The sequence below is a fragment of the Puma concolor genome, chromosome D1, assembly GCF_028749965.1.
Source record: "Puma concolor isolate L17-30 chromosome D1, mPumCon1.1.hap2, whole genome shotgun sequence".
NCBI lineage: Eukaryota > Metazoa > Chordata > Mammalia > Carnivora > Felidae > Puma > Puma concolor.
This window is the reverse complement of record NC_141676.1, coordinates 77,695,269-77,839,447: the sequence shown is the minus strand read 5'-3', so window position 1 is coordinate 77,839,447 and position 144,179 is coordinate 77,695,269. Positions and strand designations below refer to the sequence as shown.

The 144,179-nt window shown below is 41.6% G+C and overlaps 1 protein-coding gene and 2 long non-coding RNA genes across 6 annotated transcripts; 2 read left to right on the top strand and 1 right to left on the bottom strand.

The window, feature by feature from the left end:
- Positions 1–35,962: 35,962 nt before the first annotated feature.
- On the bottom strand, positions 35,963–54,001 carry LOC147576830 (uncharacterized). 4 transcript variants are annotated; one of them, XR_015241191.1, is made up of 3 exons: positions 53,402–54,001; positions 51,477–51,618; positions 35,963–36,160 (listed from the first exon to the last, which is right to left on the bottom strand). It is a non-coding gene; the product is annotated as an uncharacterized LOC147576830 (long non-coding RNA). The 4 variants fall into 4 exon arrangements; XR_015241188.1 differs by having other exon boundaries at positions 51,477–51,614; positions 53,402–53,999; XR_015241190.1 differs by having other exon boundaries at positions 51,477–51,614; positions 52,906–53,408.
- LOC147576831 (uncharacterized) lies at positions 53,093–53,604 on the top strand. Its single transcript, XR_015241192.1, has 2 exons — positions 53,093–53,187; positions 53,375–53,604. It is a non-coding gene; the product is annotated as an uncharacterized LOC147576831 (long non-coding RNA).
- A 458-nt stretch (positions 54,002–54,459) lies between the features above and the next one.
- SESN3 (sestrin 3) lies at positions 54,460–123,303 on the top strand. The gene is made up of 10 exons (XM_086678609.1): positions 54,460–54,824; positions 98,870–98,935; positions 102,012–102,209; positions 103,666–103,848; positions 107,770–108,006; positions 108,498–108,672; positions 114,656–114,774; positions 115,603–115,793; positions 118,429–118,573; positions 120,141–123,303. The coding sequence occupies exons 1-10, from the start codon at positions 54,747–54,749 to the stop codon at positions 120,225–120,227; spliced, it is 1,479 nt and encodes a 492-aa protein (XP_086534735.1). The 5' UTR covers positions 54,460–54,746; the 3' UTR covers positions 120,228–123,303.
- Positions 123,304–144,179: the final 20,876 nt, after the last annotated feature.

Genomic DNA, 144,179 nt, shown 5'->3' with positions numbered 1-144,179 from the left:
GCTCACACGAACGTGCATGTATGTAACTAATAATACATATTATTCCCACTCTACTGATGAGAGAACAGAGATGGGATTTTTTGAGTAAGTAACTCACCACAGGTCATACAACCAGTAAGTGGCACACTGGAATTCAAACCCAAATCGGCTGACTCCGAAGCCCTAAAAACTTCCTAGAGCCTGTTCCATTTTTTTTGGTTGTTGTTTTCTCAGGAAAAGAGCCCACGAGGAGCATAGCTGGTTGACGATTTTCCAGTTATCACCATGAGAGTGTCAGCACCTCATTTCTAATATACAGATTCATGCATCCAACACACAGGATAAGCAAATGTGGAAAGATACATGTTTCAGAAATGAGAAACAAGCATTTACTGAACTTGTGCCAGATGTCAGGCAAAATGTTGGGCTCTAGGAATACTAGCATTCAAAGGAACCCATGGTATCACAGAGAGAGAGAGACTCTGAGACAAACCCTTTCAACAGAATGGAGGGAGCGTAGCGCGGGGCTGTAGAACACAGTCCCAGACCAGAGGGGCCTGTACTGCCACTGAGGCTCTGGGAGTCCTTGGGATCACATGCTCATTGTTTTCAAATGCTCGAGTTCGCTCAGTTAACACAATTTTAGAGGACAACGTTGTTAGCAGGTCATGAAACTGAGGAACAGAGCAACGATAGCAAAAAAATAAAAAAAATAAAAAATCAGTGAACTGTAACTTCCTACTCAGAAAGTTTCTCAGGCTCCCCCACTGCCTCCTGCAGAACGGAGCTCGCTCCTCAACCAGGCCATCTGCACCACAAACCGTCACCCTGCCTGCCCCTGGATTCCCTTCCATGGACACCGGCACAGTTTGCTGCACAGGCAGCCATGTTGTGAGGCCTCTCTTCCTGCCCCCGGTGACTTGACTAGGGTGGACGCATAGCCTACAGACAGCCGTTAAGAGTCTCTCCCTCAAAACTTTGTACGATGAGACCCGGGGATGACTGTCCTCGCTCATGAGCAGATTTGAGAGGCGAGTGGCCAGGCTGGGCTGGGCCATGAGAAAAATGAGCAAATAGAGGAAACCAGGAAGGGAAACAGAAGAGCTTAGTGGCCCAACAACGAAAACTAGAGCCGGGACCTCACGGCTCCTGCGAGATAGAAGTCGAGCCCTTGAAATCCAGTGGGACCCAGAGAAACTTTCCTTCTTGAATTCTGTGCAGTGTCCCTATTTTAGGCTAATAAATCCTCCCATGTGTTTTAGCTGGAGTGGGTTTCTGTTTTTTCCTACCACAAGACCCTTGGGTAGGAAGGATACCTCCAAATCCTTCTTTAATGAGTCATAAACTTACCTTTTTAATTTATCATTTTGCCTCAGGAACCAGACCCAACCAGAGCTATTCATTATCCCACAAATGCATTTAGCCTTTTGCTGCCTCTACGCCTTGGTTGATAGGTTCTCTCCACTCAGAACTCTCAACACCTGCATGCCCAAGTGTCCACATCCCAGCCAGCTTTTGAGCCCCAGCTGGAAATTTCCTCCATACGGCTCCTTGGAACCCTCCTGGTTACAAGTGATCGCTCACTCCTTCAGCGGGCCTTGTATGTAGTTTCCTGGCCCCAGTGCTCTCTTCCTTGGGGTAGAGCTGTTAGTGCACCCATCTTATCTTTCCTAAGGGATTGTAAGCTTCTGGGGGTAGAGTCTTATCCTTCCCACACTTCATCAGGGTGTAGCACACAGTTGGCACTCAAATGCTGTTTATAGAATTAGCGAATAAATGAATGAAGTCAAATTTACCAAGGCATAGTCAGCTAAAAAAAGTGTCAATGCTCTAATTTTGGAGGGAAAAAAAAGACGAATAGGTAAGTTAGATTATAGCAAACATATAGTATTTCAGGGAGCACTGCAAATTCACTCAAATCTTGAACGTAATCTCTAAGGTTTCTTACTACAAAATAATCTATGCCTATGTGATTCTATACTATATGCACCTATAATACTCCACAGGGAGACCTGAGGTGAGGAATCCAGCGCTGAGATGCCATACATTTTTAGTGACTAAAATACAATCCAGTTAAGAAATACTGGGATCAAAGAATTAAATTTTACTTGGCAAGAAAGAGAGACAGAGAGACCATCTTCTTATCCATTCAGCATAGTATTTATCACCATATGACATGATATGTAATTAATTATTTCTTATATCTGTTTGCTCATTATCTCTCTCCCACTGCAATCGGGAATCCCACTGCATTAGGGAATGATCTTTATTTCACTCACTAGTATAGCCCATGTGCCTATAATACTGTTTGGCCACACAGTAAGTAATTCTTGAATGGATGATTGAATGATGAATGAATAGGATATATAAAAACAGATAAGATGGAACCTCTGCTTGTCTTTAGTGTAGAAGACATCTTCATGCCCCGCCCAGATCTCCTTTGTCAACCAGTGCCCCCTACCCCCAGCCATTTAAGTGAGGTAAACAGCTGGCAGCCGCCCCCTTCTCCTAAGAGTTTCCCTTAGCGGATGAGGACATCTCTCCAGAAAGCCCTAGGAGGCTGAACACTAACTCCAGAGGTGGCCTATAGCCAATGGCTGACTAATAAAGGGATCCAAAAACTATCTCCCTTGCTTCGGTGTGGGGAAAGCTCTGTGGTGTCATTCACCATCTAGAGTTCCTCCTGGGAACTCTAGCGAAAGCCAGCCTGCAGCTGAATACATGTCTTAATCCATTCTTGCTCATCCTGCTTCTCTCACTCACTCCTCACAGCCTTTACCTGAGAGCATTCCGTCAATAAATCACTGCCACAAAAAATCCCCGTCTCAGACTCTGCATCTCAAGAACAAATGCAGAACAGCCACAGTATGGAAAGAGCCCAATGTTCATCAACTGATGAATGGATAAAGAAGATGTGGTTTGTTTGTATGTATATATATACATATACATATATATACATATATACATATGCATATACATATACATATACATACAATGGAATATTACTCAGCAATCAAAAAGAATGAAATCTTGCTATCTGCAACAACGTGGATGGAACTAGTATTATGCTAAACGAAATAAATCAGTCAGAGAAAGACAAGTATCATGATTTCACTCATATGTGGAATGTAAGAAACAAAACAGATGAACACAGGGGAAGGGAAGCAAAAATAAGATAAAAACAGAGAGGGAGACGAACCATTAAGAGACTCTAAAATACAGAGAACAAACTGAGGGTTGCTGGAGGGGAGGTGGGTAGGAAATGAGCTAAGTGGGTGATGGGCATTAAGGAGGGTGCTTGTTGGGATGAGCACTGGGTGTTATATGGAAGTGATGAATCACTAATTTGTATTCCAGAAATCACGATTACACTATATGTAAACTAACTTGGATTTAAATTTTAAAAATTAATTAATTAATGAAAGGAACTACTGCAGACCCTGAGACAGGCATTTTTTTTATTATCTACTACGTATCGTACACTATTTTTGAGACATTGTGCCCGTCTTGAAATTTAATTTGATTTCATTGTACCCTCACAACCAATTTTCATGACAGTTATTATCATCCGTAAATTAGTCAAGCTAATTAATAGAGGCTAGATAATTTGCTTACATACATTCCATGTGGTTAAGGTGGGATTTAAACCCTCGTCTACCTAGGTCCAGAATCTCTGTGCCTCATATTACACTACATTAGTGCAGGAGTTCATTCATATGTTTCAGAAACATTTTTGATGACAAAAAAAGAAATAAGTGAGAGTTTGTGGCTGACCCTCAGTTAACCAAAATATGCAATTAATATGTTGCCCAATCTTGAAGTTCAAGATAACCAGGTAGTCTCTCCTTTTCCAAGCTGGCTATTCCTTCACATTCTGATGAGAGCCAGACTTCGGAGTTGACACATTAAAAAAATCTTTCAGTGTATTTTATTGCACCAGACTTTCAAGTAAATTCTTAACACCTTGGGAAAGCAGATTTCTGTTGATGAAGGCCACATAATACATTTTCATCAGAACCAAGCATTTCAAATTCCTTACCCATGCCTCAGACTTTCAGATTGCTATCTTGCATGGATCCACAGTTTTCATCATTACTGGGAGAGATGAACCCCTGATAGAAACCTTATTTTGACTCTTGTCTGATTCTACTGGTCAAGAATGGGACAAAAATATGTATATGTAGGGAATGATCATCTTTGTTTGCAGCCTTATAGACCAGATTAAAATGGAATTTGGAGTGGATAATATGCATAATTACAATCTTTAAAGTATTTAAAATTAGGAGAAATGGACCATTTGGGCATTTATTTTTACCTGAGATACTTGGACTACTTTGCTTCTGGAGCACATCTCCTTTGGAGGTGTATTGTATTTTCATAAAGGAGACTTTGAACTTCTAAACACTTTTAACAATGTTTTGCTAGTCTGAGCAAGAAAGGGTTAATAGTAGGTAGATATATTACAGACTAATTGTGGGTTAGAATGATAAAACATAAAGAAAATACCCACAGAATGGGAAATTATATTGAAATTGTGGCTCATAGATGTTTCTGATCCTTTCAATGGAATTAATAAAAAGAAATACAAGCTGAATCATGGATGTCTGTATTCTCTCTATCACTGGTATTTTTTGTGTCTATCAAACCAATGCTATAGATTTTCAGACCCTATCTAGATTTGATTTGCATTTGGGGCACCTGGGTGGCTCAATTGGTTCAGCATCCGACTCTCGATTTTGGCTCATCATGATTTCACGGTTCATGAGATCAAGTCTCACAGTGGGCTCTGTGCTGACCGTGTAGAGACTGCTTGAGATTCTCTCTCCCTCTCCCTCTGCCCTTACCCCACTCATGTGCATGCACGCACATGTGTGAGTGCTCTCTCTCTCTCTCTCTCTCTCAGAATAAATAAATAAATGAAACATTAAGCAAATAGATTTGATTTGCAGTAGGCAACAATAGACAGGGAATATAATAGAGAAGATACAGGGGTGCCTGGCTGGTTTAATTGGCAGAGCATATGATTCTCAGTCCCGGGGTTGTGGGACTAGTATAAAAAGGAGAATTACACAATGTGATCCTGGCATATAAAAAATAAGATTTATAACTATGTCCTATTAATAGGTGTGGATTTTTTGCTTTATTTTAAGGAATTCCATTCTCTTAAGTTGTATCACCCAAAACAAAGATTCCCAAACACATATTTTTGTTTCAGTAAAGGACATTTGGCTATCAATATCTCAAAGAATGATTATAACGTGATACTCAAAGATGGTGCTGTAGAGTGGAGGGCTCAGTGCCCTGGGCCTGGGGGACCTGGCTTCCAGCCCAACACAAACTAATTTTGTGATATTTGGCATCTTACTTAATCTTTCTTGGTTTCAGTTTCTTCAATGGCATTTTGAGAGGACCGAGCTAGACAATCCCTAGAGTATCTTCCAGCTCTATCTTTATGTGAATTCACACGTATGAAATTAGCTTAAGCACTTTGGAGAAAGATGTCACAACCTCTGTAATAATTTTTCCAAATTAAGTGGGTTCTATTTCTCAGAACATTTCTTTTTAGGCTGTGGTGATTTGACAAAACAGAACTTTCTCCCCTAGAAACCTATGTCATGCTGAGGTCTGCTCGTATGAAATATATTGGTATTGTTCTTGAAAGCATGTTGAGGCCAGATATGTGAAAAAGGAAAATATGATGGACATAATGAAAGGAAATTATACAAGACCAAATATCTGGGTGGTGACTCTGGAGAAGTACTCAAGACTTAAAAGGTTGCACAGACAACATAAATCTAGAGAAGTTGGATGTCAGGTCCAAACCAATCAGCCAAGGCAGAAAGGGTAGAGTAAGGGCTGTCGGTCAGAGTAGACAGAGTCCAGTGTCTGAGATCAGAGAATGGATATTAATAGCACTGAAAAACAGAAAACATCAAGGAGGGATCCGATTTTAGGGCTTATTTATTTACAGTTTATTTCCTCTCTAAGCTGTTTATATCTATGGGTAATTATGTCCCTATGGTGCTCATTGTAGTCAGAATAATGTGAAAAGTATACTGAGGAAGTAAGATACCGCCTCCAGTAAGATACTGACAAAATTTTTTTTTTACAGGCTCCAGGCTCTGAGCCATCAGCCCAGAGCCTGACGCGGGGCTCGAACTCACGGACCGCGAGATCGTGACCTGGCTGAAGTCGGACGCTTAACCGACTGCGCCACCCAGGCGCCCCGTTACTGACAAAATTTTTGAAGGATTGCTTTCTATCAAAGAGCATCAGAAAAAATAAGCCGATTTAGAGATACGGGAGGTAAGAGACGTGATAAGAAAGGGGAAAGCAATCAATATGTCTTAGACACTTATTTTGTCCTGGTCCTGTTTGGAAGGAGAATAAGCCACTCCCTACTTCCCTTTCACTCTCGTGCAGAGCTGAACCAGTGGCCCTAACACCAGGGAACATGATCTGGGTCATGAAGGCAAGGTCACAATCCCCACCCTTGTTGAGGCGCCACACAGTAGCTGTCAGACTCTTTGCTTCTTTCATGGGCCTTCTTAGACATGCCAGCAGAGTAGAGCAGAAGGCCACCCTGTATAAGGACTCTCCCTTGCCATCTCCATCTGGCTCTGTGTGAAAACGCTCTGACCCATTCCTCATTCAAAAAGAAAGGCTTAAGAGAGCAGTTGTTCTAAGAAGTACATGGCAACGTAGAAGGTGCTGTGAACATCATAGATGTTGCTTTTCTAAAAGAGAATTCTTCTGTACCAATCAATTAATTGGAGGGGGATTTATTTATTTATTTATTTATTTATTTATAGATAGATAGGGAGAGAGAGAGCAGGAGTAGGGGAGAAGGGGCAGAGGGAAAGAGAAAGAATCCCAGGCAGGCTCCACTCTCAGCACAGAGCCCGACGTTGGGCTCAAACCCACGACCCTGGGATCATAACCTGAGCTGAAATCAAGAGTCCAGTGCTCAACTGACTGAGCCACCCAGGTGCCCCTCTCGTTTACGTTTTAAATAAATCTTCTAGTTGCCCTATGGAGAGTGTACTTCAGGGGGGCAGGAATGGAAGCAAAGAAACTATTTAGGGTGATTTTTTTAGGAATCCGAATGAAGGATGGTAGTGACTTAAAATTCTAATGATCACCTATACCTACTTTCTTCGCCTTCCACACACGTGGAAGAATTCTACTTCCTTGTCCCCTTTGCAGTTGGCTGGCACCACGTGACTAGTTCTGGCCAATGAATGGATTTGGGGCTGCAATGGTGTGTATCACTTCCAGGCGGGAGAGTTGATTGCTGGGTGAGAACTTCCTGTGCTCTCTTAGCCTCTGTAACTGTGGCTGGTAACATTCTAGATTGTGGATACTTTTCAGTGTGGGGCCTGGAATGAGGAGGAAGCAGAGCAGGTCTCCCTGCGGATCTGCAATGAACATGTGTCCAAGTGAGAGGGAGACGTTTGTTGTTCAAGCCACAGAGATCTGGGGAGTTATTTGTCACCAGAGCATAACTTAGCACATCCTAACCAATATTAGGTACTAACAGCAGACATGGTGAAATGTAATCAGATTTGGGATACAGTTCAGAGGCTTGACCGATAGGACTTTCTGACAGATTACAGATAAGTGGCAAAAGAAAGAAAAATCAAGAATAAGCACAGTACAACTATGAGCTCATAGCTGGCATTGCAAATCAGTTATGGCTCTCATTCCAACTGAGCTCAGCACAGTCTCTCAATCCTTGTGAACACAGTGCCCTGAAATGTACTAGAGTAAGAAGAGATAGATGATATAGCTTACCATAGCTGGAATCGTAGGGTTTCTAGCATCTTCTAGTTCTAACAGTTTTTGACTCTATGAGAGACTTAGAGACAGATGATTAGAAATTCTTATCATTGGGTTGGGACAAAGTGAACACAACCAAATTCACTTCAACCTCCCCAAAAGGTAAAACTGAGGACCTTTCTACATGATCGTTATCTACAGAGAAAGTCAGGAAATAACTGAAGCATTAGAAGAAATCTACTTCAAGAAATATTTTATGATAACCAGAACTCAGAAAGAAAAGAACTACCTATTCTTAGATAATAGTTGTCAAGAGAGTTAGGAGTTCAAAATACTTTACTCTAAAACTAGCATTTGATTGGATTCGATTTGAAGGGAATTTCCAAAGCCCTTTGCTGAAAACTCTTGCTTTCAAACAGGATTGTGGTTCTGACATAGGTTGCATGACTTTGGACAAGTCACTCTAACCTCTCTGAGGTGGTTTTATTTTGTTTTGTTTTGTTTTGTTTACAGATTTATTTTCTTTAAACTCATTTATTTATTTTAAGAGAGAGAAAGCCAGAGAGCAAGGGGCAGAGAAAGAAGGAGAGAAAGAATCTCAACCAAGCCCCCTGCAGTCAGCACAGAGCTAACACGAGGCTCAATCCCATGAACCATGAGCTCATGACCTGAGCTGAAATCAAGGGTCAGATGCCTAATCGAGTGAGCCACCCAGACACCCCTAACGTCTCTGAGTTTTAATTTGGTCATTTATAAATCTAGAGTAATCAATAGGGTAGTTTTGAAAATTAAATGAAATAATGTGTATAAAACTCTTTGTACATTACATAGGGCTAGCCAGAAATGCAAAAATATTAATATTTTTCAGGACTGGACTACAGAGGGGTTTTCTTTCTCTTATTTTTGAGCCCACATATAACCATGATGAGGCTACAGAGGAAACATGAAAGGTTTAAATCACCACAGATTCAAATCATGACACAATGGCATTTTCAATATACCAAGGGCCTTCTGATCCCACATATCAACTCATGTGGGAGAAATTGAATCACTATTCACTGTGCACATTATTAGAACGAATGAAATCAGTAGAGCGTGCGCTCATCAATTCAAGTATTTGTGAAGCGGTTTATAGTAATAATCACATAGACGAATCTTAGCGGCATTCTCCCCACTCCCAGCAAACCCTACTTCTAAGAAGCTGAGAGAAGAAATATAGCTGAACCTGGTTCCCAAACTCACCCTAACACCCTAATTTCTCAATTCCCTGGATTTTCACAATAAGTGGCAGATGAACACCAAAGATGCAAAGGTATTAACGCAAGAAGAAGAGCCCACCAAAAAGAATCTGTGAGTGGCTTTTCAGGTTAACACAAGTACACGACAGCAATTTGGTTATAAGCTTAGATGAGAGGTGAGATAGCTCTGTTACAAGGCTGCTGTGAAAAATAGCATGAACTCGGCTCAGTCACAATTTAGGAACGTGATTATATCCAATAATGGGTGTGATACAGTTTTAAAGAGTTTCTCTAATTCAGTTCTGAGCACATTTGACCACATCTTGACTTCCTTCTCCTTGGGATATTCAATAACTTAGATGAGGTGTGTAATGTCTAATTCTTTAAGTCATTTGTTTTAGTCTCTTATATCAAATCCCAGGGAGTCCTAGTTTCTTATATCAAATTTCCTCTTTGCATCTATCTCCAGGTTTACACATCACAAAGCAATTTAAAAAGCAGAACAGTTATACGGAGTTTCTGGATGGCTCAGTCAGTTAAGCATCTGATTGTTTTTTTTTTTTTTTTTTTTAATTTACATCCAAGTTAGCATGTAGCGCAAAAATGACTTCAGGAGTAGAATCCAGTGATTCATCTCCTACTTATAACACCCAGTGCTCATCCCAGCAAGTGTCCTCCTTAATGCCCATCACCCGTTTAGTCCATCCCTCCACCCACAACCCCTCTGGCAACCCCCAGTTTGTTCTCTGTATTTAAGTCTCTTATGTCTTGTCTTCCCTTCCCTTCTGTTCGTCTGTTTTATATCTTAAATTCCACATATGAGTGATGTCATATGATACTTGTCTTTCTCTGCCTGATTAACTTCGCTTAGCATAATACACTCTAGTTCCAGCCACTGTTGTTGCAAATGGCAACGTTTCATTCTTTTTGATCACCGAGTAATATTCCATTGTATATGTATATCTTCTTTATTCATTCATCAGTTGATGGACATTTGGGCTCCTTCCATGCTTTGGCTATTGTTGATAGTGCCGCTATACACATTGGGGTGCATGTGCCCCTTTGAAGCAGCACACCTGCCTCCTTTGGATAAATACCTAATAGTGCAATTGTTGGATTGTGGGGCAGTTCTATTTTTAACTTTTTGACGAACTTCCATACTGTTTTCCAGAGTGGCTGCACCAGTTGGCATCCCCACCAGCAGTGCAAGAAGGTTCCTCTTTCTCCGCATCCTCACCAACATCTGTTGTTGCCTGAGTTGTTAATGTTGGCCATTCTGACTGGTGTGAGGTGACATCTCATTGTGGTTTTGATTTGTGTTTCCCTGATGATGAGTGATGTTGAGCGTCTTTTCATGTGTCTGTTAGCCATCTGGAAGGCATCTGACTTTTGATTTGGGCTCAGGTCATGATCTCATGGTCATGGGATCAAGCCCCAACTGGGGCTCTGCGCTGAGTGTGGAGCCTGCTTAAGATTCTCTCTCTCCCGCTCGCTCTGCCCCTCCACCCCCGCATATGCATGCACTTGCTCTCTCTCTCTCTCTCTCTAAAATAAGATAAACTAATTAAAAGAAAAAAGACAGAACAACTATATAGCCAATATGGCAAAGTTAATGGATAGGGCACATCAGACTCTACCTGCTTCATTGAAAATGACCTGAATACCTGTTTGCAGTATGAATTCACATGATCATTTCTGATTCCCCATTATGACAGTAGTTATTGGACACTTATAACGTGCCAGATGCATAATGTTAGGTACCAGGAATGCAAAAGTGATTTAAACTTCCCTGCCCTTAAAGTACTTAGGGTCGAATGAGAAAGACAGACACCCAAATCATATTGACACAGTGTAGTAAATGTGTCGAAATGTATCAGTGACACAGAACTTTCAGCACACCATGGCTTCTTCAAAGAGATGACACCTGAGCTGACTTTCCAAGACACAGGAGGGTTAGCCAGGTGAATAAGGCAGGAAAGAGCATTTCAGACACAGGGGACAGCCTGATCAAAAGAAAAGTAGGAGCTGGCAGACGTAGAGGCAATGATGAGCTCAGCGTGGGATATGTTGTGGGAGAATGAAGTAAACCTAGCAGGCACCTTGATAACAAACAAATAAATCTCAGAGGAGAGTGACGGACAGGGCATATAGATTTGGGAGTCATCAACTGAAGGGAAGGAGAGGTAGCCAGAAAAACATATCAAGGGAAAAGATCAGAAGTTGAGTTGGCACCCTGAGGAACACTCAAGCTTAAGGAGCAGGAAAGAGAAAAATTCTCAAAGGGAGCAGAATGGCAGGAAAGGAAACTACAATGTCGACAGTTTCAAGGGAATGGCCAGCAATGACAAATACACAAAAATGCAACTAGTATCAGCCTAAAATAATATTCATTCCGTTAGCAATGTAAAGAGCATTTAAAAGCTCTTCAAAAGCAGTTTCAATGGTGTGGGGTTTGGAAGAAAAGGCAGTGAGTTTAGGTTGTGTTTCTTGACCAAGAAGAGAAAGATAAAGGAACTTTAGGTCAAAGAAAGGCACGATTTTAAGCTGGAGAAATTAGAAGGCATTACAAGATAAAGGTTAAGAATCACAAGAAAGTGGGGCACCTGGCTGGCTCAGTGGGTGGAGCCTGTGGCTCTCGATCCCCAGGTTGTGGGTTCAAGCCCCATGTTGGATGTGGAGATCAATTAAAAATAAAATCCTTAAAAAAATAAGTCACTAGAAAGTAAGAGGTTGGCTATGTAGAAAAAATAGAAAATGGCGGAAGAAATGGGAGGGCTGTGGAAACATAAAAATGTGGGGACCATGGCCTTGAATAGGATAATGCTCTTACTAAGCACAACACACTATAAAAAATGCATCTCACTCAAGACTCAGTACACACACAAAGATATACACCCAATCATAGATGTAAAAGAAAGTTTAGGAGACAATATACGTCCTTGCTGCATGTTACATACCCTGAGATTCTCGCTTCTGCTCTGGTTTATTTCTTGAATCATTGCTGGTCACAACCCACCAAGTTGATTTCATGCCCTACTAACTGATCAGGGCCTAACGTCTGAAAGGACCCTGGAATGAGAGAAATTGCTTTCGGTCTCTGAAACTTCAGTCTCTGAATCTTCCGAAATTAGAAGAAAGTAAAATTGGAAAAAAAATGAGGATAAATCTGTAGGAATACAGAGGTCGCTGAGGCATTTCAGGCCTTCCGGCCTCACGTTTCTTCAAGTAGGAGCTAAGGCCATGGGTGGAAGATGGGGAAAATGGAGTCAGGGAGTGGAGGTACACCCTCCACTGGTAGAGGGCATAACGAGAAGGGTGAAGATTTGGGAAAGACACTGAGGCGAATGAAAGGGGATGCTCTGCCCCCAGAAGGGACAGGCCGCCCAGCAGCACTGGGGGCCCATGGAAGCCAGAAACACAGAGTTTATTGCAGCCTGAGCTTCGATGGTTCTGGCGATCAGACTCTCAGTTCCTCCAGACTTGTCTCACTTACTACTCTTTCACAAGAGAATCTAGTAATTTCCCAACAAATAGTTAACTGAATGAATGTCGACTCAAAGATATTCTATGTACATGAGCTAGTTCAGTGCCTGAGTTAAAAATGTCACACGGACCGTTTCAATTCCTCTCTCATGTGCGGAGAAGATACAGGCACTTTCCTTAGATTCGCCTCCCCACCAGCACCCCCCATTAAGGCTGTTCTCAGAAGCTTTTTCTGCACTCAGAGAATTGTTCAACTGTCAAGTTGAAAGCACTCAACATGGCACTTGGCACCCTGTAGGTGCAAATTGTTTATTGATTGGCACCTAGTTTGCAATATATTGTGGAAGTATGCTATATAACCAGCCTTTGTGTTTATACTGTTTGTCCAACAGAACAATACTATGCGATGAAACTGTGACTACTTGACACAATCTGGCTCCATTCATTCATTCAAATATTTATTGAGCACTGACTACATGCCAGGCACTATTCTAGGCATGGGGATGGAGTGTGAAAAAAGAACGACACGGTCCCTGCACTCAAGGAGCTAACATTCTCTTTCAGAGCGAAGGGGAGATTTGTTTTGTTGTGTTTTTTGTTTTGTTTTGTTTTGCTTTGGTGGGGCGGGGTCAGGATGGGGCAGACAATAACCGTGCAGGAAGGGAGGACGGCACGCGCGAAACTAAGGCTGGGTGTAACATGGAGCTTGGTGCTGGCACCTTCCCGGAACTGAGATAGAGCCAGTGTGGCTACAGCCCAACGACAGAGAGGACAGGCCCAGATTGCGGGCCTTGTAGGCACTTCAGAGATACTCATCTCCCTCCTAAGAGCAAAGGGAAGCCATTTTAGAGAGGGGAATGATGAACAGATTGCCATTCCTGGATGCACCTCGGAGTCTGAGCGCTTATCCAATTGTTTATCCTAGTGAGGCATCTCTCAGCTGGCAGATTGGTCCGAGATCCGCTTTCCGTTTTACTTTGTTTTGCTTTTGCCCCAAATGCAAGTGTTGGCTGAGCAGGGTCTGCTGAGCCACTTCCCTTCCACCCTCACGTTTCACTTTCACTGTCTGGGGGCCCCTTCTGCTTCTACGCGCTCCAACTCTCAGGCCAAATGGAGACACAGTCTCTGGGAGGAAATTTACATTAGGAAGAGCCTGGGGTTTGTGAAGCAGATACCACCGGACCCTCAGGAAGAGTTTGGAGGCCAGCTTGAATTTCCACTTCACAACATAGAACGGTACGGGTGTATTTCCCTTTGTCAGAGTGGAGGGTTTTGCCTCCACCCGACTCAACAATACTGACTTTATTCCAGAGGGGGAAATCTTGGAATGAAGTCCATTTTGCCTTCTCAGTTTCCTTCTGGGTTTCCTGTTGCCTGGGAGCCTCGGAATCCACGGGAACAGCTTGCTTCCCTCCCCTCAGCTCCAGAGGTGCCTGCGGATCAGAGCTGGTGTGCAAAACCGACTGCGGGAAGTGTACCAGGCTGGGTGTGGCAAGTGTAAGCTCCGGTGTCCTGCACCGGGCTCAGGCTCCTGTCACTGCAAGTCTCCAGGCTTAATGATTAACTAGAATGAGAACAGAGTCCTGCGCAAGGTGGCCGCCCAGGATTCTAGCACTGCTTGCTTGGACTCAGGAAGGCCTGACCACACTTGCCCCTGTGGCCACGGACAAGGGACCGATGCACGGTGTGGATTTTATTTAAAATACTTGCCCTTCGTCAGGGAGGCCATGAAGCTCCCACCTCCAAAGCCACCACCTCCACCCGACTGTGGGGGGGAGGGAGCTGTGGTCACCTGACTGTGGAGCTGGTCAGGTTTGTAATTCTCTCCACGCCACTTGCTAACTTTGGATCTCTGCCCCCTATGCATTCTGAGACTCTCCCTAAATTCTAGGAAGTTTTGCATTTTCCCTCAATTCTTTGTGCCTATCAAGCCAAGTTTTCTTTGATCTTTTAAAAAAAAAGTTTTCTAGGGGCGCCTGGGTGGCGCAGTCGGTTAAGCGTCCGACTTCAGCCAGGTCACGATCTCGCGGTCCGTGAGTTCGAGCCCCGCGTCAGGCTCTGGGCTGATGGCTCGGAGCCTGGAGCCTGTTTCCAATTCTGTGTCTCCCTCTCTCTCTGTCCCTCCCCCGTTCATGCTCTGTCTCTCTCTGTCCCAAAAATAAATAAACGTTGAAAAAAAAAATTAAAAAAAAAAAAATAATAAATAAAAAAAAAGTTTTCTATGATTGTATCGAAATGCAATTAACTTAGCAAACAGATCTGGCTTTTAGCCCAAGCTCTGTGTTTCACTACTTCAGTAATCTACACCTCGTAGAACTTTATTTTCTCAAGTAGATAACGGTGGGGGTAATAAAAGTCACCTCATTGGGTTGTTTTGAAGATCCAATTAAGTGAGATAATGCAGGGGTGCCTGGCTGGTTCAGTGGGTAGCTCGTGTGCGACTCTTGATCTCAGGGTTGTAAGTTCAAGCCCCGCGTTGGGCGTGGAGACTCCTTAAAAATATATAACCTTTAAAAAAAAAATGAGATGATGCAGTGTGTGGTCAATAAAGATTAACTGTTACTATTGCCCTCCCCTAATCCAGGCAGGAGGGGATCGTCTGGAAGTTGATCTCATGTAGAAATTTCAGACACTGAAAGAGATCCGAAGTTTGTATGCTGCAGCTCAGTGCTGTGCATTCTTTGGTGTGCACAAGTGAGACAGGATTTCCATCAGTTCTAACAGCCAAAATTTGGAGGTATGGATGGGGCTGAACGCCACCTGCCAGATGCAACTCTGTGTTACACACATGTTCTTCAGGACTGTGCACTCCTCCTAATAAAGGGACTCATGTAATGGAAACACCAACATCCTTTATTTAGAGTCAAAGTCCCGAGCCAATAAACGCAAGGTTCCAAATTTCTAATTTCCTAGAATCTGGTGAAATCCTCCCAGACAGTGCTGGTGGGTAGGTTTGGAAACAACACTCTAATCAATCCCATGCTTCATCCTTCTCTGTAGCGAATTCCAAAGCCGAGTCTTCTCCTTCCTGTGGCTAAAAATCTTCTCCCTGGGCCTTCTGGCTGCTCATTTCCCACCCTCCACTGCCGTGACTCACAGCTTGTTTACTGAACCTTGGATGGGCTTCTGGGCTCTGTGCAAAGTGTTCCAGAAACATGGCGCCTGTCCTTAAGTTCCCTTCAAGTCTATTTTTTACTAAAATTGTACTTCCCCTTGTCCCCAAACATACCTGGTGCTTTCCTGCCTCCGAGACTTTGACTGTGATGTTTCATTCCCAGAAATACCACCTCCATTCCCTACTTTCTCTCCCCATGCCCATTACCTCTGTTTTTCAAAATGCCCCATATCGATTTAAGCTCAGTTCAAATACTGCTCCCCCCGGCAGCATTTCTCTTATGCTCCCATATCCCTCTTCCTCCTCTCATTTCCAAGCTTAGAGTCACTTTATTCAACTTGCAGTGCTGCTTCCTGTGTATACATTTCTCTCCCCTAGTTCAGTACAATATACTCGGGAGAGAAACCTGGCTTTGCGTCTCTCCAAATGCTCACAGAACTTAACAGTAAACACTACAGGATGAGTGACTGATTGAGCGAATTCATTCATTCAACAAATATTTATCGACTGTTCGCTATGGGCCGGATACAGTTCTAGGTACAGGAGATAGAGAGGTGCTTAGACAAAGTCCTTGTCCTCGTGGAGCTCACATTCTATAGGAATAATTTCCAGAATTGTTTAAAAGGAAAGACACAGGTGGGGCGCCTGGGTGGCTCAGTCGGTTAAGCGTCCGACTTCAGCTCAGGTCACAATCTCGCGGTCCGCGAGTTCGAGCCCCGCGTCAGGCTCTGGGCTGATGGCTCAGAGCCTGGAGCCTGCTTCCGATTCTGTGTCTCCCTCCCTCTCTGCCCCTCCCCCATTCATGCTGTGTCTCTCTCTGTCTCAAAAATAAATAAATGTTAAAAAAAAAAATTAAAAAAAAAAAAAAAAAGGAAAGACACAGGGGCACCTGGGTGGTTCAGTCAGTTGAACAACCTACTGTTTTGATTTCTGTGCAGGTCACGATCCTGGGGTCATAGGACTGAGCCGTGTTGGGCTCCACACTGTGCATGGAGCCTGCTTGCAATTCTCTCTCTCTCTCTCTCTCTCTCTCAAATAAACAAAATAAAATAATTTTAAAAAAGGAAAGACTCAGGAGAGATATATATATATGTACATATATATCATAATTTTTATAATATATATAATATTATATATTATATATATTAATCCATTGTTAGCACAAGACAAGAAAGTATTGCAAATATTTCAACTCTTGATTATTCCTAAACCAACTTTCCCCATTAATAACTAATATTTATTTAAAATGACTACGATTTATTATTTCTTCTTTGTTGGGAACTCTGCTAAGTGTTTACCAGAAAACACTTCATTTTATCCTCACAACAATGCTAGGAAGTCAGGACTATTACTACATTTGAGGAAACCATGGCTCATGAGATCTAAATAACCTAGATGAGCACAAGAGCATAAATTAATGAGAAAGCTGGAATGTGAACCCAGAGATAGGTATGTCTCCAAAACATACTTTCTACCCACCACTGTGTTAGGCCACCATGAGCTTTGGGGCAAGCATCTCAAGGCCAACAAGAGTAAACCACATAACCCACAGTTTGCATTTTGCTGGTCTTCTATTAGGTACAATATCCCTGACACCAGACTTCCCGGCCAAAACTTTTCACGCCTCTTTCGATAGACGTTACCAACATTTTCTCCACGAATTTCAACAAGTTCCATTGCTGCGTTTAGAAAAACATGATACCGGCAGTTCCTTTCTCCAAAGGTCACGTAATTAGAAGAGCAGCCATTGTTAACTCGGGGTTCACAATGTCACCTGCAGGGACAGCTTAACCTCTTGGCAAGATTGCCACACCCCACATACCTAACACTTCAAACTACTCACAATGGTTCCATTCTCTGCACACTGAGTCAATGATTAGCTTATAAATTGCATTTTAAAAATTCTCAGTATTTCAACATAGATATTTCTACGGAGATTTGGTGTGATTTATTCAATATCATCCCTTTTGTAACCAGATCCTAATGGAATCCGTTGACCTTAGAGACGGATTCCGACAGTCCTTAAAATAAGGTGCTGTAGAGTGAACTCCCTGAGGAAAAAAAGGACCGTCTTTCAAATGTGTGTCTCTCTCTACTGACTACTCTATGTCTTGAACAGACTCCTTGTTCAACAAATGTCTGTTGAATAAAATAAACAAGTAAACAATTTATTTTTTTTTAAATCACTCTGAAAATAACTGAATACGAGATGTACAGTGTTGCCAAAAGAACACTGACCCTGTGGGTTTCAATAACAAAAAAGTTTGATTCCTTCCTAAGACCTACATTGCGTGTGGCTTCTTGCTAGTAAATCAACTGCTCTATAGTTGCGGTATCATGGGAATGATGCTACTTTGTTTGACTCTGTGAAGAAAAAATAGGATACCGTGGTGGAGCGCCGAACAGTGTTGATACATGGTAGGTCCCCACTAAGGTTTCTTTCATCCAAAACAGAAAACCCACTTGTTGGGTTACACTTTTTTGTGAAACAAGAGATCAAAAGAGTTAGATTACATCTGGGGAATGCATCGTTATTCTTGCTTGAAAACTCTTGCTTTGTGGAGGCGGCGGTTGTCCATAATTTTTAAAAGCTACTGATGGGCCAGTCATAGGGCTGAGTTGCTCCACTTTCCAGGAAGTTGGTGGTGGTACATGATCTAGCACTATAGGTCATTGTGCTCCTTGAAACATGTGCAGGATTCACAGAAAGACCATAAGCCATTTTAGCCCTTGATCTCTGAAAACTTCATAATGGGGGGAGTTTCAAGTATCCAGGAGTTCCAATCATCCCACACAGGTGAATGTTACTCTCATTTCCTAGAGCTTTTCGTCCCGTGATCGGATCTGCCATCTCCAGATATCTTGGGGTCTGAATACAGGGGCACAAAGTGAGCAAGGTTTCAAGAAACGCTCAAGAGTGCGTGAAACATAAGAATGGAAAGTCGGCTCACTTGGCTTTTCCACCCATGGGCTCTGCCATCAAGAGTGACTTGAAAAGCTGTAGGTAAGTCTCTGGGTGGTGTTGTCCAGTACATAGCTGACTCTCAACAAATCTTACTTCCTCTCCTCACTCTCCTCCTATAAGAGATCCTCAAATACAGCCACAGTATTTGGGCAAACCTAAAAGTCGATCAAAGAAAGAGAAACCAGAGACTACAGTGCAGTGCCTTCAGCAGCTGCCAAGCTACGTGGCTTTGAGCAATATTTTTTACTTGTGTTACTGAGTGACAACCACTCACAGGTTAGTTATAATTCTATACCCGATCATCAGTTCCGTGAGATAGGTATCATTATCCTCATGATTACAAATAAGGACAGTGGTTAGCAGAAAGGTTAGAAAGTTCCCAAGATCGTACAGCTTATGAGTGTTAAAGCTTGATTAAAACCCGAGGTCTCCTTGACTACAAATTATGATTCTTCCCTCCATACCTCCTGGTCTTTGGCCCTAACGTGGCATCCTTAAGGTCTTGTCCCAGCTCTAAGTATCTGTGTGATTTATTATTTAATTTATTCAAAAAAACTTGAGGTTCTACTATGCTAGGTGTAGCTGAAAAATAAACATGAAATTTAAGATCTATGTTGATACACACACAATAATCATGATGTAAGATAGAACCAAGGGGCTCTAGAAAAAGGGCTCAGGACTTTAATGGACAGAGGAATTAGTCTTGCTGAGCAAACCAAGAGAGACGTCCTGAGGAACAGGATCTAGACCTCAAATGTCCACTCAGTGTTCAAAAATCCTTCTATCTCCCAGAGGCCGAAACTCCCAAGCTTTTTCTGTTTATCCATTAATGTTGAGAGAACTCCTCTGTGAATGGAAAGCTTCATACTATTTTGGACAATTCAAAGGCAAGAGAACTCCAAGTGCCCGTAATAAAGTACCTTCCCAAGTGCTTGCTTTAAAAGGCCACGACATTTAAGGTTCCGCTCATCTAAATTCTTTCAATTCATCATCTTTGTCATTTCTTCTATAAATCATGAATACATGGATATCCAAGTAATGCCAAAGTCTTACTGTCAAGATGCTCCTTTTGGTTTGTGGAGAGAAGGGAGAGAGTTTAGATTCCAGATCTTTGACAACAAAAAGAACTCCACTTGGTTAGAAATCATATGACAATAGTAAACATGAGTACCACTCACCATGTGCCAGGCGTGGTTCCAAGTGCTTTATATATATATACGTATTTTCTATTTTTTTAATGTTTATTCATTTTTGAGAGAGAGCGACTGAGAGAGGCAGAGAGAAGAAGATGGAGGATCCAAAGCAGGTTCCGTGCTGCCAGCAGAGAGCCTGATGCGGGGCTCGAACCCACAAACCGTGAGATCATGACCTGAGCTGAAGTCGGACGCTTAACCGACTGAACTACCTGGTCGCTCCTAGGTGCTCTCTATATATTATTTTCATTCAATACATGCAACCTTCCTATGAGATTGATACTATTAGTATTTACCTTTTACAGATGAGGAAACAGACTTCAAGAGGTTAAATAATTTGCTAAAGATCATTCAGCTGTCAGATGTCAGAGCCTGGGTATAAACGAACAAAGCCTAGTTCTACAGAATATGCTCATTACCATTGTTCCACATGGTATGCTTATCCAAACTGATTTACCTGGTTACAAGCAACCAAAGGAGGAAAACTAGCATGATTCTAAACGTTTGGGGAAGCCAAAAGTGTTAGTTTGCTTGTTTTACTGTAAACTTTTGGTTCGATGCATAGCCATAGTTTAGCAGTCCAAATTTTGTAGGCTTAGATTTGAAAAATTATTGTTAAAATATTTGTATTGTTATTTTCCTAACTGTAATGTAAATCAAGGTCACTGTAGAAAAAATGTTAAATATAGAACAGATAAAGAGAGAAACAAGTCACTTAGACAACCACTATTTGCATTTTGGAGTATTTCATGTCAATTATTCTTTCCAGGGTATGTATTTGCGTTCTAGATAGGCAGATTGAGGATCATGGTATATTCAGTTCAGTGTCTCAATCTTTGTCTGTGTTGTACTTTTTTACAAAAATTTCTTCTAAAATCTCATCATAAGGGCAGAAATACATGCCACCAAATGTGTATTCTATAATTTATTTAATCAAATCACTATTTTAGCCATTCGGGTTGTCACCATTTCCCTCACTGAAATAAATGCTTCCAGGGGTGCTGGGTGGCTCAGTTGGTTGAGCATCCGACTCTTGATTTCAGCTCAGGTCATGATCCCAGGGTCACGGGGTCGATCTCCACGTCAGGCTCTGTGCTGGGCGTGGAGCCCACTTAGGGTTCTCTCTCTCTCTCTCTCTCTCTCTCTCTCTCTCTCTCTGCCTCTGGCCCTCTTCTCTGCATGCTCTCTCTCTGTAAAAAATAAAATAAAATAAAATAAAATTAAAATAAAATAAATAAAATTAATGCTTCCATAAACATCTTTATACATTTTTTTCAACAGTATTTCTTTTTAGGCTCTATTAGGATTGTATCAGACTTCATTAATTAGTTAATTCCACAAATACTTACTCAATACGTATGATGTACGAGCTGCAGCTGAGGGGCTACCGTACTACTGTGTTACTGGGTCAAAAGGATGGAATGTGGTTAAGAACCTTGACACATGGGGACACCTGGGTGGCTCAGTCAGTTAAGCGTCTGACTTCGACTCGGGGCATGACCTCACAGTCCGTGAGATACAGCCCCGCATCGGAATCTGTGCTGACAGCTCGGAGCCTGGAGCCTGCTTTGGATTTGGGGTCTCCCTCTCTCTCTCTGCCCCTCCCCTGTTCGCACTCTGTCTCTCTCTTACTCTCTCTCAAAAATAAATAAATATTCCAAAAAAATTTTAAAAAGGAAAGAATCTTGACACATGTGGGCAACTGTTTCACTTGAAAGGCTGTTCCAATATTTTATCCTACAGAAGCTGCTTGAGAATGCATTTTACTGAATCCCATATGGACCAAGAATCAGATTTTCCAATTTGAAAGGTGAAAAATTATATCTCATCATTGCCTTTGTACTTTTTTTTTTTAATTTCTAGTGAGGTTATACTTCTTTTGTATATTTATTATTCATAAATGTTTAATTTTTAAACTCTTGTTCCGGCCTGGTCTAATTGAAGAAATTTCTCATCTCATATTTCTTTATAGCTTGAGAAAATGCAAAAATGCTCCCTGAAAGCCTTAATGTTGCTTTTTAGTACCCATAAAAGTCAAGGTCAGGCTTTTAATACATCCAGCTTTCAGGAGTCTGGGTTATTGGAGAACATCAAAATGGGCCCACTGTATGAATTGAGGACTTGGAATGACCTGGACAGGGACATTAAACAAAATTGGGCAGAAGGTATAAAATCTGTTGGTCTTTTGGCTCAAGGAAGTTAAACACATGCTGTATCAACAGTTGGAGTTCTTCTTTTTACAAAATATTTTTTTAATCCAAGCTTTGTCTCTAAGGCTAATTGCTAGTTAACAGAACTTAACGTAAATTAATGTAGTAATGTTACTTAAGTAACGTGCATCTCACTGAATCCCATATGTATAAAATACTTCAAAGCCCTTTAAAATGTATTTTTGTAATTTTGTCATTCTCAGAAATGACATCCGTTCACCTTTGCCATATTCTATTAGTTAGAAGCGAGTCACTGGGTCGTTCCCACTCAACTGATCACACAGGACGTATACACCAGAAGGTGAAGGTCGTTAGGGGCTGTCTCAGGGGCTCTATCCTTTACCTGTCTTGTGAGGGACTTGATCTATCTTGTTTGCCACATCACCGTTAGAACCTCAACTGGAACTGGCATACAGTAGGTGTTTAACAAATACTGTTTAGTTACTTAATTAATTTATTGATCTGATAGACTACAATGGACAGGGAAAGAGCTAAGTCTGTCAAGTCAAACAGACCTGACTTGAATTTATGCCTTTGCCACGTGCTAGCTGTGTGACCTGAACATATTGCCTCAGTGTCCACATCTGGGAAATGGGGATAATAATATCTACCTTGCAGAGTTATTACAATTCATTGTAATCATAGATGGATGGATAGATAGATATCATACATATTCATTTCATTTCATATCTATCTATCTATCTATCATCACAATTCAGAGGATGACTCTCCTAACCTGGGAGTACAACTAAGTCTGGCAGCTGACGCTGTGCACTGAGACCCCTTGGCTATTAAGACCAACCTGGAGAAGAGTGTGTGAGTCACTTCCCAGGAGGCTTCACTCCCTCCACACCCACCCCGGGCCTTGTGTGGCCAAACTTAACCATAGAGAAGAGGGAAAGGGGGGGTACCGAAGCAGAGACGCGTACCAAAGGTCAGGCACGCACTGCAAGCAGCTCATTTCTAGTTACCATCCAGCCCCAACCGCTCTCATGGTGAGTTTGTGCCAAGCCCTCGCACTCTTTCACTCTGTTCCCCCCGTAACCGAGGGGGAGGCCCTGCCCCACAGAACTTCCCTGGTGCCTTCTGGGGCTTGGGAGCTAACTGTGCCTAACCCCAAATAAGGGCAGGACTGTTTAGGAAGCCAACCATCAGCACATGTACTGACCAACTGAACTGAACTGCTGGGGTCACAATCAGCCGAGATAAGAAAAGTCCATCGAATGAGGGTGAAACTTTTCTACTTCGGCAGACGGTTTCACACTAAATAAAAAATGCACGCAAACACTCATAGTAAATAATATGTCCATTACTTGTCTGTCCATTTACTCCACAGTCATTTATTTAGTATTTGTGGGCAAAGCACCATGTATGGTACAAGAGGATTCATAGAGAACTGATATACAGTAGTCCCCCCTTAGGGGCAAAGGATGCGATCTGCGACCCCCCGGTGGATGCCTGAAACACGGATGGTAACAAAACCTATATACGCTATGTTTTTTCCTGTACATACATACCTGTCATAAAGTTTAATTTATAAATTAGATGCAGTAAGAGATGAACAACAATAACTAATAATAAAATAGAATGTTTTGAGATGATGAGAGATGATAAGATGCCTAGTGAGGAGTGGAAGTGAGTGACGTAGGCTCCGTGACATAGCATTAGGCTACCGTCGGCAATAGGTCGGCAGGATCATCGGCTTCCAGAGGGCGGTGTGACCACAGATAACTGAAACTGTGGAAAGAGAAACTGGGGGGAAGGGGGTCGGCTGTAATAACCTTGTGGCTGTGCAATGGGGACTGCAAGGGAGCTCCTAACTCAGGTTTTCACGTAGGTAAAAACACCAACGACAACCACAAAAACTTCGAAATGAGTTTGGAAGAATAAAAGATTCCTTGCTTCAATTCATACTTATCAAGCTCTGAAACCCTATACTAAGGAAAGTGCTAGGTGATGTGGTGGAGAAAAAAATAACAGTGAAAAACCCGCAGTTCCTGCCTTCAAATTGTTCATGGTCTTATGGGAAATAAAAGGGTAGGGGGAATTCTCTGGGGGAATAGATGGCTATCGGATTTTGGAAGAGGGAAGTTCAAGGCTTGGTTAGGAGACAGCAGTGTGGCTACAATACATAAAGCGTGGGGATGAGGGGAACTTGGCAGGGGGTGGTGGGAGGCAGGCCTGAAGGGTGAGGCTTGGTTCTGACACGAAAAACCTCATGCCAGGCCGAGAAGTTCCAACAGTATTCTGTGGGCAGCATCAAGGGGTAGATGGGGCACATAGGGGGCTGATGTTATCAGTTCTGTGTCTCCCAAGATCCCTCGGGCCCTTTGTATCATACATAGTTGAAGGGGAGAACGGTTTTGCCATTTCCCCGGGGAAGAAATAACTGGGCCCTGAACCATGAAGGCAAGAACAGATGGAAAGATGGGGAAGGATTCAAGAGCTAGATGGGAGGAAGAAAAACTAAAATATGGGGAGATAACTGCATAGTCTGAAAGGATTTTTGGACTCTTTGGAGTCACCTACGTTACCCCTATTTCACAGATAGGAGAACTTCCTACCAGAGAGGTCAAGTAACCTGCCCAAGATCACACAATTGCCAGCCTCACCGGGGCTGAAGCGACACTGGTAATTGTGGTTATCGCCATACCTACTGGTTAGCTCGGGCTGCTTGTAACAAAACACCACAAATTAGGTGGCTGCTTAAAACAACAGAAGTGTAGGGCCTTACAGGCTTGGAGGCTAACATCTGAAATCAAGGTGCCAGAGGGACCGTATCTCCCCTGAGCCTTCTGGGGGAAACCTTCCTCGTGTCCTCCTAGCTTCCGGTGGTTTGCTGCCAGTCTTTGGTGTTCCTTGGCATGTGGCTGCATCATTCCAATTCTCTTCACATGGCATTCTCCTTCTTTGTGTCTGTCTCCACGCTGTCACCTTCTGTGTGACAGAATAATAAGGCCCCAATTATACTTGGTGAGGGGTCCCACACTACTCCAGTACCACTCCATCTTAACTAATAACATCTGCAGCAAATCTATTGTCAAAGAAGTTCACATTCTGAGGTACTTAGGACTTCAATATCTCTCTCTTTTTTTTTTTTTATTCTCAGTGGGGAGGGTGGGGCGGGGAGGCCAAAATTCAACTCAACCCATGACACCGTATCAAGATGTCTTGAAACAAAACAGCATTCTCTTGGAATACTTTTTTTTTTTTAATATGAAATTTATCGTCAAATTGGTTTCCATACAACACCCAGTGCTCATCCCAACAGGTGCCCTCCTCAGTGCCCATCACCCCCTTTCCCCTCCCTCCCACCCCCCCACCCCCCCCACCCCCCCTCACCCCCCCCCCCCCCCCCCCCGCCACGAACCCTCAGTTTACTTTCAGTTTTTAAGTGTCTCTTGCGGCTTGGCTCTCTCCCTCTCTAACTTTTTTTTCCCCTTTCCCTCCTCCATGGTCTTCTGTTAAGTTTCTCAGGATCCACATAAGAGTGAAAACATATGGTGTCTGTCTTTCTCTGTACGACTTATTTCACTTAGCATAACACTCTCCAGTTCTATCCACGTTGCTACAAAAGGCCAGATTTCATTCTTTCTCATTGCCACGTAGTATTCCATTGTGTCTATAAACCACAATTTCTTTCTCCATTCATCAGTTGATGGACATTTAGGTTCTTTCCATAATTTGGCCATTGTTGAAAGTGCTGCTATAAACGTTGGGGTACAAGTGCCTCTCTTGGAATACTTTGGCTTCCTTTGCCTTAAATACATGTAAAGTTCCGTGAGGACCTATATGTGGAGATCAAGTCCTCAAAAACAGGCAATCTTGACTCCAGTCAAGGTAAATCCACTTGGATTTGAAGTGATTGGATTAAGGGAGGCAGTGTGAGGGGATCTCACCCTCCTGCAGTGTTTCCCCAGCCAGCCTCTGCATTTTGCCTCCGGTGTGGCCTTTCACAGTTCCCGAGCTTGCCCACAAGCTATCAGTTTATCTGGTCGTAAAGTGGGAAGATAGCAGCTTCTCAATGCCTTCTCCCTGGTACAATAAGCCTTGGATGAACAGAGAATTGACAACATTTCATCTTCCATAGCAAATGCATTTTTCAGAGGAAATGCCTGGTGGAAATAATAGAATATTACCACTCTGTAGTTTTCTTGACTGCTGACTAATGAGAAACCAGAGTCTAAAATAGCTGATTTGGTCTCGCCCAGGAAATGCTCTCCCCCCACTTCCTCCTATTTCCTCCCCTGGGCAGCAGCTCTGACCTCTAACCTGCCCTGGGGCTTTCACATCCCCTTGGACTCCCAGTCTGACCAGTCTGCAGAAAGCCTTTCTCAACTCTTCCCGGCACCAGGGAGCACGTCCCCTTGAAGGATGTTCAGACGAAGAAGGGGAAGACTAAGAACAGGATAGCTTCAGATACCTCACGGCTACACCTTTCTTGTAAAGAGTGCCAGGACTTTAGAGAAGCATTCAAAGGCTCACTGCATTCCCTCCAAGCTCCCCCAGAAAGGTAAAACTTAGATCACACTAAAGCACCTTCATTTGGAGCTTGGGATCATTCAAACAGAGTGTGAACAAAATTTAATTTTGCCCTAGCAGTAAGGATTTGCTGAGCAAATTAATGCAGGAATGTAAACAAGGCTTCTTGAGTCCGCCTAAGAGCCTGTAAAGGACAGCCTGCTTTCAAGGCTTGGAAGCAATCCTTTTACATGCTAATTACAAACCCTTCGGTGTTTGTGAAAGCGGGTCCCTCTGGGATTTCTATTTGCCAACAAGTTGTTTATTTCCAGGGTAAAGGGAGTGAAGGGTCTATGAATTATTGAGCGGCTACACAGTGTTTTGCCTGTGCGGGAGGAGAGGTTGCTTATCTTTATCTTCACAGCCATCCTCGGAGCTAAGCAGTGCCCCCGGGGTTGCACCTGGGGAATGGAGGTTTAGCCCAAGGCACCGGGAGCCTAGGTAGTAGGTAGGTTGCGAAGCCGGATGCAAAACGGGGGAGCCCAAATGCCCTGCTCCAGCATGTTATCAACGTTTGAACATATTAAGTCTGCTTCCTTCCAAAGTATATTCCCAAATTCAGTCTCCTCAGTATTTCAGAACGGCCTGTCTCTAAGCCCAAATTTGCTGGCTTTCGGAAACTCTGTTTTCATTTCAGGCACAAGGAAAATGGGGCATTCTGCCGCAAAGCAAGGGGTCGGGGAGAGGCAGGTCTGGGCTACTACCTGGTGATCTGTGTGCCTTCCTCAGCTCTACCAACCACTCTGCAGAAAGACACGATGGAAAATCACTCCCTCTTTGTTACATCTTTTCCTCTTCTGGAAAGATGTGTTTTCCCCACTCTCAGCAGAGACAGACTTCCTGTGGTCTCTGGGTGCAGGCCAGATAGGTGAGAAACCTTCTGGGAAGTGTAATAGCCTGGGATGCCAGTTAGGTGGGGTTAACCATTTGAGCCCTTTTCCGGTACTGCAGGCACTGTCTGCTAAGGTCAGAAAGCCTGACAAAATGGCAGGCGGTAACATCATGTTCTTGGAACAACTACAGAGGTCTACCCTCCCTCACCATGAAGCGATATCTACAAGTCACATCATAACCTTCCCACTTAGACTTATTTTTAAAGCATACACAAAACACATTTCAGTGAAATTAGAGAACTGGAGCCTTTGACCCAGAAATGAAACAGCTGTTGGCTTCCAGACTGCTCGTCATTAGAGAGAAGGCTTGAACCTTCAGATGCAAGTTCAAACTCTATAAGGTACAGTATTGAACTTTGTATATAGTTCATGTGCCAAGAGCTGCCCAGCAGCACATAGTGCATGCAACTAAACAGGTTTCCAACAGTTATAAGGCACAACATATAAATCAAGCATTTAAAGTATTTATTAACGTTGCAATTTTTGAGGCAAAAAAAAAAAAACCACTTGCATAGATATGACTCTTATTACCCACAGGACCCACTGTTTGGATGCAAATAATCTTAACTGCTTGCACACCCATTGGTACCCTTTCAGCTAAGGAGCCATTCAGTCTCAGCTTCAAGTGCAGAGGAAGTGCAAATAGCCTCTGCACTTCAGAGCTGAGTTTGCTTTGCTAGGAAACCGTTGAGCAAAATCCCAGCACGCTCTGATTCATTCTGCCTGCTGATTGGCCGCTCTCCTGGCCGCTGACGTCATCCTGTTGCTGGGTGGAAAACTGCTGCGGAGCCCTGGATCCCGACTTCAGATTCTTGTGAAGGGACATTGTAATCAACAGCGAAATCAGATTGTAGCTCAAATGGAATGCTCTCCTTTGTGGGTGATAGTTTCAATCATTTTACGCCTCTTTTGTGTGCCTCCCCCCACCCCCACCTCATAATGTGGCAAAAGCTTTTGTGTGGCACTCTCCTCCAAGCCACCCAACCGCAACCCCGTCTAGAATACCTTTCTTCTTTGAGTGTCGGTGGTAGATGTTTTATACACCTCCCAGATGAGGCTGGCTTGCCGATTAGCTTATGTTCGCCTTTATCAACAGAATTGAAGTATGTTCTTACTTGCTACTGTGAATTGTGAAGTAGCACTTCGGACTTTCTGCAATAAATGCCTTCCCAGCTCTCATTTATTCTCACGGTATTCTATGAGGCATTGATAAACGGGGGAGGTGAATGGCAAAGGCCAGCTGAGCTATTTATTGCCCTTTACAGTTTGCGAAGCACTTTCTATGCTCCTTCTCATTTGCCCCTCACGACAATGCCATGAACTGAGTATATTACTTCCTCCATGTTATAGGTGAGGAAACAAGTCCCCCCCCCCCCCCCCCCGGCCCAATATTACATTGTTTGCCAGCCACATAATCGAAAATGACAGAGCTGGGATTCACACCCAGGCTTTCTGACTGTCCTTTCTGAATGTTTCTTATTTGGACGCAGCATCTGTAGCCCAGGGGGAGTTAAGTGGCTTGCAAGGGTCAGTCCAAAGTAAATGGCTAACCCAGTGCCAGGATCCAGCACATCTCATTCTCAGTACAGGGTCTTTTCTTCTAAACCTCTTGTGAGCTCTCAAGACAGCATTCTTCAGGTTTTCTTTAGGGATGCTCTTAGATACACATTTATTTTAGAAATCTCTAGGCTTTCACAAGCTTTTACTTATTAAGTGAAGCTTTCAGGGGAAAAAATAGAAGGCTAATAATTCAGATGCACATTTGCATACGTTACATAAGGTTTCTATAAGAGGTAGGATTCTCTAGTTGCAGGCTTATTTTAAGTTCCAATGGAATGACTTTGACAGAGCAGAAATCGCAGGCTCCTTACCCAGCTCAGTAACTTAGATGGCAGAGGCATTTCTGCCATGGAAAGCCGGGCTCCTCCTCGTCCCTGAGGAGACCCTGGATTTCTCTTGTTGATGATCTCCGGCTGGGCTGATGAACCACCATTTGCTTGGCTTTCATCTTGTTCGTTGCTCCAAACTTCTAAGTTGCTCTTCAACTTTTAAGACACATTTGGAATATTTCAGCCTCCCTAAGTAATTTGTACATACGCAAAGCAAAACCCAAGGAGTTACTCCTTGGAGCCCACCACATCTGGTTTGCTTAGACGAAAACAATACACCCTCACTCAGCTTCATTTTAAAATGGGACAAAAATCCCTCCGCAACGACTTTGGAGGCTAAAATGTTGGAGGAGGGAATGAGGGAGTGAGGGGCACCGATGCCTCATGGAATTGTAGGTGTTTATTTTCCATCTTGACCTTTGTGACTGCAGCCCCAAAACCTAGTACTGTGACTTACACATCACAATTTACATAGCTGATCTCAGGTACTTTACATGTTTCTGTCGTTCTCTCAATAGTTACCTTTTCCCCCTTTGGGGACATTGTGGGGCTGCGTGTCCCTCTCGGTCCTCATGTTTCATGACTCCTGTGTGCGACTGACGTATTCACAGGTCACTCTCAATTGCAGCAAAACGCTCTGTCTGAAACTGCTGACACTGCTCAGATGTCCGTGTTTTCACTGCCTGTGGAAGTACAAACATACTGATTCTTGTCTTTCTGTGTTATTTCAAGCCAACAAATCATTTTTCACATTGAAAGCCAGAATCTTGGTCTCATGAACTCTCCAGAGGGACCCCAGGCAGTCTTCACAGCCAATCCTCTCCTCTCTGTTGAGTGAACACACTATACCTTTGCTCCTACTGTCCCTTGCCGGAAATGTGTATCTTACAAAAAGCACAGTTAGCTCTCAGTAAATGTTCAAGAAAAAAAAAAAAAAAATCCTACGGCCACATAGCTAGTTGGTGGCACTTGAGATTAAAATTAGATCCTGACCTCACTTAAACAAATATTTTTTTGAGGAAGAAACACATTCACGTAGGTTAAGAAATGTGTACGGAATCCATCTTGTTCCAAAACCCCAGGCATGACAGCTCTCTCCTGGGATCCCCGGAGCTGGATCACCCCTTCCTCTTAATCCATCAACTTCCCCTCACTGACTCCCACTCTCTCTTGGAAGATTCATTTTGCCTAGAAGGTGACAGAGCAAACCAGATCGCGGAACATACGTCATGCTCTGAGCTAGATGACCTCAAAGGACACTTCTGCATGGCATCCTAGGTCTTCCGGCCTTATGCAAAATCACGTGGGCTAGGTTGAGAATTCAGGCCCCGGAATCAGGCCTCATTCAAACCTCAGCTCTACAACACATCAGCAGACTGAGAGGAGGGACAGAAACCAATGTAAACGTGCGGATAATTTAACCTCCCCCATCTGTTTCTTTTTTCTTCTTCTTCTTTTTATCAGTCAAGGACAGTCATGGATGTACTTCTCATAGATGAGGATTAAAGAGCACGAGGCCCATGAAGTCTGTATCGCAGACCTGGGATGTAGGGTGTAAAAAAGTCCCAAAAAAGTCCCTGCGTATTTTTGCCAAACGGACAAAAATTCAGATGCAATAAGGAAACAAACCAAGGCGATGAGGGATTCAGGAAAGCAGATTTCAAGAATGAGTGCCTGTGGTACCCACAGTCTCATTAAAGAAAAAAAACATGTGAAATATGCGGGGATAAGACGAAAAACTACAAATACATCTAGAAGCTTAACATCAAAAAGAAGGACTTTTGCTGTTGTTCCTGAGCTTTGCCAAATAAAACCGGGGCTTTTATTACATTTGGTATGTTTGTTAATTAGAGTCCTGGGGGCAAAATCCAGCCCTTTTGATGTACTCTGTGGATGAAACTGGGGATCGGTGATACATAGAAGGAGTTGCACATTTCTTTTCTCCTGGTCTCACTGCATCACTTGCAGGCTCTGTAGAAGAAACTCCAGAGACCAAAAACTTTCACAAAATATCAGAAAACGTCTCTGGAGAGCAAAGCGCATGAGGCTGTGGCGCCAACTCTGGGGAATGAACGTGAGCCCGCGTTACTCAATCATCATGGAGACCTGGGAAACGTCTGAAGGACTAAACTTTACATTTCTGTCCTGGAAATGTCTCAAATATCCGGGATGTTCTGTACAATTTCTTCAAGCCTATGAAAAATCACGCAGGCTAAGTTCCTGAACAAATGTGTACTGAGTGTCCACCACATGTAATGCACCTGTGCTCGGTGTGCGGAATCCCCTGATGAGAAAAACAGCCGCCCCATACGGACAGTCAGGTAGGGAGCAAAAGCAAAATACAATGTCACAAGTACTGTGACGTGGGGATTCACAGGGACCCTGGGTTCCCATCAGTACTGCACTTATCTCAGGCTACAAGACAAGGAGACACTTCCCAGGATAACAGTACCATATGGTCTCCAACATGCATTGATTAATCAATCAGTAATCACCCAGAACGGAATCTCTAAATACTGCCATGCTAGGGGGCTTAAGGTACCCCTGAGACCTGTCACCCAATTTTAAAAGTAGGATCTCAAATTAGCAAAAAGAAGACATGTTTATCAGATCTGCATATGGCATAAAGTTGGGAGAGAGCGCTAGTAAATTGACGACTTAAAAAGCAAGATTCGAAAAGATCTAGCAGCCTGGGAGGATGGCCTGAAACCAAGAAAAATGTAAAAATTTGTATTAAAAAACCAAATACATAAAAACAGGAGGAGAGAGAACTGGCTCAGAAGCAGCCTATGTGAGAAGACATAGGGAACGATGAACTGGAAGTTCTTCTTGGTTTGACTAACAAGCTTCTTTAACGAAACAAAATGTCATTATTAAACCGTAATAACCTTAAGGGCAGGGATCACACCTTAAATATTTTTAATATCCCTCCTTTGCCTACCATAGAGCCCAACACAGAGTATGAGCTCTGTAGGACTTTCTTAAACGGGGTCAGAAGCGAAAAAGCCTCAAGTAATAAGCTCCACTAAACAATGGGTTGTGGTCAGAACCACCGGGGAAAGCTATAAACTCTTCTCTTACGTACAACTTTCCTGATACTGCCCTGGGCTTTCTCCTCCTGTTTCTTAAGCTGATAACCAAAATCAGAATCCTTTGCAAGACTTAGAAGTCTGACTCAATGCCCGCCTCACCTCCAGTCCCACTTGACAGGGTTCTTTTTGTTCACACACTGTTCCAGCTTTTTCGGTTCCTCCGAAGCCAAGAAAAAGTGCTGGGCTCTGCACAGGAGACTCCTCCCCACCCCACCCTCGCCCCACCTCACCCACAGGTTTTCCACCTGCTTCTCCCGGTTCACTATGGCACATTGCTTGAACTTGCTCAGGGAACCCTCCCTGAACCGCAGCCCAGGCCCGACCCCTCTATTGTACATTCTTCCAGCTCCCAATGTGTCCCCTTGCTAGCACTTTCTACAGGCCTCTTTCAACGTTAGCCAGGGAATTATTGTTGAAAATCTGCCTCCCCTGCTACAGTGTGCACTCCATGAGGGCAGGGGCATTGGCTGTCCTGTGTCTTCGCCACTGGATCCCACGTACCCAGGCCAGTGTTTCTTAAACTTTAGTGCCTGTGAATGGCCTCAGGGATCCTGTTAACCTGCAGATTCTGATTCAGGAGGTCTGGGGTGGGGCCCGAGACCCTGCATTTCTTCCAGATGATGCTGACATTACTGGTCTTCTGATCCACTTTGAGAAGGCAAGTTCTGCAGCACAGCCTATGCAACACCCTCTTCTTCCCAGATCACTCAGATGATCTAGTCCCGCCGAGCCGGTCTTCCCGCCTCGGGTTCCTAGCGGTCCAGCCCCTAGGCCGCACACCTTCAAAGTGTCTTTATGCAGTGTGAACCCAATCATGCTTCCCCCCTTCTTTTCAAAACTTTAGAGACTCCCTGCCACCTTGTAGGAAAAACAAACAAACAAACAAACAAAACAAGCTTCTGGGTATGGCATTCAAGGCTTAACCCTGCCTACTTTTCGGGCCCTACCTCTTCTGCCTCACCATCTTACATCCCAGACTCCTGCCCTCTCGAAGCCCTTGCAGATCACTAGGCTATTTGACCCCTCTCTACCTTTGCTCAGGCCACTGACTTCCCTTGGAATACCGTCTCCAGCTCCATCTGCCTGTCAGAAAGCCACACTCTTGGGTGGCTCAATCAGTTGAGTGCCTGACTTTGGCTCAGGTCATGATCTCCTGGTTTCCTGGGTTTGAGCCCTGCATCGGGTTCTGTGCAGAGCCTGCTTCGGATCCTCTGTCCTCCTCTCTCTCTGCCCCTCCCCCGCTCACGCTGTCTCAAAAATAAATAAACTTGAAAGAAAGAAAGAAAAAGAAAGAAAGAAAGGAAGAAAGAAATCCACAATCTTATGCTGTGTGAGGAACATTTCCAGGATTCCCCTCTCAAGGAGAACTGGCCTCTGCCTCGTTTGGGCTCTGCTGCAGCTCCTTGTGCTGTTCTAGATTATTTGCAGGACAGCTGTCTCCTTCCTGTCAGTGAGTCCTCTGAGCACAGAATTCTGTCTCATTTATCCCTGTTCCATTTATGTCTGGCACATGGCTGGCACTTAAAGAATGTGGAACACAAATGAATGGGTGTTACTATTCTCTGCTCCAAATGCCGTATTTTAAGGGGGATCCTTTGCCACAGTGGAGCCCTCCTAAGAAAGGAACACCAGCATTGGTCCAAAACCCACATGATATGAGAAACAGTTCAAGAAATGGCCTAAACATAAAGCGTGGAGAAAAGATGTGCCTGCGTTTAGTAGGTGCTCAATAAATATTTATTGAATGAACAAATGAGTCAGAATAGCTCTCTCCATCTGGAGCTCTCAACTAGAAGAGAGATTACCTGCGTTCTGAGTCATCTGTCGTTCCAGGAGCTTGAACGTTATACCAAAGGCACAGATCTCAGTCCAATAAAATGATGAATTTCCTAACAAGACCAAGATGTACCAAATTGCTCTCTCTCTACTCTAGGAGCCATCTAAGCCATCTCTTTCTTTTAAGTGACGCGACTAAGTCTCTGGACCAGTAAGAGTTGTGTTTGTGACAAATGACAGAAAAAAATTAAGTCGTGGGTGATTTATTGCCTCCGACGGTGTCACTGGCGGCCCTCTTTTCCTCCCACCACCACTGCCCCCGTGCTGGCTTCAGTGCAAAGTCCCCCACAGCTCCAGCTCACTTGTCCCAACGCAAGGGAGGGACATCCTCCTGCTCCACACTCCTGTGACAGGTCCAGCTGGGATGGTGGCTGAACAAAACCCATGGCCCCAGGAAGGCAGTTCTCTGGTGGAACAGAGTATCACCTGCCAATGTTGGGCCCAGGGCAGTTGAGGGAGAAGGACGGGGACAGGGCTGAGAGTGAAGGAGAGGACGATTTCTCAGACCAAGACAGCATAAGAGTTACCCAACAGAGGGGCACCTGGGTGGCTCAGTCGGTTGAGCAACTGACTTCGGCTCAGGTCACGATCTCATGGTTTGTGAGTTCGAGCCCCGCATCTGGCTCTGCGCTGACAGCTCGGAGCCTGGAGCCTGCTTCGGATTCTGTGTCTCCCTCGCTCTCTGCCCCTCCCCCACTCATGCTCTCTCTCTGTCTCAGAAATAAACATTAAAAAAAAAAAATGTTTTTTTAAAAAATAAAAAAAAGAGTTACCCAACAGAAAAATAAGAGCAGGGAGACAAAAACCACAGTTAGCCACCACGGCCCAAATCTTTCTTTGTTCCTACCATAAAATGTGTAATTGCGTTCAATAGTTGATGTGCACATAATATACATTTGGTTGACCACCACTGGTTATTAAAAACTCCCAAGCAATTCAACGCACATGTTACTAACCTGGTGAGAATTCACTAGACTAGAGGACTTTTGTATATTGACTTTTTTTTTAATTTATTTATTTTAAAGTTTATTTATTTATTTTGAGAGAGACAGCAACAGCATGAGTGGGGGAGGGGCAGAGAGAGAGGGAGAGAGAGAATCCCAAGCAGGCTCTGAGTTGTCAGCCCAGAGCCAGACGCAGAGCTCGAACTCATGAAACCATGAGATCGTGACCTGAGAGGAAACCAAGAGTCCGACGCTTAACCGACTGAGCCTCTCAGGCACCCCTGTAACATTGACTTTCTTTATTCACCTCTTCAAAAAATGTTTATAATATTGAGGATATAATGATGAGGAGAACTGTCCTCATGAAGCCAATAATCTCATGGAGCAGGCAAACAGGAACAAAAACAATTGCCAAGCAGGTGCCCAGTAGCATGAGGAAATCACCTATATCCATATTATCACATCAAAATCTAAAAAGATAAAGCGAAAGTTTAATCAAGCTTCTTCACCACTAAATATCAGTTTTCTTGGTTAACGTGACCAGCTGCCTCTCTGAGCGGTGATACAGATTGGCAGAAAAGTTATTTTTGCTGAAGGAATCTCAGTGTTTCCCTGGCGTATGGGAAGAAGAAACGCTACCCCCTGGCTTGGGGCCATCAGTTCCAAACCTAGCAAAGACTCACGGACGTCACATCGCGGATATTGCAATCCCCCACCTTCAGAGCACAGAAAACAACAGCTTACTTTCAATGAGATGAGCAGCTCCTATCAGCCACTGTGTCTATAAAGAATAAAAAAGGAGAAAGGGAGGAGATAAGCAATGTCTTGATTCGCAAACCCTTTAATTCCTTGAGTCACCCATACTTCCGACTTTAGTCCTCAGTTTCACTGATTTTTCTCACGTTGATGTTTTGAACTTCTACCATGATCCCACTAAGCGTGCGACCTCTCAGGTGTCCCCTTCGCTGTAGACATTCTTTTCTTCGTCTGTAGTAACATGGCCTGCTCCGCGTCCTTCAGAACCTGCCGTAAGTGAGAAGGTTTGAGAATAACAAACCTCAGGCAGAGAGTAACAATGCTATTCTACTTGTCTCTCTAGCCTTGATCATATATTTCAAGTTCGTTGGGTCCCGCATGATAGCAGTGGTGGCTGAATTTACAAAGCTTACCAGAATTCTGTTCTCTGCTTTTCACCTGGTTTAAAAAAATGTTTCCTGTTGCCTATTGAAATCCTAGCTGCTCTTAAGTAGCACGCTGTACTTATCCTGAGTTAAGGAACATCTAGGAAAGACTCGGGATTATTTTGTTATCCCCTTTTACAGGAAGCACAGATGTGCTACACTTAGGTGATCTAAGAGGCAAGGGGTTCCATTGTCATTGCTGGCCCACACTGTGGGCCCAGCTGGGCTGACATTTTAATTTGTTTCTTTTGTGGCTTCCATTATCCTGGGGACCAAGGTATAAACGTGTCTGGAATCACAATTTGTGGAAAGGCTAGTAAAACTTTGGAACAGTGCCAGGACCATTCAGTGCTTGGGATGGATTCCTTGGAGTCACTCCAAATGTATGGGTTGTCCATTTGTGCCATGTGGCCAGACTTGAGTCTAGAGTAGACAATTAAGACAAAATGATGTTTACTGCAGCCTTGCTGTACAATGGAAAAAAAACAAGGGAGCAGTCTGGAGAGGGTTGCCTCTGTGTTTAGAAGACTTCAGAAGGTTCCATAGAGGTATGCTGCTCACATGTGGAGAAGCTTGTAGATGCTTAGAAAGCAGTTGCTATCCAGATATAAAAGATGATTTAAAGGGGAAGTGATGGTTAAGGACGAAAGGGCTCTGCTTTTTGGTAACTGTTCTGTCTATTGAAAGCAAAGGTAGCTCTATGCGATAAACCAAAGCGTGGCATCCTGGTTCAGCCTGGGTTGGTACCCCAGCTTCCCCACTTGTTGGCTGTCAGACTCTGAGAAAGTGAACTTCTTCTCAGAAGAGCAACCGTATTGCGAAGTTAGGGTCAAATTAGGTAATACATACAAAATGTTTAGCATAGTGCCTGACCGCTGGAAAGCGTTCTGACAAGGCTCATAAGCAGACGATCTAAAACATTATATGAATCCAGCGGCTTATAAGGCTTTTGGGGTCTCAAGCCTTTCTGGAAACCTACTGAAAACTATTGGTCCTCGTTCCTCAGGGGGAAAAAAATGCACACATACAAAATGTTTGCACACAGTTTTAGGGAGTTCAAAGACACAAGGCTGTACAGCAAGGTTAAGAGTCTTTGTTCTAGGGCTAAGTCCATTCCAAAAAGAGAGAAAAGTCCTCAGTTTTATTTTGTATAAGTTTTGATCATTTATGATCAGAATTTCATAACTTTTTAGATTAGGAAGGGATCTTACCTAGTCTAAATCCCCTCCCCTTTGTTTGGAATAACAAAATATTAAGATCCTAAGAAAACACTTGGTGTCAGGGAACTCTATCAATTTCACCTTTACATAATTTAAAAGATAAATTTTCCTTTTATCAACTACTCTTCATTTTGAGATATTCCTTAAGATCTATTGTATGTCCACTCTGTTCCTAACTCTGTACTCTGAGACATATTTACAGTGCTCAGCTCATGTCCATTCAAAGCCCCACGATGGACACAATGACCATTAATTCTGTGTATTTTGATCGGCACATCTGCTGTACCCATTTGATATTGCGCTATTTGTTGAACTATATTGCTGGAGTATAACTTCATCAAGTAGGAATCTGTATGAACAGAGTTATTGAGCACCGAGACTGGGACAGGCTCCATTCTCTCCTCCTAGGATACATGGATGAATAGACAGAGATATTTTCTCCCCATGGAGCTCACAGTGAAAACGATCTTTTCTTTTGGACAAACATGGCTAGGGTTGAGATTCTATACGTGGACAGGAACAGAGGTAACCTGCAAGTTTCCAGCCAAGTGAATGTCACCAAAGCCTCCATTACCATTCCCCAAGGACACATGCCTTCATTTGCTTAAACAATAGTTGACAGCATGGACAGCACTAAACACAGAAAAGCCAAAGTGTGTCTGGGCATAATCCCACCCATAACTTCCCTCTGGCAGGAGCAAGAACTATATATCAAGGGGTAAATAGGCCATGTTTAGATAAGTCATCCCTTGGTTTTTCATTGCAAAATGCTTTTAAACACTTCTACTTTGCTTCCAGGATGTTTTGGGTGACTTTTGAGGAAAATGTGAACAAGAGAGCAAAGGCCTCTTAGCTGTTTATAGTTAGAATGGAGCAGGGAATATGGCTGCCAATGTGGAGAAGACGCTGATTCATATAAGGAACAGGAGACTGGAACGTGAAAAATTGGAAGTAGGTCAGATAAGGGACTGGGCCAAAGGCAAGAGACACTAAAGGCTTTGAAATCATGGAATCTTGTTCAATCTACTCCTGGAGCCCCAGAAGCAGTAATGGCACAAAGTCAGTGTAGCTAACACGTCACTGGGCTCTGGGCAATTCACCTGATCTCACTCAGAATACAGGTAGAATGGTGTTGCTGTAGCCCTGAAGACACAGGGCAGAGACAACAGAGTCGAGGTGGTGCTGACCTGGTTCAGGAGCTGACAGTTGGGGCTAGAGCCCCCACTGACCTCAGCTTCCTGTCCTGTCTAGTGGAACGGACTACTGGCTTTCATCCTGAAGCTACTTTGGGTAACACCAGGTCTACAGAAACTATCGCACCAACACACCCAAGCATCTCCTTCCCTTCTTTGCTTTCCTACCTAGAACAATCTCATTCTTTTTGTTGCCCTCCACACCTACAGCCTCATCCTTGTCTGGCTAAATATACTCCACAGTTCTTCGGAAAAGGGGAAACACTCTTCTTGACGTTATCAGGAGGATCTAACTCAGCCTTCACTTCACCCCTTTTTTACCTGAGACATGACTGCGCAATAGCCTAAGAACCATAGCGAAAAAGCAAAAATCATGTTCGTCACATCCGAAGAAGGTGAAATTAAGTGAGTTGTGTCGTTTGCTCAAGAGAACAAAATCATTTGCTTTTGACCTGGTAATGCAGTGACCTTTCTTACGTGCACCCGTAATGTGCAAGCCACAGTATTTTTGGCAGAAGACTTTCTTATCTCCTCTCCCAGTGAACGCTTTGATAGACGACAGTATAAATATCCTGTAGCCTGGGTCCTTGGTTTTGTAAACAGCCAGGAAATAAGATATTTTGCCTGATGACCAAGGCAGACTCACAAATAGGCTCCTATAAACAGAGGGCAATTGTAAAAGGCAAAGACAAAACCGATGGTTTGGTCCATGCTTTATATTTATCTTGCCCATTACACCACTCAGAGTACCCTCATAGCCCAGACCTATGTTTAAAAAAAAAAAAAAAAAACAGACCTATGAATATGGTTAAGCGCTTGCTTGAGTCATACAGAATCCATCAGGTATATCATCTTTCATGATTTTGTTCATGTCACAAAAGGTAATTGCCTCCCGCAGACTAAAACTGGGGATCCTCAGCTATTGGCTAGTAGGCAAAACTCTTAAAGTATTCCAAGCCACTCTATCTCAGAATTCTAGCTTTTAAATGGATATAATATTTCCTTTTCCTGAGCTGGCAAACTGCCATCCTTCAGTTAAAACCTTAAGTAATAATCCTGACTGGCTATCTCTAGTTTAGCAAAAATAATGCATTGAGCACAAGACACATAAAGGTACATACACATATGCGTGTGTGCGCGCACACTCACGTGTGTACATGTACAAGCCCAAGTTCCAGAGAAGATCATCCTTCTGCACCCAGAGAGAGGTTAGAATGAGGAATACATTGTCGTCACCTCATTTCTCCAAGCACTTATGTTCTTCATTATTCGACGTTATCTCTGACAGGGAGTTCTCTATCTTGGAATGCAATTGGATAGGCTAATGGAAAGCAAAAATGTTCTTTGCAAACACGAGTGCAATAAAGATGCTTAATGATAAACCTTGCATGTCATCAAGCACTTGAGGCCCTTTTAAATCAAAACAAACCGTGGCAAATGGTATGAGGGAACCCAGAACATTAAAATTGAAGTAAACTTCAATGCCTCTTGGAAAAAAGTACGATTGTTGTATGAAACCTTTAAAAATAACAACAGCGAACATCTGTCGAGTGCTCATGATAGGAGGAACACTGTTCTATGCACTTGGCATATATTTTTTATTTAACCCTCAAACACCCTCTAAAGTTCAATACTTAAAAATGAAATTTGAAGAAACATGAACAGTGACTAGAATACACAATATCGCGATAGAACAAAAAGTTTTCAATTTTGCCCTTACAGAGCTCTTTTTTTAAATTTTTTAATTTTTTAAATTTACATCCAAGTTAGTTAGCATGTAGTGCAATAATGACTTCAGGAGTAGAATCCAGTGATTGATCCCCTACATATAACACCCAGTGTTGATTCCAACAAGTGTTCTCCTGAATGTTCCTTGCCTATTTAACCCATCCCTCCAGCTACAACCGCTCCAGTAACCATTTATTCTCTGTATTTAAGAGTCTTTCACGTTCTGTCCCCCTCCCTTTTTTACATTATTTTTGCTTCCCTTCCGTTCTGTTCATCTGTTCTGTATCTTAAATTCCACATATGAGTGAAGTCATATATTTGTCTTTCTCCGCCTGACTTATTTCACTTAGCATAATACCCTCTAGCTCCATCCACGTTGTTGCAAATGGCAAGATTTCATTCTTTTTGATTGCCGAGGAATGTTCCATTGTATATATATATACCACATCTTCTTTATCCATTCATCAGTTGATGGACATTTGGGCTCCTTCCATGTTGGCTATTGTCGATAGCGCTGCTATAAACATTGGGATGCATGTGCCCCTTCAAAACAGCACCCCTGTATCCCTTGGACAAATACCTAGTAGTGTAATTGCTGGGTCATAGGGTAGTTCTATTTTTAATTTTTTGAGGAACCTCCATACTGTTTTCCAGAGTGGCTGCACCAGTTTGCACTCTCCCCAGCAGTGCAAAAAGTTCCTCTTCCTCCGCATCCTCGCCAACATCTGTTGTTGTCTGAGTTGTTATTTTTAATCATCCTGACTGGTGTGAGTGGTATCTCATTGTGGTTTTGATTTGTATTTGCCTGATGATGAGAGATGTTGAGCATTTTTTCATGCGTTGCCCTTACAGAGCTCTTAGGCAACATATTTCAGGTCACTGCTAAATTTGTATCTTTATATTTACATCTATAAAGATGTATATGTATAGAATTATATGAAGGTTTTTCATTTGCTTCCATTCCTCGACATTCTAGCTCCCCATAGATGTGTGAATCTCTGGAGGTTCAGGCTTTCTCAGAGACATAGGAAATGCAAAGTGACAAGTCTCAGACACACGGAAATAACGGCAGAGTGATGTCATCAATAGCAAGTCCAACACAACCACAACCCTTCCCTTATGGCCCAGGGGAAGAGCCATTTCCTTCTCTTCCCCATCCATAAAGTTTTCAAAGGTGTGGCAAGGCACACCTGCAATGATGGTCCTCATTGATGAGGTGAAGTACCTCCCTCATTTTCCAAGGGCTTAGCCTAGCCTAAGAACTATTTACCTAGGAGATAGAGAACAGTTCAAGGCTTGCTGAGCTCAGAACGAGCCCAATGTAAAAGAGACAGAGCGAGAGGCCTTAGAAACACAAAGGAGTAGTGGCAAGAGAGAGAAAGAGAGAGACCTTAGAAAGAGAAAGGAGCAGTGTCTCCCGCACAGGCAAGGCATATGAGGCACAGGAAGGGAAACCAAGAAAAGCCCACATCTACTAAGGCTAGTGATCGGCTCTACACAAACAGCTCAGTTAGTTAGGAACATTCCACATCTGGCAAGTTGAATCAAATTAAAACACTTCTGGGGCGCCTGGGTGGCGCAGTCGGTTAAGCGTCCGACTTCAGCCAGGTCACGATCTCGCGGTCCGTGAGTTCGAGCCCCGCGTCAGGCTCTGGGCTGATGGCTCGGAGCTTGGAGCCTGTTTCCGATGCTGTATCTCCCTCTCTCTCTGCCCCTCCCCCGTTCATGCTCTGTTTCTCTCTGTCCCAAAAATAAAATAAAAAACGTTGAAAAAAAAAATTAAAAAAAAAAAAAACAACAACAAAACACTTCTATGTGCTTATATTTCCAAACCAAAATGACCTCCTCGTATATGCCTGGTCCCCTTTGTACCCCATGAAGACCACCAAAGTGATCTTTAACCTGCAGGCTGACACAAACTCACGCTCACTCACTTTATCGTTTTCTCCACTACTTAGTTCTTGGAACTAAGGACATTTGAGGAAATTGAACTTTGATTTCTGTTGGGTTTTACTTTTTTAAAAAATCTTTTTGGTTCAAAAACCCTAGAAAATCATTAAACCGGGCCAGCAGGCATTAGGTCTGAATGAAGAATAAAGAGTGAGCAGGGAGAAAACCTTTTGTCGCCCAAAGTTTTCTTCACAGGCAGTTGCTGGCATGGGCACTTTGGAATCACTTTGGCATTTAACCTGAAGGGGAAAAGCAGTTTGGGTAATAGATTACTGATATCCATTGTGCAACTAGGAACACAAAAAGTTTCTAAAAAGTTTGAGGTTCGTGCAGAGCAGACTTTCTTCATGAAACGTGGGCTGTAAGAATTTTTTATGTGCAAAAACTAACCTGGGGTTTTCTGGCCCAGTGAGTTCTAGTTCTTTCTTCTGGGCTGTCTGACTTTCACATCCATTTACTAATGAGAACTAAAAGTAATATGTCATATTTGTAAGTGCTTGACATGGAAACGAAGGAAGACTGTTTCAGTCCGTCTTTTTTGCTTGAAAGAAACAAAGGTGCATTCAAGTTACTCCATAAAATTGGTGGCGGGAGGAGATTAGATGGGGGAAGGGAATTATTACAAGAATATGCAGCAAGGACTGAACAGGAAACACATCAGCACTGAAGGCATCTCTAACTACGAGTGTCTTAGTGCCTTTGCTTTCTTTCCGTGTGTTACTATGGCTGCCTCAACATTCACTCTCTATCTGTTCTGATCCTTCAAAGTTTGAGCTTGCATATGGTTCACGGCATCCTCTTACAATCTGACTGCTGCCAACTGGCTTAACATCTTAGCTTCCCATTGCCAAATCTCCAAGAGAGGCATCTGATTGGCCCTGGTTATCATTTTAAGCTAGTCTATACAGATGGCTGGCTGGGTTACAGAACGGTTGCCTTCAAACCAAGTGTCTACCCTTTGGTCCACTCATCTGAGAAGAGGGGCAAAGGCATGGCATAAGAGCATGACTATTTAGAATGAGGCCCCAGTGGAAAGAGAAAGATATGGATGGGACAGGCTGAGAAAAGTATCTCTAGTTTGCTGGCAGATTACGGGAAACCAGTTTATCCATCTTCCTTCTGAGTGGAGCTAATCTTAACTAATCACAGCAGACCTGGACTATTTTCGGAGTGGCATAGGAGCATGACAGCGCCATCTTCTTTCCTCTCCCTTGCCCTCAACTTTATCACCTTTATCTCCATTACATCTACCACTCTATCGCCATAACTGACCAAATGCCGAGGAATCTGCAGACTTCTGTATCAAAGTATTCGGAATTTCAACTTAGAGCGCCAACAAAAGTATTTCTCATTTTCCAGGGTCACTCAATTGTTTTATTTTAGAGTATCATGCTGGTAGACAATAAAATATTAGAATAGGGATCAGAGATACCCCTTGGCCCACTCCCATGGCATTTATTGCAATAGGAATTCAATCAACAGAAGCGCCCAAACTATATTTGGTGAGGGTTGGGAGATCTAAGTCAGCTGACCTCACCATTTGGTAACCTAATACAGAGAATTGGTTCAAAGAATATTTACAATAATGACCGATTGTACAATGCCAAGACATGATTGCATTGACTATTAAACTCTGGCATCAAGCAAATATGGATTCAAATCACAGCTCTGTCTTGCAATATCTGTGTGACTTTGACAAAATTGCCAGTCCCTGTGAATCACTTGTTAAGTGGATGTAATAAGAACCACTTCACAGGGGTTTTGTAAATATCTAGGCAAGATAATATTTATAATATTATTTAAGATAAATAAATATTTAGGCAAGATAATTTAGGCAAGATAAACCTGCATAGGTTATTGCAACATGCCTGGCACATAATAAGCACTCAGTAGGTGATAGTAATGGTTTCTATTGCTCTCACTATTATCATTCACATGGGTGTTATGGGGATTGCAGAATGTGGATGAGAGATGTGAGGATTATCTTCAAAAACGAGACACCTTAGGAGAGATGACACAGACGTACTTATTAGAAGTGGGCATGCATAGAATTTGCACATACACAAGCGGGACTCAGAAAAATGGTGGACTAAGTGGGAAATGTTATGTGTGAAACAATGTTAAGCGATAGTCTTTAATCGGGAAAAGGAGGTTCAAATTCTGGTGAATTTTTAATAGGGATAATGCCTCTGCAAAAAGAAAGGAGAGATCGCTCCCAGTGTGAAAGTGTATCTGCTGTAATGTAACAGGATGCCTAGGAGTTTCATAACTGGAACCTGAACCCTATTAAAAGGGGGAATTAGAGCATCGAGCATTGCAAATGGAAAGGACCTACTGGATGGAAGACATGGAAGTCATTGTCAGAAACTAGGGACAGCCCACTGCTTGGATGTACATTTCACTTCCCTGGGGAGGCTTAAACCTCCCGGGTCAGTGTCCCCTGCTGTATATTCTCTTCCTGTGTTTTCCCTACTAAAATACTCACTACACAGTGGTATTACTTGTTTGAGGTCTATCTTCTGCTTATAAGCTCTGTTTGACCCTGACTCTCCGTTTATCGCCTTGTTTCCGCAACTGGCCAAGTTCCTGGCACGTGGTAGGTATTCCACAAACATGCTGAGTGAATGAACGCATGAATGCAAGAATGAATTAAGTAATGAACATGGAATTCAGAGGTGATTGCATCATATACTGGTCTGCATTGTTCTCTAATATTTATAAGGATTAGTCCTACCTTCCTGTTGACATTATAAATTGCGTTGAGACACAGCAAAAATTCTGCATCATATGTCTCCACCACTATGAGATATCCAGTTACAGGCATAAATGGTCAAAGGTCTTTCTGAGCTCTCTGCTAATAATCCTTTTTACCCTCTAGTCTCCATTTTCTATTCTTTTTATACCAATGCAGAAATTATACCTCTGTCTCACTATTACGGTATAAACATGTCTTTTGTTATTTTTCTCACCAGGACTTACCACTTGGTAAAGTCCCTGTAAATAAGTAAGTGACTAAGGGAATATCTGGACAGTACATATTTCAGAGCACACTATCCAAACTTGCAGACTTCTAGAACCTCACACATTGCTGTTGTGATTTCAGGCTTATGGATCATGCAGGAATGCATCACCTCAAGCCAACATTTTGGGTTGAAATTCCTGTCTTTGTTGTTACCATTCACACAAATGTTGAATGTTTCTTCTCTTGTTAACAAGGAACATTTTACCGTTGCATGAAAATATTTTTACAATTTTAAGATAACTTGAGAACTTTTGTTGGTAAAAGTAACATGCTCAGTTGCTTCCTAGTTAGCGAACTCTAATACATCCCATCAGTTCATCCAACAAGCTCTTTTGAACACCTCTTGGGTTCCAAGCACTTGAATTACTCAGATCAATAAGACTGGCCCCTAAAGATGCTCCAAGTCTTTATGTATCATAGCCACCTTCAGAGGGCCTGAAAGTTGAAGTGTAGACTATTCCTTTCTAAGGGCCCCTTCGGTCTCACCTCTGTCCTGCATGTTGACTCCTACAAATCCCTCACAACAGACTACCATGGCATTTAAGACTTCTGAGTCTATAGATCATACTTCCTCTCTATGAATTAGATCCTACTCCCAAACTTCCTTACTGTCATGTAGATTTTTCTGTTTTATCCATCTACTTTCCCTTTTAGACAGCATATTTTACAATCATCTTGCTTTAAAATATATAAAATATTCCTCTGTCTGAGTTTTCTCATCTCTGAAAGAAGGACATTGAGAATTTGGGACCACGATTTTGGAGTATCAAGGAGACAAACAGGTTAACATGGAGAAATAATCCCTGAGTGAACAAAGTATAAACCAGCACAACTCTGGCAATTTTTAAGAATAGAACTTTTACTTTCTCTCTGCCTACTTGAAGAACTTCCCCTGCTTCTCCTTTATCCTTCTTACACTAGATTCTCATGGAAATCCTAAGATAAAGCAGATCCACAGAATTTTAGAGCTTGTAAAGGTCTCTGTACTCCAACATGAGTTAACCACAAATAAAATAAAGTTTATGCCTTAGGGTCCAAGGCCCTGGGAGAGGTCCAAGCAATGTGTGCACATTGTTATATTTCTAATTAAATATCAAAAATAAGGGTTTTTTAAGTTTATTTATTTATTTTGAGAGAAAGAGAGAGCGCAAGCAGGGAAGGGGCAGAAAGAGGGAGAGAAAGAGGTAGAGGAAGAGAATCCCAAGCAGGCTCCACACTGTCAGTGCAGAGCCCTAAGTGGGGCTTGATCTCACGAACCATGAGATCATGACCTGAGCCAAAATCAAGAGTCAGACATTCAGCGGACTGAGCCATCCAGGTGCCCCCAAAGTAAGCCATTTTAACCATTATTGGTAAAGATTATAGTCTCTGCAGTCTGATTTACTTCCCTCAAACTTCCCCCTTGTGCTAGAGGAACTGGGGCAGCCATGGGTATTTTTGTTGATCTGGCTAAGGAGCAGTTAAGATGGAGATACCCTTAGCCTGGGTATACTGGGTTATATCCACTATATGTGGATCACAGTTGTTTCAGGGGGTGGTTGTTCTTTTGAGTTGTTCCAGTGTAAGGATGGATTCTAGGAATAGTTCCAGTGCCCAGTGGACTAATTAACTGGCATCATGTCACAAAGATGTAGGATTAGAGGCTGTTTCCTGATGCATATCTGTCTTAGGGCATTTAGCACTGGCAATGTAAGCTAGGGAAAAGATAAATTATCTTTCTATCCTCCCTGAGAAGATAATATTGCAAAAACCATTGTCATATGAAGAGGAAATCAGCCCCCAAAATGTAGGAAAAAAAGTAAGAAAGGGTGGTATCAGATTGTTAATTGATAAACAGTTATTGGATTTTGTGATATTTATGGTATTTCACCCTAAAAATTTGTTGTAATTTTTGTTACTGATTTTAAGTAGCTGTTCACTTTCATAGCTAATTTTGGATCTATAATTTTATATTCTTTTCATAAAAAAGATTCTTATTATATAAGCTTCAGTCTCCCCACCTGGATTTGGCCCCAGCCCTACTTAATCACTTCTCCACATTTAACAGATGGGGAAACTGAGGCCTAACCATACCACATAGTTCCAAGCAGTACTGAACTAAACCCTAGGTCTCCTGACTTTTTGTCTATTGTTATCTTTACCCACATCATCTTACTTTTGAGAAGTACCTAAAAAATTAAATATCTCTACTAAAAAAAAAAAAAAAGAATCAAGTAAAAAAAAAAAAATCTCCTGACCACAGTATGTAATAATAGTAAACCCTTACATAGCATTTCTTATATGTTAGGCATTGTTTTAAAGTGTTTCACATATAGCTCATTTAATCCTTAAAACAACTCTATGATTAAGCTAATATTGATACCCTCATTTTCAGAACAAAAATTTGTACAAAGAATGGTTACGTAACTAAAGTAAGGTCACAGTTTGCAGAGAATATAACATCCTTTGTACTGTGGATCCAGCAGCAAACATTTTTTAAGGGCTTACGATGTTCTAGGCACTTTGTTAAGCACTATAGTTAGTGCATTATCTCGTTCAATCTTTAAAATCACCTGTTAAGATAAGTAGCATTATTACTTCATCTTATGCTTGAGAAACTGAAGTACAGAGAAATTAAACAATTTGTGCCCAAGGTCATATGTCTGGTGAGGGGCAAAGCCAGGACTCAAATCCAAGCTTGGCTCCAGGGTCAGGGCTTTGAGTTTCTGCATGATACTGCCCATCAAGGAAATACCTTCAATGACCTACCATTGCCACAATTCCTGTGGTTCCTTTCCCCTAAAGTTACAATTAGAATGGGTATGTGGGCAGAATTAGAATAAGGAGTGGGGTTAGCAGCCTAAAGGATATAGTAACCCCTTCTTTGACGACTGTTCTCCACCTTGTGAGATTTATATATAATCTCACGGTACACACACACACACACACACACACACACACACATACACGTTTGGATCTTAGTGGAATATTTGTTCTTTGAAAAATGAGCTTTGAAAAGAATTATCTTGGTGGCGATGGGTGATTGTGTGTGTGTGTGTGTGTGTGTGTGTGTGTGTGTGTGAGAGAGAGAGAGAGAGAGAGAGAGTCAAGGCCGTACATCATAATACTCCCTGCATCGGATCCTGCCCTCAACTTTTGCTGTCCCTTAGAGATGGCCACTTTATTTGTGACTCATATCCTGTGATAAAGTTAAGAATGACAACCAGCAGATCAGTGATTTAGATGCTGCAGAAGGTCTATCGAGGTGGCAAGTCCCTACAAATGTCAATAAGATAATGTAAATTAAGTGGCAAAATGTAATCCCTAGGGAGTGACAGAGACCTTGGTAAATAAAGTAGAGAGCACATGTCCAAACTCGAATAGCAGATACCAGCCTCCAGTAAACGGTTGCCATGTGGCAATATAAGCCTAGTGTGACCATATCTGACCATTCTTCAAGAGAAACTAGAAATCTAGATTTTTGGTGTAAAATCTCCTAAACTGTAAAAACTTTAAACTAATTCAAAAAAAATTTTTTTTGTTTTTTTTTTTTTATTTATTTTTGGGACAGAGAGAGACAGAGCATGAACGGGGGAGGGGCAGAGAGAGAGGGAGGCACAGAATCGGAAACAGGCTCCAGGCTCCGAGCCATCAGCCCAGAGCCTGACGCGGGGCTCGAACTCACGGACCGTGAGATCGTGACCTGGCTGAAGTCGGACGCTTAACCGACTGCGCCACCCAGGCGCCCCAGATTTTTTTTGTTTTTAAAGCACTGTGCTCGCTAACATTGTGCAGGCCAAACACACAACAACAAACCCCACATCAGTAGGCCTCTCCCTGGCAGTCTGCTCCAAAGGGGGTTAAATGCAGGAAACTCCGAAATGAGAAATGACAAGAGAGGACTGACAGAAATTTGGATCTTGGTGGAATATTTGTTTTTTGAAAAATGAGCTTTGGTAAGAATTCTCTTGGTGGAGGTGGGTGTTTCAGGGTGTGGGATGGATACGGGCACTAAAGCAGTGGACTTTTTGGATCAGATCCTCTTAATTTCTCCTCTGGTGTAGTATTGGTCTTGGGCCCAAGGAAAAAATAGCAGAAATCTAATTAACAGCTCAAAGGGAGCAATCAATTTACAATTGTGTGAAGTGCAAATTCCTTTGTGCAGGAAACAAATTACAGTATTTGCAAATTTGTAAATAATGCAGCACTTTCGGCTATCCAAATGCTTTGGATGCCCCCAGGGAGAAGGAAACAGAAGTCTGAGGAGGCAAAATGTTAGAAAATGACCTATTGTCTCACGAAATGGAATTTTAAAAACATCTTTAGTAATTGATTTTTTCAATTGAATCCTTATTTAGGAACTATAAAGGGGCCCAGTTCTTAGGTCAGTAGGAGAATATCTAGAGAAGTAAACAATTTCACATCCAAAAGTCACAGCATGTTATTTACAGGGTAACTTGTTTCAAAATTTCTGAACATAAAAAGTTGCCCCCAACTCTTCCTATGCTCTTGGTTTGTGGCTAGAACTTCCAATTTATAAAAAGAGATAGCAAGCCCTGGCCATAACAACCATTATGTTCAATGTCAGAGAAGGAATTGGTGACAGTTCAGGACATGGATCTGGTCTATCTGTTCCATAGCAATAATTTTGTGAACCGTTCAATTCACAGAGATTTATGGAGGCCCTTTTATAAAATGCTAAGCTGTTATTAGAGATTCACAAGGTGCCCTGGAAGAGTGTCTGGTGTATTTAGGAAAGTAACAGTGAAAACTCATTATTTTTGCCCAAGAGTTTTGAAGCACTTCTCTTTGGGTTGAGCTAGGAATTGAGAATAAAGTAAACGTAACTTCATCCTTACCCTGAAGGTGTTCACAGTCTAATGAGAAAATAAAATTTAAGCCAAACATCTCAATGCAGAGATGGGTGCTAAAGAAGAGATATGAGGGTGAGCGCGTGGACACTTTGACAAGTGCTTGACTCTACCAGGAGATCTTTCAACAGGCGATGAAAATCGCCAGGCAGAAGGGCGTGGAAAGCATTAGAGATAGAGGTAAGTGGACTATTTATGGGCCTTATGTTGGAGAATGACGGTTCAGATTCGTGCTTTTCAAATGTTCTTTCCCCTGTGTTCTCATTCACTATAAGAGGAGTGCAAATTGGTTGAACCTTCCCACAAAATATTTTAGCAAATCGTTAACAGGACCCTTAAAACATATTCACATCCTTTCAGTTAGAAATTCCATTTCCAGGAATCAGAGGGACTGCCAGAAACGTATGTATGAGGAAGCTTATCACAGCATTATTTATAACCATGAAAAACTGGAAACAGCCTCCATGTTCAATAACGGAGTAATGGTTAAATAAGTTATGGAACATTCAAACCATGTGATTTTTTTTTTAATTTTTTTTTTCAGCATTTATTTTTATTTTTGGGACAGAGAGAGACAGAGCATGAACGGGGGAGGGGCAGAGAGAGAGGGAGACACAGAATCGGAAACAGGCTCCAGGCTCCGAGCCATCAGCCCAGAGCCTGACGCGGGGCTCAAACTCACGGACCGCGAGATCGTGACCTGGCTGAAACCGGACGCTTAACCGACTGCGCCACCCAGGCGCCCCACAAACCATGTGATTTTAAGCACTAAATGGAAAAAAAAAATCACATCTTAAAAGAGTATTTCAAAACAGGCAAAAGTTATTTTAAAAAACAATGTAAAACAAGGGTGCCTGGGTGGCTCAGGGGGTTACGCGTCCGACTCTTGGTTTCGGCTCAGGTCATGATCTTGTGGTTTCTGGGTTCCAGCTCTGTGCTGATGGTGCAGAGCCTGCCTGGGATTCTCGCTCTCTCTCTCTCTCTCTCCCTCCCCATCCTGTGCACTCTCTCAAAATAAATAAATAAACTAAAAAAAAAAAAAAAGAAAGAAAGAAAAAAAAGAAAGAACAATGTAAAACATTTAATAAAGTATTATCCTAATTTTATAATAAAAAGTTGAAAAGTACTTCCCAGTGTTGGTAATTTTCACCAATATCTCAACTTTTCTGAGGTTTTTCTTTTATTCCATACATACCACACAACAAAAGGGAGTTTCTCCTTGTTCTGTGCGAAATCTGAAGAAGTGACTTTTGTTTTCTTCCCTCTTAAAAGTGTGATCCAGGATTCACAAGTCAATTAGCCTCTGAGTCTCATTCTCTTTATAATAACCAGGCTGACTAGAAAAGGAAGGGAGACCACGTAAGGAATGGAAGAGCAAGGAAGGATCCAGAAGTCGAATGTTAACATGAGAACAGAAAAGAACAAGTATGATGAGAGTGTGGGAGGTGAGGACTAGAAGAAAGGGTGGGGGTTGTGTGCTGAAGAGTTGCCGGATTGAAGATTTCAGGGGTGAAACATAGACTCATACGTAAGGGTTCCATGTAAGAAATGTCCCAATGCAGTACATGGTTAAATGCCAAATAAATGGCCCTATGGACAATTAATGTTATAAAAGTTTGGAGGAGTTTGGTGGAGACCACCATTATTTGGTCACATACATGAATCTATGTATCGGTCAAGCTATTCCTTTAAAACCTCCCTTTAGCAATCTTTGTCAGAGGGTGTAATTGTGTAGGCTCCACTCCTTGGCCATCTTTTCTGGGGAATTTAGTTACTGAAGAGCTTAAAGAACCATTGTGAAAGGATTTTAACTACTAAGTAAAAGGAACGGTTATAAGAATACGATGGAAAACAATTTGAATCTAAAGTACTATTTGAGAAAATTCAATCTCTGCACAAAAATTCACTTCAGCCTTCAATATCTCCTATCCTTTAAAATGCATTCACATAAAATCTGCTTTACAAGGGAGAACCAGCCAGGAATATAGCCCAAGAAATTTACCACTAAACAGGGACACATATGTGTTTCAGTTCCTAGGAAAACTGTGCCTTGCTAACTTTCTCCCTGGATTTCTTGGTTCTCTGCATTGACGAGCCTATGGTAATTTCTCTCCTTAATGTTCTTGCTTTTACAGTTTTTTCTGATTGTCAAGCACCTTCCCCACACCATTGCTATTCTAGGCTATACATGTCTACAACAGCATCAAGTGACCTTTAGCTATTACTAGTTAAGTGGATCAACACATTTACCCAACCGCATAACTCAGGCCCTTCAGGGGTTTTCCAGTCAATTTTAATGTATTTCAACCTGACACTGGCAGATTTCCACTTCCTTTGTTCCTTGTGTAGACTTGGTTTATGTGTGTTGGTCTCTAAAAGGGGCAGAGGAGGCAGCTGTTGAAAAAATAAGATTGACAGTTTTAACCACACAGTTTGGTCTAATAGCTTTGATATGCTAAACTTGCTAGCTCCTCCAAGTGTACCTTTCTGATTTTGCATTACAACACCACTCTGAATCCCTAAGGAAACCAGGCTGTGTGTGTGTGTGTGTGTGTGTGTGTGTGTGTGTGTGTCCGTGTGTTTTTTAATTAAAAAGAAAAGGAAGAAAAGAAAGAAATGCAAACCAGTGAAACCGTTCTTTTACATCATCTCCAGATTCATTCTGCGGACTGCAGGCCTTCCCAAATCCCGGTACACTAGAGACCTCTAAAAAAGGAGAAGCTGAGACTACAGATCATGTTCTAAAGAGCGAAAACAGGTGATGTCATAACGCACAGTCCTGTGTGGTCACGGCCAAGGCCGGGTGGGGAGCCTGGGCTCCAGTGAGCACGGAGCTCCGCGCCAGTGGGTGAAGCAAGTTGTCTCCGGGGCCCAGAGGACACCCGTGAGGACCCGGCACCAATCAGGTTCTCGCTTGGCGCCTGCCTTTGTTCTCACTGGGGAGCAGGTTTCCGGGCGTCTTGCGTCGGGAACCCGCATTCGACCCGCACGCGCGTTGCTGGCCTCCTCAAGAGACCTGGCTCCCCCTTCGCCTGTTCCCCCTCGCTCTGCCAGCCAGAGCTTTCCCCATTTACATGTGGCTTCTCTCCCTAGAGCGTGGACGCCAAAATCCTGACTCACCATTTTTAGCTTTGGAAGAGGCAAGTCCAGCCCAATAGTTTACAGACGATTTGTTCTTCCTTCCAAACCTTCCTTCCAAGCCAAGGCTCTATGCTCTGCATGTTTCTGATCAACTGCCCCAGAAAGGGCTGTTAGGTGAAAGGATAACCCTGTTTCTTTGGCCTTTTCGTGCTGGACGAATAAAGGAACTTTCATTGCTGAGAGGACTGCGAGAAGGTGCTTCAGAGGGAGGAGGAAACCGCTAAACCGGAGGCTTTGTGTCTTTCTCCCCCTACCTCGATTAATGGTGTAAATCTGGCTCAAACATCTACCTCTACCTCCAGCCCAAGCCTTAGGTAATTGGTCTTTTGCAAAACAAGGCTCAAGATAAATGATGCATAAAGTTCTTTGAGATCCCTGGGTGCCAAGTGCTACGTGACTGCAGTCTTCTTCACAGCTAAGCTAAGATTTTGGCTGGGAGAAAGCCTACTAACTGTCCTGACAATGTGAACGTTTTAGGGACCGCCCCTCTCCCGTCCCCAACATCTCTCAAGAAACCAGGAAATATTTAGCTCAGTTTTAGACCCTCTAGTGAGGCTCTAGCTCCCAGCTATTTATCTCACTCTCCTTACCATTTTTGCAGGGACCTAGAGAAGGGGGCGTGGCCAGTCTTCGGGGGAGGGGCCGGGCCTCCAGGGATAATTTGCATCCGACACACCCTCTTCCTCCTATTGGCGGACCGCACAAGCTGTATTCCCACCCACCCCACTACCTAACTAACCCGCCATCTCTCTCCAGTTCCAAGCCTCGGAGATAAACTTAACTTGCCCGGAGATTCAAGGCGACCTCGGCGTCTGTGATTGGCCGGCGCAGCTCCCAACCGGGCTCTAGTTGCTCATTGGCTGCGGGCTAGCGGCCCAGGGGCGTGGCCGGGGCTGTCCGAATGGCGGGAGGGGGCGGTACCGGAGCGTGGAGGTGGTGAAGGTGGTGGGGAGGCGGGGGCGGGGCCGCACTGAGGCGCTGCGGCGGCGGCGGAGGCGGCGGCAGCGGTGGCGGCTGCTCGTCCTAGCCTGGCGGGGGCGGGGGTCTGGAGGATGGGGGCGGGAGGAACAACGGGCCGGTGAGGAGCAGCCGCCGCCGTCTCCGCCGGCGCTTCGGCAGCCGCCGCGGTGGTCGCCTCGGTCAGCGCCGTTCACTCTCGGGCCGGCGCCTGCCATCCCGACATCTCGCCCGGGGGAGGCTGAGGCTGAAGCGCGGCCGGCGGCAGGGGGACGGTCCGGCCCCGGCCCCGCAGCGGCGCGGGCGGCCGCAGTGATACCCAGCCCCGGCCCGCCGTCCGTCTTCGCCCTCGGCGCCCGCAGCCAAGATGAACCGGGGCGGCAGCAGCCCGTCGGCCGCCGCCAACTACCTGCTCTGTACCAACTGCCGGAAAGTGCTGCGGAAGGTACGGGCTCGGCCTGGGGTCCAGCCCGAGAGGGGCGCTTCCTGCCGGCGGGGCTCGGGCAGCTCGGCCCGGGGGCGCACTGTTGGGGCGAGGCTCAAAGCCATCCCGGGGCACCTTCCCCACGCCGAGACCGAAGAAGGGGGCGTGGGTTGAGGGTGGAGGTTTGCACTGCTGCTTTTTATCTCCGCCGGGACAGATGCTAGTCCCGAGGGGTTGGGGATTTTTTTTTTCTTCCGATTTTCTTTTTGCTGCCGGTAGTCTTTTTCGGCTCACCTCCCTGCCTTGCCACCTCCGGCCTGCTCCGCGGGCGGAGGGAGGGGGGGAGCGGTTCGATCCTCCTCCCGGTGCTGTTGATGGAGGTCGGTGTGAAATCTGAACAGCCTGGTCTGGGCTTGAGGAACCTGGCTGCGTCTTTGCTGTGGCTAACTCTCGGCGGGGGTTGTTTTTGTTTATTCGGTCGCTTCTGCCTTCCTTGCCTGCTCTCCCTTAATACCCCCCCCCCCCTTTTTACATTCTTTTGACGGTAGTCTTGTGTCTGTAGTTCAGTGTTGAAAAGAACTGGTAAAGCAGCTTGAACTTTATGCCCATGGGAAATGCTGTTCGACCTTACAGTTCCTTTGGGGTTGGGGGAGGAGGAGACGGAGGTGGACGTAGGTTATCACTCCTTAGCAGCACCCCCCCCCCCCGCCGCCCCTTGTAGGTCCAGAAAAATCAGAAGTACAATCAGTTTATTGCTCCAGAGTGACTGATAGAAAGTTTACTCCAGAATTGTTTAGTTTACTTGGCTTAATCACTCCGTTGAGGGGTGGGGGAGGGGAGTGAAAAGATGTCGCTTTAGAACGAGAAAAGCTTTTAATCAGACTTTAACAGCCTCCACTGGGTGATATTATGATCAGTTTATTTTTCTCCAAACTCTATTATTACATTTCATCAAGTGGAAACGTTGGTTGGGGTGCTTCTGTTTGTCCAGTACAAATGAATTAAAATTGCTGAGCTGTGCAAATACATCGGGACTGAAAGACTAGGATGAATACGGCACCGTTTTTAGTCAGTTTCCCCAAATACAGTTCAATTGGGATTGTTATTTATATATTAAAAATATAAAGAAAGCATATAAGTAAGCAAGCTCAAATATTTGCGCTCTTTGTCCAAAAACTGTTTTTCTTCCTCTGTGGGTCAGGCCAAGTGCCAATCAAAGTTGTTTTTCAAGCCTCTTTTCCCTGCAGTAGGGCTGCTGCTTCCCCCCCCCTCCACTATTTTATTTGAGATCATGAAGAAAGCAAAGAGATTTTAGATTTGAAGTTAATCGAACAGTTAAATATGCCTTAAATTGTGTTTATTGGATATGTTTCTCTTGAAACAGATTTTTATTAAATGTGCATGTTGAGTATGTGCAGTTATTTTTTTCCATAAACTCTGGGATCGAATTACAGTTGATACTTGCTCAGCTCATTGTAGGGCAGCTTGTGAGAAATGTAATGGATCAGAAGTGCAGATCAGCTTAGTTGAATGTTAACTCTTTCACTTCAGGGTTAGATGTCATTGGAACCTGGCTTTAAAAAAAATTATTATTTGCTAACTTCAAAAGTGGTTAGTTATGTTTTTAACACAAAACACATTGTTGAGACACATTTGCTTAAACACAAGCCTGGTTAAAATAACAGTTAGTCATTTTTTTTTGACTGAATAAGGAACTATCTTGACTTTGACTTTTTTTAATGCCTCTGGCAATTTGGTACGCTAATAAATTTGTTTGGAGGTGATATTAGGCTTCAAAATCTAGTTTTTCTTTTAGGAGAACCATGGTTATGGATCCATCACACTTTGCTAGCATTCTTTATATTTTCCTCTTAGCTTTTGAGAAACGATTTCTATTTACCTAGAAAGAACATCCTCATTTCTAGTCATTATTAAAAGAAAGAGGTATATGGAAAATGGATATTCACCATTTTCATATTTTATAATTGCTATGTACCTCTGCCAGTATTCCAGTTTTTAGTAACTCCAAGGTATTTAATATTGATTCATGCAGTAGCATGAAATAACTTTAGATGGAAATGGGATTGTTTGAGCCAGTTATGACATGACTTGGCAACATTTGTAGCTTTTAAAGAGTGCTATTCTTCAGTGCTCTTAAAAGAGATCAAGTGCTCAGCATTTTAAATTCTTTGTCATTCTAAAAATAGCAGGGAAGAGTTTATTTCTAATAAAGAGATGATTTTCTTTTTGCTAGAAAGTATATGACTTTAAAATTCATCTGTAACTCTCAAAATGCGATTCTTTGAATTGATCTTGTGTTTTCTACTTAATAAAGTGTTCAGTACTAACCAAGTGAGTCACAGCATACTGAATTTTAGTTCAGCGTAGTCCATAATGAGGAATGAAGCTCGGGTATATTACTCTTTGCTGTTATAATCCTCATTAATGATGGGGAAAGAGTCACCTTTTATGTGGCATGAAGCTGTATCTTTATGTAGCCTAATCTGTTGCAATGTGTTGAGTTTGGGGGGAACTTCAAAAGGAACTGGATTCTTCAAATGGAATAACTTGGTTTATTTAACCCGATGTCTGAAAATTGAGCTGTATATTATATGAGAGTCAACATTTATAATTAGAAGTGCCTTTACAATTTGGATTCAGGGCCATCAAAAGTAGAAACACTTTTTAAAATATTGAATATACCTAATTTGGTATCTTAGGTCAGGAACAACAATATATTTCCCAGATGGGAGAACAAATGAGCAAACAAAAAACTATCCTCCCATCTATAACTCTATATAAAGTTGAACTTGCTCTGTTATCAGTGAAACAATTCAATAAAGCTTCTAATAAAAGAGGAATTGCTTCTACTTACTTTGGGAAAGTTAATGAGTTTTGAAGTGTCATACACTTTACTTGAAGAAATTCCAGTGACGCCTAGATAAATTTTAAAGCGAAGTACCAAACTGCATTAAGGTAGGTAACTGTCAGTCCACTCATTTTCTGATGAATAAAAGGGGGCATATGACAACGTTTTTTTTGAGTATTGAGCAGCTAGTGCTACTGAGGTGAGTAGAACTGCATGTAAGTTGGAAGATTTAACATTTGAAAATTCTTCATGTGTTTAGGTAGTTCTAGTGATAGATCTTTATTGGTTATTACATTTTTCTGCTTTGTTTATATAACCACTTATTTTGACAGCTTTTGGTGGGTTTTTAAGCGAGAAGACTGAAAATAAAATGGGGACTATTAGATGGAACCATATGAACCACTTTTATAATTAAAATTGTCAATTAATAGCAATTTTTTCAGGTCCAACCAATAGAATATAATTGCTTTGACTGATTTAGTAGCTATAGTCTACCTCGGTTAATCTGGTTTCTTGCATATATATTTTTGATAAAAAAATAACAGTTTTTATTTTATCTTAACTGAACTAGGTGGAGATTAAGCAGTGAATTTATGACAGCAAACCATTATGCAGTGGTTTTCACACTGCTTTTCAGGGAGCCCTAAGAGGCGTCAGTGTTCATAAATGCATGAGTTGGATTACATTTTTCCGTACCTTTAAAATTATTTTTAAGTTAGAACTTAAAAATACAGCTACCCAAAAATATGTCTTCCCAAATTTTAACAAGTTGTTATCAAAGTTATCTTTTGTTACAGGATTATTCTTGTGCAGGCCTCGAATTAAAACTTGTTCCGCTACCTTTGTGCACGTATTTGAACTTTTTTGTTAATATGGTATTGATAGGAAAGATTGTCATTGATTATGAAGGCTTTGGCCTTCAAAAAAAAAAAAAAAATCCTCCCTGCACATATCTGTTCATACTTTTACTTGTGAGAACGCAAAGGTATTGTTATCAGTAGTTGTTACTTTATAGCTGAAGCATATTAAAATCCATTGTTTTGTATGTTTATACGTTTCATAGTTCAGTTTCAATTGAAAGTTCATTTGTCAAAGGGATTCTGCTGCTTTCTCCCACCTCCCCACCACCCAATAAGTAAACTGCCAAAACATAACTGCTAAAGTAGTGATGCTGGAAGCCACAAGATGTACTCATAGGTAGGTCTTGTAATGTGGGGCAAATTAAATTCCTGGAAGGCTAGCTTCCTCTGCAAAATGTAGATAATCTCTACTTGACTTAGGGGTTGCTGCGTAGCTCAGGAGAGGTAATGTGCGTTCGAGTACTTGGTAAACCATAAAGTACAACTATAAATCTAAGAAAAACATGAGCCTATTTATGTTCCCAGAAGACTGTAGTTCTTTGTGAGTCGTGGCAATCTATTTCAATACATACTGAGTGATTTCGTTAGTCTTCACTTTTCAGTCCTTTTTAATTATGGTCTATAAATGAGAAGTAAAGATACTCTGCAACATACTGATTTTTGATTTGCATATTTCTATTTGTACCTACCCCACCCCCTCTTAAACAGAGCGAGCCGGTGAGCGCTGCTTTCATTTTTTCCAATAATTAAATAAAATGAAATTGGCTTTTGGGCACTTCAGCAGATGAGGGGAATTAGCATTTAGTTTGAAAAGACTACGAGTCAGAGATGATCATATTTAAAACAAGCTGGGGAAAATCCAGCTGGGTTAAGCAAAGAATGTTTAATAATTCTAATTTAGGAGAAGAGTTACGGGAGTAAAGGTGTCTTAGTCTTTTCATCTTCTCCCTTCTCCCTTTTTTCCCCTTTTGAAACTATTGGGTTGTAACTTCAGTTTGCCTAGACTTTCACAGTTTTTAGAGTGCTTTCACATGATGTCAGCTGTTTCTCACAAACAGAAAATTTAAGTGCCATGACCTCTGTCATAAAAAGTCCATTTAATTCTTAGAACTGCTTCTATAATAAAGCTGTATTCTAATTGTCCCCTGCAGTATTGAAGCTGCCAGGGAGTGTCCTCACTTCCAGCCTCCGCCTCTGTGAGTGCCTGTAGGTCCCCACAAACTCTGTCTGACCATTCTTTTTATTCCTAGCAATGAATGTTGTCAGGTGTTCCTGAATTTTCAGGATCGCTTTTCGTATTTTGGAGCAAATATTTATCAACATCATGCCTGGGTAATAGAGCCATTAAAAGTGCAAGCTAGACGAATGGATTTTCCTATATGAGGGTATAGAAAGTTAAGTTTACTGATAGGGTTTCAGATCCCACATTGTAACTAACAAGGAGCTCTGCTTGTGGAGTTTTGGTGTGCTATCAAAGAAGACGACTCACAGTTAACTCTTTCATTTCTCAACTTGTTATCTGTGTCAGGCCAGATTTTCCTCACATACTTCAGCCAAAACATCGCAACAGATTGCATGCAGAATCAGCCATGAAATTCAGCTGTCTTATATTAAACAGACACTAAAGAGATTTGCACAAACGTAAATGTCACTCTGCTCGCTGTTTTTTTGTTTTGGAAAATAAAGTTATTTTCGTAAAAATACGTGCCTTATGTTAACATGTAATGGTTTTATTATTTTAAGGGAACTAACATTTAACATTTTCTCAGTTTTAACTTCTAATACAGTAAATATTGACAGTTATAACCCACACATCAACAAAAGCTGTTCGGCATTCTCAGTAATTTTTAAGAGTGAAGGAATTCTGAGACCAAAACATTTGAGAACTGCTGAGTCAGAGTTCACATAAATGTATGGTACATATAAATGTAATTCTCAGGAGTCTATGGGGGAAAATAAGAGGCTAATACCACTGACAGAAAATGTGGATAAGGCCATCTCATCACCTCTATTTTGTGTGGGGATGACTTACATATGCTGCCTGGCACCTTTTCAGTGACATTCTAAAAGCTTCTCTACTACCATAGTGAGACTGAGGCTGACTAGAAGTGATCTTTACTTTTTGTGAGCATCTGGTAGAAACCAGGGAGGGGGGAAACACACATCTCTGGCTCTGAAGGAATATTCTCCTAAGTTCTACACTGACTGAAGAATGGTCAGATCCAAAGATTATGTCCATTGTGCTCTAATTGGTTTGTTTGGGGCTGAAAAGGAAAGAAAGGCTCTGAGTAGCCGGGTTAGCCTTTTTTTCTTGAAAGCTGAGACATGTGGGAGAAGCAACCAGAGAAGAGACAAGAAAGAATCAGAAAGGTATCGGGGCGCCTGGGTGGCGCAGTCGGTTAAGCGTCTGACTTCAGCCAGGTCACGATCTCGCGGTCTGTGAGTTCGAGCCCCGCGTCGGGCTCTGGGCTGACGGCTCAGAGCCTGGAGCCTGTTTCCGATTCTGTGTCTCCCTCTCTCTCTGCCCCTCCCCCATTCATGCTCTGTCTCTCTCTGTCCCAAAAATAAATAAACGTTGAAAAAAAAAAATTTTTAAAAATAAAAATAAAATAAATAAATAAAATAAAAAAAAAAAGAAAGGTATCAGTGCAGGCTGCTGATAACAAGCATGGGTAGAATAAAGAAATGAAAACCACCACTGTAGACAGAAGATAGGACGACCCTGAATGTAGGAGTTCCTAAATACTGCAATCCCCAAGGATACAGCACATTTTCTATTTTGTGTGTAGGGGGTGCAGTTACCCTGTCCACACAAGCTATGGCAGACAATCTGTTCAATGTGGTCCCCAAGGCACCCGCATAAGGATCTATTTATCTGATTAGATCTGATGACACCTATAAATGACTACCAGTATCTGAACTGTCCTTAGATATCACTGGGGGGGGGGGGTGGGAATGGGGGAGGAGGTGGGATTCACCATATATAGTAAATACACAGCAAAGCCAAAATGTTTAGTCCTGTGTCCCACAGTTACATTAAACAAAGAAGTAGACGTGGTATAAACTGTTTAAAAATACATATCCCATACCCTCAAAATCTATAGTTAACATGTAGAATTCCTGCTTGTCTCTGGAAATTCTTCTTCAAAACTCTTAGGACGTCTCAAAAGCGTTTCCTAATCTTTGAACCGTTTTCCTTCTATCTCAAGACTGCCATGCTGTCCATTTATCACACTTCACACGTTAAATTATGATGAACAATTTACATAGATCTTTCTGCTACTAGGTTGCCTGTTCTTTGGGATCTGGTTAATAGAAAGCTTATTTTTAGCAAAGTAGAATTTTGATTTAAAGATCTATTATTCTTATAACTACTGGCAGTGTACCTATATTGGATACATACAACCTGATAAAATGAAGACTTTTCTCTTTTTCCAAGAGATGTTTGATATTTGTCTGATATATCTGTTCTTTGTGGTCATATTTTGTTCTATTTATGAGGAACACATTGAGAAGTTCAGAACAAAGATGATTTTAGTGATCTTTGCAACCACAGAAATGTTTCAATGAAGTATCTACTTTTTGTAAAAGGTTCTTTTTTTTTCTTTTTTTTTTAATGTTTTTATTTATTTTTGAGACAGAGAGAGAGCATGAGCAGGGGAGGGGCAGAGAGAGAGAGAGAGGGAGACACAGAATCTGAAGCAGGCTCCAGCAGCAGGCTCCAGGCTCTGAGCCGCCAGCACAGAGCCCGACGCGGGGCTCGAACTCACGGAGTGTGAGATCACGACCTGAGCTGAAGTTGGACACTTAACCGACTGAGCCACCCAGGCGCCCCTGTAGGGAGTTCTGATAGGGAGCACACATGTCAGTTCACTAAGAGGGTCAGGACACTGATGTTAGCTATTGGTCCTTCTGAGAAACATAAAATGTCCATTGCTTTCATATGGACACCTGTTCTGTCTCCTGGAATGTGCTAGTGTTTTGTAAGGGATGGCAGTTTTGGAGTACTTAGGACATACCTTCAAACTTACAAGATTCTTTGTAGGCCACCTCCTAAGGTTCTTTCCACATATTATTCTGGCTGAGGCTTTTCCTCTTCTACTTCCCCCAAGTCCTCTATTTTGGAAATCTCCCAAGCCAGCTGTGATCTTCTTGGCCAGCACGCACTCCCTTGGTAACTGAACCAGAGAATTGGTCCTAGGCCTGGACTGCCCCTTAGTTAGCCTTCACTTTTCAGATCCACCCAAAAGTGAGTCACTTGCTGGTCCGTGGGCCAGGTTATTGACTGCCTCCTGAGGGGCACCTCAATATTATCGGATATTTAATGGTGGGTCTACATTTTGTTGCTCAAAGCTTCTAATAAGGAGTAACAGGCATTCTACCTTACATTTCATGAAGAATATATTGAACATACCAAATATACATAAGTATGACCAAGTATAAAAATGGCTGATTTAGGGCCATATTCTTTCTTGCATCAGAGATTTCTTAAGGTATAAAATACATATTTGAGTAAGACTTACTTTTTTTCCTAATTAATAGCAACTTGTAATGGAGGCATATGTTCTCATTTCTAGATAACATTTTATTTTTACCTCTCCCTTATCGCAAAGATGAAACTAGTCACCTGAAGAAATGAAATCTCTCTTTCTAGTAGCTAGAGGCTGAATATTGAGAAGACTGAAATTAACCTCATGGCTAACTAGAGCTGGATTTTGTGGAAGATCATTGTAATTATCTGAGATTGTAACTCTTAGTTTTGAAATGCATTTTATAAAATCAATAACGATACTAGCTTCTTTTGAATACCGCCTATGTGCCTTAGACTGTGCTAAATATTGAAACCCTGCATATGTATCCTATTTAATAATCACAATGAACCTATAAAGAATTATTACTCACATTTTATGGATGAAGAGATTAGGGCTCAGAGAGCTTTAGTTACTCGATTAAGATCATAGTACCAAAACAGGTCTAACTCCAAAGCCTGGCTCATCATACATGTATAAGCACTGTATTTCCTTACATTCCACGTTTTCTTTATGTGAACGACTCGTACAAGACATAAAATTAATGAAACTTAACAGGACTTGATTACTTAAGAGATTAATAAGAGTGATTTCAAATTCAGATATTTTCTACTAGTTTATTTTTACATTAGAAATGCAAATTTCTCTAAAAGATTAAATTGATTGAGAAATAAATTGAAGTTCTCATTGACAGTTTTGCCCCATCTAGTTAGCTCTCTTCTCTCTATAAATCTGTTGTTAATTATCTTACCAGTCTTCCTAATCCCAGGATACATTTTTCCTAATTTTCCAGCAAACTGTGACCTATTTCTTTAGCCAATCAGTCATTCATTAGTTCGGTAACATCGATTCACTCAGTACTGTTGAAATATCTGACAAGGGACACTGTCTAAAAATATTTTAAGTGTTTTGTCTTTTGAATAGGACCCCTAAGAAATGTTCTCAGCTTTCGGTAATCTCTTTGGGTAAAAAAGAGTTATTTATGAAGATAAGAGATCATGTGAATGCTCATTTCCACCATTCATTTTGGCTTTCTGTGGTAAGGCGAAAATGATGGTAAAAGGAAACAGAGAGCCCCTGGGACTGCTGTCCTTCCACTGGCTTCCTCACCTGCATTCTGTGTTCTACGTCCACAGAAGACTTAACAGAAGAGTTTCCAGTCTTACCAAAGGTGTGTGTTAGGGAGAAGAGTTTGCGGGAAGATGGCAGCTCTGCTATTCGTAAATTAGAACTCTTGAGAGTTTTCCATAGCAACACAAAAAGATTCCTAGTTAAGCACTATGAATATTACAGGTATACTCAATAGGCATTTACTGATTATCTTGGAAACCTAGCCACTAGGTGGAACATTGTTCCCAAGGGAAAATACACTCCAAAATCTAAGTAACTGCTTCACTGGAGGCTTCCCTAACTTTGGTATGCTTAACACTAAAAAAAGGGTAAGCGATTTTGACAGAAAAATAGTTTTTAGTATGTTCATTCTGGGAATATGTTTGGTTATTGTGCCTAATTCTGTTAATGCATCTCTATCCAACAGAAAATTCTGTTAATGCAGCTCTATCCAATATTCACGTAACGGTTGAAAAGAAGGGGATAAAAATTGGGTGATAATCAGGTGTTGGGATAACCAAAGGCCCAGCATCAGGCTGGCTTATCCTTGGGTGCTTTGTGTTTACTAAGGCTCTGCCCCAGCTTGGTGCATTTTAAGCTGGGTGGCATATTTTTTACTACCCATTTTGTCTTTAAGGTAATATAAATGAAAATCAATTTTATTTTATTTTTATTATTTTTTTAAAGTTTATTTATTTTGAGAGAGAGAGCATGAGCAGGGGAGAGGTAGAGAGAGGGAGAGAGAGAATCCCAAGCAGGCTCCGCACTGTCAGCACAGAGCCAGACGTGGGTCTCAAACCCACAAACGGTGAGATCATGACCTGAGCCAAAACCAAGAGTTGGGCACTTAACCAGCTGAACAACCCAGGTGCCCCAAGAAAATCAATATTAATTCCTCAGCGAGTTTCCTTTTTATATGAAGTTAGGAATTTAACTTGCATATCTTATTTTTGGGGGTATAAAACGATAAAGAACACAAACCCAGCCAATTTACTTCACCAAAAGAGAATTAAAACAAAAATCACCTAAGCTAATGGTACCTTAGCACTAAACCCCAAGTAATATTCAAATTCTTTTATTTTACATAAACATTTTTGTGTATTAGTTGAAATTAGTGAATTCTCAGGTGGGGTAAAGAATATTTGTTGTAGTCTTAGTTTTTGAAATACAGTATGACCTATATAGTTAATAATCTTCTAAGATATTGTTTTGTATTATGTAACTATTAAGATAACTACAAGGTCTAAGTTTTAATATTCTTGAGGCAAAGTGCATGCTTGAACACCCAAGATTAGCATGAATTTGCAAGTGTTCTTTTATGCAAGAGAACTACTTAGTATTTGGTGCCCTTAGAGTGAGGGACAGTACATGTTTAGGTAAATAAGAATGTAGAAACAATTCTCTCTTTTGGCAAAAGTATATACATTGCCCTTTTATGCTTATTCTACATCTCAATGTTATTACCCCTTCATGGCCTTCATACTCTTAAGCAGTCAAGGAATGTAAAGGCTGTTAGCATTTATAAACCACTTGCATACTATATGAATGTCTGTTATATTTATTAATTCAGCTCCTACCTCTTAGGTACTGAACGCACCGACAGCAAGGACATCAGGGCTCTTGCCTAAGCAGTGTCATGAGTTGCAGCATACATCTGGATCTCATAAAGAGAACTTCAAGATTATGCTCCTCATTTGACAGATGGTATAGAACAGTGTTTGGCAGATTGTTTTTTTCTGTAAAGGACTAGCTAGTAAACAGTTTAGGTTTGCGAGCCTAAAGTAAGGCCTAAAGTAGTTGTCTGTGTGACAGCTACTCAGCTCTGTCCCGGTGTTGCGAGAGCAGTAGATAACCCATTACAGAATGGATGGTTTTGTACCAATAAAACTTTGTTTATGGACACTGCAGTTTTAACTTTATATTATTTTCACATGTCATGAATATTCTTTTGTGGGTTTTTTTTTTTTCAATTATTTAAAAATGTAAAACCCAGGCAGTACAAAAAGAGACAGCGGGCTGGGTTTAGCCCACAGGCTAGCTTGCTGACCTCCAGGTGTAAAAGACGGCGCAAGGAATTTGGCATCTTCTGAGGTGTGCCAGCTCATACTAACATAGGTAATATGTAATAGGTAATAGTACCTATTTAAAAAAAAATGTCTGTGTCATTCTAACTGTATAAAACTAATCAAATGCCACTCTGTAATAAACACTGCATTTATAAAAACATCTAATTGATGGGGCGCCTGGGTGGCGCAGTCGGTTAAGCGTCCGACTTCAGCCAGGTCACGATCTCGCGGTCCGTGAGTTTGAGCCCCGTGTCGGGCTCTGGGCTGATGGCTCAGAGCCTGGAGCCTGTTTCCGATTCTGTGTCTCCCTCTCTCTCTGCCCCTCCCCCGTTCATGCTCTGTCTCTCTCTGTCCCAAAAACATCTAATTGGAATGACCTGTCTATTTAGTACCTAGATAAGTTAGGACGGATCCAAAGTAAAACTTCTAAAAATCTGTAGTTACTAAACACCCTAGAAAGCCCACGTGTCAGGCCGTTGAGCACTTATAAACACAGAGTGCTTTTTCACCTCTTTGGAAGTAACACCTTTTCACACCTTGTTTGATTTTCAGTAGCAGAACCGGTATGTATTACAGAGCTTTACATTGTAATTATGGTTACTTTTTTGAGAGTTTTGCAAAACCTAATTTATACGACTGGTTTAGATTGATAGGCCATAGTGCAAAACTAGTTTCTTAAGAGTCCGAATGTATTTTGTGCTGGTCAGAGTCCCCAGTTAGGACTGCAGAGCTGTGTCATCCATATTGTCTTTGAGGTCTTGGGTGGAGCGGGCATATGATAGTTCCATAGATATTTCTTAGGACTGCAGCTAGGCAAGGCAAGAAGCTTAGTACTTTTTCTGTAGTAAGTTTTAAACTGTTGAACTCATTGTCTTATTCCATTAAAGTCCTAATTCCCTAACTACCTTCCTCCACCAACATTATCACAGTGGCAGTCAAGAAATGTGTCATCTGGTAAAGGAAAAAAACACACACTCCAGAGCCGACAGGGGTAGTACCTGAATGCAGAGATGTATGAGCGTTGATGTGGGCAGTGTGTGTGAGGGGAGGGTGATGCAGTGGAGACAAACCCCACCTCCGGCGAGCAGACGTGATGGCTGTCAATACTTTATAAAAACAGAAAACCATTAATTATCCAGAATACTTTTTAGGACAGTGAGCTTTAAAAATTTCACACTGAGCATTTAGTCAGTGAGTAAAATGTGGCACCGTTTATCAGGGTTGAACATTCGTAAAAGCATGAGTATATGATGTTTTTCCGTGGTTGAGATCTAATGATATCCAAAGCAATGACGCATTTGGAACAAAGTACGAGATTTAGACCCTGTTCAGTCCAGAATTTTCATTGAAATGAAGATCGACAGCTATGCATGTTAATATTGTGTGCTTCAAACGAGATCTGATAGGGAGTTCTTTTGACCAACTCTTGTTATGATTGCATATTGTTATGGTTATACATGGGAGAAATAAATGTGCATAACCCAAGTATTGATATGGTTGACTATTTTATGTTATCAAGTAACCACTAATCTGATGCAGTTGGTTTTAAGTATAATTGACATACATTATGTTAGTTTCAGGTATACAGCATAATGATTAGATGTTTATATGCATTGCAAAATGATGACCACAATATGTCTAGTTACCACCCGGCACCATACGGAGTTTCAAAGTTTTTCTCTTGTGATGAGAACCTTTAAGATTTACTTTCTTTGAAACTTTCAATTTTGCTATACAATGTTGTTGACTGTAGTCACCATGCTGTATATTACATCCTCACTACTTATTTATTTTATACCTGGAAATTTGTGCCTCTTGATCCCCTTCACCAGTTTTGCCCACCCCTCTATATCTTTCCTTCCCTCTGTATCTCCCCTTTCCACCAATCCATTCTTGGTATCGATGAGTTTGATTTTGTCCTGTGCATTCCTTTATTTTTTTAGATTTTCACAGGTAAGTGAAACCATACAGTTTTTGTCTTTCCCTGTCTGACTTATTTCACATAGCATAACACCATCAAGGTCTATCGTTGTTGTAAATGACAAGATTTCATTTTTTTTTTCCCCATGGCTGAATGGTATTCCATTGTGTGTATATATCACATCTTTGTCCATTCATCCGTTGATGGGCGTTTAGGTTGTTTCCGTATCTTGGCTGTTGTAAATAATGCTGCAGTGAACATAGAGGTGTATATATCTTTTTAGATTAGTCTTTCTGTTCTCTTATGATAAATACCCAGAAGTGGAATTGCTGAATCGTATGGTAGTTCTATTTTTAATTGAGGAGCCTCCATACTTTTTCATCCATAGTGGCTGTTACCACTTTACATTCCCACCAGTAGGATACAAAGCCTCCCTTTTCTTCACATCCTCACTGACACGTGTTATTCCTTGTCCTTTTGATAATAGCCATTCTGACAGGTGTGAGATATCTCATTGCGGTTTTGATTTGCATTTCCCTGATGATTAGTGATGTTTAGCATCTTTTCATGTGCGTATTGGCCATCTGGATGTCTTTGGAAAAATGTCTATTTAGATCCTCTGCCCATTTTTTAATTTGGATTTTTTGGTGGGTTTTTTTTTTTTTTTTTTTTGTCATCGTATGAGTTCTTTATATGTTTTCAATATTAACTCCTTCTCAGATATATGATTTGCAAATATTTTCTCCCATTTGGTAGTTGCTTTCTTATTTTATTGATGGTTTCCTTGCTGTGCAGACGCTTTTTAGTTTGATGTAGTACCATTTTTGCTCTTGTTCCCTTTGCCTTTGGAGTCAGATAAACAAACAAACAAACACAAAAACACCAAGAATGATGTCCAGGAGCTTACCACCCTTGTTTTCTTCTAGGAATTACATGTTTCTCATTTTACATTCAAGTCTTAATTTTGAGCCAACTTTTGTATATGGGTTAAGATAGTGATCAGTTTCATTCTTTTGTATGTGACCGTCCAATTTTCCCAACAAATTATTGAAGAGATTGCCCTTCCCTGTTGAATGTTCTTGCCTCCTTTGTCTTAAATTAATTGACCATATATGCTTGGCTTTATTTCTGGGTCCTCTATTCTGTTCTGTTGACCTATGTATCTGTTTTTTTTTTTTTGCTTGTTTGTTTGCCAGTACTGTACTATTTTGATTACTATAGCTTTGTAATGTATGATGTCAGGGAGTATGATCTTTGCTTTTTTTCTCAAGATAGCTTTGGCTGTTTGGAATCTTTTGTGGTTCCATATACATTTTAGGACTGATGCACTTGTTTTTTTTAAAAAAACAAATCCTGTCTGGGGCTCCTGGGTGGCTCAGTCGGTTGAGCGTCCAGCTTCGGCTCAGGTCATGATCTCGGTTTGTGTGTTCGAGCCCCGCATCGGGCTCTGTGCTGATAGCTTAGAGCCTGGAGCCTGCTTCGAATTCTGTGTCTCCCTCTCTCTCTGCTCCTCCCCCACTCATGCTCTGTCTGTCTCTCTCCTTCAAGAATAAATAAAAACATAAAAAAAAAAATTTTTTAATAAAAAAGTAAAAAACTAATCCTGTGATGTAAAAGCAGCCATTAATGGAAAATATTTTACTTTTAATTGATGGTAAGCTTTTAAAGGTAAGTACATCAGTGCCTTTTTCTTTTGTTTCCTTTACGAATGGCCTTTATTAAAGCTATTGCAGAGAACATATTTGTCACAACGGCAAATGGAAAGAATTGATAACTAACGAGTACCTTGATGATAACTCCATTTCACTGCAGATATTTATAGCAGCAGTTGAATTTTTTAAAAACTGAGTAAGAAACTCAGAATCCTGCCATCAAAGCGCTGGCAGGTGTTGCATCTTTTGTTGCCGAGGGCCACTAAAATTTGAACCTGTCGTGACTTCATTCAACAATTGTAGCTTTTAATAAACCACTGTGTTCCCATTTATGAAAGGTACTCTGATGTGAAAAAATGAAGTAGTTTGTCCTCTCATACTTCTGGCTTGTCCCTCACTTTGTCAGTAACAGGTATGCATTTCATGACCATAAAATAGTAGAGGAGGATATTGTGACTGTAAAAGTCCGTTTCTTTTTATTCGATCGTTATAGTCATTTTAATGCCTTTTAGTGTTTCTGGATGATTAACTATTTTACAGAGCCGTGGAACACTTGAAAACCAAAATGCAGTGTGCTGCCAGTTGTAGATCGGTCAATTCAAGGTAAAGGATTTCTAAAATGAAAATGGAAGTCCGTGGGAAGGCTAGACTGGACTCACAGAAACTTGCTACATACCTTTTCTGGAACATATGTAATGCATAATTGGTTTACAGTTGTTGCTAAAAGAAATTTACATTCAAATACTAACTAAGTACCTTTGCACGAGTTTATAGCAGATAGTTGCTTTTCAAGACCAGTTAGTTGATTCATGGGAGACACAAGCCATTTTCTGATGGGCAAGGGTGTGTTTTCCTGAATGTCATTGCAACCCCAGCAGTGACCTAACCACTGGATAGCAAGTTTTAGGAATTAATTTGGTTTTGATTGAAGTAATATCCTTTCCAAATTGCTAGGATTGATTCTCCCCTTCCACCCCCAGACTGAAGCTATTGTTTTATTTAAAATGGTTCACTTGGGTTGAAGTCATTTATTAACAGAATAACAAGTCTGTAAGTTGGTAAGCTTGTTTAATGTCTAGGACAATGGTTCTTGAAGTGTGGTCCTGGAACCAGCAGCATCAGCATCATCTGGGAGATTGCTAGAAATGCACTATTTTGGAACCCACTCCAGAGCTGCTGAATCAGGAACGTTGGAGGTGAGGTCTGTCCATCCGTGGTTTAGCAATCCCTCCAGGTGATCCTGATGTACTCTTAAGGATTGCGAACCTCTGGTCTATGGTCATTAACCTAATGCTTATACAAATCAGAATTGTGTGTGTCCCTTTTATTTTCAGTATGTATTATTAATTGAGAAATACGGTGAAAAGAGGAGATTGTTTCAGATTAAATCAATACTAAATCCCTACCCTTTATAGGTAGTAAAAGTAGGACCAGCTCCAGAATCAGAAGGATTCCTTTGCCTGTTTAAAAAATATAGTTGCAGATTTGAGACCATCTGGTACAATATGCTCTCACCTGAAGAAATCTAATGTCATATTCTATTGTTGCTGGATTCTGAAGTTTAGCTTCAGGAAAAAAAGAGAGTTGGGTTTTGGAAGCTATTTTATGACTGAAATCAAATGAAAATATCTTTTGGAATTGCTTGTTTACATAGAAATAAGTGTTTTAGCACCAGCATTGATAGACTTTGCTGGGCCTCACCATCTTAGATTATTTTTATTTCACAGAAGATTGATGTTTTAAGCTTTTGTGGAGAAGATTATACTGGACATTTTGTTTTTCTTAAACAGAAGGAGAAGTGACACTTTTTGTCCTGAAGACAGGTTTAGGATCGAAAGATGGGGTTTTTTTGTTTGTTTACTTGTTTGTGTATTGTTTTGAGTCTTTTAGGCAAATTTAAATATGCATGTAAACTACGGATATTCTTTTTTACCTGTAAGCTGATAGCTTACTGTTCAGTGACACATAGGGTGTCAGAAAGCTGAATCAGGAAGTCTGAAAAGTAACACAAAGGAAACTTAAGCACTATTTATTATATGTGGGCTCTATATAAATCAAAAGGATAAAAAATTGCTCGTTGAAAGGAAACAGTGTTTTGGCTAGTTGCAGTTCTGTCCAGGATAGTGAATATGAATAATTTTATTTTCTTATTTGGTTGCATATAATTTCGAGGTCATGGGAATTTTTCTCTTATTGTCTCTCGCTGAGTAGGAAAATCTAACCTGTGTTGATCTAACTGAGGAAAAATAATGGATTGTACTAAATTGCCCCCCACTCCCAAATTCCCTTATGTGTTAGCTGCCCCAGAAGCATATGTAATTACTTGATTCTAACCCATGGAGAGTGATGCGTTTGTATTGACCACTTTTCTATCCTTCTGTGAGGAAAGGACTAATATAGTACCTTAAATAGAACTGTCTCCATGGCAATGGGCAGTCAGCTTTTGACTTTGAGACTCATAAAAAAGGAAATTTAGAGAGGCATTTTCATGGTCTAAAATAGCAGTGCAGCGAAAGTGAGGTATGAGAATATTTCCTGTCAGTTATTGCATGTCTGATTAAGCTAGCATATCTCTTTTTTTTACATAGCACTTTTTATCTGAGCATTTCAAAATGCTACACAATTCCTTCTCTTAATTAATGAGTGATAATCATTATCTTCAGATTAATGGAAAACTTGAGAAGCTCAGATGTATGTTTAGGATCGGGACCCCTGTCTGTGAAAAAAGAAAGGGGGGGGGGGTTGCCTAGCTTTAGTTGTAATTTTATTCTCATGAAGAATAAAAATACTGAGTTTATGGGTCGTTCTTCATTATATTGAAATAGAGTTCTCTGGGGAACACTGGAAGCAATGACAAGATTACAAATCAACACTTTATGCTTATGTTTCCCCCCTAACTGCTTCCTATAATTATGAGTCTCTGGATCAGTTCTGTTTAAAAGACTGTCCTGGCAACCTGCCTGCCTTCCTTGTTCCTTCTCGCATCTATACCCACTTAAGAGGCAAAACTTTGGTTGGGCCACCGAGCTTTCAGTAAAGGTCAGTGAGCGTACTGTGTCCTAGGGGCTAAAGAATGAGACCACATTATCATTTGTAATCTTTCGTCTTTTCTATATTTCCTTCTTGACTAAGCCTTATCTCAGTATAGGGTTAATTTCCAGTTGAATCATGTCTTACCTTTAAAGTATCATCATTAAATGCTTAATAGTCTAAGGTTACTTTTAACAAGGGAATTCATGAAACAAACATGCGACATAAATGCAGTGGAATACTGGGCAGCTCTTAGGATTAGATCTATGTATTGAAGTGAACTGATGTCTATAACAGGTTGTTGAGTGGAAAAGGCTTTTTTTTTTTTTTCCAGGATGTGAAGTTTTTCATATTTATTTATTTATTTTTCATTTTCATTTTCAAAAAGGTAAAGAGATACAGAAGAGTTAGACTCCAAAATTAATAGTATCAATTCCTCTGTGATGGGATTACTGGAAATTCTTTTTTTATCTTTTATTTCCCTTCATTGTCTTTTGTTTGTTTTAACAGTAAACACGTATTTCACAAAATTTTAAGAGCTATTACTATTTTGAAATAATAAGTTGAACAAATAATTTAATGGAAGGATAGTGCCGAGAGTAAATCCAAATGAGATGGTAAATTAAAGGCCCATTGAGACAAAAACAAAAGCTCATAGATTTAATAGATATCCATAGTAGCTGTGGGTAAAATTGCCAAGGGAATAATAATGTGTGTGTAGGTGATTAATAAGGACTCAGATATGTAGGCATAGATGTACACAATCTGGAAAGGAATGAAGGTATTGTAGCTCTCCGTTATCATATTAGTTATTCCAGGATTTCTCTTGAGGAACCTGATGTCCTTACTAATATTTAAACAGAAAATTAGTTTTTCTCTTTAATTTTGAATTCAAAAGATAGCTATAGTTGTATTGTTTTACCTTTATACCATGTGGTAGATAAGACTTACTGTATAAATTCCAGGAATTTATCAATTTTTAATTTGAACACCATCTATTAATCTAGAGGTGTTACTTATTAGGACCTGAAGATAGGAATAGGTGGTTACTTTATGAAATAATTTAGTTAATTAATAATTATATTCCAGCATTTTTGAAGAATAAGAGGGTATGCATAGTATAACCTAGGTTTCAGAGAGCTTACTGTGTGGTTGGAGAGAAATATATTTTCTAGATAACTATGAAAGAAGGTAAAAATGTAAAACATATTATTTTGGCGTTTTATAGATATTCATCAATTATTACTTGTCTTTAGCAATTGCGAAGGCGTGAATAAAATGTCGATCATCTAAATACAATGTGTGGAAAAGGATAGTTAAATATTAAATACTTTTTAAAAATTTTCAAGGCAGAGTGATGTGATCTTGGTGACTATTTTTAATGATTTTTTTAATCTAAATTTTAATTTTTGAAAATGATCATCACTCAGTAAGGAGTATCTATAACCAATTATTTTGTTAATGAGGGTTTCTCACTTAAGTGGCCGTATTTTCCAATTCCGTTTTCCATTCTTAATTGTCTGGGTCATTTGTTGAGCAAAATATTGAGTTAAAGGACTACTGTGAGCCAATTAATAGTTTTGTAAATCCAGTCTATGCTATAAATCTCTCCTTTAACTTGTTTGATAATGTTGAAACATTTTGACTAGTTACATGGTGCTCTGAGAACTCAGTGTTGCCTAATTCCAATAACAGCAAATATGTAGTTGGTAATATGGCACTGTTTTAAGCAGTTTACAGGTATTCATTCATTCACTCATATAATTTTTCTTACCCCCTGGCTCCTGTGGGAATCTGTGATTGGCTTATTTGAATAATTCCATTGGCTGATAGGGAACTGAAACCTTCTACTCGGGAATAAGCAGGAATTGTACCTGGTCCATTGTGAGGAGAGTTGTTTGGCCTGGGGACCTTATCCATGGTGAACAGTGTAAGGATAGGGCTTTGTAGTTAGGCTATTTGAGATCCTCCTCGTTTTATTAGATGTCAAGGCAGCACATGATGTTGAGCCTTAATTTTAGAGTTCACGCCATACTACCCTTTCAGGTAGGTACTATTATTAGCCCCATTTCATGGGATGAAGTTACCAGGTACACCAGGTAACTTGCTTAAAACTATGACAACCATGCCCTCAACTATTTTCTTGTATGTTTGCTTTCCCTCAACCTAGATGGAAATTCTCAGTATCCGAAAAGAAAAGCGTATAGAAATGAACTAATTCGGCATTTTTATTACTAATTGCCAACGAGTTTTCATCTAAGTGCCCTGATGATTTTATTTCATTTCTTTTCACAAGTCTATAAACTCTAGTATACTTCAATATTTGCATTTCTTGATTGAGAATTGCTACACGTAGTTCTTATGAAGAGAGGTGATAGTTTTGGTTTCTTCTTCAGAGAGCCTTTGAAAGCAGAAAAATAGTAAGATAATTTAGATTTTATTTTATCTAGCATAGAGGGAATGGTCTACTGGTCTTCATTTCTAAAGGCTAGTATTTCTATGAGTAAGTTATATTTTTGATAAATAGGTAAGATACCTTTTGGTTGATAGAAATTTTGCTGGTTTGCTTGATTACAACCTTAGAATTTACAGACTTGATTTGTCACTTGATTGTCCCTGTTGTTTTATAAACATACTTTATTATACGCCAAGAAGTAATTGGTTATTATCTGAGATATATATCGTATTTTTTTACCCTACTGGTGTCAGGGCATCTCAATATTCTTGATACAATTGGTCATCTTTTCCTGTGAGTTTGGTTTTCAAATAATGCAAATCTAATTATAAATTGCCTAAATTAACTGTTTTTGTTCTTAAAAAAAATAGGACCAAATCTTTGATGTAAGGAAGATAAGTATTTTTATAGAGTATTATTTATAATAAACTATATGACATATTTAAAGGCAAATTTTCCACATTTGAGTTCCTCTCATTCCCTTCATCTTGCCTGTGAACTTTGTCAAGTTAACTTTTTTTACATGAAACAATTTAACTTCGATGTGTTAAAGAGTCTTGAGTCTGGGATAGTGGGATGATGATAATAAATTTCTTTTTTTTTTTTTTTTAATTTTTTTTTTCCAACGTTTATTTATTTTTGGGACAGAGAGAGACAGAGCATGAACGGGGGAGGGGCAGAGAGAGAGGGAGACACAGAATCGGAAACAGGCTCCAGGCTCCGAGCCATCAGCCCAGAGCCTGACGCGGGGCTCGAACTCAGGGACCGCGAGATCATGACCTGGCTGAAGTCGGACGCTTAACCGACTGCGCCACCCAGGCGCCCCGATAATAAATTTCTTTAGTCTTCCTTGTTTTTGTTTTTTTTTTTTAAGTTTACTTTTGAGAGGGGGGTGTGGGTAGGGGGGAAGGGGCAGAGGGAGAGGAAGAGAGAATCCCTTGCGGGGCTTGAACTGAGGAACTGTGAGATCATGACCTGAACTAAAACCAACAGTCAGCCGCTTAACTGACTGAGCTACCCAAGCGCCCCAATAAGACTTGTGTTTAAGTGATACAGTGTTGGAATGCAACATGCTGTCAGTTCTTCTAGAACGCTTCTACAAATCTGTTCCAGTTGATGGGTTAGGGAAGGATTTGAGCATAACGGTGAATTTTGTATTTGCTTTGTGCAGTTTCATCTGTGAGAAACACGAGGTAAATTCAGAAAAGTACACCCATCTGATCTGACCTACCTAGGAATACTGGAAACACACGTACCTCGAACATCTGCCCTTTTCCTCAGTGCTCATAACCAGTGTTATGAGTTCCACCCATACTCATCTGGTGTTAGAGCTTTCCATCTGATTTCCCATCATCCTCTTTCCACTTCTTTGTAACTCAAAAATGGGGTGGGAGGATATAGTACTAACAATAAGCTAATGCATTTCTTAATGCAGGAAGGTCTTAGGAAAACATAATCCAGAATGAAGGGAAATTAGTAAATCGTATCAGAAATTCTATCTAAAATTTGAATATAGGGCTGCTTTTCATTTTATGCCCACTATATTCCTGACCCAGTACTGGGCTTTTTCTTCATACCTTATCTCATTCCATTTTCATAACAATCTCACAAAGTTGAGATACCATCCTCACTTTATGAAGAATAAATTGAGCCTTGAAGAGATTAAATATTTACCTGCTGCTTGGATGCTACCGTGTTACTGTTATAATGTATTACTTTTCTTTTTCTCTGGGGAAATGTGTATTTTTTGAAACACTGGTTTATCTTTTTGTGATAAGCAAAGCACTATCGTTCTCCAAATTAGACAAAACACATTTTCTGGGAAAAAGAGTTTGTTAGCTTTTGTGGAGAAGGACACCAAAGCCTTACAATGTTGTAGAATATTACCATTCAAGACTGAAGAATCTGTATTTTGTGTTTTGCCACCATAGAAATAAATGTGACTTCGGTACTTCTGAAGGAACTTAAACCATGCCCTCAGTTCCATGTAACATTCTTATTTGAAACTTCCATGCTTTTCTCTAAGATCAAGTAATAACATTAACAAAATACAAAAGAAATTATTGGCTATCTGAAATTCAAGAGCCTGTTTAGTGTGTTAAAGTATGTAAAAATATTTACCAACTAAATCTTGCTGGTTAAATAATCACATGTCTAATCAGACTCTTATTAAAAATAATTTTAGTCACATTATGGGCAAGAGTGATTTAACTTTGGCTAAGTTCACTTCTGCTCTTGATCATAATTTAAAATCACTATTTGATTCATCTTTAGTTTTAAATGTTTATTTTTGAGAGAGAGAGAGAGAGAGAGAGACAGAGCACAAGCAGGGGGAAGGGCAGAGAGAGAGGGAGAGAGAGAATCCAAAGCAATCTTCAGGCCTTGAGCTGTCAGCACGGAGCCTGACACAGGGCTTGAACTCATGAGCCATGAGCCGCAAGATCATGACCTGAGCTGAAGTTGGACACTTAACCTACTGAGCCAGCCGGGTGCCCCAGCATTTGATTAGTCTTTAAATCCTCTAAAAATTATCACTGGACTAGTTCTATTGGCTTAGAAATGTACTTTGTGAACTTAGTCTTTAGGTCTTGGTACCACTTGTGCTGAAGGAACTGAATTGTTCCCACTCTAATACACCGATCTTGGAGCGAAGATAGTCTGGGGTGCAACTAAGAAGACTAAAAGTCTTTGCTTTAGAAAGTAAAACTAGGCTTTGAAGGGCTATCAATAAAAACTCATGGGGAAGATCTATAGCTTCAGCCTTTGCCATTTGGACGCTGCTATTTGGAACCCAGCTGCCATACTGGAAGGAGGCCAAAGCAGCCCATGTGGAGGAGAAGCATGACACCCCAGCCAGTAGCTAGCACCTGCCAGCCATTTGAGGGAGGCACCTTGACCTAGTAGCCAACCTACACACTCTGATAGTTGTGTATCTGTTTGACATACTGATGATCATATGACTCTTCTTTTAGAAGAGAAGAAAATGTATTTGGGGAAATTGCATTCTAGTGAAGAAATAGCTGAATTTGAAGACTGGTTAAGATGATGTGAATTCCCTAAAAAATAAGTTATGGAAAATGGACTCACTGAGTCATCCTTAATGGTGAAGCTAAAATTCTACATTATTTATTTTTTGAAATGCTTATTTGTGTGTGTGTGTGTATGTGTGTGTGTATGAGAGAGAGAGAGAGAGTGTGTGTGTGTGTGTGTGTGTGTGTGTGCATGTGCATGAGGGAGGGGCAGAGAGAGAGAGGGGGACAGAGGATATGAAGTAGGCAGTGTGCTGACGGCAGAGGGCCTGATGCGAGGCTCGAACTCACGAACCGTGAGATCATGACCTGAGCCGAAGTTGGGTGCTGAACCTTCTGAGCCACCCAGGCGCCCCTACAATACATTTTTAAATAGAAATATCTGAGAACAAGACCATACATCATTGTGAGAACTTTGAAAGATCATTTACAATACTAGATTATAAAGATTTTTAATCTTATAAAGCAGCATGGATCTTTATAATAAATAGATTTTGTTTTATTTTAAGTTTTTTTTTAGAGTATAGTATGTTTTCTTAAGTGGATCATTTATACAGGACATAGAGTGTAGAACACTAAAAAGGTTTTTAGATATGTTTAAAGTGAAAGTCATTCCATTATAAAAATATGTAAATTATATAGTATATCTATAATGGGTTATTTTCTATTTATATTTCTATAAAATGTTTTATAACATTTTACCAAAAATTCAAAATCTGAGTTTATCAGCTTATTAATAGATTAAGTAAAATGGCTATCTAAAATATAATGTTTGTTTTAAACTAATAAAGACAATGAGAAGGTAATTTGAAAGCATTTTGGTTATTTTGCTTCTGAAAACTCTGTTTCGGCATTTAGGGTTGCTCACAGCATTCTGTAAAACCAGAGAATGTGAATACAAAAAGGCCCTTAGAGATCATCTCTTTCATTTTTCAAATGAGAAAATTGATGCCCTGGAAACTGATCAAGGTCTCTCAGTGCTTAAGAAGGGAAGAGAACTCAGGTTGTTGGTACCTTTTTCATTATATCATTTTGCCTGTAGCATTTAGTTACATAGTATTCTGTTTATTATTGTTTGAGGTACCTATATCTAATCGCACCAACTAGTTGTAAATTCCTTTAGGTAGCTTTTCTACTTTTTATAGTCTTGAAAGAGCAATTATGTAAGCTATTGAACAGTGAAGAATTCAGGTAGTGCATACTGATTGATTGGTTGGTTGATTTGAATGTGTGTTTTTAACTTGGAATGTCCAGTGCAATACTCTGGTTCCTAGTCTATGTCTTTTTAGTGCTTAAAAATTAGTAAGGCTTAGATCATATGAATCATCTTTATTTTGAGTTAACTAAAATACTAGGGATTTAGTCTACTAACACTCAAGCCTTAAGAAGAGGCTGTCCTTAGTTTTTAAGTTAAATTAGTTACATAGAAGGATAAAGAAGAGAAGGGTGCATGAATAGCATCTGTATACAAGCTAATCTGGAAAATGGGAGGAGATATCAGAAGAATAACAAATTGGAGAAAGTCTTTTTGATAATTAGAAGATAACTTTCAGAGAATTTAATTGTAACATAATTACAGCTCTTTCAATCAAAACTACACTGAGAATTTTGTTGCCAAAACAAATTCAAAATATTTGGATGTGGAATAATTCTATTCAGCGGTGTGTGTGTGTGTGTGTGTGTGTGTGTGTGTGTGTGTGTGTTGTGTGTATGTGTTAGAAGTAGCATGAGTCTGTGATGATAATAATTGCTTAAGATGGTTGTTGTCCAAAAGTAGCTACTTAATATCATTAAATGTATAACAGTCTTAGTAATGTATAGAGATGTTATATGACCAGTCAACATTTATTGAGCAAAACGTTTAAATTTATTATCAAGTAAGATGGAACCCTTCTTTTATTTTTTTAGTTTTTTTTTAAGTTTATTTTATTTATTTTGAGAGAGAAAGAGCACACAAGTGGAGGGCAGAGAGAGAGAGAGAGAGAGAGAGAGAATCCTTCTGCACTGTCAGTGCAGAGCCCAACATGGGGCTCGATCCCACAAATGTGAGATCATGACCTGAGCTGAAGTCAGTAGTCAGACGTTTAACCAACTGAGCCACCTGGGCACCCCTAGAACACTTCTTTTAGAATTGTGTTAGTGAAACAGAGGGAAAATCCATTTAAAGGTATGATCAGGTGTCATTTAAGTGAGAACCCAGAAGAGGATCGGTTTGAATGACTCAATGTAGAGAATGTAGGAACTGAGTGAGGTCTTGTGAGAGGAGTTGGCAACACTTTAATAAATACGAAGAAGAGGGGCACCTCTGTGGCTCAGTCAGTTAAGCGTCAACTCTTGGTTTCGGCTCGGGTCGTGATCTCACAGTTCATGGGATCATCCCCCACTGACAGTGCAGAGCCTGCTTGGGATTCTTTCTCTCTCTCTGGCCTTTCCCTGTTTGTACTTTCTCTGTCTCTCAAAATAAGTAAATGAACTTTTAAAAAATATGAAGGGGCACCTGGGTGGCTCAGTTGGTTAGGCATCTGACTTCAGCTCAGACCATGATCTCATGGTTCGTGAGTTTGGGCCCTGCATTGGGCTGTCTACTGTCAGCACCGAGCCAGCTTGGGATCCTCTGTTCCCTTCTCTCTCTTTTCCTCCCCCACTTATGCTCTTTCTCTCTCTCTCTCAAAAATAAATAAACCTTAAAAGAATTTTTAATATGAAGAAGGAATGTGGCATTCCACCTAGACGTTCAAGGACAAAGGAACAAAAGGCACAGGAATATGCAGGGGCACCTGGGTGGCTCAGTCGGTTGAGCATCCGACTTCAGTTCAGGGGCCATGATCTTGCAGTCTGTGAGTTCGAGCCCCGTGTCGGGCTCTGTGCTGACAGCTCAGAGCCTGGAGTCTGCCTCGGATTCTGTGTCTCCTTCTCTCTCTGTCCCTCCCCCACTCATGTTCTGTCTCTCAAAAATGAATACATTTTTAAATTAAAAAAAAATTTTTAAAACAGAAATATGCCAAAGAGTTTTTGGGAGTCAGCACACCAGGGTAGCTGACATGAAGTGCTCGTGTCAGAAGACTTGGAAAACACATACTGGAAAGCTATGCAAGGGGCAGAAGGTTGAAAACTTTACCTTCTTCTTTCTACTGTCCCCTTCCTCCCCCCACCGCACCCCCATAGCTGGGGATATAATGATGTATTAAAATGGGATAGTGGTGGTGGAAATGGAACACATATTCATCCCGAAAAGAGACTTTGTGAGCTGGTAGTAAGATAACCTAGTGTGAGGTTGCTATTAAATGTTAAGAGTGTCCTGAATGGTAGGAAGTGCATGCCTTCAAAGTTTTGTTTTGTTTTGTTTTTAATTTTTTTTATTTTAGAGAGAGAGGGCACATGAGCAGGGGGAGAGGGGCAGAGGGAGAGAGAATCTTAAGCAGACTCCACCCTCACCACAGAGCTGATCTGGGGCTTGATCTCAAGACCCTGGGATCATGACCTGAACCCAGATCAAGTGTCAGATGTTCAGCCGACTGTGCCACCCAGGCACCCTGGAAGTGTGGGTCTTTAAATGTGGATGAAAATAATCAAACACTTCACTCTTGCCAGCAGTCTCATCTCCATGAAATGCATATCCTTCTGTATACCTACCTTGTAAACTTCTATCTCAGGATCGTGAGAGTCCACCTAAATCCGAGATGCCTCCTTCCCTTATTTCTTTTTTATCCGTTGGTGTCACCATTATCCATCTATCCACGCTTCCAATTCAGCATTCTGTGAGGCAGCCTAGACTTCTCTCACTACCTCCTCTCGTATCCAGTCAGCCAGTCCATTCCATTTATTCTGTCTCCTAAGTAGCTCTCCCCAAAATGCCTTTTCTTAATCCTTACGGCTTAGTTAACAAGCCTTCTCTCCTAGAAATCATAGTAGCCCTCTAACACATGTTCTGTTCTCCAGCCTCCCCCACACCAGTCCATTTTCTAGTCGATGTCAGAAATGTTTTCTTAAAAGATAAATAGAATCTGTTTAATATTGTCTGTTATTTATATGAAGTCCTAAACTCTTTGGTATGGCATTCAGGGTATGACTCTTGCCTTATTGTGTCTCTAGCCTTATTCCCTCAGAGAATCCCTCAGGGATAATGTAGAACAGCATGTAGTTCCCCAGCTGTGCCACAGCTTTACATTTTCTATTCCTTTTACCTGGGATGTTGTACCCACATATACCCATCTATTTTCTAGGTGGCCTGAAACACTTCTGTCCCTTCCTAGAGATGTATCCCATTGGGAAAGCTTTTTTGATCCGCCTTGCAGGCAGAGCTAAGTATTCCTCCTTTGGTCATCTCTGCTATAGCTCCTAACGTCTATTGTAATTGTACATCCATTTTTATTTACCTGATGTTGCCTGGAGGTCAGCACTTAACGCTTTATCTTCATACTCCCAGTACTCAGCCCAAGCCCTTCCAAAAAACAGCCTTTTAAAAACAAAACATCTGTTGAACAAATTAATGGTTCTTTATAAAAGTCCCAGTGTTTCACTTTAATCTTAGTAAGGTTTAAACACACGTAACACATTTTTTCATCTTCTAGTTGTATTATAAGTTACCACAACTTGGGGCGCCTGGGTGGCGCAGTCGGTTAAGCGTCCGACTTCAGCCAGGTCACGATCTCGCGGTCCGTGAGTTCGAGCCCCGCGTCGGGCTCTGGGCTGATGGCTCAGAGCCTGGAGCCTGTTTCCGATTCTGTGTCTCCCTCTCTCTCTGCCCCTCCCCCGTTCATGCTCTGTCTCTCTCTGTCCCAAAAATACATAAACGTTGGAAAAAAAATTAAAAAAAAAAGTAAGTTACCACAACTTTATTTTAATAATTGCCATGTAATAAGTGCCTGTTATGTGGCAGGTGCACTGATAGGCACCATTAAAAAAATTACCATAAACATGTCTAGCTGTACAAAAGCAGAAAACATAGCACACTGAACCTCCAAAAGCCATCGCCAAATTCAGTATTGGTTAAGGCTTTGCCACTTTCACTTCTTCGATCTGGTATTGTCATTGTTGCTGAAGTAATTTAAATTCGATCTCAAAACCCATTTTCTTTAATTTTTTTTTAACATTTATTTTTGAGACAAGGAGAGACAGAGCATGAACGGGGGAGGGTCAGAGAGAGGGAGACACAGAATCTGAAACAGGCTCCAGGCTCCGAGCTGTCCGCACAGAGCCCGACGCGGGGCTCGAACTCACGGACCGCGAGATCGTGACCTGAGCCGAAGTCGGCCGCTTAACCGACTGAGCCACCCAGGCGCCCCGTAAACCCGTTTTCTTTTACCCTTGCTTCGTTAGTATGCATTTCTAAAATACGCGAATACATTCCTGTATAACTACAGTGGTAAACACCACACCTAACAAAATTGGCAGTAATTGCTTAATACCATGTAATATTTCACCGTACTCAATTTCCTCCCATTGCTTCTGTCTTTCGGGTTGACCTTTTCTGAATTAGGTCCACCAAAGCTACGTCTTGGAAGTCTCACTTAAGAGTAGTCTCTCCTCTTTTGCTGCTGTTGTTGTTTCTCAGGGCTTTAAACAGTTGGCTGGTTGTCCTACAGAATATTTCATCATCTGGATATTTTTCTGCGTTTCCTCGTGTTGTCTTTTAAGTGTGCCTCTAACCCTCTGTTTCCTGTTAACTTGAAGTTTGGACTCAAAGCTTGATTGGATTCAGGTTCAAGTTACTTTTTGTACATAGACATTTTCCTAATCCTTTTTTATGGCTGTATCAATGGGATAGATTCTTAGAAGTGACCTTGCTGGGTCAAAGGATAAATGCATATGTAATTTTTCCAGGAGTTGTCAAATTCCTGTCCATGAGAGTTCTTTGATTTTGGCATTCCCACAAGTTTTGAGAGTGTCTGTTCCCTTACAGTGTTGTCAATAAATAATATGTTGCCTCACTTGGATTTTTGCCAATCTGATATAAGAAATATATTTGCTCTTCTCTTTTATGAGTAATTTCTTCTCTCAATGCCCATTCTTTATCTAGTTTTTTGATTTGGTTTTGGTTTTTTCTTCTTGATTTTTAGGAGCTCACTATAAAATTAGAGAATTAACTATTATCTGTGTTAAGTTGCAAGTATTTACCATCTGATTTTGTTTACGGTATTTTTGTAGCGTGCAAATTGTGTATGTGTGTGTATGCGCACATGCATATGTGTGTGTGTATGCGCACATGCATATGTGTGTGTGCATGTGTGGTTGAATTACCAGGGTTTTTTTTTTTTTATTGTTTCTGGATTTCGAGTCATAATTAAGAAAGTTCATCGGTTTGTGCATGTGTTCATATGTCAACACAACTCTTATAGAAATATATTTTACTATATGGTACAGGTAGCCCCCCACTCCCAAATTGTGCTTCTTCCACAGGGTTTGCTTGGTCATTTGTAACTGAATGTTTATTTTACAAATAAGAAAATGAGTGCTTCCATAGAAGTTCTGTGACCATGTAGTAATGAGAAAAACAAACCATCATAATTGTTCTTAAGAGTTTCTTAATACTTTGTCTTAATATGAAGGTTAAATGTAGCAATCCTTTTGCGGATGACTGAAACCATTTATAAGGATACATAATTAAAAGAGGGACAAGAGCGTATTGGAAACATTTATTTCAATCAGTGGTTCCCAAAGTGCAGTCTGTGGATCTCGAGACCTTAGTGACTCAAGTCAGAGCAGAGGCATCACACGGTAATGGTAACCCCTGTTTTCCTCACCGCCCTGTATTCACAGTAAACAAGTCAATTTCACTCAAGAATAATCTTGATGTTGATGAGACAGTAGAGATTATACATTTTATTACATCTCGACCATTGAATACTTACCTTTTTGAGTCTGTTTCAGAATAGAGAATATGGGCAAAGCTCTTCTGCTCGCCAAACGTGGTGGTTGTCTCAAGGCAAAGCAAGTGTGTTGAGTTGTGAGTCAAACTGTTCATTTTATGGCACTTCTCAGTACTTGCGGCTGTTTCTGATGTGATCAGTGGTGGTAGTAACAAATCTTATTTTTAATTTTATGTTAAATGTGTCAATATTTAAAAAAACCCGCAAAGCTCAGGGAACCAATACTTTCTAAATGACCAGTGGTTAACATTACAGAAGCACAAGTGGGTAAATGATCGATTCAAAGTACAAGATAAGCCAATGGCTTTTAATGTGACGGAGTAAAGAGTTTATTGATAAGGCTTCAGATGCCACAGTGCAACAAACTTTTAAAAACTACCGTTTGTCTGGTTTTAGTGTAGTACCAAAGGATGTGCAAAATTATGTGAAAAGGCTATTAAAATATGCCTGATTTTCACAGCTACACCTTTGTGAGGCCAGATTTTACTCATGGTGTATAATCACTGCACCAGATAACAACATTTTGAATGAAGAAGGAAATATAAGACTCCAGCTCTTTTTCTTTTTTTTTTAATTTTTTAACACTTATTTATTTGTGAGAGAGAGTCAGCATGAGCGAGGGAGGTGCAGAGAGAGAGGGAGACACAGAATCCAAAGCAGGCTCCAGGCTCCGAGCTGTCAGCACAGAGCCCGATGCGGGGCTCGAACTCACAGACTGTGAGATCATGACCTGGGCCGAAGTCGGACGCCCAACCGACTGAGCCACCCAGGTGCCGCGAGACTCCAGTTCTTTTTAATTAAGCCAGATATTTGCACAAATGTAAAATAATGCTTCTCTTCTCGGTAATTTGTTGTTGTTGTTTATAGTTTCCAAAAAACTCATTTGTGTTAACATGTAATGGGTTTTTTTACTTTTAAATGTAAACAAATTTTTGAAATGTTCGTTGGTTTAATTCCTTAAACGGTGATTATTGAGAGATGTTACTTACATCTGGAGTCAATAATTTTAACATAAAGATGTCCTGACATCAGGAAGTTTGTGAACCATCCATTTAAATGAGCATAACCATTAATGGTTTTCATTGTAATTACAATAGGTGCTAAGCTTCCCTTGTGAATATTAAAGCACAATTTTGTAGTCCTCTGTTTATAGACTTTGACAACTTAGAACAGAAATGAAGTTAATGAGAATTTACAGATCAGATTTTTCTATTCCGGGCAAAAATTAAAACACAACGGTTCTTTTCAAAACTACGCAAAAACTTCCATTTTTTTTTTTAAATTTCACAAAAACTGAGGTTGAGTATAATTCAACGTAAAATCAAGCATACTTTAATTGGCTCAGCCGTTGTGTTCCTGGAAGTCTGTGTGAAAGGTATTTTCTCCATTCAAAGAAGAGCATGAGTTCTTGTTGTTTTTGAATACTCAGTGTGTAAAGAAGTATTGGTTTTCAAGTGGTGAAAATGCTTACATTTTGCGAATCTCTAGAAATCAACTGTATTTAATGTTTTCTTCCTTTGCGTCCTCTAAGCTAAGCAAGCGATCTGTATTTTGTTAATCACTGTGACTTGAAAGATCTGGAAACTGGCCTGGCGTTTTGTGTTCCAGTAGGGTGACATAAAGGCCTTTTGATTTTCTTACAACCTAGTCAGTAGATGCTGAGTTATAGAAGTTTGATTTAAAACTGTGTTTCCATTGGGGCGCCTGGGCGGCTCAGTGGATTAAGCATCTGACTGTTAGTTTCAACCCAGGTCATGATCTCATGGTTTGTGGGATTGAGCCCAGAGTTCGACTCGGTGCTGACAGCATAGAGCCCGCTCGGGATTCTCTCTCCTCTCTCTGCCCCTCCCCTGCTTGCTTGCTATCTCTCTCTCTCAAATCAGTAAGTGAACATTTTTTTTTTTTTAATTTTTTTTTTCAACGTTTATTTATTTTTTTGGGGACAGAGAGAGACAGAGCATGAATGGGGGAGGGGCAGAGAGAGAGGGAGACACAGAATCCGAAACAGGCTCCAGGCTCTGAGCCATCAGCCCAGAGCCTGACGCGGGGCTCGAACTCACGGACCGCGAGATCGTGACCTGGCTGAAGTCGGACGCTTAACCGACTGCGCCACCCAGGCGCCCCAAGTAAGTGAACATTTAAAAAGAAAAAGACTGTGTTTCCCTATATACCAAGGGAACTACATTCACAGCACTTTTTTTGTTTCTCCAAAAGACTTGTACTATCGACCATATACTGATTATCATCAGAATATTATGTAACTGTATTTGTCTCTAATAGGAGTCTTACTTTCTAAAACTCACAATTTTAATTTCTTTGAATCTAACGAGTACATAATTTTAATAGTAAATCTTTGTAAAATCAAGGAGAGTTTTTATTATTACAGAATACAAAACTTTAAAAACTGTTTATAGCGATGTAAGGCTCTTGTTAATACTTTTGGGGGACTTGGGGAGAGATCCTATAATTGGTGGTAGAAAAGTATATTGTCTATATGTTAATAGGGAAGTATTGAGTTAGGTAGTTATTACAGATTTGCGTTATCTCAGATACAAAGAGTAATAGTTCTCTCTTCTTTTTTTTTTTTTTTTTTTTGAGAGAGAGGATCTCAAGCAGGCTCCACACAGGGCTCAATCCCATGACTCTGGGATCATGACCTGAGCCTAAATCAAGAGTTGGACGCTCAACTGATTGAGCCACCCAGGCGCCTCTCTCTCCTCATTTTCTTGGGCTTTAGCCCAAAATTTTAATAGCATAGTCAGCACATATATTTTGTACTTCTGCATCTCTTAAAAAAAAGTGCTCAATGCTGAAAAACTTATATAGGAGCCTTTGTGGCTCAAGATTAGTGTCACAGCATGTTATAACATTATTACTGATTTCTAGAAAATACTACAGATTATAGGAAATTGCAGATATTGCTTGTTTTATCAATATAAAAAAATAAACAAGTGGGAAAAAGTGTCACATAGGGAATTCAGGGGGTACGAGGAAGGTAATGGATTGATATCCAGGACTGTGTTTATTAGTTTAACGTCTTGTTTCTCAATAAGAATACAGAGAATGACCTCAAGTCCATAGGATGCTCTTGCCGTGCTGAAAGAAGAGTAAAAGGATGGAAGAGCCTGTACCAGACTCCTGTCTCCTAAGTTCAGTGCAACAAATATACGAGTAGCTATCATTTTCATGTTGCTGTGTTATGCAATACTACAGATACTGCATCAGAAATCGATCATGCTCTTTAAGGTGCTTATTTATTGTTTGAGAGGAGTAATAAGATAATGATACACATTAATAGCTATAAGAGAAACAAAATTGTGACTCTTAAGAAGAATAGCTTTAAATTCATAGCAGAGCTTGGGAATTGGCAGGAATGGGGGGAGGGGAGCCCAAAAGAGACAGTATTGGAGCTGGATCTTAGCACCTCAAGGAATGGGGAGAATTTCAATAGACATAAAAAAGGGAAGACAGAGTCTTGGGGAATGCTGGTTCAAATATATCTGAATTCCACAGAATACAGAAAAGACTGCCGTATTAGAACTACCAACTTTCAATTTATAGGTGAATCTAACTTGATGGATTCATGCTACTCTGTGGCATTACATGGAACGTAGAAAGGGAGGTGTGTTCTTTGCTGCTTGCCTCTCGGGTGACCTTGGACATGAACACAATTTTAGATCGACTCCAGTCTGAAGGGTTACCTAGCTAGCAGTATGATATTACTTGTGCTGTTTAAAGACTATCCTGGCTTCCGAGTTGTTTTTAATGTTTCCACCTTTGTAAATTTGTGCCACTCTGTGGCTGTACAGGGTGCTAGTGGTCCTTTCGTTTTTGCAAGTTTGCTATCCCGTAGTAGGTATGAAAATGGAAGCACTTGCCTGCACTTTGCACAGGTGTTCACCGTGTGTTCTAATGAGTAAAATTTAAGAGATTTTGCACTAGCCAACATTTAGAAAGTCATTTAGAAATTTTTTCATTTAGAAATTCAGCTATTCTGCAGTGCAAATTTAACTCAGTAGCTACCCTTTGCTCTATGGATATACATGTTTAATTATTGGTGGGATGAGACGTATTCATCTTTGCATACTTAAATACACCTACTGCAACAACTATGATTACTGATTCCTGCTAGTGACAAATAATACTTCTCCATAGGTGAGTTTGTCTATCTTTAGGCCCACAGTTGGTAAAACAAATTTCCCAGATGGTTCCTACTACTTTGGCACACCAAGGTTTTTATTTTTTTAATGAGAGTTGCTTAATCATGATGTCTCGTTATTTCTTGGAGCTCCTGTTTTGAAAAATGAAACCGATAAATACTATTATTTAAATGACGATTACATGAAACTTCCAGAAATGGACGAGACGTTTCCCTCACACTGTATACTGTATTAAGATGAAATCCTCAAAGATGGACAAAGCACTTTCTGAGCCCACCTGGACTGGGCAGCCTAGTAAGGGAATGAGGAGGTAAAGACATCACTGAAACAAATACACTTGATGAGTGCATTGCTTTTGGTGGAAGTGTTATGAGATTGCAAGTTAAAATTTTCATCAGTGTGTGTTGTTAATGCTGAAGTTCACAGTCAACAAGGTCTTTGCATTGTTCTTCCGGTGATTCTACCCAGGGTTGGAGCTACTGTCGTAGGAAGGACTCGATAGGCTTTCTTTTACTAGATCAGTTCAAAGGAGTCCACTCCTGGGCCCAGGCCCTGAGAGTGAGGCAGGATCCCCTACCTGTGAAGGGGAATTTGAAGTGTTCTTTGGAGTGTCAGTGCATTTCTGCCACACCCTCCAATGCCTGGCTCGGCTTCTGAGGCCCAGTGGTTCTTTGCACCACCCTTCACTCTAAGGAATAGGAGAGATGTTGGTGAGATTTCCCCCTGGGTACAATTGCCATTTTCTGCTCCCGTATCTTTTCTCGCAAAATAACCTTAGATCTCCATTATTATAATATCAGGCAGGCTAATACGTATTATAATCTAGTGTAGGAGAAGTCACAATTTTGTTAAATTGTCTTTTAGGCCATTTTGGGGTGGTGGGAACATAAGGTATATTCCAGGTCATTACAGAAATTTAAATGTGAATTTACCGTAAAATTACCTCTGTTGTAGTTCATCGTGAAGCCTGTTCTTTTCTCATTAAGGTATGGATAGAGAGAGTTTATATCTCTGTTCCTCTCCGTTTGCCCGTTTCCTCTGAAATATGTAATGTCATCAACTTTTATAAAGCCAGCCATTATTCCTGAAATTGTCTGCCAAGGAATAAAAAAATGGCATCAGCATTATTTCATAGCATAGAGCCACCTGTCCATCTCTGCCCTTTTTGCAGTGGTTTGTGCCAAAGTGAAACGTCTGTAAAAAAAGGAGATTCAACAACCGAAATGTACTATTCGTGTTGATAATTGCAGTTGGCTTTCTTATAGTCACACTTAAAAACTCTGTTTGGGGCATGTGTTTCATATGTCAGATGTTTTGTCACTGTCATGTGTTAAAAAAAAAAAAAAAGAACGTTGAAGCTATAAAACTGTCTTCTCAGGATATCTTTTAAAACTGTGGGATTAGTATGCTCCGTAGAGTCAAATCTCTGTTTTGCCATCATTTTTAAAAATTTTTATTAAGTTTATTTATTTATTTTGAGAGAGAGAGAGAGAGAGAGAGGGAACAAGGAAGGGCAGAGAGAGAGGGAGACAGAATCCCTAGCAGACTCTGGCTGTCAGTGTGAGCCTGATGTGGGGCTCGATCTCACAGACTGTGAGATCATGACCTGAGCCAAGATCAAGAGTCAGTCGCTTAATCGACTGAACCACCCAGGTGTTCTTGCCATAATTTTTATATGTTGAAGATATAAAAAGAAAAAAAAACCTCTTCTTGTAAGTGTCTCTATGTAAAAAATTAATTGTACATATTACTCAGTATTTTTCTGTCCTACAGAGATAAATTCATAAGCGGTTTTTACATTTTAATAAATAGAATGTGTATGTGTTTTGCTTTTCCATTGTAAACTGGTGAGATGGGTAAAAATTAAATTTAATTAAAAGTATTTAGGAGCAGGAAGTGCAGAAATTAATTCCGCTGAGCAGTCAGCTTTTTAGAGCCAAGTAATTTGTTGATTACCTCTAAAAACTCATAATTTTAAGAATTCCTAACTTCCAAGTATCTTAATTTCCTATTGGGATTAATTTACATAAAGTTATCTGGAAAACTGCTTGGCTGTTGCCTGTCAAAAGAAGCAACTTTCTAAATATAATTAATCTTCATCCTTTCAGTGTTTTCTAGCAGATTATTACTTAATAAGCATAATCTCTGCTGATGAATTTCAAGCACAATTTCTTTCAGCTATAATGACATATCTGAAAAAAAGAAACTTTCCTTATGGTAGCATTCTTGACCTTAAAACCCTTATAAAACAATCTTAAAACACATAGAACTGACAGAATATCAGTTCCTATAACTATTTTTTTTCTTGATTGAAATTACAGAGTTTTGTGGGAAAAAAATGTAAACAAATCCTGTGACTGCGAAGACATTTGAAAACAAAGCACAATTACATTTACTGTTGTCTAAAGTTTCTTGAAATTTTCTATACCCTTTGATTTTTTAACACTAAAGTCAACATTTTAGAGACTTTCTTCTTTTTCATTAGTAATTTGAACACTGTCATCAAATTAAGACTCCAAAGAATGGGATCTTCCGGATTTTCTGCCATTACAGTTAATTTGTTGGTTTTCCAGTTTTAATAGGCAAATTAACTTTGATTTGATTTCCATAAAGTGACTGTGATACGTGATACATGTTTATTATGCTTATATTCATCCCTGAAATTTTAGCCATTCTGTATTTTTGCAACATCCCAGTTGCTAAAGTCAGGACTGATTGATGTTATGGAGCAATGCTGTACCATAGACCCTTTGGCGATGATTCGAAAAGTCTAGATTGGCATTGTATACAGCATGACACTCATTAGCAACATGTGACTATTGCACACCATCAGACATGACAAGTGTAATTAAGGCACCAAATTTTTAACTTTATTTAATGTTAACTTAAATTCAATTGCCACATTGTGACTAGTGGCTACTGTAATGGACAGTGTAGCTTCAAAAACCTTAAGGGCTAATTTTGGGATTTTAGATGTCTTTACATTTTTTTATTTTTCTAAACCCAACGTGGGGCTTGAACCCACAACCCCGAAGATCAAGAGTCACATGCTCTACCAACTGAGCCAGACCGGCGCCCTGGGATTTTAGATGTTTGTAGGAATAAAACAAGGCCATTGTGCAAAGAGTCGCTAGTACGAACAAAACCATTTGTTTCTGCAGAATAAGATATTAGTTTTATACTTAGAAAGAGGAAAATATGGCACTATTCTTCTCAAAACTAATGCAGCTGCAGGTGACTTTCACTTCTAGAACAACCCTTGAATTCTTGAATTAGAGCAGCATCTGTTGAGAAAATATAGCTCTTCTAGTTTGGGTGTTTTGTTTTGTTTTGCATTAGGGAAAATCGGCAGAAGAAAAATAAAACTAAGACCTTATTTTGTATTGTGCTTTGCATTTTTTTTTAAATGTTTATTTTTGAGAGAGAAGATCCCAAGCAGGCTCCATGCTGGTAGTATCAGTGTGGGGCTCGACGCCAGGCTGGACCTGGGGCTGGACGCGGGGCCCGAACTCATGAACTGTGAGATCATGACCTGACCTGAAATCAAGAGTCAGATGCTTAACCGGCTGAGCCCCCCAGGTGCTTTGCATTTTTGTGTGTGTTATGTTCTCAAAGCCTCCCGAAAAGAGGGAAAGCTAAGACCTCCAAGTGAAAATTATTCTTATTTGTGAGAGGAAAATATTTCTCAACTCCTGTGGCTGGGGAGGATCTGTGGAGAGGATGACTTAAAGCTTTAGTTGGGAAAAGGCAGTTACAGGATTTGTCGAGTGTTTGAACGCAGACTCGTAGGATGCAGAGTCAAAGAGAACTCTGAATCGGAACCAGGGCTACTGGTGCGTTGCAGTGATTTCATAACTCAGACAGGAAGGTGAGACGGGACAGTGGCTCTGGGATAGAAGGTTAGTTTTCAGCTTGGTTTTAAGGTACAAAGGGTACAAACAGGTGATGTCACAGGCCAATCAAAACGCCCCAAAGCCAGACTGAAGGGCAGAGAAGAGCCAGATACAAGGAGTCCATTGCATGGCTTGCTCATTTTCATTCACCTGCCCTTTTCTCTCCGCCCTCCTCTCCCCAGGACAGTGACTGTCGCACCATTCAGTAAATGTGGTTTCATGTAAGGAAGATGGAAGCCCTGGAAGAAAATACTCACTTGAGAGAACGACTATTCATGAAACAAAGGCAGAGGATGTCTAGGAAAAGTGTAAAAATGGTCAAAGGCTAGGTAGATCAGGTGGTCCGGCGTTATGGAAGCAACCAGGGGTAGAATTGCACAGGAGACACATCTGAATCATGCAAGGAGGCCAGAAAACTGGCCATTGTGTAAGGAGCATCTCAGCTGGGATCTGAAGAGCATGCTTGTGTGAAAACCACAAAAGTAGTTGGTTGCCAAGGGCTGGGGAGGGGGGTGAGGGAAAAGCAGAGTTGTTGTTCAGTGGGTATAAAATTTCAGTTATGCAAGAGAAAAAGTCCTAGACATCTGTTGTATAACATTGTACTTAACAGTTAACAATACTGTACCGTACTATCTGACTTGTCCCGAGGGTAGGTCTTATGTGTTTCTTAGCATAATTTTTTGAAAGGGAGAAACAGTTTTTATTTTTCTGGAGACGATCTATAACACAAACAGAAACGGAGATAACAATTCTTGGAACTGGCCGATTTTGTGTGTTTTTCCTGAATTGTCCTTCTCTGGATTCACTCTTAATTTGAGAGCATTTCTGCAATTACGTTAAAATGCTTGGTTATGGGATTGAGGAGGTGTGATCATCAAACTGATAGCTCAGCAGAGAAATAATTTCTCGTGTCAAAAAGGCATTAAAAATGCCTAAGATGTGATTTTAAAAAAGTAAATGAAGAGTCTAGGGCGGTGCTGTCTGGCAGAACCTTCTGCCTTGGCACACGGGAATGTCTGCACTGTCCTTTGCAGTAGCCATGGGCACACGTGGCTGGTGAGTGTGTGAAGTGTGACTAGTGTGACTGAGGAACTGTACTTTTAACTTTATTTAGCTTTAATTAATCTAGATGTAGTCACATGTGGCTGATGGCTACCTTACAAGGCAACACAGGTCTAGGGACTTCAGAAAAGTTAATCGGGGTATGAATGAGGTAGGAAATCAGTCCTGGATGCTTGTTGTTGTTGTTATATAAAGTTTCTTTATTTCTGACACACAAAGAGGGAGAGCGTGAGCAGGGGAGGGGCAGAGTGGGGGGAGAGAATCCCAAGCAGGCTCTGCCTTGTGAGCGCAGAGCCAGTTGTGGGGCCCAGTCCTACGAACCCTGAAATCATGACCTGATTTATTAACTGAATTACATAGTGATTTTTAGAAACCAGTCATATTAGTAGTAAATCATTCTTTGTCTCCCACAGTCCCTTTGTACACTTTTAGTTTATTTTTCCTTCCCTATATTTTCTTTGAATTTTATTTATTATTTCTAAAGGACATAAAAACCTCCACTCATGTCCCCATTGGCATTTTCCCCCTCACACCTGTGATTGGTCCTCACAGTCTCTTAACTGCTTTTTTCATTTGAAATGATTAGTCATCAAGGAAATTACTTTTCATGTATGACTGCATTAGGCTGTACTATAAAGAGAATATTTGAAATTTTGTTTGCTATAACTTACAGAGGCTAGCAGAGGGAAGAAAGCTATTATTTTCTTTTAAATTATTTTTCTGGGTAAAACGAGATTGTGGTTGATGTAGACCGGAAATACCAATATTAGAAATTCTAAATCACTCCTTTTTTTTTTTTTAATTTTTTTTTTTTCAACGTTTATTTATTTTTGGGACAGAGAGAGACAGAGCATGAACGGGGGAGGGGCAGAGAGAGAGGGAGACACAGAATCGGAAACAGGCTCCAGGCTCTGAGCCATCAGCCCAGAGCCCGACGCGGGGCTCGAACTCACGGACCGCGAGATCGTGACCTGGCTGAAGTCGGATGCTTAACCGACTGCGCCACCCAGGCGCCCCTAAGTCACTCCTTTTTACATGGAGACCTCTAGTGTATTTGACCAGTAGGCTGCGATATGCTTATCATTACTTGATAAATACAGCCTAGATGCCTTTCTGAAACTTGAGCAGGTTTAGGTGATCATTACTCAATGTATTTATCCTGATACGATTCCGAAAATTGATGGGGATCGTGTGCCAGGCTCATGAGGGCAGGGACCCTTTCTGTTTCACTTCCTCTGTATGCCCCGAGTCTGACGCAGTATCTGATTAGGTTCTCAAAAACTCATTGAATGCCTGGCCGCCTACTTTTGTCAGTTTGTTTTGTAACTGCGATTGAAGTAAGGGATTTGATTAGCTATTTTGTGTTTGGTAGGCTTTCTGATTGTAAAGAATAAAAAAGATTCTGGCTACCTCACGGAGGGAGAAAGGGGCAGGAGGAAGGGAGAAAGACACAGGAGAGCCCACGGTTAGACTTGACTTCCTCTAGTGACTCCATAGAAACTCTAGTGCTGTTCTCCTTGGAAGCAGGTACTATTGTTGCCTCCTCTAATGCTTCCTTCTTGTGTTCTCTGCTCTGCTTCTGAGTGCTATTTTGTTGCTCTTCTCTCTGTCACAATGCATTCCTTTCATACAAGTCTAGCAACTCTAGATCTTAGTGGTCCAGCTGAGTACCCTCAATTCTGTTTGGGCAGAACTTTTGCATCAAGGCACCTGTAGGCTGCAGATGAGCCTCTGTGTTGATTGGTCTAGTCTGCTGTGGCCAGGAGACGAGGTCACGTGAACTAGATACTGCCATCCTTGCATAAGGAACCGTTTAGAGTGGCTTCCTCAGTTTACAGGTTTCCTGAGGAGGACTTAGTGGCATCTGAAACTTAGTACACTCTTTTCCAGTAGACCTCTGTTCTCATGTTTGATTTCCCACGCAGTCTTTATAATCTTTGTCAACCGTGACATTGACATACATTGTGTTAGTTTCAGGTGTACAACATAATGATCCGACGCTCACCTACATTGCAAAAGTCGAGTTACCGTCTGTCACCATGCAGAGTTCCACATTTTTTGGTCTTGTGATGAGAACTTTTTAAGAATTACTTTCTTAGCAACTTTCAAATTTGCTATGCAATATTATTGACCGTAGTCTCCGTGCTGCACATCGATCCCCGTGACTTACTCGTTTTATAACTGGAAGTTGGTGCCTCTTTGTCTTCCTCACCACTTTGCCCACCTCTCCACCCTTCTCCCCTCTGGGAGTCAGCCATCGGTTTTCTGTGTCTAGGAATTTGGTTTGGTTTTGTGTGTTCATTTGTTTTATCATTTAGATTCCACATGTAGTGAAATCACACAGTATTTACCTTTGTCTAACTTCCGTCATTTGGCATAATGTCCTCAAGGTCTATTCATGTTGTCACAGATGGAAAGATTCCTTTCTTTTTTATGGCTGAAAGGTATTCCATTGTCATATACAGTATACTACATCTTTATCCATTCATCCATTCATGAATACTTAGATTATTTCCACATCTTGATTATTGTAAATAATGCTGCAATAAACATAGAGGTGTATTTATATCTTTCCAAATTAGTGTTTTCATTTTCTTCAGATAAGTTCCTAGCAGTAGGATGGCTAGATCATATGGTAGTTCTATTTTTAATTTTTTTAAGTTTATTATTCATTTTTGAGAGAGCGAGAACGCTCATGCAGGTGGGGGAGGGGCAGAGAAAGAGGGAGCCCAACGCTGAGCTCGATCCCCCGACCCTGGGATCATGACCTGAGTCAAAATCAAGAGTGGGTACCCCTCCATTCAAGTCTTTAATCCATATTGAGACAATTTTTGTGTGTGGGGTAAGCATAGTCCCTATTTTTGTGTTGCAGTTTCATAGGGCTTCTTTTTTAGAACTTTAGAATATTGCTTTTATTATAGAAAATTAAGTGGCTCTCCTCTCTCTCCTTCTGGCTAAGAAGGACTTCAAAGACTTGAGAGCCTCCCTCTGACCATTTCTGCTCTTCAACATGCCTGCAGAGAAGTTATAATTACCTGATTGAAATAGTTCTGGCTTTGTGGATATCACACTTAAATAGGGATACCAAATATATTTTTAATTAAAAATTTTTTAACAAAAATATTTTAACTTGAAAAACTCTAACCCTCAGACACGCCATTGGCGGTCTACCAGTTCCTTCTCAGTGTAGCAGGAGTTGCACTAAGCATCACTGTGCTCTCCGTTTCTTGGATTAAGTGAACCTCCACTTCTCCATGTTTCACATTTTTTCTTAAAGCTTCACAACTTTATCTTGGGCATATTTATTCCTGCCTTATTCAGGAAAAACCCCCACAGGTCAGGTCATTGCTCTGAGGAGTCGCAAGCAATCCTCTGAATTCCACCTTTCGTTGTAGCTCAGATTGAGGTGTAACAGTCCGCTAGTATAATATCAGATACGATTTTATTAGGGAGACCGACCGTTTTCAGTCATGTCAAAAACGGGCTAAAAATCTCTGGTGCTACGGAATATGACCAAGGGAAATGAAATTTCAGAAGCCTACTGTGTATCCCGCCCCATTATCTGTTTTTGTTTTTAAGTTTTATTTGGATTCCAGTTAGTTAAATACAGTTTTCCTATTAGCTTCAGGTATATACACTGTAGCGATTCAGCACTTCCCTTACATCACCGGGAGCTTGTCTCAAGTGCACTCCTTAATCCCCATCACCTGTTTCACCCATCCCCCTCCTCCCTCCCCTCTGGCAACCATCGGTTTGTCCTCTGCAGTTAAGAGTGTTTCTTGTTTTGTCTCTCTCTTATTTTTTCCCCCTTGTATGTTTGTTTTGTTTCTTAAATTCCACATATGAGTGAAATCTTATGCTATTTGTCTTTCTCTGATTTATTTATACTCTCTAGGTACATTCATGTTGTTGCAAATGGCAAGACTTCGTTCTTTTTTTTAAATTTTTTTTTAATGTTTATTCATTTTTTGAAAGACAGAGAGACACAGAGCACAAGCAGGGGTGGGGCAGAGAGAGAGGGAGGCACAGAATCCGAAGCAGGCTCCAGGCTCTGAGCTGTCAGCACAGACAGAGCCCGACGCGGGGCTCAAACTCACTAACCGGTTGCGAGATCATGACCTGAGCCGAAGTCGGACACTCAACCGACTGAGCCACCCTGGTGCCCCAAGACTTCATTCTTTTTTATGGCTGAATGATATTCCACTGTGTGTATGTATACATATATATACATACACACAGTGAAATATCTCACTTCTTTTTTGTCCATCCATCAATGGATGGACACTGGGGCTGCTTCCATATCTTGGCTATTGTAAGTAATGGTGCTATAAACATAGGGATGCGTGCATCCCTTTGAATTAGTGTTCTTGTATTCTCTGGGTAAATACCCAGTAGTGCGATTGCTGGATTTTCTGGGATCTGAGATTTAAACTTTATTTTGATTTTATATAATTCTATTTATTTATTCAATTTGGTTGAGTACCTCAGCAATAAATCTGTACCAATTTAACTTTCCTTAGAAAGTCATCATTAATACATAAAACTTTTCTTTTAAAAACAGGATAAAAGAATCAGAGTGTCTCAACCCTTGACAAGAGGACCAAGTGCCTTTATTCCAGAGAAGGAAGTAAGTTTATCTGTGTTAAAATACATTAAGTGTGACTCACAAAAAAGCAACTTCATTATATCAAAGAATATTTCCATTTTTTTAAATATTTTTTTAAGTTTATTTATTTTGGGGGGAGGGGAGGGGCAGATAGAGAGAATCCTAAGCAGGCTCCACATTGTCAGCACAGAGCCCGACATGAGGCTCGATCTCACTAACTGTGAGATCATGACCTGAGCCAAGATTAAGAGGTGGACGCTCAACCGAATGAGCCACCCAGGCTCCCCTCTCCATTTTTAATATGGAAGTAAACCTGTGTTTTGCTCTTGTTTCTTATTTATATGTCAGAGAACCACAGAGATATTTTCTTTTGAATGTCACTTACAAGTTTATGTGTATAAGAATCTGCCTTTTTATTTTAGAGTTAGTTGTCCTATGCGGTTAGAAAAATTAAATTTTACCCTATTTGATTTCAAATATAACTTTTCTGAACAAAGCTGCTAACAGTAATGAAGTTTTTTTTTAAATTAAGTTTAATAGTAACTTGAAGGTTCTGGGGTTGTTTTTTTTTTTTAATTTTTTTTTCAATGTTTATTTATTTTTGGGACAGAGAGAGACAGAGCATGAACAGGGGAGGGGCAGAGAGAGAGGGAGACACAGAATCGGAAACAGGCTCCAGGCTCTGAGCCATCAGCCCAGAGCCTGACACGGGGCTCGAACTCACGGACCGCGAGATCGTGACCTGGCTGAAGTCGGACACTTAACCGACTGCGCCACCCAGGCGCCCCAGGTTTTTGGGTTTTTAAATAGCCACCATTTCATGGTGAATATAGGTTATATAAATGTTAAGAAAATAAATATTTTGAAATGGAAAATATGAGTTTCCCAACTAAACCTATTAAACAAAACATGCTGTTACATCATTAGCAATTACTCTTTTGTTTTGGTTCTAAGTCTCCGGGTGGAATGTCAATATAATCTGTACAATCTGTATGTTTGGTGAAGGTGGGGAGTCAAGATGGTAAATGCAAGAAAGAGAGGTTGTAAAACATAATGCAAAGGAAATTATAACCAATAGAAGATTTGTGCCTGTTTTGTGGATATACATCTCTATGAAAGATCATAGCAATGTGCAGGACTTCCTAGATTCCTAGGTGCCTCTCAGATAGAAACTTGAGCTAAGAAAAGTTTAAGAACCCCTGATTGAGGAGTTTTTCTCTGCTTGAAGGAGTTATTAACTTACTGAATATGACTGTATATGCTGATTGACTATTTACTGCAAAGACATTCATCTTAGAGCATCAGCGTTACTCCTATACTGCTCTTAAAGTAGTCAAAAAAGATGGTTTACGGAGCAGCTCTTATCTGCGGGGCATTTTCTGAACAGAAGGGAAGAATAGAATTTGAAGAATGTCTACCAGGTCATGGCCAGTGTCAGTTTTTCTTCATCTTCGTTTTGCTTTTTTAGTGACCTTACCGTTTGAATGGAAAGGTTAAAGGAAAGTTAACAGTAATGTTTGGAGAACTCGGCATCTCTAGCTGATCTTGGTAGTGACCAGTCATTAGAAAGACAGCTGTGCCGGTGCCCATTTCCCTCAGACAGGGTAGGGGCCGCTCTTGGCGGAGTGATTGCCTCATATACATAAAGACTTCCAGAAACAGCTGTGTTCACGCTGTGTATCTGAAGGTCATCTGGTTTGCAGAAGCCACCACTGTTTTCGGGACCTCTTGCATCTATTAATGTCTTCCGCATCAGTTAAACAAAAGAAACTGCTGGGGAAAACAAAACCAAACCAACAAATCTCTTTTTAATGACACGTGGTTGACCCAGATCTTACTGCTGTTCACATCACTTGGTCCCTGTAGTTGACAAAATGTGGGGAAATGGGCAAATGAAAGTGTATGTGGCTTTTTAACTAGCTGAACTGAAATTGCTTTTTTACACCGTTGTAATTAACATTTCCTCACAGTTCACACTTTTCAAACATTGTATTTCCTTTGGGATTACATTTTCCTCAGTCAATAGTGCCTTTGTGTAATTTGTACTTATTTTTTCAGAAGAGACTGTGAAGCCAGCCCTAAAGAGTAAACAGAGTTTCTGATAGCAGTATGGGTCTTTAGAAAGACCATTAGCCTGGACTTCAGAAAATCTGGATTCTAGACCAGGCTGTGCTGTTAACTCGATGCATGAGCTCGAATTGCATTCTGAATCTAAAGTGGGGAATGTATTCTTAAGTCTGGAATTCTAATTCTAAAGTATCAGTAAGTAATGAACCAATCAGAGAAATATTCATCTCATGTCCATTAATTCCCACAGAGCCAGCTCTCTTCTACAAGGTGCTGATAAGCTCTTAGCACCTTCAGAGCCAATTCTTGGTGTGATGCCCAAGCTGTCATTGTGTATAAAGCTATATGGACTCATCTATTCTTGAGAAAGCTCTTTTGATTCCCTGGGATGGAGGACGTCCATTTTAATAACTAACCTTGTTTGTAGTCATTAATAACAATAGGCTGAAAATAGGAATGACCGTATTCTAGTGTCCTTACTAATTTTTTCAATGAACACTTTCTACAAATTATCATATTTTCCTTTGTCCCTAAAAGAACTTCAGAAAGCTTTTTATTTAATGTTGAACGAAAACAAGCAAAAGATCAGACCGAAAATATTTGCCTTAAGATTATGTGATTAAGTATCTTCGTGGGCCGTTGCGATAAAATTGTAAATACATGAACCAAACGCCACTGCTTTCGCCTCACCACGAATTGGTGTAATAACGGCTAGGCAAGTGGGCCCTGAAAATTTTGCCTTATGTGCCTGGTGCAGCAGATGGAAGCTTCTTTTCTCCAGACTCGTAGCTGTGTGTATAGTGTTTGATAACTCGACATTTGTTGTCTAATAAATGGTGGTCCCAGAGCCAAGAAAGAGTGGTGCTTTTTTTTTTTTTTTTAATTTCTGTTTCTAGCCTGAGCAACTGCGTAATTTCAGTGTCTGTTCATAGGAAAAGAACATTCATTTGCTTCGATGGTGGCATAATTTCGGTCAACGAAAGATACGTTAGTTCTCCGTAATCATTTTGTGCGTTTCTTGACTGTTTAGGTTGTCCAAGCAAACACAGTGGATGAACGTACTAACTTTCTCGTGGAAGAATACTCTACATCCGGTCGCCTGGACAACATCACACAGGTCATGAGTTTGCACGCTCAGTACCTGGAGTCTTTCCTGCGGAGCCAGTTCTACATGCTGCGCATGGACGGCCCCCTTCCTCTGCCGCACCGGCACTACATCGCAATAATGGTGCGCTGGGTTCCCCGTCTCCTGATTCGCGGGACGTCGTCCTCGCGCGCTCCTTCTCCGCCCTTCTAGTGTGTGTGTGTTCGTGTGTGTAGAGCTCCGTATCATTTTGTAGAACTAAGAATTGAAGAAGCCCGTGGCTTTTTGGACACCGTCTCTCGGATACATTTTGACTGCTTTCAAATTCCTTAAGGCACTGAATATTTCTCATTTAAGTGTGTCAGTCTCAACTCTTGTTAATGATGCGTCTAGGGTCCAAAGCGATAGCCCTAATATCCCACAAGTTTGGGGTTTGCTACTGGCACCTTGTTTTTATTATGAATATGAAACAGGTTGGTTGTGACCTCTTGTTTAGCCGTTTAATACGTGAAGTGCATCACTAATTTGGCCAAAGAAGAGGAAAGTATCAGCACCAGTGGAGACTCTGGATGAGAGAATTCTTAAATGGATGATAACACTGCCAAGTATCGTACTTGGTACAAACTAGTTAATGTTTCGCTGGGGGTGGGGAGAGAATTATAAATCGGGATGGTAGGCAGCAGGAGCGAGAAGGATAGAAAGAAACAGTGTTACAGTTGGACTGTTAGTGGAGAAAAAGAGGAGGGACATGGCCCAAGTGCCATGTGTTGAGAGTGTAGGAGAACAGCTGGGGAGTTAGCAGGCTAGTTTAACGTGATGATCCTGTTTATGCGCTCCCTGCGGTTTTAAACAAGAGAAGGGCAGCGTTCTGTGTTCTGTCGACTGATGAACACGCCTGAGACCGTAATTCCGGCTTCCAGTGTTGACGACAGTCAGGCCGAAGGCAGACTTAGAATGATCACAAACTAAGAGATAAACAAGATACAGAAAACAGAAAGAGCAAACAGTGCTATTTCGCTGAGAGGCAGTCCTGGGGAAGAGAGCTGTGAAAAGTCTGCTTTGCATGGATTTCCCAGGTTGGCGGTTTTGACTGCATAGGAAGGAACAGTGTCCGCCGGCTTTAGTCTTATCTCAGTAGGGCTGATGTGCACAGATAATTCTGAAATCACAGTTATCTTGCCGGGGTAAGAGAGACGGCCAAATTAGCCTGCCTTCTTGAGTGGGGAGAATACAAGTTAGTGAGCTTTTACTGTGTCTCAGGTAGAATATAGTTTATGTCACTTACCATAATGAAACGGACATGTATTTTCTTGACACAGCTAGAAAGTGGATTCTAGGTTGATCTGTGCCAGCTTCTGGATGAGGAAGGAATTGCCTTCATGTGACAAGTGTTTGCTTATACAGATACCAGCCACGTGTATTGAGTCAGGAATCTATGGCAGTATTGTGATAGAAGAAGTTTCAGAAGGAAGAGGAATCTGTAAGAAAAGAATTTACTGGTGTTAAAATTATTAAATGCCAAATAAATGATTTGTTTAGAAATAGCAGACTAAGACTTTTACCATGATGGTTCTGTCACCGAACTCTTTTTGTCTTTTAGGCTGCAGCTAGACATCAGTGTTCTTACTTAATAAACATGCATGTGGATGAATTTTTAAAGACAGGAGGGATTGCTGAGTGGTTGAATGGCTTGGAATACGTACCACAAAGACTGAAGAATCTTAATGAAATAAATAAGCTGCTAGCACACCGACCCTGGCTCATCACGAAAGAGCACATTCAGGTACCAAGTGCTGGGTTGTAAGAAGGTTTACTAATGATTCTAACTAAGAGCTTTTTTGTTTTGGGTTTTTTTGTTTGTTTGGTGTTGGTTTTTTTGTTTTTGTTTTTGCTTAAGACTTAGTTTTAAATACTTGCATATTAGAAATTTAAACATAGTATATCAGCATGTAGAAGAGATAAACGTAGAAAGTCTGTAATTTAGGTGCAGATGAATATGCCTCCTTAGGTAATCAGTAATTAGCTCTATGGGTACTTTAGTGAGTGGCCAAGAGAAAACTTGATTTCTGTTTTCAGGCAGGAGGTGGAACAAAGAAAATAAACTGGCAGTTTAGGATACCTGGGTTCTCACATGTTTGTGACCTTTAGTGAATTCACTTCTGTGGGCCTCAGTTCCCCCATCTGTAAAATGAGGGGCCTGGATTAAATGAGTTCTAAACCCTTTTCTGGTTCTTAACATTTCATAATTTTGAGATTTGCAAGATACAGTTTTGCAAATACAAAGTGATTTGCCAAGTGGTGTGAACACTGAAATGCTCCGTGGACCCACCAGCTTAAAGGAGAAACAGAAACAGAGTTGCAATTGACTAGAGCACTTGGTAGCAGAAAAGAGCTTCAGTGAGGCCATTATGCAATATCCCGGCACTGTGCTTGGCATTTGGTAACTATTCAGTACCTAGCAGCTGTCATCGAAATTACTATCAGAGAAGTCTTAGGTATTTAAAATCTCTGCTTCTAACGTATATAAATGTTCTTGGTTTTTTTGATACTCTTATTAGACTACATTTTTGTTAATTATTTCCCCAGTTAAACGAAGCGGAGCTTTGGTTATTCTTTATACTCGTAGCTTTTGAATATCTGTCTGGGAACACGTGAAAACATAATGCTGTCCTGAAGTTTATGTTCTGATTTGATAATGTGTAACTTAGATAGAAGAAGTAATCATTATTTTTATGCCATATGTGAATAACTTGGTGCTCTGTGGTTTGGTGGGTCTAAAAAGGGAGACCCTGCCCTTACCCATGCTTGGAATCTAGGGGAAGAAAGAAAGAGAGGTAATGACGATGATCACCTCACCGTAGTGTATGAAGGTATGAATAAAAAGAATGGGACCAGGAAGTTGCATGAAAGAGGTAACATTTGAGAGAGGTCTTGAAGAGTAAGTGGGAATTTTCAGGTAGCAGAAGGTATTCCAGACAGACAATGGAAACATTTTATGTTGGGAAAGTAGCCAATAGCTTTGGGTGACTGAATCAAAGGCAGGTTATGTGAGGTGGGGGTAAGAGATGGGAAGAATTGAGAGCATGTTGTTATGACACGGCAGATACTGTACTAAAGAATTTATGTCCTATCCTTAGAAAGCTGTGTTCTCCAGAGTCATGTTATGTCACCTCAGGGGTACACAAGGCAGTTCTTCAAAATGTTAGGAAATCGTGTATATGCACGCATGTGTGCACATGTATTCTCTCCTTAATCAGTTCCTCTACTTGTATATTTTACAATATTAGTAGTACAGTATATTTTTATAACTATATAAAATGTACTTTATGAGTATTTTTTTTTAGTATGTCTTAATTTATACGTAAATGTACGTGCTCTCAGGGGTTGGGCCCCTCCAACTGGCACTGTCAGAAGTATATGTGATCAAAAGATGTTGATCCTAGGGAATCCCTAGGATAAAGAATGAAGAACCATTAAAGGTTCTTGAGCTGAGTTGTAATATGAGTGTATGTGGTGGTGCAGAAGACAAATCACAAATGGTACATTTGTGTACCTAGACACAGGGGAGCCAGTCATAAAGCCATTGCCGCAGTCCACTTGAGAGATGACTTTTTTTTAAGCCCTGGAGAGATAAAGAGGAGCGATCACACTGTATGTAAGCAGTCTGCATGAGAAAAAGCAGGGCTTGCTGACTCATAGAATGTGAGGGTGGAGGGGCTGGGTGAGACAGGAGAATCAGTAAGGTTTCTACCTTCCTGACCGGGCAAGAGGCAGTGCCATGAGCGGGACGGCATACACGCAGCCCTGAGAATGGAAGATTGTGACATCCGTTTAGTGATGTCCAGTTACCGGAGGAAACACAGGTCTGTGACTCAAGATAAAGGATAGATTTAAAAAAAAAAAAAAAAAAAGATAAAGGATAGATTAGAAATAAAATCAGACAGTTATTTACAGATAAGTGAAGATCAAGTTGAATGAATGGCTGATCCTTCCGGGGAGATACTGCACAAGGAAAGGAGATCATGGGTAGAAGAGAGCATTTCAGAGGCAAGCAGAAGAAGAAGGGGGCTGGGAGGGAGATGGGGAGACATGCATCGCAGGGTAGACAGGGTGCAGAACAAATTAGTGAAAGTGCTGAAGGCAAGGGAGGTTAATTTCAAGGGAGGAAGTAAGGAAAACATAAATTCTACAGAGATCAAATAGGACACGTGCTAAAAAAGAAATAGATCTGCCCTGTTGGAGGTCATATGTGCCCTTAGTGAAAGTAGCTTCTGGAGCTTGCTTCAAAAAGCAGGTTCTAATGAACTAAAGATACAGAAATGAATGTGAGATGCGAATTTCGAGGTGATGAGTGTTGGCTGTCTGTCCTCTCAGGTTTAATAGTCTTGGAGAAGACTGACAAAGGCATTGTAAATTCTACCAATCCTTTTGGAAGTCTCTTTGGCAGCATTAGCAAAAGTCTTCACATCATAATTGCCCTAAAAGTCCTATTGGGAGTTGTTTCTAGAATATGAACACAGCTGTAGCATGAAGATGCTATTTATAATAACAGGTACACAAAAAAATTGAAGCAATTTGAGGATCTGACAGGGTATTCCAAGATGGAGAAGTAGTTCCATATTTCCACTGCCATGCGATAGATGGCCCACGCTTAACGTAAGACCGTGGAGCCTCGTGAAAATTGAACATGTCAAAATGTGAGTCCCCCCAAAATAGAGGTATCCTCTGATGACATAGTTATGCTTATAAAAATAAAATAAAATACATAAAAACTATATTAGAATGGTAGATTGTGATTAATTTTTCCTTTTTCCTGAGCCTTTGGTAATATATTAAATTTCATGTGTGTGAGTGTGTGTGTGAGTGAACGTGTGTGTGTGAGTGTGTGTGTGTGTGTGTGTGGTTAATGGAGAGTAAAGCAAAAGAGGTTTTGGTGGGGGGTTGGCTGTGAAGTGAGCAAAATTAAAGTTTAGGTTCGTGGGGAGCAGCAGGACACAGACATGTACCCCAAGCAAGAGAGCAAGAACACTGATGGGAAAGAATCCCCAGTGGATTGCCAGATGGAACTGGCTCTCGGAGAAAATGGGGATGGAAGCATCACTGTTTTTAATGGCTTCACTTGTGATTCCATCATTCAGCTGGAGGATGAAGTAAAATAACATACGAAACAGTGCTCTGAAACTTTTGAAGTTCTTATTCAAAGGTGAGGTATGGTTTCTATCATCTGCCATAGGCTCTTTCTCCATCAGGAAAGATATCTAAAAGACGACTAACAAAGTTGCCTTACTGAATTGGATTTTTTTGTGTGACTTTTAAGGTAAAAGTCTTTACCTAAAAACCTTAAAATGAATGGTTTTGCAAGATCATCTCTAAAGTCCCTTCTAGCTTCCGTGTTCTTTGATTCTCTGAAATATCTTATGAAAACCACATAACATGTAAAAGTGCTTTGGAAGCAGAAGTTCCATTGAGCGTATAAGGGATTTAGAAGAATCTGCCACAGAATTATATTGTTAGGTTTGACAGTTTAATGCAATATTGTTTGGCCAAAGCCATATCTTTATTATGTGAAACATTTTCAAAAGGGAGTTTTATGTTTGATTACTATAAATGGGCATAAAACTGGCGGATTTTTCATGCTTTCCAAAATTGCTTTGTAGCATTCTGTGATTTTCATTTTTACTCTGATTTGCTTTTCTCGTTTCAGAAACTTGTCAAAACTGGAGAAAATAATTGGTCTCTGCCCGAACTGGTACATGCGGTGGTCCTACTGGCACATTATCATGCTTTGGCAAGCTTTGTTTTTGGTAGTGGCATCAATCCAGAGAGAGATCCAGAAATCTCCAACGGATTCAGGCTAATATCAGTCAACAATTTCTGTGTTTGCGATCTCGCTAATGACAACAGCATAGAGAACGCATCCCTTACAGGCAGCAACTTCGGGGTCAGTTTTCTGAACTTTGTTTTTCTTTACTATTTTGCCTTTAAATTTCCCAATGTTAAAAATATCTAGAAAGAAATCATGGTCGGACTCTACAGGATATCATATACTTGAAATATTTTTGTACAGTTTCTCTTACTGTAAAAATGCAACCTGTACACGAAGTTCTGAATTGTCTTAAGAGGCTTTTAAAGCAAATAGATATTATTACAAATCATAAGGCTGCCTCATTTTTTAAAATAAACTATAATATATACCAAATGCTAGAATTCTAGATTAAATATATCTATACTTATCAATTTTCTGTGTTTGCAACTGAGGCAGAAACATCATACTTCTGAAAATGTCTGAAATCTGTCATTTGATTCCCTTTGGAGTTAAAACCCGCCTGAACTGTGCCCGTGCCACTGTACATAGTAAGGTGACATTGGGAGACAGAGACATGTACTAGAATAATTCTTAATAACACCCAACATGATCTTTCCTGGCTCCAGATTGTAGATTCTCTAAGCGAGCTAGAGGCCTTAATGGAAAGAATGAAAAGGCTTCATGAAGAAAGGGAAGATGAAGAGGCATCTCAGGAAGAAATGACCACTCGCTTTGAGAAGGAGAAGAAAGAAAGTCTTTTTGTGGTCTCTGGAGATACTTTTCATTCATTTCCTCATTCAGGTGTGCTTCTGCCCAAGCCCCCACTGTCTTTGCCCTTGACCTCCTGTATCCCTGACAGACCACCTTCGGTATTTTTCATATAGACATGTAGAAGTGACCCTGCGACCACCATGTTCCTCTTCTGTAGGCCTCCTCCTCCACCTTGCCTGAATGCTGGTGCTCTCCCGTTAGGTTCGTGCGTCTTTCAATGCACCCCAGGTCCAGCTGACAGGAACTTGCAGCTTTGCAGGACGCGCTCTGTCCTGCAGAAAATGTTATTAAAAGCAGAACAGTTGCTTAGAAAGTTAAGAGATACCTGATTCATTCTACTTTTGTGATGTTTTCAAGTGATAAGTGAAATCCTGTTTCAATAGATAACATTCTTATAATACATCTCTGCCTTTTTTGTGTGCGCGTGGGGAGCATGTGGGAGGATTGTTCTCGCACTGTTACTTTTCCACATTAGTTCTAAAATTACATTGTACTTGCGTTTGCAAGATTTCTTTGGAGAAATCTTCAGAATTTAATAAAAATGTATTATTTAGGTCATTTTCTTATATGGGATTTGGAGGAATTCATTCTCTTTTAAAAGGAGGAATTCATTCTGTATTAAAAGCTAGGCTTCTTTGCTCTAGTCTTAAAAATGTACTTTTTTTTCTAATACTCTCAGAGACATTGAATTAGGAGACTTTTCAGTTATGACTAAAAAAGATGTTGAATACCACATAGTAAATGTTATTAAAATAGCATCGACTTGGTAGAAAGCCGAAACCCTTCAAAGTCATCAATCTACATCACATTTTAAAAATAAGAGTTCCATTGATTTAAAAAATTTTTAGTCTTAAGCCCAGTCTCATAAATTCCAAGGGTAACTGATTTGGCCATAACTTGTTTGTTAAACATAACTTGCTTGTTAAACATAGCACTGACCAGTAGTTCTCAGAAGTTTTGCCAGAAAGAACAAAAACCCCTTTTATCATCTCCCCTGACGATCTTTTTTATGATAGATTTTATCCACCAAATTGAGTATGTTAAGTTCTAGTTTCTCAGAGCTTCTAAGCGGCAGGAAATCCCAAGTAAAGAAACATGGTGTTTTAGGTATTAGCTTAATATCCATTCTACAAACATGCCTTGAGTTCCCTAGATGGTCTTGGCACTATAGCGGGAGCTAAGGCTTTCAGGCTAAATAGGACACAACTCCTACCCTTTGGGAGCTCCCAGTGCTGATGGGAGAGAAACAATTTCAATATGTAGCAGAATGTGAACAGTATAGGAGCCTAGGAGAGGGCCCTGAATCCACTGTTGGTGGGAGAGGAACGTGCACAGAAGGGGCCCTACAAGACTTCCTCCAGCCATTTGGCTCTAAGAGACTTGAGTGCAAGGGGGTTGGTGGCAGTCAACTGAGCCAAGGCATGATGGTAAGGAAACAGGATGCCGGGCACAGGAACAAGTGGTTCTGTGTTGTTAGGGCAGAGGTGATGATGTAGGTAATGTCATCACATAAGCCGGGTAGGTAAACAGAGGCCTTATCGTGATGACCTTTCTAACCTTCAGGAGCATGCAGTCTGCCATATTTGGGACATTTTGAGCTAAGGGGTCTGGAGATGTCCAGTACACTGCTTCTCAGACTTTCACTGCATGTGAGTCCCTGGGGGAATCTTGTTGAAATGCCGATTTTGATTCAGTGAGTCTGGGCTAGGACCTGAGAGGCCACATTTCTAAAATTCCCCCAAGTCCTGTCAGTGCTGCCAGTCTGCAAACCACACCTGAGTAGGAAGGGGCTCACAGATGGTCTGAGGGTCAGGAAAGGGTTTGATTTGTGTGTTTGTTTTTTTAATTTTTTAAGTTTATTTATTTTGATAGAGCGTGTGCGTGCACACAAGTGGGGGAGAGATAGAGAGAGAATCCCAAGCAGGCTCCCACTGTCAGCACAGAGCCTAAGGCAGGGCTTGAACCCACAAACCATGAGATCATGACCTGAGCAGAAATCAAGAGTCAGATGCTTAACCGACTGAGCCACCCAGGTGCCCCCAGGAGAGGGTTTTAAACTTAGGATGAAATTTTGGAAGTTATAGGCATGTAATTGGGAGTTAAAATCAAAAGAGTTATTTATAAAAACCATCCAGAGAGAATACATGGAACAAAGGAAAATTATAAACTTAGGGTGAACCTTCTAGGTAAACCAATATTTTAAAATGTAAACATTTTTATTAAGGTTAGTAATATCTATTTGCTTTCAGACATTAACTTTTTTTTTAATTTTTTAACGTTTATTTATTATTGAGAGACAGGGAGATACAGAGCGTGAGCAGGGGAGGGGTAGAGAGAGGGGAGCCACAGAATCTGAAGTAGGCTCCAGGCTCTGAGCTGTCAGCACAGAGCCCGATGCAGGGCTCAAACTCACGAACTGTGAGCTCATGACCTGAGCCGAAGTCGGTTGCCTAGCCAACTGAGCCACCCATGGGCCCCCAGACATTAACTTTTAAGAGCCTCTCTAACATCACTAGAGCTTGAAGGATAAAAATATTTTATTTCTTTTCGTCGGTTTTGTTTTTAATATTGAAGATACATTCTGGACCCCAGCCTCTGCCTTCTTGGACCCTTGAGCAGGGACTTCTGCCTTCTGCAGTGAATTTTTACTAGCAAGTCTTAAATCCTAGCCAGAAATTATGTTCTAGTTTTGACAAGAGAGGCTGTATCATTTATAAATCATTCAGGGAAAGAAATCATTTTGTTGTTTACTCTTAACCATTCCCAATACCACATTTGCTAGTCCCACAAAGGTAACAGCAAAAGGACTCTGTACAATGGCTTATGGAGTCATTTTTATAACCTTAACCATGTTGTAAAATGGAAATAGAAATTTATATTTTTTCTGTAATGAATTTCTTGGTTTGACCAGTGTGATAAAGCATTCCAGATTCCATGTGGAGATTCTAAGAATAGCTTTTCAAGCCTTTTGAAGAAAATGTTTAAAATGTTCTACAGAGGTGGTATTCTATAGCTTGGTAACCGAGTTAACTAGCTTTTATTCTTTTTTTGTTTCTCAAGTTAGAAAGCCATCCCACTACTGTAATAGAGTGTTTTCTGTGTTCTGTTAGGGGCAGATGAATCCAGCCTGTGTGCAACATACTATTTCCTTTGAGTCTAGACTGAAATATTTGTTTTAGATAGAGTTAAAATTGGAGTTTAGATTTGTTGATCAGAGTACTAATTTTAACTTCTCGAAATAAATTTAGAGAAAAAGCATTTGTAGTTTGAGAGACCTTTGTACATTTCTTTCCGTGGATGAAATCGACAAACAGGTTTTGATTGACTCTTAATTTTATTTATTTTTTTAAATTTTTTATTGTTTTAAGTTTATTTATTTTGAGAGTGAGAGTGAGAGAGAAAGAGAGAGAGCAAGTAGGGGAAGGGCAGAGAGGGAGAGATGCAGAGAGAGAGAGAGAACTCCAAGCGGGCTTCGCACTGTCAATGCAGAGCCTGATGCAGGGCTTGAACCCACCAACCGTGAGATCATGACCTGAGCTGAAGTCAAGAGTCAGATGCTTAACTGACTGAGCCACCCTGGCATCCTAACTCCTAATTTTAAAATGAATAAAGGGATATTATTCATAGGATAAATTCTATCTTATTTGTTTAGTTACTCATTGTTTATTTAAAAACGTTGAAAGGCATACGACAACTTTGAAAATGCGTATGAGCAAAACAAAAACTAACATCACCATCAAATGAACCAGTTGTGTAATGGTCAACTCTGGTATCGGTATTTGCCAAATGAAACCCAACTGGTTGTGCAGTGTGGGTGGAAGGATCACGTCAGGAGAGAAACTGTTTTACACACTTTAGTTATCACTCACTGTTCTTGGTTTGATTTTACTTCACAACCCACAAAACTTCTCGTTTTCCTAGCACTGCAGTGATCGCTGCAAATTTTTAATTTTTTGCCTCGTTTCTATTGATTAGTCTGTGATGGACTGACTTAAGGAAAGCCTAACATCAATCGTAAATGTTAAGAGATAAAGGATCGAAAATGCCATTTTCAAAGTATTTCCATTTACCCGAAGAGAGTTGTGCAACAGGAGGAGACAGTGCAGTGGTTGTGGGTTGGGCGAGGGATAAGTCTGAGATTTTGTTTTAGAAAACGGAAAGTCACTTGAAAGCTTCAGATCAGATTACGTAGTCCAGGGTTTCCAAGTTTTCCACATCCTCCTAAATGAATCCGCATGGTATTTCTTACTGACAGTGGTGTAACTGACACTTAGTTTACTTTTTTCTTAAGGAGGGACTTCTTTTTGCATTAATGAAACAAACAAACAAAAAATAGATACTAAGTACATAGCATAGTACCTTGTATATAGTAAGTCCTCAACAAATGCCAGTCTCTTCTCATTTGGTATAATAAAGAAGTTAGGTAAGAATTTTAATATTTCCAAAGTTGGGTAGCCTGGATGCTTGATCTCTCCTGACATTATCAAGCACCCATTAGGCCATGGCAGTGACCTAAGGAAAGGTTAAAGCTTGTAAGGAAAGAATAATTATTGCTAGGATTTTCACAAAAGAACAGAGATTAAAGATAATGAAGGCAGTACTAATTGACCACATCTTCTGGATGCATTACTATAATTGCCCTTGTTTATTTAAGCTTCTCAAGACTGTCTGGTTAAGAATTAGTTTTTTTATGCCATCAAATTGTTTTAGGAGCTATTTAATATTTGTTTATTAGTTACTTATTAAGTATTAGATTTATTTGATACTGATTAAAATAACGTAATAAGAAAACATTGGTCTTTGCATGGAAGGAGTATTTTTTCTCTTATTTTGAAAAGAGCATGTTCACTTTCTAGAGTAGAAGGTAGTAAATAAAGGTAGCTCATTCCCTTTCAGTGGTTGAAATCGGAAAAAAGTATGAAGACAGACTAACCTAAAAAAAAAGTGAGTTAGAAGAGAATTGTTTTTACACCAAATGAACATGCACTGAGCATTTAAAATTTTTCAGTGGTGGGCTCCTGGGTAGCACTCGGTTGGGTGGGCATCTGACTCTTGACTTCGGCTCAGGTCATGATCTCCTGGTTTGTGAGTTCGAGCCCCACATCAGGCTCCATGCTCATGGTGTGGAGCTTGCTTGGGATTCTCTCTTGCTTCTTTCTCTCTCTCTCTCTCTCTCTGTCTCTCTTATTTAAAATAAATAAACTTTAAAAAATGAAATAAAATTTTTCAGTGGTAAATTTTTACTCTTATCAAGTATGCAGAAGCCAGCTGTCTTAAAGATTCTTGTAGTCTATCTTCCTGAATGCCACGTTTATAATATTTTAATCACAATCTCATCAACACATTGTTTACTTCCTATGATGCATGCAAGCTTTTTTTTTTTTATCTCCACATGCACAGGAAAGCACACATAGGTTAGGTGTAAAACTCAGTGAATTTTCCCAAACTGAATCTTCCTGTTTTAGCACCCAAGTCAACTAAGAATTATAACAGTGGTACCCAAAAAGGCCACTTTCCTCCCTGCTGAGTTCCCTTCCGAGGCCCTCTCCATAAATGCCGGCTGGTGAGCTAATCATAAACTACACTGCACTAATTTTTACCACGCACACATCCAGATGAAACACCATCAAATTTTAACAAAATCTACCTTAACTTTAAGCTCCACTGAAGTGGTCTTTTCCCTTCACCTCCTCTCTTTCCCTCTTCATCCCGCGTTGAGTTCAAATAACGTTTAAGCTTTATACTCCATTTATATGCGCTAGTAAAACTAGTGTATTGATCCTTTGCCACTGCTGCTTAGATATTTCAGTGTAGTCATTGTCTCGCCCAGACAACTACACTTACATGCTGATTGCCTCTGTTTTGGTAATGAAATTGTATCCAAAACTTAAGCCGTAAAGTCAATATTGTCACTTCAGAAATCCATGGAAAAGCTAAAAGGTGGAGGGAAATGGAACAGTTGCATTGATCTGTATAGTTTCCTTTATACTAGAATGTTCATTGTTGCCCTTAGATTTTGAAGATGACATGGTTATAACATCTGATGTCTCCCGATACATTGAAGACCCTGGTTTTGGGTATGAGGACTTTGCCAGACGAGGAGAAGAGCATTTGCCAACATTCCGAGCTCAGGTAGAAGATGCCTTTCGTTCAGAGGAACTAGAGAATAAATACTGTCCTCTAACTGTGAAATGTTGAAATGTAAATCCATTGACTTCTAAAGAAATTAATGGTCATTTTGATAGAGTCCGTAAATCCTTTTACGTAACCTTGTTTTTAGCCTAGTCTAATTTGATCTCCCAGTAGACAGCTTATTATTTTATTATTTCTATGTTTCCCCCTCTGAGAAAGCGAAAGGAATCTGTCTTGTTCAGTTACTTGCATTATTACATGGTAATTGTATAATGTTCATACCATTTTGTTTTTCTTGGAGAGGAGCAGGGAGGAAATCAAGCGATTAAAGTTCCATTTATAATAAAATGGCATTTTGTAATAAGATCACCCACCCACCGGTAGCTCTGGGCTCAAGCACCACCCTACTCCCACGCCTACAAAACGGAGCCACCATAGCGATATGGCTCCTAACAAGAGTGTAAGTTTGAATTAAGACAGACTCCTTGGCACTTGTCCACGTGATCTGCTGATTGTGTCACTGAGCAGCTTTGGTCACGTGGGAATATTCCAGCATTCTGGAAGGTGTTCTTCCAGATAAGGGTGTCGTTTGCATCCTACCTGACTACAGGAGGTGGCCAGAGTTCATCCCAACATGTCAAACCGTGGTCCCCACTGAGGAGGCACTCTCATCTACAGACCGATGTGAAAGGTTCTTCGTAGAGCTGTCAGCTTAGAATTAGAGTTGAAATACGTTCACGTACTTGCTTCAGTAATTATATTTAATAAAAATACACAGTGTAAATGGAGAGTGACCATTTTGCAACTGGATACAACTTCTCCTTTTAGGACTATACCTGGGAAAATCATGGGTTCTCCCTGGTGAACAGACTTTATTCTGACATTGGACACCTTCTTGATGAGAAGTTTCGCATGGTCTACAATCTCACCTATAACACTATGGCCACCCACGAGGACGTTGATACCACCATGCTGCGCAGAGCTTTATTCAACTATGTTCACTGTATGTTTGGAATCAGGTATGTTCGTTGTCCAGACAGTTTGGAACATTTCTAAATGAAAATTCTGGCCTGAGCCTCGCTTCTGTCTTCTTCAACGCTATATAGTACTAGGGAGAGAATATTACCTGTGGACTTCTGATTTTTAAAAATTCCTTCCATTTTAGAGAAGAACATCTTTCTTTGTTTAACTGTGGGGAATCTTAGCATGTACCTGTAAATACAATAATAAGAATTTATTGAGGAGGGAAAAAAATCAGTAATCATCGGGGGATAGGATGGGCTCAGACTCATTTTAAGAACCCTTCCTGTAAGAATCAGGGAGTTAAAAAACCATCTATTATGTCCCTTTAGCTCACTGTCATAAATGTTGGTTTGTTTGTTTATTTTTAAAAGAATAGTAATTAGGGTCTAAATAAAAGTAGGATAGATTGTGTCCTCGTAAAGATCATAGGAGAACACTGAAGTGAAACCATCAGTCAATATAAATTAATGGCCTCTAACTTTAGAAAATTGGCATTGAGAGAACAGTGAGTACATGAGCGAATGAGATTGAATGGGCTCATCAGGAAAGCTTTTTTGGGAGAATGTGCCTTTTTGAGCTGCGTTTTGAAGGCGTTTATGGAGATAGATTTGCAAAAAGAGAAGATTCGCCGTCATGAAGACATTCAACTTGACTCTACTGTATCCTTTCTGATGTAGTATCAGAAAGCCTTTATGGAATGGAATTAGACTGCAATTTGTTGAGCAAAGTATCTTCTGTAGTTTTAATTTACAGAAATTTTCCTGAAACATCTAAGAGTAAAGCATTCCACCTAGAAGACACTATTGTGATGGTAAATAATAACTGTGCTCTTTGCTCATTGACCAGTCCAGACAATAAATTATCACAGAACCATCACATTTTGAAACACACACATTATATCTACCTAATTAAGAAAAATAAATACTAACAATTTAATTCAATTATGATAAACTGTATTCAAGACACTAAATAACATATGTTATGGTGATTATATTTACCTGTTGGATACTACCCAAAAAAGCTCAGATAAAAATCTTTGAATACATATGTTTAACTAAGCATATTTTGAGGTTAAAAATGAACTGAAAACATAGAAGAGAAATCCCACAACCTCCCACTATTGCCTTTACCCTCCTGTCTGCCTCTGTGTCCCTTTACTCTGCTGTCTCCTCCCTCGTATTATGGATGAACTGTCCCCCTGTGCACTTGGGCACAAAATCTCATCTCCTCTCATTTAGGATCCCTATTCTAGGATAAAGGAGATGTGGTATATACATACAATGGAATATTACTCAGCCATAAAAAATAATCAGATCTTGCCATTTGTGACAACAGGGATAGACTTAGAGGGTATGATGGTAAGTGAAATAAGTCAGAGAGAGACAAATACCATATGATTTCACTTATATGTGGAATCTAAAAAACAAAGCAAAGAAACAGAAACGGACAGTTAAAGAGAACAAACTGATGGTGGGAGGGGGGCGGGGGTGTGTGTGTGTGTGTGTGTGGAGGGAAGGCCAGAATTGGTGAAGGGAATCAAGAGGTAAAACTTAAAGTTATAAAATAAGTAAGTCATGATGATGTAATGTTCAGCACAAGGAATCCAGTCAGTAAGATGGTAATAACTTTGTATGGTAGCAGGTGGTAACTACATTTGTGGTGAGCATTTTGTAAAATACATTAATGTTGAATCACTGTGTCATACACCTATAACCAATACAGTTGGTTGTCAACTGTAATTAAAAGTAAAACTTTGGGGTGCCTGGGTGGCTCAGACAGTTGAGCGTCTGACTTCAGCTCAGGTCATGATCTCGCAGTTCGTGGGTTCAAGCCCTACGTTGGGCTCTATGCTGACAGCTCAGAGCCTGGAGCCTGCTTCGGATTCTGTGTCTCCCTCTCTCTCTGCTCCCCTGCTCACACTCTGTCTCTCTGTCTCAGAAACAAATAAACATTAAAACAAAAAAAAAAAGTAAAAATTCTTCCTTCTCTCTCCTGCAAAATCAACTTTACCCTGTTTATTGGATCGTTCCCGTTAGTATGTAAACAATGCTGTTCCTTCTCTGATCTTTAAAAACAAAATCCTTTCTTCATCCTACTTTTCCTTGGCTGCTCCCAGTGCTAGGCGCTCAGCTCCTATCTGATCTGATCAGCCGGCGGCATCTGACACAGTGGATTAACTCCCTCCGCCTTGGAACCCCGGCTCCTGCCTTGGGGCTTTACATGTGCCCTGTTCCTCCTAGCCTTTGCTCAGATGTCAGCCACCCTACCTAAAATCAGCAGCTCCTCCTACCACAGGCTCCAATTTCCTTTTCTCTCCGAAGCGGTTAGCACCACCTGACATATTATGTGCTTGTCTTTTTTTTTTTTTTCCCTCTTTTCTCTCCAACAGGATTTCAGTTCCATGAGACCAAGGATTTTTTTGTTCAGTCTGTTCATCAGTGTATCACCAGTACCTAGAAGAGGACACGCAAAGCGCACGGCACATAAGAGGCACTCAGTGAATATCTGTTAGAACAGTTAGTTGATGAGCTGTTGGCATTTAAGTGCTAGACCATAAACCTCTCTTGAGGCAAATTGAGAAACCAGAAGTTTGATTTTGTCATTATAAAACTGTTGTCCTCCTGCTCGTAGGTATGATGACTATGATTACGGAGAAGTTAATCAACTACTTGAACGAAGCCTGAAGGTTTACATTAAGACAGTGACCTGCTATCCTGAGAGAACTACCAAGCGCATGTATGATAGTTACTGGCGTCAGTTCAAGCACTCAGAAAAGGTGCGTTGCATGACTGCACGTTCTGTGTGCCTTAGACACGTGTCCACTATCATTAGGAAGGACTGTGAAAAATTGCACGTGAAAGTGTTAATACAAGTTCGAGCCCCATGTTAGACTCTCTGTGCTCCAGCTCAGAGCCTGGAACCTGCTTCAGATTCTGTGTCTCCCTCTCTCTCTGCCCCTCCCATGCTCGTGCTCTGTCTCTCAATAATAAATAAGCGTTAAAAAAAAAAAATTAAAAAAAAAAAAAGAATATTTCTTTGGATGAAATACATAGGAATCATTACGTAAGATCTAATAAATGTTAAGGATCTTTACCAACATTGTAGGAGAAGAACTGGCCTTAAATCCTAGATCGTTTTGACCTGTAAGTCCAAGAATCTCCCATTTACACCACAGGTTCCCAGCTTTTGAGAGTAAGAAAATCCATTTAGGATCCTAATATTCACTAATTAACTCTGTGGCCTTGACAGAAAATGTTATGGCCTCCATACCTGACGGATTTTATGAAGTCTTTGGGCCAGTCACACAACGATAAATAACCCATTTTACTGCCTGTATCTCTTCTTTTTTAATTTTTTTTTTCAACGTTTATTTATTTTTGGGACAGAGAGAGACAGAGCATGAACGGGCGAGGGGCAGAGAGAGAGGGAGACACAGAATCGGAAACAGGCTCCAGGCTCTGAGCCATCGGCCCAGAGCCTGACGCGGGGCTCGAACTCACGGACCGCGAGATCGTGACCTGGCTGAAGTCGGACGCCCAACCGACTGCGCCACCCAGGCGCCCCTGCCTGTATCTCTTCTTGACAGATCTTTATGCCCTATTTATATGTTTGCATTACTTTACTGGGTTGTATCTAGAAATTCCCTTTATTCGTCAAGAGACTATCCCTAACCCGTAGAACATTATCAAAATAAATGCAATATCAAGACACATTTCTTTGTAGTCTGTTTTGAAAAATGCATTGGTATTAATTTTAATCTATCAGCTAATGTGTGTCTCCCGCAACACTTAGGGGCTTGTATCCGAAAGACTCCAGGGAAGGTACACATATCTAACAAGGACCAGACAGTAATTGCAAACTGCCGTAAGCTTCAGGTTTTCACTTCCGTGCCTTCCCAAGTATACAGGAAGAAATGTTCTTAAAAGCTTTCCGAGGACTGAACATAGGCTCTGAGAAATGTAGAGCTGATTTTTAGCCACATACAACTGGAAGAAGAGAAAGTTGCAATTTATTGAAAAATTGAAAAATAATGTGATTTCGTAATCCAGAAGATTGATTGGCTTTATACACATCGTGTACATTCTGACATAATGCTTGGTACTTTCAAGACTTTTAGAGGTCATTTTTGCCACTCACAAGATCCCTTTGTCTTTTATAGACACAGTTTTGTTACGAGCGTTCCATCATTTACACGCGTAGATATGCCGAGGCATGTGTGTTTGTACGTGGGTCTGTGTACACAGGACAAACCCTTGTGAATGTCTGTTAGAAAAAAAAAAAAAAAAGGACATTTTTCCAGTTGTTTGTAATGGTCACTAAGTTGCTAACGTTGTCGTTTCTAGGTTCACGTAAATTTGCTCTTAATGGAAGCACGGATGCAAGCTGAACTTCTTTATGCCCTTCGTGCCATAACTCGGCATTTGACCTGAAGCATCACCCAGCGAAAACGTCGTATGTGTGTAAAGACCTTTTCACACAAGAACATACATCAGAAGCTGTTTGTGATGGGCATCAAAAGTTATTCAATTCTCTAGTGTCAAAGTTTAGCCGTTCTCTTTGGCGGCTGTAATGTGCAATGATGTGTTTTATTTTTCTTGATGCTTAACATTACTAACAATTGCAAAAATAATACTGAGGAGCACTACTTTGCATTGTTTTATAGTTGGAGTTTTGGATACTGATCATAAATCACGAACCTGGTTTATTAATGCTTAACTTCAGCGCTTTTGGGTTTGTATGTATGTGTATCCTTTTATTTCCTTCTTTCTTTTTTTTTATTATTATTATTATTATTTTTTTTTTTTTGGAATAAGGAAAAGCGCTTACAATCTGCTCAAGTGATTGTTTTTCAGATATTGGAATTCAGCAAAGAATGACCTCTTCTGGCCATTCTAAACTTTTAACGTTGTGTCCTAAATCTGGTGGAGGAGAAGCATGCGCTGTTGAACTAAGCTGCTCACAGGACACATATCTGTGTCCCCAGGAGATTATTTGTCAGGCACTGTTTGTGGTTTTTGTTTGTTTGTTTGTTTTTGTTTTTTGGGTTTTTTTTTTTTTTTTTTTTACTGCTATTGGCGATAACGTGAAATGTGATACAGCCATTGTCCATAATTTAATGTGAAATTAATCATGATGAATTCTATAGCATGCTACTGAAATGCCAAATTCAGCTCTTTTCTTTCTCTTCTGAAACAGAACTTTCCGTTTTCCGTATCAGATGTATATATTAAAAGCAGAATTATGCACAATCCTTTCTATCACTAACAGTCCTCCTCAGTCATGTAAGTCATCAGCGCTCACAGAGCTGCTCATCGCTCATTCAGTTGGCACACGCAAGCCTGTACCCACACAAGACTGACCAAAAAAGTTTCTTTGCACGTTTTTCTTTTCTCATAGCGTTTTCTATATCGCAGTAAGCAGAGGAAGGTTAATATACTTGTATTTTTTCCTGGTAGCTTTTAGAACTTCTTTCCCATGATTTTTCTTCTAATAGGCTGAGGAGTTGAATATTCAGAGGTGACAATTGTGTTTCTATGCATTAATGTGATTGAACAGCAACAACAACAACAAAAAAAAGTGCAATATGTCGGGAAAAAAATACTCAGCTGAACTTTCCCCCCATTATGTCATTGCAGAAGTGTCCTTGTAAACAGAGCCATAAAGAAATTTTGTTCAAATTTCTTTATTGCACAAGGCTTTTGCCTTACTGGGGTTGAACAATATTGTTTTCCTAATGCCAAAGCACCCCCTTCCCCAGAAAAAAAAAAAAAATCTCTTTGGACAACTGGTTTAAAAAAGCTATCGAGTCTTAGGGGAGGAAGAAGCATCCAAAAAGTCACATTTTTGCATCGGTTTGTGTTGCCTGATTAGACTATCCTTACAGAGCACAACATTATGTGTTTCTAGCTTTAATTTGTATTGTGTTAATGAACCAGTGAAGTGCCTAAGAGATGCTTACAACTATCCAGTAGGACACGACCACACTGCTTAAACGCTTTTTGGTTAACTAAGGGTGACTTGAATTTTCACAAATCTGCTAATTTTTTAAAAACAACTCCATTTTCTCATGGTAAATAATAGAGTCAAAATTCTCCATTAGAGTTCCCACAAAGATTTCATCGAAGACTGACTTATTTGTTGTATAGGACTTTTTCTCTCATGAAAGAATCTTGGGTTTTGTTAAGTCATTTTCCCCTTCCGTTCACTATCCTTTTCTGGTACAATACATTAGGTTGCTTTCTTTTAGAGTTTGTCCCAGATAAGAAAATAGAAGGATGACTGTAAACCTACTAACGCCAGGTGGTTCTGCATTTTTAGATTCCGGGATCTCATTTGAAATCTTCCACGTGAGGAAAAAATTACTAATATTTTTTAAGACAGGGTGGTTTATTTAAAGATATCATTCAGAGAATTCATGCCAGATCTCTTCTGTTTATTGCATATGCCATATGTTGACTTCATTCGGCATCACATCATGTAGAAATGTCTGTTAACTGCAAGGAAAGTATTTAGGAAGATGATAAAACACGGATGATAACATCAATGCATATTTGACTTCCCTAACCTTAGAACTTTCGAGTTGAGGATATCTTTTCTTCTTGATGGTTTTTTATTTTGTTTTGTTTTTTAACTACGATCCTTTCAGTTAATAACCCTGTATTATTGTGCAGGTGACCTGTATTACAGGATAAAAAAGGATCTTTATAAAATGGAAAAGAAGGAGAAATTGTCACAGGAAAACCATTATGAGCTTTAGACCAAAAGGGGAAACAAGGTGTAAGTAACGAAAATGGCCACTTAGTTTTTGTCTTTTTTTTTACCCCAGAAATGGAAGTAGTTGGAGTTTGGGTTTTGGAAATATTAGTGCCTTTACTAGATCTCTTTTCTAGCAGAGTTTCTTTTTAGCTCAGCATTGCTCTACTCATCAGTAATCAGGAACGTAAATTGACTTGGAACTATAAACAAAAACAAAACAATGTATTTATGAACCTCAGTGAACCAGCCTAGAAAAATTGACTTCCGAAGGTGCTGGGGCACCTACTGAGACGCAGCACGCACAACATGAGTACCATTTTACAGCAAGGTTGCTGTGAACTTTCTCTAATGCAGACTTGAAATTCTGATGCGGTTTTCCAGGGTGGTATTTTTTCAGAGTATTGAATTTACTATGTAGTAATTTATAGTATAGCTTTTTATATTAAAATGTGATATTTTTCAAAGAGATATCTGGTTCAATTAGTGTAACGATATGATTATACGATACGCTAACCTCCACCTTGGGGCTCACATTGTGCCAAACTTAAATGTGCAAGTGTACTTGGAAAAACAGCACATGTGACTGTGAATTCTCTAACTTCGTTGCTTATTACGTTGAAATTAGTCTAACAAGCCACTGATAATCTGCCTGGTTGATGTCTATTTACTTCCCGGCTTCCCTTGTAATTCTTAATTTCTCAGATCACCTGAGGAAATACCTAAATAAAGACTGTCCCACCTGAACGTCAATCTGATCTGTAAACCGATCCCTTGACTGTGGGGTTGGCCAGGCACCTGGCCCCCTGGATCCTTCAGCTTCCGTCTCCTCAGATGGATCCTTGATAATCAGAGGAAATGAGGCTTGCTGAGATGAGACCACTCATTACCTTCTTTAGCTTTTTGAACCAAGTATGTTGTCTCAGTCTCAGGAAGAATCTTTGTCCCATCCGGGGTACTTTTTTTTTTTTTTTTTTTTTTTTTTTTAATTTTTTTTTTCAACGTTTTTTATTTATTTTTGGGACAGAGAGAGACAGAGCATGAACGGGGGAGGGGCAGAGAGAGAGGGAGACACAGAATCGGAAACAGGCTCCAGGCTCCGAGCCATCAGCCCAGAGCCTGACGCGGGGCTCGAACTCACGGACCGCGAGATCGTGACCTGGGTGAAGTCGGACGCTTAACCGACTGCGCCACCCAGGCGCCCCCGGGGTACTTTTACAATAAAAGATGGCTAATGTGGAATCTGGGCCATGGCCTTGGCCTTTAGTTATGGCTTTAAACCCAAACAATGGCAGAGCAACACAGGGCTGTTTTCAAACAGAAAACTCAGTGGAAGCTTTATATTAAAATCACATTTGAACCAGAGCCCCTATTTTAATTGTTAGGAAGTCCCCTAAGGATTTTAAATTCTTCTAAAAACTAAATCACATTATTCTACAGCAGCTTTTTCCTTTTCCACCTTACAGAGTTTTGTGTTTTTTTTTTTTTTAATCCAAAATCCTAGATTCTTAGGCCGCAGCAAAATAAAATGATCAGCAAACAATCAAAGATCTATACTTAAAAGTAGTTCACCACTTTAGTGCAGAGTGCATGCATGTGTGAAAGTAAGATTCTTTTAAACTCGTAAATCCGGTTCATCGGGGACAAAAATTAATTTCAGTGCATGTTATAAGAATGATTTGCACTGTGATAGTAAAATGAGGTTTTCGTTTTGTGTTGTGTTTTGAAGACAATTCTAAATCATCCCTCTGGAAAGCAAGACCTTAAACTCTTCTCTTTACCTAATGGACTTTTTCTTCTTTTATGCAAATAGACGGTCTTGCATGGAGTAAAAAGTATGCAACAGTAACGTTGTATAAATAGTATATGAAATTTTCTTAGTAGTATAATGCAACAGCACCCTGAAAGACACGGGGCCCCACAGTTCGGATCGAGTGTTAAGTCACCTAATTTGTATAATCAGAACCTATTCTCGGTGGCCGTCATTTTAATCTGTTTCCCTATCGTATCCCTCCAGAGACAGAGAATCAAATGACGTCGTCTTTCCTCAGAGCAGTACTGTAACATGAATGTATCCCTCTCAGTCCACAGAACTGCAACGCCCCCCTGTGTGTGGAGCCTACGTCCACGCTGATTTGGCTTAGTTAGTAGTGTCTGCTCAGGTGAGAAGTAGAACAAACATCGCTGGGGTGAAACGGATCCTAGAGGTGGAGGCAGAGCCCTGTGAGGAAGGAGAAGGTTTTCAGTGAACGCGTGGCACGTTCGAGTGTGGCCATCCTCAGCATCGTGCGCCTGATATTAAGGAACATTCCCACGTGGGAGTTCCTATCTGCATTCAGTCCCCCCTTTCCTGCCTGCTTTCTTCCCCCAAGTGCCTCAACCTCTACATGCTCGCCATCTTCCCCTTCCCTCAGCCCATCTTGGTCTGAAGGCCTCTTCACAATCCAAACCAAACATCACCAGCCACCTGCCGATAGTCACCAGCATTTACTTTTCTGAGTTCCTTTTTCTCCACTCGTTAAGAATAGGACTTTGTCCCCGCTCCTCTACATCCCCCCAGTCATCCAGCGACATGTCGGCTAACCTTCTCCATAGACACCCTAGCAGATATTATGCAGCACCGAGTGTAATCCTGTCCATCCCATACTCGAATACCCTTTCCCGGCTGCCTCTACCTCATCCCCAAAGAGCCTATAAATTCAGAGTATCCAACCTTTTCATGGATTCACTCTCTGTTGTTCAGTAATGCTACTTCCATATTTTAATAAATCTTAGAAGATTTTTGCCTTCTATCAAAGTAGAAGTCTTTATATTTATACACGATACAGAAATGGAACTATTTCTACCATGCAGAATTTAGCATTTAGCAGGACTGTAAAGTGATTGATTGAGTTACCACCCTAACCTGGATCTATATTAGGTAATAAATACTGGTGTTAGTCCAAGTTATTTGAATGTAAATGAACAATTCTCTAGCAATCCAGACTGATGTGTAACCCCTCGGGGAAACAGGCAATTTCTGGCATATCCATGGGTGTCGTTACTTGGGCCTTGAAACACGCTTCTAAGAGAAGGACGTATGATAAAGAGTGTTGAGGTGGTCCCATTGGATCGCAGAAGCCCATTTGATATATAACATAGATAAAATACCACACAATTGGGTACATAAGGGTTTTTGAACAAGCTTTCCTGGATTAGACTAGGCTTCTAGCCCCCATTCCTACCTTGTGTTCTCCACGGGGGAGAAAAGTACTATGGGGTGAGAAGGGAATGCACTGACTTTGTAGTCTTTATTCCCCTGGCTGGCTGCAGTTCGGGTATATCCAGACTGTCCTTAAGGAACAAGTGCACAGAAGAAGCAACAACACAGTTCTTCCTCTCCAGCCAGTGTGCACCCTGTTCATGGCTGACGACTCTGTCCGGTTTCTAACACGGGGCATGTTCATCTACAGATGGCTGGCTGACCCGGTGATGAACCACCCTGTTTGGAAGTGTAGATTAATACAGTCTGTGGTGGCATTTGAATGCTTTACGTTCCATTCGTGAACAACCCAACCTGACGGCAGAGTCTCGTAGATGCCTTTAAGGTTCCCAGGAGTGAATCGATGCCTCATTGAGAAGTGACACTTAATAATGGAGACCGAAGGGATGGTTCTCGCAAAATCGTATGTCGTGAAGGGTTCATTCTAGCTTAAGTTAATTCTGGCTGCACCACCATGAAGTACAGAACTAACAAAGGAAAAATACAGGGGTGGGGGAAGAAGGAATATCTGATTTTTTTCAGTGCTTGTGGAAATCTTTGAGGTAACGATATGCATACTATAAAATAGCCTTTAGAACAAACACCCCATATTACCTCTAGCTTATAGGACAACATCAAACATTAGTGAGTCTAAGTACGATAAATATAATTTTTGGTGTATAAATTTTGCTAAAACAGTCTATTTTCTTGCACCCCTCAGCCTAACCTCTTAGAAATGAATGTATAATTTCCACAGAAAGATGATCAAAGGGACAGAATCTCTGGTATGTAATGCTAAAGTATTGTTCATGAATTCTGATTAGCTAAGTGTATGCACCATGACATTTAGCAGATATCTTTCTTAATCAGTCTTTACACATTTTCCGCCGACTTCCAAATCTTAGAAGGAAGGACCCAAAGGTAGGATGAAGGAAACCTATCAGTTGGGTAGCCAAGTCGTTTCCTTTGTAACATTGAGAGACTATTTTCTCCTTTCTGAATTTCACTGGTTCTCTAAAATGAAAGGTAAGAGTTCACCGGTACCCGTGTTCATCAAGGCAAGCGATCCAAACTCTCTATCTCGTGCACATATTTTCTTTGCATCCGCATATCTTCTCTGGAAAGAAAATACGATTTTTCCCTTCCTCTTTCTCTTCATATGTACTCTTTTCAACTCAAAATAAGACAGACACAGGAAGCAAATCAAGCCAGTTCGGCATCATCTCCATGCTAATAGAATAGTCCCATCCACATGCACAGTTTGAGCAAGGTAAAAAAGAACCTTGTCAGGTCAACTCGGAACATGGCCTTGCTTCTTGGATTAGCTCCTTCGAACCTGAAAATAACTTTCCTGGTCATGGAAGAACTGGATGTATCCTTTAGCTTATGAAATAGGATTTGAACTTGAAATCTTTTTTTTTTTTTTTAAATCCTGATTCTGCAGGGCAGCTACATAATGAATGTATATATTAAGACTTTGTAGCTGAATTGCACATGAAATCAGATTGCCAACTTCTTGACTTTCAATTTTAGACATCATTTTATCCTTAAGTTGTGAGCGATATATGTAGCATGCTGTGAAACGTCTATTATAGTTCTTTAATTCATCAGTATTAATACAGAATTATCTTTTGCGTTCCTTGGTACTTTTTATTCAGTGTAATCAGAAGCTGTGATGTTTTGCCTTTGTAGTCCTGTGCTTTGTTACTGTAATTTTTTTTTTTTTACGAAGCACGTGACTTTGGACTAATGTGAGGCAGATGACATGATCTTTAAGACTGCTATATATATCAGTCTCTTACTATATAAGGTTTTCAATTAGAATAAGCTTTTATCAAATAGATCATTGATGCAATTTAGGATTCACGCAGTTTTCAGCGTCCAATGGCGGTCTTATATTTATAGTTTCAATTCTGAAGATAGCAAACTTGATAAACAGCCACTTTAAACTTGTTCTGGCAAACCAGACCCTGCTCTAGATGTAGTAGTCTAAGGTAGTTAACCATATAAGCCTTTTCAACTATTATGCCCTCCACAGAGTCAGCAGTTAAGGAGATTGTAGAACCCATGAAAGTTTTTTGTATGTATAAGTAGGTTTTATTTTTCCTATGTTGCTGATTTTACAATTCTGACTAAAGCTGACCTGAATGGATCAGTTTATGTGTAATATTCTAGTGCTTTAATGGCTTTTTTTTTTTTTTTTTTGGAGGGATGGGTAATATTATTTGAACAGATGCAGAAGGAACTGTTAGTGAGTCAAGACAAACACATTTGAAATAAAGGAACTGTGTATTAACATGTTAACAATTCATAACTGCACTTTTTATGACATTTTGAAAATCTATTTATAGGTACAGAACAATGGGTTTTGTTAAACTGTATCACATTTATACTTGCAGAAATTTATTTCATTGTTATTAGTAGGAATTTTATTGGTTCAATAAAATTGGCAAAACTGATCCCTGATTATTTGCTTTTATGTATTTACATTTTTACTGGAGTAGCATTCTTACGTAGGTTTGTTTCTGCTCAATTATTGAGACTGCGTTCGGAAAGACATCACCACAGTAAGTCATTTTTTCCCCGGATTCCTGACCCACAGATTTCTGGTGACAGTTCTTATTAAATTATCACTATATATTGTATTAGTGGAATATTGCAATAGTGTTAAGTTGTGCAAAATATATAAATCCTGTTACCTTTTTAAATGTCATTTGTGAGGGGCACCTGGGTGGCTCATTCAGTTGAGCGTCTGATTTCCGCTCAGCTCATGATCTCCCGGTTCATGAGTTCAAGCCCCATCAGGCTCATTGCTGTCAGTGCGGAGCCTGCTTCAGATCCTCTGCCTCCCCCTCCGTGCCCGCCCCCCCAAAAGCATAAAATGTCAGTTGTGATCACAGCAAGAGGCAAATTAATTTCACCATTGTCTCTTGTGAGCCAAAACAGTAATGTAGAATGGGAATGGAGCATTGAACCTGGGGTCAGAGCCTGGCTTCGAAACTTTCTCTTTGTATTCCAGTGTTAAGCTTTGTGACCCTAGAAGTAATTTAATCTCTGTGATCCATGATTTCCACACCACAGTCTGAGGGGAGTAATACCTCCTTGACGTGGTTATTTGAGAATTAGGTAAAATGTAGCCATGTATTCGAAATATACATACAGTGGTGAGTTTGAGCAGCTAAATGAGAAAGCCTGAAAGCAGTGTTGTGGCTAATTGAAACAGATAAGAACAGATGGGGAAAGGGAGGTTATAATGTGTAATGGGAAGTGATGGTAAAGTCCCAAGTAGAAATGTAAGCTAGGCTTTCGGAAAGCTACAGAGGATGTGTAAAGTCTTTCATGTAGGGTTTTCTAAGCCAAGTCCTAATTTTGATTTATGCTGATTACATAAGAATTCCTATCAAAGGCGAGAGCTTTCCCTTTGTGCCGCCTGTCCAGCTGTAAGGGAGGATCGGCAGAAACCACCTCCTTGCTGATGAGAGTCTGTCTCTTTCAATGATATGCAACGTCCGGGGGAGAATTAGGGGAGGGCACATCCGGTCAACTCAGCCAGCAGCCTGGCCCTTCCCCACGGCCTCCCTCAACTCAAAATCCCCCTTTTGAACACTGGTTCCCTGAGAATTTGTTAACAACCCTGAACCATTTTTTAAAGTGAAATAGAAGTCGATGTTTACGTGTATGCTTGGTCGTGTCACATACACGATCTCGTTTATGTCTCATGGTAACTTTGAAAAGAGCCACTGTGTCCATTTTGCAGACGAGGAAGTTGAGCCTTAGAGAGCTTTGTCTGCCTAAGAGTTGGCACCTAGAAGAGTCACACTGAGGACCTGAAGTCGTCTTTCTAATATCACTTTTTATACTAAACTTCCCCACCTTTATTCAGCCTATGCTTCTTACTTGATGATGTAAGTACCATCAGCTTGATATTTTACTAAAAAATGAAAGCCTAGTCCATGCTCCAAACAAGAAGTTAGAGAATTTTCCTCTCTGGGTAACTTGCAACTTTTTTGAGTTTTAAAAAATAGGGGTTTTTTTGTTTGTTTTTTCTTCCAGTCCTGTAGGGGCACTTCTATTTAAAAGACAGTCCCCAGGGGAAAGGATCCCAGACCAATTATATCAAATCAGTAGCTGTAAATTTAAAAGCTAAAAATTTTTCCCAAGAGAACAAGCCTGATCCTAAAGAAGACTCAGGAAAATTTAAGAATGTATTGCATTTCCGGGGTGCCTGGGCGGCTCAGCTGGTCAAGCGTCCAGACTCTTGGTTTCGGCTCAGGTCATGATATCACGGTTCATGAGTTCAAGCCCCACATCAGGTTTCACGCTGACAGTGTGGAGCCTGCTTGGGGTTCTTTCTCCCCCTCTCTCTCTGCCCCTCCCCTGCTCACTCTCTCTAAATAATAAATTAAAAAAAATTTTTTTTAATGTATTGCATTTTTATTCTTAGGAGCACTCTACTATTTGGTGGAAGTTACCAATTCAAAGTCATAGTTTCTTTTTTTTTTTTTTTTTTTAATTTTTTTTTTTCAACGTTTATTTATTTTTGGGACAGAGAGAGACAGAGCATGAATGGGGGAGGGGCAGAGAGAGAGGGAGACACAGAATCGGAACCAGGCTCCAGGCTCTGAGCCATTAGCCCAGAGCCTGATGCGGGGCTCGAACTCACGGACCGCGAGATCGTGACCTGGCTGAAGTCGGACGCTTAACCGATTGCGCCACCCAGGCGCCCCATCAAAGTCATAGTTTCTAATGCACCTAACTTTCTCACAACGGATGGAGAAGAGAAGTCAGTGGCAGAAAATGTGTCTTCTCCCTAATCTCACATCCTTGACCTGTGTCAAAACACAGGTGAGCCAAACCTTTCCATAGAACTCTTTCAAAGGAAGTTGAGGCTAGACTTCTTCATGCTCCCTGTTTGGCATCAGCCTGCTCCTAAAATAAACATTAACAAATCCGTCATCTTCGTTTCAAGGGGGATTTTCGGAAAACGGCCCTGGTCACACAACTTTCCACCACCCATTAATTCTCTCCTTCACTTGGTCAGATGCACTAGTGCACATCTCTTGTACACCATTGCACAGTCACGGTGGCTTCTTGCTAACTCCCTCCCGCCTTGCTGCTGAGGCCAGTTGTAGGCCTCTGGCCGGGTTGAAGGCACTGGCCAGGTTGGATGGGGGAGAATGTTCGATGGGCCGCGGACAGCTGCCTTCTGGCTTCTGGCCCTGGGGATGCTCCTAGTGAGTGCTCGTGGCAGGATGCCAGAGCCAACCACCTTGGCACGAGGCGTGTATAACCAGTACCGACCAGCACATTGACAAGGCAGTGCGAGATAGGAGTTTAGAAAACACATCCTAGAATAAATTCAAATCTCAGTGCCACCATTGCTAGCTATCTGGCCTTGAACAAGTAACTTAATGCTGTGGTTTCTCTGTTTCCTCAACTGGAAACTGCAGATCACTGTATTAAGAAGGACATAGCCCCTGTCCTTAAGAAAGGGGAAGAATGGATAGGAAGAAGGTAACATAGCGACATCAGACAACATAGAAAAGAATAAAGTAATCGTTTGTAGCCCGGGGTCATAAAAATAGCTATCATTTACCAAGAACCTTCTCTCAGTGTTAGGAACTTTGAAGACATTTTATTATAATCTGCAAGTGGGTATTTCCTCCAGTTTAAAGAGTTAAAAAAAAAAATAGGCTGAGCAAAATGAAGTGACTTGTCTAAGGTCAAACAGGTGGATGGTAGAACCACCCTCAGGTTTGTCTAGCTTGAGTTGCTCTTCTGTTTCTTCTACGCCAAATAAAGAGGAAAGTATCACATCCTGCTTGGTGTTCTGAGTGAAGGTCTAACGGGTGCTTGTAGAATTGCTACGATTTGGATTTGCAGACTGCAGAAGGGCACATTTAGGTAGAGAAGCCAGAGGGAGCAAGCCCCCGAGCGCCATCCTCGGGCCATGGGTGTGGCACTTTGCATTAGAAGATGAATTTGGAAAGTGTAATTTGCTCAGACTGTGCAGGGTCTTAAGGGTTAGGCTAAAATACGTGTACTTATTCATGGATGAAAATGGATGAAAGCCATTTTCAATAGGTCTTGAGCGCAGGAATGGACATGTCCCGCTTTGGAACCACAGCATCTCCTTGACAACCAGAGCCTGACTGGAATTTCGGGGCCTCGTGGAAGCAGGTAGCTGGGATGCCATCTTCGGGAGGTGTCCTGAGTATCTTGAATAATTTCCTGAATATTTTCGCACATCCCCGATGGCGATGTATGGCACACCCTCACTGTACCGGAATGAGATCCTGGAAGCCATACTGTGGACATGCAAGGCCTTCCCTTCCCACGCAAGACCCTTCTGATGCCCGGGACCAACCCGAGAGCCGTCAGAAGGGAACTTTGTGCCTTCTGGCTGTGCATTACCTAAAGTTCAGGTAGATTGTTTGCATAAATGCAACAATGAATGTCCTTCCAGCAGCCACAACCTTTGAAATGTGACTTTAACAACTTCTCTCATCGAGGGGTAGAGCCTATTTTTCTTGGTTCGTCTTGTGACTTGGTGTGGCCCACAGTATGGCAGAAGTGACATTGTATAAGTTGCAGACCTAGGTTCTAAGAAACCTCGCATGTGTCTGCCCTCTCTAGGAATCCTGCCATGCCTGGGGCCAGCCTGCCGGAGGATAGGACACCTGCAACGAATTGAGTTGATCCAGACACTCTGGCCAAGGCCTTGGGTAGAGAAGCTCACCCAAGATCAGTAGTCGTTAGCTGACCTCCCCCTGACTGATAGCTCACCGAGCTCAGTGCAGATAAGCATAATCACCCAGGCGACCCAGACACATGAGCATACCTCATTATTCCTACTGACGTTCTCTGCTTGAATGTTAGACAGCATTGTCGTGGCAACAGGTAGCTGGTGTCGTGTACGTGCTGGATGCGGGCAGTACCGCACCCCGTACAGAATCTGCACTGGGAAATTTCTTGCTCAGATCGCAGTTTATGAAGGATAGCCTGGAGAATAGTCTTGGGGATTTTCATTTGTATCTCCAGAGTCAATGCAGTTAGGAACTTACCAATCAGCCCTTTGTCAGCCCTGTCCTCAGAATGTCCATCTACGCGAGGTTGATATATCACATTCCTACTAAGCTTGTTCTTAGGTCTTCACCCTCTATACTTGGGGCCCTTAAGCATGACTGTACCCATACCTGGCCTGGTGAGGTCAGGGCCGAAGTATCCAAACTTCAGAGGGTAAGAATCACTGAGGAGCTTTTTAAAAATCCAGATTCAGGGGCGCCTGGATGGCGCAGTCGGGTAAGCATCTGACTCTTGATCTCGGCTCAGGTCAAGATCCCAGGGTCACGGGATCAAGCCCCATGTCGGGCTCTATGCTGACAGCGTGGAGCCTGTTTGGGATTCCCTCTCTCTCTCTCTCTCTCTCTCTCTCCCCCTCCCTCCCCTGCTTGTGCTCTCTCTCTCTCTCTCTCTCTCTCACTTTCAAAATAAAAAACATTAAAAAATTTAAAAAAGAACTTTGAAGGTTCCTGCTATACTTTTATTGCTCTCTCAGGTGGAGTGTAGGCCAAATTAATAGTTCTCAACCCTGGGGACTTTAAAAATACTGATATCTGAAAACGATCCCCCACCCTGAGACTTTGATGGAATTAGTTTGAGTTGCGTCTAGTCAATTGGTTTTGAAATCTCTCCTGGTGATTCCAATGCCCGGCCCATTTTGAGAACCAGCGGGCAGAATTAGAACACATCCCACTTGAAGAGATTTCTTTCTAACAGTGGAAAAAATTGCAGCCCTGATTTACCACACTGACCTGCAGGCAGAATGCGGAGAAGAAAGATTAGGCAGAAACGAAAAAGAATTCCCAGCCGCTTCTAAGACGGCGTCCTCACGGTGGGATCTCAGAAGTGCTGGGAAGGTGAACAGGGAAACACACACCCATCTCACGGGACCCCTAGGAAAAGAAGACAAGCGCCCATGCCCGCTTCTGAGCAGAGCACCAGTGCACATTGAAGTCATTCTAGATTTCTCTACATTTTTATATCTGTATTTCTATGTATCTACATTTCCGTGCCTATATGTGTACTTACCAGGATGGTGCATGAGCTACATTGTGTCTTCTGTCATCACTCTGCTCCCTGTAACTTTGTGGTAAGAATGAAATACACCCATGAAAATAAGACACAGGGGGAATCCAAAAATTAAACGGACTCTGCTTTCGGTGGATGAATGGATAAAGAAGATGTGGTATATATGCACAATGGAGTATCACTCGGCAGTCAAAAAGAAAGAAAGCTTGCCATTTGCAACCACGTGGATGGAACTGGAGCGAAATTAGTCAGAGGAAGACGAATATCATATGACTTCACTCATACGAGGACTTTAAGATACACAACAGATGAACATAAGGGAAGGGAAGCAAAAATAATATAAAAACAGGGAGGGCGACAAAACATAAGAGACTCTTTTTTTTTTTTTTTAATTTTTTTTCAACGTTTATTTATTTTTGGGACAGAGAGAGACAGAGCATGAACGGGGGAGGGGCAGAGAGAGAGGGAGACACAGAATCGGAAACAGGCTCCAGGCTCCGAGCCATCAGCCCAGAGCCCGACGCGGGGCTCGAACTCACGGACCGCGAGATCGTGACCTGGCTGAAGTCGGACGCTTAACCGACTGCGCCACCCAGGCGCCCCAAGAGACTCTTAAATATGCAGAACAAACAGAGGGTTACTGGAGGGGGTGTGGGAGGCGAGATGGGCTAAAGGGGTAAGGGCCACTAAGGAATCTACTCCCGAAATCATTGTACCATATGCTAACTAACTTGGGTGGAAATTAAAAAAAAAAAAAAAAAAACTAAATGGACTATGCTAGATTGCAGTCTAAATCGTGGTTCTCAAACCTTCCCTCGGAGCATCAAAATCTGCAGGAAAGTTCCTTAAAAATAAACATTCCTGGAAACACTCAGATTTACTGGATTAGACTGGAAGGTAAGGGCTCAGATGGTTTCCCTTTCTATGAGCTCTGCACACAAATTTTTACGCATTCAGCACCATCCCTCGAAGTTCTGCTTTTGAGAACCATGTAGCTTTTGGGAGCAAATCTCCTTAGACCACATTATCCACAGAGTTACATGCCCTTAAATGCACCTTGACTGCCTATACTCTCTCTGTGTTCAGTATTGGACTGGGAAACCAGACGGGGTCCAGGAGCTGACTGGGAGGCTCGGAGGTGAATAGGGGAGAGGGAGGTTGTGGGCTTCAGAAGCCCCTCCATCCTGACTGCGGGCACCAGGCACGGTGGTGATGGAGGCAAGATAGCTGGTACAGCCTACTTCCTGGGCTCTCGTGGGGCCTCTAGCTGCTCAGAGCTGTACTGGCATGCCTTTTCCGAAAGGAATATGCCCCTTCTCATCTCAGAATAGTAGATTCTAACCAACTCCTTCCACTGAACCCTGCTACGTAATACAGGATTCTGTAACTCTTTCTACCAATTCTGCCTGTGGCCCCCAAAAGGATTCAGGAGAAGGTAAAGTGCCCCCGTATTCCAAAGTGGAATGATGCCCCATGTATTCGGGACTGGCAACGGAGGTGACCCCAATCCTCTCGGTGACCCTTCCTCCAGCCCCACTACTGGCTATGAAAGAGCCGAGAGAGAAGAGTTCTTTCTTTAGAAAGAACTGGGTTCGAGTCCCAGCTCCCTTCACAAGAGACCACTCTGAGGAATTTATACACGTCTTGGGGAGTTTAGGGAAACTTACAGATTGCTATTCAACTCCACTCTAAAAGGAAGCACACAGCAAAACTGTGGCCTGGGCTTCCCTGGTGGGCAGGCCAGCCCGGGAGAGAGGGCAAGGGGCAGACACAACTACCCGCCCAGCACCTGCCATGGCAAGGATGTCCGCTCCCCTTACGGAGGCCAGGAGGGGTAACCAGGCTGCAGCATTTGAAGGGACACTGTTTAGGAAGAGCACCCTTGGGGCGCCTGGGTGGCTCAGTCGGTTGAGCATCTGACTCCGGCTCAGGTCATGATCTCGTGGTTCTTGAGTTCAAGCCCTGTGTTGGGTCACTGCTGTCAGCACTGAGCCTGCCTCGGATCTTCTGTCTCCCCACCCTTCCCCTCCCCCGCTCGTGCTCTCTCAAAAATAAAAATAAACATTAAAATGTCTGCACTGAGCCTGCCTCGGATCTTCTCCCTCCCCCCCCACCTTCCCCTCCCCTGCTCGTGCTCTCTCAAAAATAAAAAAATAAGCATTAAAAAAATAAAAGAGGAAGAGGCTCTGCAGAGTAAGGTTGCCCGCCCCACCCCACCCCCAAACACAAACAAAGGCCAGACTGGGGAGAAGGTCGGCAAGAGACCCTCCCCCAGAGTACGTCTTCCGAGTGCATCCACTGTGGCCTGCGCTGTTGGCTTTTATTATAAGAGCAACAAAAGCTACAGCAGAGTTTAAAACTGTGTGTGGAGGAGGGAGGAAGGATAGGGACGTGATGGGATTTGCATTTCAAGAACATTCTGGAGGGGGCACAGAGAACGGAGGGGCCCAGAATAGAAGTGTGAAGGCTGGTTTAAGGAGGCAGGCAGAGCAGTAAGAGGTGCAGGTGGCACCCACTGGGGTGGGCGCTGCACAGAGGGTAAGAGTAGATGGATTCCAGGACACGTGAGGAGTAGCCGCAAGCACACGGATGGGGGGACAGGCGAAAACAGTAAGAAGGTGTCAGGACGACTCCCAGGTTCTTGCCTGGCCCAAGTCGCCACCTGCTGGAGCCACTTAGAGAACACGGGAGGGGGCCAAGTCATAGGGAAGAGACCATGTGTCTTTTGCCTTGGTCCCTGGGGATCTGGGGTGCCTTTAAGACACACAAAAATGTCACGTAGGTGAGCCGAAGCTCTGCTCCTAGGTGGGATGGCTTAGGATGAAGAGTGAGGGATGAAGGTGACCTGAAAGCCAGCCTGGAGGCCAGGATGAGGAGAAGGCACTGTGCCAGGTTAGGAGGTAGCAAAGGGACTCCCAGAGACCAGGCAGAAAGGCCGCGTGCCCCACCTGTTCTCAGTGGGAGCCACACAACAGGGGATAAATACAAATGCTCCTGCCCACGGGGACTTTGCAATCCACAAAACAATAGAACTACAAATCGCAGTAAGTGTTGTAAAGGGAAAGACAGGGGGAATAAGGGTGAATTGTGGGGCAGGGAAGGGTTGTTGGAGGAGGGGACGTTCTGCAGATCAGCTCCTCTCCACTGGGGATGCTAATGGGGGGGCCGCTGGTCCCAGGTAAATACGCCCCAGGATCCACGTTGATTTCTTAAACTCCTGGATTGAAGACACCAGTGCACAGGGAACAGGGACGTGTTTGGGGAGGAGGGGTGCTCCTGGCGCCCATTGTCTGCCTCCCCACTGGAGCCCATTCTTCCCTCCCCAGCAACTGCCAGGAGGTGCTGAGGACCCATGGGGACCCACTGACTATTTTTGACCAGTGAGTGTCTCCCAAAAGAAGGGGACAGGACGGGCGGGATTGGCCCAGGACGAATGTCTGGCCGGCCATCAATAGGTGGAGAGAAGATACCACAGGCCCTGGTCCAGTTGGAAGATGTTTGGGCTCTTGTCCACAGCCTAGGGACATGTACAACCTGGCCTGCACTGACCCGTGAGGGAGCCAAGCCCTTGTTCAAAGTAAAGTGACAGAGAGGGTGTCAGGTACCACTCAGCCCTGCCAAGCAGTCTGCAAAGAAATGCTAACTGGGGTTGCCATGGTGATTTTTGTGGCGAGGGCACCAGGGATTTGGATGGCCTTGGAGATACAGCCCAAGACTTTCCCTGCCCAGGCTGCCTGAAATACACCCCAGACTAAAGGTGCATTTCTCCACCCAAGGTCCCTGTCGGACTGCTTTATTGGATTCCTTTAATTTAATTGTTTGCAAAGTAAACGGTGTGGTATTATTCATACACAATCCCATTTAACCAAGGCAAATGAGAAGCACCCTTGTAAGGCGGCAGCCTTAAACACTGTGAGAAAGCACCAAGTCACTGTGAAGGGAGTCCTTAGGCTCTGGCCTCAGATCCAGATTTAAATGTTTATTTCTTTTTGAGAGAGAGAGCGCGGGGGAGGGGCAGAGAGAGAAGGGACAGAGGATCCGAAGCCGCCCCGCCCGACAGCAGCAAGCCCAATGCGGGGCTCGAACTCTCCAAGTTCGACCTGAGCCCAAGTTGGATGCTGACCTGACTGAGCCACCCAGGCGCCCTCCCGGGAATCAGACCCAGATTCAAAGCCCAGGTCTGCCACCTACCGGCTCCGCCCCAACTGGTTCTGTGACCTTGGGCAGATTCCTTGGGCAGAACTTCCTTCCCAGGGATGTTTTGAGAATTCAGTGAGATAATGCCTGTAAAGGACTTGAAGATAATAGGAGTAATTATGATGCTAATGTTGATTGAACATTTCCAGTACACCTGATGTGGTCAAAGCGGTTTACAGGAATGAACGAGTGAATGAATGACCTATTTCCCAGAACTCCAGGCCTTTTTGCCTGGTCCCGCCTCTCCACATTCTTCCTTGTGCCCTTCCCCCCCCCTTAAGCCCAATACAGGGCCTTGACTGCAGCCACGCTGGCCTCCGCTCCTTCTTACAGCCCCCACCTTCTCTCCTGCCTCTGACCCCAGGCTCCAACTGGGCTCCCTCCCACCACCTCTGTCTCCCCAACTCCTACTCGCTTTTCAGGTGCCAATCAAACGTCCCCTTTTCTTTGAAGCCTCCGGGGGCTGCAGGCAGGCCGCAGTCAGCTGCACCTTCCTTAGAGCTCCCACACACTTCCTCCACACCTAAGACTGATAAACACAAGCGCTGAGCAATGCGCTGAAGTCCCTTAGCTTTCTAAACCCATCAAATAACCGCAGGGACCCTATAATGCAGGTTTTATAATTGACTCTGCTTTAGATACAAAACGTGAAGCGCGGAGATGCTAAGTAACTTGCCCAGTGCCACACAGCCCAGAAGCAGCAGGGCCAGGGCACAAACTGCAGAGCTAGGACCGTGGTCACCACACTATGCTGCTTCTCTTGGTGCAGGGTGCCTGGGCCCTTCTCTTCCGTGTCAGGCGGGGAGAGCCGGGGGACTGTGTTCCATCATTCCTGCCCCCCCCCCCACCACCCCAGGATCTCAGCACAGTACCCGGCACACAAGCTTATGCAACCTCCTTCCCCCAAGACCATAAACAGATTATTGAAGGAAAAACCACTAATCCAAGAAAACTCACCCATGTGTCCTGCTCTCCTTTTCTTTCTGTCCCTGATTTCTGATTGGGAAATTCCGCTCTGACTCCTGTGCAAGGGGCCAAGTACAGTCTCTTTGAAGTTGATGTCTAATAAAGAACTTTTGTTCATCCAATGCTTTTTAAAACAGCTTTTATTTTTCCCCATGGAGAGAAGCCTGGAGCCTAATTATAAACAGAGACATAGCATTTGTAGTGACACCTTTTCCCATTGAAAGAGAGGGATTCTGTTTTTATTTAAAAAAAAAAAAAGTTTTTTTTAACGTTTATTTATTTTTGAGACAGGGAGAGACAGAGCATGAACAGGGGAGGGTCAGAGAGAGGGAGACACAGAATATGAAGCAGGCTCCAGGCTCTGAGCTGTCAGCACAGAGCCCAACGCAGGACTAGAACTCACGGACCGTGAGATCATGACTGACCTGAGCCATAGTCGGCCGCCTAACCGAATGAGCCACCCAGGCGCCCCAAGGGATTCTGTTTTTAAAGAAAAGAGTAATAGCAGAATTCAAATGGCAATGGGGCTTCCAGAAAGGTCACTCTCTGGCGGGGCAGCTCCTGGAGGCCGCTGGAGAGCCACAGGGGGAGCACTGTGAAGGCTGCACAGCCCCGTGCTCGTCTCTGAGCCAGAATGTAGCACGAAGATAAGCAGTCCTGAGAGACAGAGGATTTGGGCAAAATCCTTGGAGTTAGCAAGACTGAAAGGCTGCCCGGCTGGTGATTGTCCCTTTTCTTGCCTCCCAGTTTATGGTCTAAATTGCACATCTCCAGGATTCTTTCCTTTCCCATCAGACATGGATCAGGTCTGGGGCCAAATGGTCCTTTGCCCTGAGTGTTCCACGTTCTTGCGCACCGCTCCCCCCCCCCCCCCCCCCCACACACACTTAGAAACAAAAGGTGTGGCTTTGCCAAGATTAAATGGCCTGTCTTTCAAAACTCCCAAGTCTGGCTCAGTTCAACGCGCACAAGAAGAGGCCTTTGAAGGTGCTACAGCTAATTTTTCTAATAACGCAAAACTACCCAGCAGGACCGAGGCCAGAAAAAGAACAGACATCTTTCAACTTCAGGTCCTCGTCAGCCCTGAAAAAAATGGATTTTTCAGCCAAAGCTTAAACACGTGCTGAAGCCCCAGATTTGAAAAATGTTTACAACCAGAACTGGGAGAGGACATGGGAGGTGGTAAGGAAGTGTGGGGGCGGGGGAAACACTGGTGTAGGGTTTGGCTTGCAGTCTGCGATGACTGAGTTCATGAGCTTGCACACTCTTGGCCCCATTGGCAAGTATATACTGAGCACGTCCTGGAACTAAAACTTAGTGTGGAATCCGAAGGTGTCAGCCACAGGGTGCCACCCTCCGAGTGATTCATCACCTCACCACGGAGTTCGGGGCCTGAAATAAGCGAAGATCGGTGTATAAAGGACGTGGCACGTGGCAGGGCCTCTCCAAGTCACTTCCTGTCTTCTCTTTGGGCTGTTGGAGAGGAAGTGAGGTGACCACTAGAGATGTCCTGGGGCAGAGAGGTGCACTTTGACCATGGAAAGGGAAAGACCTGGGTGGGCCTGAGTGGCCAGCAGGATCGGCACGGGAGACACGGCCAGGGGTGAGGTGGGCCATGATGAGTGAGCTCTAGCTGGTGCTGGAAGGGAGATGGGAGAGGGGCACAGAACGTTCAGTCAGGGGGCCCCACCGCCAGGCCAACTGGTTTGGATTATCCTGGCTTTGCGATTGGGGTGCCAGACTCTGACAGCTGTGGATGTGTGTGTGTGTGTGTGTGTGTCTGTGTGTGTGTGTGTGTGTGTGTGTGTGTTTGCTTTTTGCTTTACTAGGGATTTCTTATAGATTTTCAAAATCTGAATTTGAATGTCTGGGGTGGGGGAAAATTTGCTCTCCAATTTTCAATTTCGCTCCAGGCCCCATTCCTCCTGCTGATCACCGGATTCATACATTTCTGTTACCTTCCCCCAGGTCCTGTAGGAACTTGAGTTTGTGGATCCTAACCCGATGGGCAACGGGAAAATGGGATGTTTTCAGAAGGATGGAAATGATGTTTCAGAACTATCACTCGCACGTAGGGTTGGCAGATCAAATACAGATGCCCAGTTAAATTTGAATTTCAGGGGGCGCCTGGGTGGCTCAGTCAGTTGAGCAACTGACTTTGGCTCAGGTCATGATCTCACGGTTTGTGAGTTCGAGCCCCGCGTCGGGCTCTGTGCTGACAGCACAGAGCCTGGAGCCTGCTTCTGATTCTGTGTTTCCTTCTCTCTCTGTCCCTCCCCCACTCATGCTCTGTCTGTTTCTGTCTCAGAAATAAACACTAAAAAAATTTTTTAAAAAATTGAATTTCAGGGAAACAACAAAAATATTTTTAATGCGAGTATGTCCCATACAATAAAAAGTTTTCACTGTTTTTCTAAAATTCAAACTTAACTGAGCATTGTGGTTTTGGTTTTGGCTGAATCTGGCAACTGTACTCATGTGGTGTATATCAGATTATTGGGAGGAAAAGAGGATGAGATCAAATGTGGAGGTTGTACAGGATCCCCCAAAAGAGATCGATAATCCCCCTTACTGGGCAGGTGGCTGGACAGGAGGGGACAGAGGTTCTGAAGAAGGAACAGGCAGAACATCCAGGGGCACCTGGGTGGCTCAGCGGGTTCAGGGTCCGACTCTTGGTTTCGGCTCAGATCACGATCTCAGTTTGTAGGGTCAGACGGTGTAGATCCTGCTTGGGAGTCTCTCCCTCTCTCTGCCCCTCCCCCACTTGCATGCGTGTGCACACTCTCTCTCTCTTAAAATAAACTTAAGAAAAAAAAAAAAAAAGAACCCACAGCCTGGTCAGAGATGCGGAGCAAAGACAGAGAAGTTACCTAAGAGTTAGACAAAGACAATTCACACTGTCGCTCTGCCACTTAATTAGGCAGGATTCTCCCCGCCTCAGTTTCCCCATTAGCACCTCAAAATGTGTCACGAGGAGTAAAGAGGTGGTGGCAATGCCTTACAGGCGCTGCACAAACATGAATTGTTATCACAAGGCCCCAGCCCTGTTCTTCTCCACATCCACGGCTGCTAAAGCCATGTGTCTTCCACGCTGTCTGTGCCCGATTATTTTTTCTTTTTAATTTTTTATTTATTTTTGACAGAGAGAGAGAGACAGAGCATGAGTGGGGGAGGGGCAGAGAGAGAGGGAGACACAGAATCCGAAGCAGGCTCCAAGCTGTCAGCACAGAGCCCGACACAGGGCTCAAACTCACAGACCGAGAGATCATGACCTGAGCCGAAGTCAGTCGGACGCTCAACCAACTAAGCCACCCAGGCGCCCCTGTGCCCGGTTATTTTGTTTTATTTTATTTTTTTTTTCAACGTTTATTTATTTTTGGGACAGAGAGAGACAGAGCATGAACGGGGGAGGGGCAGAGAGAGAGGGAGACACAGAATCGGAAACAGGCTCCAGGCTCTGAGCCATCAGCCCAGAGCCCGACGCGGGGCTCGAACTCACAGACCGCAAGATCGTGACCTGGCTGAAGTCGGACGCTTAACCGACTGCGCCACCCAGGCGCCCCATGTGCCCGGTTATTTTGAACGCAAGGGTGAAATGTCACCTTGTCCCATTTCCCCCTGGCCCGTGCCCCTTGGACTTGTGCAATTCCCTGCTCTCCCACGTGGGCACTCGCACGTGCTCAGAGGTTCTTTCCCTCGGCAAACTTGATGAGGTTTCCTCCGGGTAAAATGTGAGCCTGGGTAAAAATGTTTCTGAGGGCAGAGTTAGGGACAGAGCCCCACAGGCTATAAATTCTGGCCCTACGTCCATGACCAAACACCCTGCGGGGCCCATCTAATGTGCCTGTACCCACACCTGGCTTCTCTGTGCTCAGCCATCAGGCAGAAGCTTGCTCTGGAGATGACAAATGCCGGTGGGTTCGGAGTCCAACCCTCTTCTCTGCCACTTTCCACCTCTGTCACTCGGGACAGGTCATGCGGCTTTTCCATCCAGAGATAAAGTTCCATTTCGCCTTTTGATGTCCTTTTGTTTTTTTTTTTTCTTCATGTCAATTTCATGAGTCTAAACAATTTCTCTCTGGGTTACAAAGGATCGGGGCATCAGATGCTCTCCCCTGCCTGGATTTCCTCAGGTCACCTTGCCCTGGGGAGCGGGAGGGGGGCTCTGCCTGCCTCACACACACACCCCTAAACAGGGGCCCCTTCCAGGACACCGCACCTTTCCTTGGCCTCTGTTGCCACCTGCAGGATCATTTGGGGGAGAGTTCAGTGACCTTGGACGGCAGTGGAAAAAGCAGGTTAACAGCAGCGTGAAGTCTTTGGGCTTCCCTCGCTGTCGGAGACTTCGTGAGGCACAACGTAACATCATCATCCCTCTGGAGCTCACCCTCCAACATTTAATTAGCTGAGGGACTTTGGGCCGGTCACTGCTTTGGGCCTGTTTCCTTATCTCTAAAACAGTATGTAATATGCGTAAAATTGCTTTGTGATAGTGATTGTTGATGGGTCATTCATTCCCTTCTGTGTTCATGAAGTAAACACCACGTCAATACAAAGACGCACAAAAAATAGGTCTTCCCTAGAGGAAATCATCATCTTATAGCGGCATCAGTCAAATCCACAGGAAACTGTCCGTTCGTTGTGACACTTGCTGCAACAGAGGTATGAACAAAGCGTCACGTGAACTAAGTCGTGACAAACTCTGTCGGCAGCAAGCAGGCAAGAACTCACAGTGGAAGAGACATATGCGTTGGGTTTGGAAAAACACATAGGGGTTCACCGGAATTTGGAGAAACACACAGGAAATGCTCCCCATGAAGAGAGCCCAGGAAAGGACATTCCAGAGGGAGGGAGCCCTGAACCCAAATGCTTTGACCTCTCTTGCTCTAGAAAGTTCCCAAGGAGCGACTGAACGTTCAGATTCCGCAGTGGGCCTGGTAGGAGAGAAGTGTAAGGAGAGAGAATTTTGCTAACTTCAAAGCCAGGAGGTAGCCACTCACTTTGCCTGTGGTGACGCTCAGCCCTGGCAGAACGCTAGGATGTGGAGGAAAGGGAGCCGCGAGGCGGGGAAAAGAACACTCACTTCAGGGTCAGGAGGTGTGTGCTTCATGACCCAGGCTCTGCCACCCACTCA

What these genes read in the sequence shown, in the direction of transcription:
- SESN3 (XM_086678609.1), top strand. Translation starts at nt 54,747, where the DNA reads ATGAACCGGGGCGGCAGCAGCCCGTCGGCCGCCGCCAACTACCTGCTC. An exon ending in TCACGAAAGAGCACATTCAG is followed by an intron (nt 103,849 to 107,769) that starts GTACCAAGTGCT and finishes TTCTCGTTTCAG; the next exon opens with AAACTTGTCAAAACTGGAGA. An exon ending in TCATTCATTTCCTCATTCAG is followed by an intron (nt 108,673 to 114,655) that starts GTGTGCTTCTGC and finishes TGTTGCCCTTAG; the next exon opens with ATTTTGAAGATGACATGGTT.